The 144179-nt window shown below is 34.3% G+C and overlaps 6 protein-coding genes and 1 long non-coding RNA gene across 22 annotated transcripts in view; 2 read left to right on the top strand and 5 right to left on the bottom strand.

The window, feature by feature from the left end:
• Positions 1–2717, top strand: part of LOC110007908 (uncharacterized) — a 10264-nt gene extending 7547 nt beyond the window's left edge. Inside the window, exons 2-4 of the long non-coding RNA XR_016057025.1 lie at positions 1516–1639; positions 2116–2247; positions 2327–2717. This is a non-coding gene — a long non-coding RNA (uncharacterized LOC110007908). The remainder of the gene's footprint in view (positions 1–1515; positions 1640–2115; positions 2248–2326) is intronic.
• A 29006-nt stretch (positions 2718–31723) lies between these two features.
• Positions 31724–36294, top strand: LOC18441910 (thioredoxin F-type, chloroplastic). Its single transcript, XM_006852135.4, has 3 exons — positions 31724–32199; positions 35781–35880; positions 35963–36294. The coding sequence occupies exons 1-3, from the start codon at positions 31892–31894 to the stop codon at positions 36098–36100; spliced, it is 546 nt and encodes a 181-aa protein (XP_006852197.1). The 5' UTR covers positions 31724–31891; the 3' UTR covers positions 36101–36294.
• Positions 36295–38556: 2262 nt separating this feature from the next.
• Positions 38557–43951, bottom strand: LOC18441911 (rhamnogalacturonan I rhamnosyltransferase 1). Its single transcript, XM_006852136.4, has 8 exons — positions 43103–43951; positions 42695–42762; positions 42444–42532; positions 41860–42025; positions 41417–41706; positions 41109–41313; positions 40146–40303; positions 38557–39520 (listed from the first exon to the last, which is right to left on the bottom strand). Exons 1-8 carry the CDS (start codon positions 43380–43382, stop codon positions 39271–39273), a joined length of 1506 nt encoding a protein of 501 aa, XP_006852198.2. The 5' UTR covers positions 43383–43951; the 3' UTR covers positions 38557–39270.
• Positions 43952–56752: 12801 nt separating this feature from the next.
• On the bottom strand, positions 56753–63565 carry LOC18441913 (uncharacterized). Of its 2 annotated transcripts, none has more exons than XM_011627857.3 (5): positions 63144–63565; positions 62911–63014; positions 59049–59146; positions 57715–57896; positions 56753–57474 (listed from the first exon to the last, which is right to left on the bottom strand). In XM_011627857.3, exons 1-5 carry the CDS (start codon positions 63520–63522, stop codon positions 57431–57433), a joined length of 807 nt encoding a protein of 268 aa, XP_011626159.2. In that variant the 5' UTR covers positions 63523–63565; the 3' UTR covers positions 56753–57430. The 2 variants fall into 2 exon arrangements, with proteins under 2 accessions (XP_011626159.2, XP_088725061.1); XM_088868935.1 differs by having other exon boundaries at positions 62911–63059; positions 63144–63537.
• A 2617-nt stretch (positions 63566–66182) lies between these two features.
• LOC18441914 (alpha-galactosidase 1) lies at positions 66183–77220 on the bottom strand. Of its 15 annotated transcripts, none has more exons than XM_088868926.1 (11): positions 76979–77220; positions 76692–76881; positions 75938–76205; positions 72018–72192; positions 71805–71866; positions 71559–71722; positions 71057–71154; positions 70904–70962; positions 68318–68452; positions 67496–67550; positions 66183–66608 (listed from the first exon to the last, which is right to left on the bottom strand). In XM_088868926.1, exons 3-11 carry the CDS (start codon positions 75977–75979, stop codon positions 66352–66354), a joined length of 1047 nt encoding a protein of 348 aa, XP_088725052.1. In that variant the 5' UTR covers positions 75980–76205; positions 76692–76881; positions 76979–77220; the 3' UTR covers positions 66183–66351. The 15 variants fall into 15 exon arrangements, 12 of the variants coding, with proteins under 12 accessions (XP_088725052.1, XP_088725054.1, XP_006852201.1 ...); XM_088868928.1 differs by having other exon boundaries at positions 71111–71154; XM_006852139.4 differs by having other exon boundaries at positions 75951–76205.
• A 5396-nt stretch (positions 77221–82616) lies between these two features.
• LOC18441915 (inactive protein kinase SELMODRAFT_444075) lies at positions 82617–93082 on the bottom strand. The gene is made up of 10 exons (XM_088868924.1): positions 92777–93082; positions 90576–90709; positions 90087–90181; positions 87968–88410; positions 87224–87817; positions 86674–86828; positions 86040–86116; positions 85472–85619; positions 84308–84457; positions 82617–82919 (listed from the first exon to the last, which is right to left on the bottom strand). Exons 1-10 carry the CDS (start codon positions 92991–92993, stop codon positions 82665–82667), a joined length of 2268 nt encoding a protein of 755 aa, XP_088725050.1. The 5' UTR covers positions 92994–93082; the 3' UTR covers positions 82617–82664.
• A 23094-nt stretch (positions 93083–116176) lies between these two features.
• On the bottom strand, positions 116177–118539 carry LOC18441917 (Transducin/WD40 repeat-like superfamily protein). The gene has a single exon (XM_006852142.4). It carries the CDS (start codon positions 117668–117670, stop codon positions 116354–116356), a length of 1317 nt encoding a protein of 438 aa, XP_006852204.2. The 5' UTR covers positions 117671–118539; the 3' UTR covers positions 116177–116353.
• Between the last annotated feature and the right edge of the window lie 25640 nt (positions 118540–144179).

Here is a 144179-nt window from a genome sequence, read left to right as displayed (position 1 = left end):
TGCACATGAAAATTTTCTTAAATGGAGTGGACAATGATAATATGAACTCTGTGTACTCATCTATGTAGCACTAAGGCAGTGGTCCACCGATCTAAGAAGCCCAAATACACGTAGTGGTAGAGATACAGATACGTAGAATAGGAATACAACTCAGCATCTTTCAAAATCACACCCACAATTATGGTACGAGTATCTTAACTAACACGCATATATGGAAAATTTGTCGGAATACACTTAACATATTAATTATTTAGCTTTTTTTGGTACTACTACAGCTCCTACCTATTTTTAGAAATAATTAGTGGTTTTTGAATGCGTAAGTGGGAGTAGAAACTTAGACTAGTAGCTGAGGCACAAGTGGTTCTACCACCACGACCTCAACCCCATTCCCAAAGTGGAAAGTCAGTGGGGATTTGGGCCCCTACCCTTTGGTGAGAATGGAGTTCGAGAAATGCATACAATAAAACCATTTTTTTGTTATAGAAAAAGGTCACAACCATTATTAATTGTTGGATGTGAAATCGAGCGGTTGATGATGTGTCATTAGTTGGACACGATGTCCAAAATAAAAATTTTTAAACGTCGTGACACACTTTAGTTTATTGGATTTCATAGCCAATGGCTAAAAGTGATTGTGACCTCCTTGTACCAAAAGCAAATGGTTTCATAGTAGACAATCCCGTTACTCATATGTTCATACTTGCCCTTACCATACTCCAATTTGTTAGTTTCCACCGCATGTCTAGGGTTGAGCCCTGGGATTTGACGGCGGACTTGTAAAGCTACCTACACATGCTTTATGCCCAATCATTCGGGATAACGCTCGCATCCTCTGTCTTACCGCGACTGCTGGCACAGAGTTAGCTGATGCTTATTCCTCGGATACCGTCATTGCTTCTTCTCTGGGAAAATAAGTTCACGACCCATGGGCCTTCTACCTCCACCCAGCATTGCTTTGTCAGGCTTTTGCCCATTGTGGAAAATTCCCCATTGCTGCCTCCCATAGGAGTATGGGCCGTGTCTTAGTCCCAGTGTGGCTGATCATCCTCTCAGGCCAGATCATCGCCTCGGTAAACTATTGCCTCACCAACTAGCTAATCAGATGTGAGCCGCTCCTCAGCCTACGGGGTATTAGCAGCTGTTTCCAGTTGGTTCTTACACGTTACTCACCGTCCACCACGGGAAATACCACTTCCCGTCCAACTTGCATGTGTTAAGTGTGCCGCCAACATTCATCTTGAGTCTGGATCGAATTCTCCATGAGATTCATAATTGCATTACTTATGATTTTGAGTTAGAAAAGTAGAAAAACTGAGGCATATTTTGGTAAATTTCTCAATAATATTACAGCATGTAGAATGTAGTAAGCTATCTATCCAACACATTGACAAAATGCATAATTGTAGAATGCATTAAGCTATCTATCGAACGCATTGATATATATATATATATATATATATACCACATCATAATGCATAGTTCAATATTTTTTTTTTTTTGTCACATATAAAAAAGGGGAGGAGGAGGCTGCAAACAGGGATGCGACACAAGGACTTCCCACGATGTCACCTAGAAAGAATTCTCTTGCCCAAGTATGCTTAACTTTGGAGTTCTGATGCGTTCCGGTATATTAGTTCTGGTATGATCGCACCCATGATTTCATACTATGATTTTTATAGTTTGTCATTTTGTAATTACAAGTATTGCAGCAGAATCGAGTTTTGGCACTTGCAACAACGGCAATTTAAGCATATACCAATATCCATGCATCTTAACCAATAATCCCGTTATCTGGGTCTAAATTCTGTACTTTTTAAAAATCCTATAAAAACTAAAAGAAGTTTGCATCTGATTATAGGACTCCTTTCTCACCCTCGACTTGTTCCTTAAAGAAATATGGATCCTGAAAAACAAAAATTTTAAGTAACTGTAATGCTTTTCATGGAAAATTTCAAGCATGCTACCATAAGACAACATTAACCCCTTTCATAGATTGGACTTAAATGCCTAACATTAGAAATGTACTTTCAGAGAAATATAAGAGAAACCAAAAAGAAGATTTTGAATAAAAATTAGCAACGCTTAAAATGAAATTTTTGCCTTCCTTTTTCAAAGGACACAGCTCAAATCAAAGGCACTCAGAAGCATAATTCAAGATGAGGGAATGGCAGAGGTCAACACAAAAGAAGACAGCAAACACGAGACACCAACAATAAGCATAATTCAGGATGAGGGAATAACAAAAATGTATGAAATGTTAGTTGGATGCCTCCTCATTAAAATTATATAAAACTCAACTTTGATGGAAGTTTGATTAGAAATTCAGGCCCTGCAGGTTTTGGCGGTACTATTAGAGATCAAATGGGTAACTACAAGTTCACCTATTCGGGGCCATGTGGACATACAACAGTGAACGAAACTAAGGCAAAAGCTTTCTCGGAAGGTTTAAAAATAATAAAGAATCTTGAAGGCCAAAAGATGATTGAAGATGATTCAAGCAATATCATTGCTTGGGCAAAAGGAGAAATGAAACCATCTTGGAGATTATGCAGGATTTTTGACGAAATTTTTTTTTTCATTTTAAGTTATCTTATTGTTTTAGAGAAGCTAATATGGAAGCTGATGTTTTAGTAAAGAGTGGTGTACACCAATTGTTGGTACTTTACATAATAACTAATTTAAAAAACTCCTCGGTGGTTACACCACCTAATCTTGAACCTCCTTGTAATCGCTCATGGGTGAATGAAATTTATAATAACTAATTTTAAAACAAGAACATTTTTGGGTGAATACGCCAACAAGAAGATTATTGAAGGAAAATAAGCTAAGGTTAAAATTGAGCATTGTATATCCTTAATTCAAGGAACATAACTCCAAGTGTAAGTCCAGTAAGATAGTTGTGAGCCTAGCTCGGGGAAAGGGGATGGCAGAGGTGCATACAAAAGCTCTTTGTTGTCTAAATTTTCACCGAAAAAAGAAAAATTTCCAAAAGATTCTCAAAAGGTGGGTACGTGATCAAATATGATCCTTGCCAAAAAAAATTCCTTGGCAAGATTTTGCCGCAAGTTCAGAATTAGGTGCAATAACGTATCTCCCATTACTACTTCTTGTGCCCATTTCATTTTGTATTCCCTTTCGTGTCTGTGACGTATAGCTTATTTTGGAAATCGCATTTTGGAGATCAGCCCATTTTTGAGTCCCAGGAGAGCAAATCTATTAGTGTATCCATTGCTCTGTCTGCTATGTGGGCTACATGTGCAGAAAATCTTGAAGTTATGTTGCAGAGTAAAATGCGTGCAATAAAGTATTGTGCCCAAACCTCCCAGTTTATTCTTATTCATGGCATGGGGCCCTTTGAGGTTCTAATGTGTGAAAGTGCCCTGCGATTGGGGCCCTTTGAGGATCTAATGTATAAAAGTCGCCTCTCCGAAGAAGTCATTTCGTTTGTGGTTCCATAAGGTATATGAGTCCTTGAACAGGAGGCCATCAGGAAAGAAACACCAATTACTCTACCCCACGACCTTCTCTTTGTTTCACTATTCCCATCACTCATTCAATCACTTGCTATTTCCTTCATCCTTGCTTTTCCCTTTCCCCCCCCATCATATTGGTAAATCAGTCTTGCTTCATCTGTGTGGCCTACGAGCCTAATGCACGCACAAAATCGGGACAAGTACGATGTAGCCGAATACGATGCGGTATTAGCCAAAGCACAGAGTACCTAAATGCCCACATTCACTGGTTTTGTTATCACATGCAATGTGTGCTAACGACTTCTAAGTCGATGGGGTGTAAGCCCATCATATACCCCATGGCTCCGGAATTTTGGTCAATCCCTGTGACATGTTGAATGGCTATTCCTGTGAAGAAGGTGGTGAAGTTTGACAGGTGAGCTTACATGAGGCAAGGCCTAAACTGTCTTGCCTTCTGATCGGCAATGCTATTTGGTCAGGTTGGAGCAAGGAACTGTGGGAATTGGAGCAAGAAATTGTGTTGGAGTGAGAAATTGTTCACTATTTGGTAGTTTCTAATTCAAGTTAAAAGTGGCATAACTTTTGGAACCTGAGCATTGCGATTCCAACTGTATTGGAGAGCTTTAGGTGTCTGCCTATGTTACGAGAGCATGAAGGTATTTATAGCCGACCCCAAATAGTTAAAAAAAAGCTCTGATGATAATGATGAAAAATTGTAAACCATAGATTGTCCCATATATGCATGGCTAAAAACTACCAATACTTTGTTATCTAAATGAACAAGAGTTTATATTGTGCTTTTAAATTTTAGATCTTGATCAGATGGTTGAAAATATTTGTCATAGCTTAAATTTTAATTTTAGTTTTTTTTTACAAATTAGATGAACCTGTAATTTTAGGTGTATCTACTTGATACTATCACACACCATATAAAAATGCAAAAAATAATTTTCAAAAAATTAAAATGATCAAATTACCCCCACCATATTCTATGGCTAGTTTGGTCATTTTAAGTTTTATGAACTATTTGTCTTATTTTATTCTTGTGCGCGCTGATATGCAGAAGACACGACCAAAATTTCATATTGATATGATTTATAAAAATAAATATTAAAATTCAAACAGTAACATGCATATTCAACCATTTGATCGCATCTCCCTGTTGTGCCCAATTGCCTCTAGATTTTCTAAGGAGCCCAATCTACTGTTGATAGGACTTCCTCTAAATATGTTCCTTTCTGTTATACTTATGAGGGATTGACTTTCAGGGGTCTTGGGAGTTCTAGTAGCCCTAGGATTCTGAATTATTTGGTCAAAAGTCAAACTTTAGAAGCCCTAGAAGACCTAAAACTCTTGGGACTCCTATTCCAAATTCAATATCTAGCAAGCCTATATAAACACCTTCGTGATGCCTTAACTTAAAACTCTTAGGCTAAAGAAACCTTAGAAAGTTAAAAACCCTAGAGCCTAGGTCTTCCCTAACATTAAGACATTCAAATATTAGAAAACTTGGGTCATAAAATCCTAATTCTTTGCAGTTAAATACAAGTCATGAAGCTCTAAATTAAGTCTCAGAAGGAACATGCCCTAAGCAATCAAAACCCTAGGAAGATCATCTCCTAAGCAATCAAAACCCTAGGAAGATCATGCCCAAGTAAAATTCCTCTTTTAAGTTGAAATCTTATCAGATTCAAGCAAATTTATCCAGGGTCGAAGATAAAAAAGCTTCAATGATTAGTCAAATCCAAACCACCAACTTCGGGTGCTAGAAATCAAGACCAGCTTCCAAGTAATTCTCTCTTAATTTTCATTTTATTTTATTTTATTTTTTATTTTTATTTTATTTTAGTTTTCCTAGTTTCTTTTCTTGATTTTACATGATCTCAAACCGGCTTTGCCAATGGTGTATGAGGAGAAGTCTTGCTGTTGCAAACTCATCTTCTCATATGATGTAAATCGACAGATCTCGATCTTTCTTTCCAAATTTTAAATTGATTTAGATTGAGCATAAATCAAAGATGATTTTACCTGAGATCTTCTCAAGATTTGGTTGTAAATACCTAGTGTGTAACTATTACTAAAAGATAAACAAAATGTTCACAAAGAGACCATTTACTTTTGGTACAAAGAAGTGACAACTACTATTAATTGTATCATTGGAAATATATCATTGACTAGGCACAATGTCCAAAAACAATTTTTTTTGAATATCGTGACACATTTCAATCTATTAAATATCATGTCCAATGGCTAAGAGTGATTGTAGCCTTCTTATACAAAAAATAAACAGTATCATAATATACAATCCCAAAAGATAATTGGTACTTTTGTCATTTATGGGGAAAATTGAAATTCTCACCAAAAGATACTGGTATTGTACTAATGAAATTTCAGGACACTAACTTCTAAAATATAATTGAGCTACCTATAAAAAGTAAACAAAAATAGTGAATATGGTGAACATTAATAAAACCCATTACATGGAGAGCCTTCACCATTTATGGTGAACATCAATAAACCACATCGCTTTTAGAAACTTAGTACGCAATTGGATGGCAGGGAAAAATTTGTATTCGATTAATTTACTGGAAGTAAAAAATAAAAAAAAAAGGTCTTGTTTGCACAAGGTCACAACCTTAAACAATCAACGTAAGGCACACCTCCAAATTTTATCATAAGATATAATTTTGATGTAAAAAATTCTTAGGATGGTATGAGAATTCATTTTTATCTCTAACGATAAAATTTTAAACTTAAAAAATGATTCAAATCAATTAGATCTATAAACATATGAAAATTTTGAAAATGGATGGTCCAAATGATGTGTTGCAAGATGAATTATTTTTGGGATTCAAAATCTTTGTCTTTTCATAGTCTTGCATTTCAATGTTGAGATGACCAATTAGAGGGATATTTGATATAAAAATAATCTTTTTTTATGGATTTTTAGGTGCACAACCTTATGTAACAAAAGAGCAGTGTGTTCCCCCAAATGCCAAACATGATGTTCCGCCCACCTGAATCAGATGTGAGGGTTTAGAGGGGGAACATGCTATCATTCCACACTGAAATCCCTAATGAATTCCATACAAAAAGTAGAGTCAAATGAGGCTTCACCACATATAGAACATATAATTGCTATGGCTAACCATCCAATCTAATGGATGGTTGTGATAGCTTTAGTTAATAATGTCCCAAGTTCACATTTGAGTGCTTGATCAGACAACTCATAGTGTATATTGTGTTTGATTTTTTTTTTCCCCCCGTTTTATCTATCGATTTGATGTTAAATTTGGAGCCTATTCACTTCGTACCTAATAAAAAATTGGGACAACGATGTGTACCCCATCTCTAAAACTTTTTTAATCTCAAATAATCCCCTGGTCTTATAAAAAGCCCATGGAGCCCCCCAAGTTGAACAAAAACTGATATCTTTCTCATTGTCCAAATTACATAATTTACCTTTTTTTTTTTTTTTATAATAACCTTATCATAGAAATTGAGTTTGTGATGCCTCTTTTAACTTACTTGTGAGGTTCATGAGATGAGAAGAGAGAGAAAGCGAGAGACAGAGATAGAGAGAGATAAATATTCAAGAAAGGTTGTTAGAGAGAGAAAGAGAGGAAAAGGTTTACGGGTGAGGGAAAAAGTGAAAGAGAAAGGGAGAGAGTTTTTCTATTAACATGGTGATTAAGAAAAAAAGAAAGATAAATTCTATAATTTGGACAATAGAAAAGGTAAGGAGGGGATTAAACGTCATTTTTTGTTTAATTTGAGGGTTCAATGGGATATCTATAGAATCAAGGGGTTATTTGGGATAATAATTTTAAAGAGAAAGAATATTCATGATAAAACAAGATGCTCAAAATACCCTGAAAGTTACATTTGTATTTAATCATTTATTTTTATCAATAAATTTTTTTCCTTATTTGTATTTGGTGCCCATATAAGAAGTAGGCAAGTCCCCAAATTTTATATAAAAATAATTTATATAAAAAAAAAGAAATAAAAATAATCGCGAGCTGGACATTATAATTGAAATGATTACAAATATTTATTCAGATCAAACAATTGAGAATAGCGATCACAAAAGCTTTGGCGCCTCATACAAAAGTTTCCCTCTGTAAAAACCCACATAGGGTCTTAACAAAACCATGCATGTTAAACGATGCCTAATTTCAACTTTGACCCCTCAGTAAAGGAAACGAATTGCTCACGTGCTACAGTGAGGTGAAATGTTGGATTTTATGGGTGAACCTGGGGCAATATGAAAGCAGATTGATTAATAGTTCTTTACTAATACTAATTGGTGTGCGTTTAAGTTCTTAAAACAAGTTCGTACTTAAGATACATAAAAGCAAACGATCAAATAATTATCTCACATGTACGAATACACAAGTACAATAAGATCTAAAGCATCAACACGAGACACAATCAATAAAAAGATGGTGAGCCAACATGCGCCTGTTGTGCACAGGTTAAGGGCGCCACTCACGCTAATGCAAAATGCAAAGCATACCTCATAAACCTTCACCCCGATTTCAATGCACGCTTAAGCCTCCTCTCCCTTGAGTTCTAAGAATACAGTGAAAGAGGGTAAATATAGATTTACTTTCCAAAGCCTATCATTTGAAATGATATTATTTTGAAAATAAAAACTCTTTGTATTCTTTCAAAGCAAAAATACAAAGACAGTATTTCTTTTATCAAAGCTAATTTTATTATTTTTCACCATAATATATTAACTAAACCAAAATCAACGAGTTACTAGCATTTAAGCTCATAACATAACTGGAAGGCACTTTAAAGTGCAACCATGTTATGAAATTGAACCTTATAGATAATTGTTGTTGATAGATTCAATTTACTGGACTCTTTCCACTACGAGTTTTTTTTATGATAATATTTACTTGATATAAAGCATTCCCAATAAGAACGGGATTCCACTTTTACATAGATAAGTAAAAAAAAAAAGAAAGAGAAAAGTAAAGGTAAATCTAAAACAAGGCAGCTTCCTAATATAAACATCCTGAAATCTTAAAAAAGAAATATAGAACCAAGTTGTGGGTGTAGGAAGTGACTTGAAATTTGGAATTATGAAAGGGATTGACATGATAGCTTACACAAAATATTTATGTTTTGAAAAAATATATAAAGAAACCATTTACTTTTAGTATAAAGAGATCACAATTACTCTTGTTCGTCGTTTCAAATTGGGTGGTTGTAAGAGTGTCATCAACTAGGCTCAAAGTTTTTTAAAAGAATGAAAATCTCAAACTTCGTGGCACATCCTAAACCATCCAAGTTGATATCTAATGAGTATAAGTATTTGCGACCTTGTAAAAAAGATAAATGGTCTCATAATATACAACCTCGTTATGTCTTAATGTTGTTTATATATTTACGTTTTTCAATAAGGCATAACTTGAAATACATAACAGTTATTACTTAAAAATAAATGCTCTATAACTCCATAATGAGTTTATTTGAAAATTTCTAATAAATTTCCACTTGAAACGAACGCACTCGATAATTTCCTAATAAAAATACCACATTTAATATCCGGATAATGATAATGTTTGAACTCAAGCTAAGCTTTATTTTTTTAGATCACCAAATATTTCCTTGGAAAATGCTGACATGCCCACACATCTTATTGCATTAAGTTTTTGAGATTATGTGGTGCATATGGTATGATGCTCTTCGTATTTGTGATGTATGTAATATGAGCTTTTAGTGTCTGCAATTTTCTCATGAACTAAGATTATTTTATGCTCCTCGGCTAAGATATCTATATGTGAAATATATCTTGCTTTGTCTTAATTATTTATCTTTATACTATATTTATTTTGGTCTATTATTTAACCCACTACAGTGAGATATTGGAGGCAACCGATAATAAAGGTCATAAAGCTTATTGCTCCAAATAATAAAAACACAATGATAGCAGTTTCTGACATATTATACAAATTGTTTTTGAATATTGTTTCATTATGTTATTATATGACTGTTGCATACGGATACATCTGTTGCTGTAGAGGTAAGGTGTACCTCAAATTTGATCATAATATATAATTTTGATGTAAAATGTTCTTAAGATTATCTCAAAATCTATTTTTATATTTAATTATAAAATTTTAAATTTAAAAAATGGTTAAAATCAAGTAGATCTATAAACATATAAAAATCTTGAAAATGGACGGTGTAGATAATATGTTGTAAAATACACTATTTTTTAGACTTAAAATATTTTTATTCTTCATGGTCATACATATTTTTCAACATTAAAACTACTTTTTCTTATGGATTTTTAACTTGCATCCGTAGCTCTACATTATAAGGTTGCAACCTTATATAAACTTTATATATATATATATATATTATATTTAAATTTTAGTTTTATTTCTACAAATCCAAATCATATAAAACTTGGGGCGTCCACTCTTCTCATCAAGCGCACCTAAAAAAAATATTAAAAATTGATTCACAAAAATTAATTGACCAAACTACTACTAAAATTTTCATAGGTATTTTGGTCCATTTAATTTATATGAATTATTTTTTAAGATTTTTATTAGATTTTTCTATTTTTATCTATAAATCATTTATTTACATATGATGTTGGTGTTTTCAATAAAATAGAAAACTATATTTGTTTCTTTTATTTTTTTCAAAAACCTATGTATTTGGCATTATTGAAAATAAACTAAAGTACACAAGCCACTCTGTTAGTGATTACCCAAAAACTAGTCCATAGTATAAAAAGGGTCGGATCTCCTAATCAACATGATCTATTAATTTCTTGAACCATCTCTTTATGAATTTGTACAATCTTATCCAAAATACCTTTTCCATCTCTCCCCATTGTCCCTTTCTAGAGACTAGATCTCTCTCTATCTCAAGAACACTTTCATAAGCCCATATCGTTTCGTAATTCATTTATGTAGATCTTGTAAGATATAAACCCTTGAACCTTGCATGTTGGTGTAAACCTAAACGAACTTATATATCAAGATCCAAAAATTAGTTTGAGTTTTTTTTTATGGAGATTTGGAATCTTTGAAGCCCTCTTAATACATTTAGGGAAAGGTTTCTATGCTTGCCCATATATTTATTAAGAAAAGCATTCTTCAGGAATAGGGAGAATATATTGACACAATTAAGCCTCAATAGGGAGAATATATTGACACAGTTAAGCCTTAAAAAAAAGATCAATTAGGTGCTTTAATCAAGAAATAAAGTGTTACTTTTCAAAAATCTTTTCATTTGTGTAATTCCTCAAGATTTAGTTTAAAAATGAACAAATTTCCCAACGGGTTTGTGAGGGGCTTTGAGCCTTGAATCATATTTTCGCTTTTTAGAGAGAGAAAAACAGGATGTGCCCAAGTATTATGTGTTTCTTTCCATGGTCTTAAGGATTATAATATATTTCCCTCTGCATAGTAACTTGTATTTATTGCTTATTTTAAATGATTTTAGGCGCTTTAGAACATCGGTAACCTATTCACAAAGACACGCAGAACATCATATTTATTGCTGAGATAAATGCTACTAGTTCTAAAGAAGAGAATTTGCGATGGAGAGCCGAATTGTCACCCAATTGCTGACTTAGATGAATTGGTTTTCTTGAATAATATTTTGATTTAGAAGAAATTTGAGAAATATTTTGATTCAGAAGAATAAGGAGACAAAGTAGGACACGTGACGTGGTAGATTTTATAGGGAGATTTTTTTGGGGATGGAAGCTCTAAAGAATGAAGCAAGGTAACCTGGTAAGAATTCTACATGCCCAAGATGCAGATGTAGATTTGGAAGCTCTAAAAAATGCCCATGATCCATGTATAGATTTGGAAGCTCTTCTACATGCCCATGATCCACGTGCATATTTGGAAGCTCTAAAAAATGCCCATGATCCATGTACAGATTTAGAAGGTCTAAAAAATGAAACAACCATGATCCATGCCCATGATGCAGGTGCATATTTGGAAGCTCTAAAAAATGCCTATGATACATGTACAGATTTAGAAGCTCTAAAGAATGAAACAACCATGATCCATGTGCAGATTTGGAAGCTCTAAAGAATAAAACAACCATGATCCATGTGCAGATTTGGAATGAAACAGCTAAACTCTCTGGAAGATAGAGGGAATTGGAAGATAGAGAGAATAAAGAAAGCACAATTTCCATTTTGTCAGGAGGAAATGGAAAAGACATCCCTCTAGTTTTTCTTGTTTGGAATGAAACAGCTAAACTCTCTGGAAGATGGAGGGAATTGGAAGATAGAGAGAATAAAGAAAGCACAATTTCCATTTTGTCTGGAGGAAATGAAAACGACAATCCCTCTAGTTTTTCTTGTTCCATATCCTTTAAAACTATATGGATTGTTTTCTCCAAGGTCATATTACCACGTACTAAATTTCATATTCATTCAATTTGTGTAAAAACATTAAAATTAAAATACCTTAAAATTAAAATACCCTGAGGCGTCGCATCTAAGATCAAACGATGAATGGAGTAGCTCACTTAAACAAAATTAGATGATTGGATGGTGTAGATCTTCTATAATCTAAGCGAGTATAGAAACGATTCCCTTAAAGGTACACCTTAAAATTATTTCAGCTCTAACTACTATTTAATACTTACATATATTTTTTTATGAATTCATATAACTGACCCCAACTAGTTAGAAAAAAGTTATGATAACGACGATGATGCACTTTTTATTAATTAAATCCTACTTAATTTCATTGAAACGTACCCAACCTTATTGCAATGTGGTTTAGAAATTGAGAGGCACTGGCCTTACAAGACACTACCCTCCCACGTGCCCATCTTTCTCCCTTTCTTCTGCCTTAATCATTAAACCCCACCAAGCCCATTAACCCCCTTTCTTCTACCTTAATCATTAAACCCCACCAAGCCCTTTAACCCATAAGCTTTAAACCTTTGAAGCTTGAATCCAATCCACTTGAAGTTTGGCAAACGAAGTGAAGTTTATAGAATATTTCATCTTGGAGACTTCGATTGGAACAAGTGAACAAAGAGGGACATTTTGATAATTTAACCTACTTATACCCTTACTTGTTTTGATTCCTAAATATCACTTTTATTAAAAAATCTTGTTCTAGGTTTTGGAAACCCAGAACAATTGGGGTATTTTCATCATTGCACCCTACTTAAACCATCTAAGACAAAAATATCACTTTCATTAAAAAAAATATTGTTCCAGGTTTTAGAAACCCAGAACAATTGGGGTATTTTGATAATTGCACCCTACTTGAGCCATCTAAGGCATATGATATAAATATCACTGCTTTTTTCAATGCTCCAAATTTGGAATATAATAGTTTAAATGAAAAATACTTGGTCTAGATTTAAAACTAAAAAAAAGGTATTTAGATTATTTAACTCAATTGAATTAAGTGGCTCAAATTACTAAAGTTTGACCAGTCCAGGCACTTACAAGAAAACATTGTTGAGGCACCTAAGTGAAAAGATATTTAACTACTTGTCGAATTAGTTGATTTAATTATCTTGTTGTTATCTAACTTTGAGAAATAGTTTTACTCCCAATTTGAGAAGTAGTTTTACTCCCAATGATGTTTGGGATATATAACACCCATCATGACATCATTATATTTTTTGAGAGGGGCAACGGCTAATAATTTTTTCGTTAAGAAATTATCAAGAATCATTCAGTGAAATTACATGGAACTCTTATTTGTGTTGAAGGATTTGCTGCTACTTGGCGTGTCCCATTTTTTGATTTGGTAGGTGAGGCACTTTGGAGTTTTAGTTTGAGAGATGATAATTGGTGTTCTTTTTGATTAGGATGATCATTGGTCTTCTTTTATTTTGTTTTGATTGATGAGGCACATTTCAAAACATAGCCAGCTACGATCGTTTTTTCTTCTCAATTTTTATATTGAGATTTCAAATTCTTCTTTTGTTTTAACTGTTTCTGGGATGAGCTTTGGCTAATTGAAAGATAAGATGAAAAAGTCAGGGCAGAAATTGAAAGATAAGATGAAGAAGTTTGGGCAGAAATTGAAGGATGTGAAGAAGAAGTTTAACACCGAAATAAGAAATGGAAAAAAATATATTTCTCTCCCCCTTAAAAAAAATATATAGGTACTTATATTTTATTTTATTTCTCTATTGATCATCAAAATGTTTTTCTGTAGCCTTATAGATATTAAAAAAATCTTTTTGCTCTGGCTTTTGGATTCTACATAAAACAATCCTCTTATCCTTGGAAATCGACTCCATGAAATGTATAAGTTTTCTTAATAAATATTAGGCATGATTGATTACAAATACATGTCTAACTTTTCTTAATAAATTTTAGGCATGTCGTCTTTTATAGTTTCCATGTACGGTAGTTTGTTTTTTCTAAGTTCTCCATCATAACAACAACATGGTTGTTGGGTTTTTTACCAATGTGCCTACACTACACTCGTGGTATGTAATTTGTAGTCCTTTTGTGTCATTTTAATGTTGCTTATTGTTGTTAACGTGTGGATATGTATCATATTAATGCATATTATGGATATGCATCTGTATGGATACATATCTCTTGATAAGATTAAAATATGCATCAGTAAAGTTTTTGGATCTTGTGGCTAGTGGCCAAGTGCATTCATCTTTTGAATTTTGTTTTGGACAAGTACTATCCACCTTTTCTAATATTTAGATATTAGAGATTAAACCGAGAGCTAAAAAAGGTGATGACCTTACCATCTTATGCTCTGGTTATGATAGGTAGGCAACCAATGTAAAATCTTGCCAAAACTTATCATGAATCCTAAACCAACAATATCTATTAATGCTATGGCGTTCCCCAAAAGCTACGTGTTGTACCAGAACTCGAATTTATTATGAATCCTAAACCTACAGTATCTGTTATCTGTTAATGCTAGTGTTCCTCAGAAGCTACATACTGTACCAGAACACCGTACGAGAACTCGAGTATAGTAAGAAATGAAACGGGATAGCTAGGGCATTCCCTAAAAGCTACGCGTTGTACCGGATCTCGAGTATAGTGAGAAATGAGCAAGGGTTATCTAAGATGTTCCCCAGAAGCAATGCGAGGGCACGGTTGCGGTGAAAAATAGGAAAGGGTTTTCACAATATCTGTGTGGTGAAAAATAGGCAAGGGTTCCCACAATATCCTGAATGAATGTGGGTAAAGAAGCTAATCTAATATAATATGATTTGTTTAGCCACATGGAATATAAGAATACTTACAAGAAAGAGTATAAAGTTAGTGGATACAATGAGACATAGGAGAGTAAACACAAAGAAAAAAAACTAAAGAAATAAATAGGTATAAACTTTGGTATGCATGATACAATAATAATAGAAATGGCGTAGGCATAATAGTAGATAAAGATCTAAAAGATAAAGTAGTTAATGTCAAAAGAATAGGTGATATATTCCTATTAATTAAACTTTTATTAGGGGAAATGATAATTAACATAATTAGTATTTACGCACTACAAATAGGATTAGATGATAGAATTTAGAGATAATTTTGGGAGGACATAGATGGATTAGTCTAAGACATCTCAAATGGGGAGACGACTTTCTTAGGAGGGAACTTAAATAGTCATATAGCAAATAATAGTATAGAATATGAAGGGGTATATGGGGATGTGGGTTTGGGAAAGAAATGATGTTGGTAAGACTATTCTAGATTTCGTTATGGCCTAATAGCAAACACTTAATTTAAAAAACGATATGAATATTTAATAACCTATAAAAGTGGATCATATAAAAGCCAAATAGACTTCTTCGTAGTTAAAAATGTAGATTGACCATCATGTAAAGAATATTAAGTTATGCCAAGAAAGAGTTTGACTGCCCAATATAGGGATGGTGATTCTGGACGTCTTCATAAAGACATGGAAGAGAAGGGGAGAAAGTAATAGATGTCCAAGAACTATGTGGTGGAATTTAAAAAATAAAAAAATAAATTTATTCAGGGATAAATTAGTTAAAGAAAGAAAATGGAACTCTAAAAATGATGTTGCAATATGGAATGAGATAGTTGACTGTATCAAGAAAGTGACAAAAGAAGTTTTAGGATAATCTAGAGGGAAAAGAAATGTCGATAAAGAAACTTGGTGGTCGGGTGATGAGGTTCAAAAGGCCATTAGCAAAAAACGATCATATCATAAAACTTAGTAGTGTAATAGAAATGATTGAAACTTAGAATAATATAAAAACGCTAAGAAAAATGCTAAACAAATAGTAAGTAAAGCTAAACTTAAGGTATATGATAATCTATATAATAAACTGCGAACAAGAGAAGGTGTAAAAGATGTCTTCAAATTAGCAAAAATAAGAGAAAAAAAGTGTAGGAATCTAAACAATATTAACTGCATCAAGAGTGATGATCAAATGGTCTTAGCGAATGATAACGAGATCAATGAAAGGTGGAGAGTTTATTTTCAACAATTATTAAATGACGAACACAATGGGAACAAAGCTGTAGAAATAAATGATAGCAGAGATCATAGATGCATTCATAGGATTAGGATATCAGAAGTAAAATAAACTTTGAAAATGATGAAGATAGAAAAGACTTTAGGACCGGCTAGTATCCCAATAGAGATTTGGAAGTGCATAAGGGAAATTAGCATTGACTGGCTGACGAAGTTGTTCAACAAGGTGTTAAGAACAAAAAAAATGCCAGATGAGGAAAAGTATTGTGCTACCTAATTACAAGAACAAATGAGACATACATAATTGTGCGAACTATCGAGCGATCAAGCTCATGAGCCATACTATAAAGCTTTGGGAGAGAGTGATTGAGCAACGACTAAAGCATGAAACGAGTGTCTCAAAAAACCAATTTGGTTTTATGCTAGGGAGGTCAACAATCGAGGCTATTTTTCTACTTAATCAACTGATCTAAAAGTTTAGGGCGAAGGGAAAAGACTTTTACATGGACATGATTAGAGATATGTATGATGGAAAGCTAACTAGTGTACGAAGAACTAGTGGAGAAATTGGTGAATTTTAAATGACGATACATCAAAGGTCAGCATTGAACCCTTACATCTTTGTTTTAGTCATGGACGACTTCACTAGGCACTTACAGAATGCGGTACTATGGTGCATGTTGTTCACAGATTACATGGTGTTGATTGGTGAGATCCGAAACAACGTCAACATAAAGTTAGAACTTTATAGGGATGCTCTATAATCCAAAGATTTTAAAATTAGCTGGACGAAGATAAGTGTATATGGAATGCAGGAAATAGTTAAGATTGACGGCCAAGAAGTATAAAAAAGACCGCACTTTCGATATCTTAAGTCGATAATCCAGGAAAATTGAGAGATTGAGGAAGATGTTGTATACAGAATTAGAGCTGGGTGCGCGAAGTGGAGATATGCAACTGGAATTCTATGTGATCGCCGCATACTAACAAAGCTGAAAGGCAAGTTCTATGTGATAGCTGTAAGACCAGTTTTGCTCATTGGGGCAGAATGTTGGGCGGACAAAAAACCAATGTACCCATAGAATGAGTATAGTCGAGATGAGGATGTTGAGATGGATGAGTGGCAAGACAAAAAGGGAAAGAATTCGAAATGAATCCATTCGGGAAAATTTAGGTGTGGTACTAATAGGCAATAAGATGTGAGAGAGCAGGCTTAGGTGGGTTGGCCATGTGTGGCACTGATCCAGTACAACACATGTTAGGAAGTGCGAGTTGGTTCAAGTAGAAAGATTACAAAAGGCAAGGGGTAGACCCAAAAGGACATAGTTGGAAGTTGTCCAAAAAGAAGTAGGGACTTATGGCCTCATTGAAAGTATTGTCTTTAATAGAGCATAATGGAGGACCAAGATTCGTGTAGCCAACCCCAATAAATTGAAAAAACACTATAATGATGATGATGATGATGATAATGTTCATCTCTTAGGTCAACAGCGTCTATGTAGAAAAATGAGTATCTTACCTTTTCATCCTATCTTGGAGGACTCGGCATTGGCAGACTTAATCGGGGTGACTCGGACTGGGTTACTCGATCTCGGCCTATGAGCGAGGCTGAGTACTATGTATTGATTTTTTATACATTTTTATCTGCAACTATATTCATTTTTATTAAAAAATTACACCCTCACCAAAGTTTCATGCAACAACCTCTGTTTGAGGTACCATAGCATTTAACCAGTTTATTGATTGGGGTGATGCTAATCAGGGTTTTGGGTTTGTCATCTGTACTCTCGGATTTAGATTTTGGGTTTTTTTGTTAGAGAGATGTGAATTGGGTGAAGGAGGCGGATTGTGATAGGCAGGAAGCCAAATCGAAATTTTGCCAAAACTTTTCACTACTTATGCTAAGGCATTAATTGGGAAAAGGCTATGATGATTATGACAATGATGATAGGGTATTCATTGAGCGTATGATCCTTCATATAGCAGAATGGCAGATCAGAATTTGTGCAGCGGACCCCAAATAATTAGAAATATAGTTCGAAAAAAGCATGAAATGAGAGAGGTTAGTTGGAAAAGGGCTCTGATGAAGATGCGAGATGTGAGTTAAAGTTTGTGTAGCCAACCCCCAAATAATTAAAAAATAATAATTGAAAAAAAAAGAAGCAATCATAATGATGAGAGATGTGAATCGGAGTTTTGGGTTATTTACGTTTGTGCATCATGCTAATTCGGTTGTGATGATAGTGCTTTGGAAAAGAGTTGGTGAAAACTTGAGCTTGGCATGAGATTGGTCTCCGGTTTCCTATGGTACTTAAAACCATTACCTACCTTTTAAATACATGTAAAAAATATATTGATTGGATTTTATGCACTGTTTCTTACATTCAATATAAAAAAATTATTTTCGAGTTATATTTCTTTTACCTTTTTTACATATTTAATACCTTTCTTTCATCCACTATAAAAGTTATTTTCGAATTATTTTTCTTTTACCGTTTTTACTTATTTAATACCTGTAGAGTATTAGAGTCTTTCTATAAAGAGATTCTCAATGTCCATTATACAAGCTTGTCATATATAGGCAAATAAGAGATTACGAGAATATAAATAAATTATAAATACCTAAACTATACCCAGACTTACAATAAAATACATGATGTTGTACCTATCTTTCCCATATGTAACTTCTATAATTAATCAAGGAAAGAGAATATGTACATTTTTTTAACACTCCCCTTCAAACTCAAGATGATCTAGAGTCTGGACAATAAGTAAACTGGTGATAGAAATAAATTTTAGAACCATGCTCTAAAATCCAAAGACTTCCCATGCTCAAAGTATTTTTTGGACGAGGTTTTGAGGTGAGGCTTTACTTTTTAAACAAGTCCTAGGCCTTATAGAAACTGCAATATGAGTAATCAAAACTGCAATTGAAATTTTGGATAAAGACATGTTTAGAGAGAGCAAGATATTGGTAATATTACGAGAGGGATATTCAATTGACATAAAAAAAGTGGGGTACAATTTATTTAGTTATTGGTGTTAAGTTTAAATACAAATATTATACACATATGATCATCATCGTCAAAGATTTTTCCCAACTAATTGGGGCGAGCTACATGAATCATGATATGCCATTGTGCTCTATTAAGGTTCATACTCTTAGTAACGCCATAGATCTCCATATCTTTTTTCACTATTTTCAACTATGTCCTTTTGGCCTTGTACCTGTTTTTAGCCTTCTACTTGAACTAACTCGTATTTCCTAATAGTTGCTATACTGGGTCAGCACTACACATGGCCAGCCCACATAAGTCTGTATTCTCTCATCTTATCGCCTAATGGTGTCACACCTAAATTTTTTCTAATGCATACAGTTCGAATTCTATCCCTTCTTGTCTTGCCACTCATCCATCTCAAACATTATACACATAATATATAATATATAATTGTAAACCCCATTTTTAGTTATTGAATTTCTAGGTTTTCGTGAATTCTAAAAAGTTGTGTGTTCCCTCTAATGCCAAACATGATGTTTCGCCCACCTCAAATATTATATATGAGGATTTAGAGGGTAAACATTTTATCTTTCTGCATGTTAAAACCCTGATGAATTCCATACACAAAATGAAGTTAAATGGGGCTTCACCCACATATAAAACATATAATTACTATTGTCAGCCATCCAATCTAATGGATAGTTGTGAAAGCTTTAGTTATTTAACATCCTTATTCTTTTCTCTAATAACCTCATTATAGAAATCGAGTTTATGATGTCTCTTTTAACTTACATGTGAGGTTCACAAAAGAGAGAGTGAGTGAGAGAGAGAGAGAGAGAAGTATTCAGGAAAAGTTGCTAGAGAGAAAGGGAGAAAGAGGTTTACGGGTGAGGAAAAAAAAAAGAAGAGAATGAGACATTTTTCATTAATAGATGATTAAGAAAAAAATGGTAAATTATATAATTTGGACAATGGAAAAGATAAGAAGGGAGTTAAACATCGGTTTTTGTTTAACTTGGGGGTTCTATGGGATATTTATAAAGCAAGGGGTTATTTGGGATTATAATTTTAGAGAGGAGAATTTATGTCTTTTTTCCTAAAGAATATTCATGATAAAATAAAATGACCAAATTATCCTATAAGTTACATGTGTATTTGGTCATTTATTTTTACCAGTAATATTGTTTTTTTTTATTTGTATTTAGTATAAGAAGTCTTCAGGAAACTAAACTTCCTTGCCCTACCATCTGTGGTGTTAAGGAAGTTTGGGGACCTGCGTCTATGGACTTTTTGGAACTGGATTCTATGGGTGCATCTTGAGGCTTGAGGATCCTGTGGGATCCCACAGTTGTGGCCTCTTTTTGCTATGATAAAAAAGATAACTTTTTGGCGGTTGGTTTTGAGAGTCCAGTCTTTGATTTTCATTGGGGGTTGGTGAATGTCTATGGTCCTTATACGATGGGACAAAAAGGGGTTTTTATTAATGATTTATCTGCCTTTATTTCTAGTTTTCCTCTTCCGATTTGCTTGGGTGAAGATTTTAATTTTATTAGATGGCGTGATGAGAGTAGTTATAGTGGTTCTATTATATCTGCTATGTGCATGTTCAATAGTTTCATTGAATCACATGCTTTACTTGACTTGCCTATTTCATGCACTACTTTTACTTGGACAAATTGTAGCTCGTCAAATTTGTCCATGTCCAAGCTGGACCAATTTTTTGTTAACAGGGATTGGTCTGAGTTCTTCCCCTTGCGGTGGTTAAAGCTCTTCCTAGACTCTCTTTTGACTATGCTCCTATTTTTTTGTGTTCCAAATTTTTTCCAACGGGTTCTAAACCTTTCAGATTTGAAGTTGGGTGGTTAGCTGAGAAATATGTGTGTGACATTATCAGAAGGGCTTGGGAGAAGTCGTTTTCGATTGGCTCTATTGATTTTCAGTTGCATAAGAAGCTTTTGAATGTCAAACATAAGCTTATTGCCTGGAAATCTGATAAAAGATATCATCTCAAAGTGAAAATAGATGTAGCTCTTAAGTGTTTAGAAGTTGTGGATTCTATCGCTCAAACCTCGGGAGTTCTCTCTAAGGAGTTGATTCTGGAGAGAAGTTCTAAACATTTGGAATTACAGGAGCTCTGGAGGGTTCAGGAGGTTTATTGGAAGTAAAGATCCAGGGTTAAGTGGCTGAAGGAATGAGATATGAATACAAAAAAATTTCATGTTATTGCAAATGCTAGGAGACGTCAGAATGATATCTCAGGGCTTTTGATTGATGACATTGATCGGGATGATGATGTTGGAATGTCTAATGCGGTTGTAAGCCACTTTGAAAAAGCGTTCACTTCTGAGGTGAGGGTTACACCAAGATTAACCAGAGTGGGCTTTAAAGGTTTATCTTCTGGGCTAGTAGCTTTTCTTGAGAGAGGGGTGGCTATGGAAAAAGTTAAAAGTGCAATTTTTTCCCTTCATGCTGATAAGGCTTCAGGCCCTGATGGCTTCCCCTTGTTCTTCTTCTATAAGTTTTGGAATGTGGTTTGTGGTGAGCTGTTACAGATGGTGCGAGATTTCTCGAGTATAAGTGAGCTGTTTAAAGGAGTTAATTCTGCATTTATAGCACTTATCCTTAAAAAGTCTGTCATTACAAACTTTGGCGATATTCGGCCCATTAGTCTGCTTTCAAGTCTTTATAAAATAATAGCTAAAATTTTGGTTGAGAGACTTAAAGTAGTTTTACTGAATATTATTACTGGCCTCCAATCTGCATTCATCAAGGATAGGCTAATAACAGATAGTGTGTTGGTGGCCCAAGAGTATATACACTCGAGGATGCTGAGTGGTAGTGCTGGGGTTGTAATTAAACTCGACATGGAAAAAACATATGATAATGTGGATTCGGGTATTCTATTAGAAATCATGAAAAATATGGGTTTTGGAGAAAAGTGGCGAAGTTGGATTTATGGGTGTTTATCATCTACTCACTTTTCAGTTATGTTCAAGGGTAGTCCTACTGGTTTTTTCCGTGCCTCTAGGGGGCTTCGTCAAGGGGATCCATTGTCACCATTTTTATTCACAATTTATGTAAAATGCTTCAGTCTATTTATTCGGAATGTAGAGGCCAAAGGACATTTTTTATGTTTCCAAATGCCTAACGATGGTCCGTGCATATCGCACAATCAGTATGCGGATGCTACTTTGCTTTTTTGTGATGCCAAGCATCTTCAGATTGCTAATATTTCCACATTTTTGAAGTGCTGTGAAGTGACTTTGGGCCTCGAGGTTATCTTTGCAAAATCCTCTGTAGTTGGCATAAACTATAATGATGTTGTCATGCGTGAGTTTGCAGAGATTATGGGTTGTAACGTGGAGACCTTCCCAATTGTATACTTAGGATTACCAGTTTCAAATGGTCGTCTTCCTATGGCTGTCTGGGATAAAGTGATCCAAAGAATACAAGTAAAGCTTGATTTGTGGAAATATAAATATTTGTTTTTGGGAGGTAGGATCACATCGGTGAAGGCATGCTTATCAAATTTACCTATTTATCAGTTGTCTTTGATGTAGATTCTCCCTCGGGTTGCAAATTGAAACTCTTATGAGGAATTTCCTTTGAGGATCTACGGATAGTCTCAAAAAGTACCATCTCATCCGGTGGGACAAGGTATGCACGCCAAGACTTTCGTAGATCCCCAATGGTGGTGGAGAAGCCTAAACTTCAAAGAGCAACTATGGTATCAAGTGATTGCTGTGAAGTATGGAAATGATAGATTTGGTATGTGGGTTGGTCGGAAGATTGGTACGAGGGGGATTGTCTTATTGCTGGAAATCCATTAACTCTTGCAAACCTTTGATCCATATGGATATTCGATGGAGTTTGGGAGATGGCTGCCACATCTCCTTTTGGTATTATAAATGGTTGGATGATTCACCATTGAAATATCTCTTCCCTGAGGGCTTCCAGATGGTGGAGAATCCTTATGTGACTGTTGCTGAGATCTTTGAAAGAAGGGATAATCAAATTATTTGGAATGTCTCTCTACCATATGATAGGATTTTTTAGCAGCTTTTTAATGGATATAGCAGGTTGTTAACACTTTTGCATGAAGTTTATGTGCCGTAAAATGCTTCAGATATAGTCATCTGAGAGATTGAGTCAGATGGTTCATATTCAGTGAAGTCGACGTATCATTTACTCTTTTATGACCGATGGAGGTGGTCCTTGCCTAAGATTGCTGGCATTTGGAAATGGCCTCTATCATTGAAAGTCCAAGCTTTCCTTTGAATGGAGGTGTAAGAAAAAATCCTCATCGTGGATAATCTTATCAAAAGGGGTAAAATTTTGTTGATTATTTGCCTATTGTATAAGAATGATGCAGAAACTGAGCTTCATTTGTTTCTCCATTGCTCTTTTATCTTGAGAATTTGGATGTAGTTTTTTGATAAATTGGGGATCACTATGGTTATGCCAGCCAATGTGATTGGGTTATCTCAAACTTGTCTGTGAGCTGGTTACCTAGAACTGAAGTGGTTATTTGGCAGATTGCAAGGGGCATGATTTTATGAGAAGTTTGGAAGGAAATAAATCGAAGAGTTTTTGAAGTTATTAGTTTGCCTGTGGAGAAAATTTTACATAAGATTTTGCATGCGGTGTGGCTCTCTTGCTCTGTTACTAAAATTGGAAAAGCCTTTTTGGAAGTGGATGTTAAGAGAAACTTAGCGAATATCTTTCGCTTGCGAGCAGTAAAATGTAGGCCGAAGGGTCGTTGGATGCCATCTTTGGAAGGGGTTTTCAAACTCAATTTCGCTGGTAGTTCATTTGGTAACCCGGGCTGTGCTAGTTTTGGAGGTGTAGTAAGATATTGGAATGGAGATGCATATTCTCCTTTACATGTCCTTTGAGGGAGAATACGGCGAATTTTGCTGAACTGATGGTGCTTTTTCATGGACTAAAATATTTTGGGGACAAAATGGTAGGGACACACTGTGTGGTGGAAGGAGATTCATCGAATGTTATTAATTGGAGTAATGGGACCCTTAAATTGCCTTGGGAATATCATTCTATCTTGCTGCAGATCTGGGACTTATCTAGATCTTACATGTTCTCCTTTGTTCATATATGTCGTGAGGCCAACGTTGTGGCCAACTATGCCAAAGGGGGTTCTTCTTTAACTGAGACTTTGGTCTCAGATTCTGTAATTTCTTTTTAGTATTTGATCAATTAAATTTCTAAACTTCTATAAAAAAAAAAAGTTTGTTCTTTAGATATATAGAAGCAAGTGATCAAATAGTTATCTTACCTATACAAATACACAAGTACAATAAGATCTAGTGCATCAGCATGAGACGGTCAATAAAAAGATGATGAGCCAACTTGCACCTGTGCACAGCCTAAAGGTGCCTCTTACGCTGATGCAAATTGCGAGGTATACCTCAAGATCCCTTGTGCCGATTGTGTTGCACGCGTAAGCATTCTGTCCCTTGAGTTTTTAGAATATAAAGAAAGAGTGTGTTCACATATTTAAGGATAACTTACACACTAATCTTCATAATAGGACTAAGACCCACTACTTCTCTTTCTAAAACAAAGTTTTACTTTGTACATGGTATATTTGAAAGGATATTATTTTGAAAAAAAACCCCTAATATTCTTTCGAAGAAAAAATACAAAAGACAATATTTCTTTTATCAAAGCTAATTTTGTTTTTCAACATAATATATGTAACTAAATCAAAATTAACAAGTTACATTTAAGCTCAAAACTCAACTGGAAGGCACTTGAAATTGCAAACTTGTCATGGAATTGAACGTTAGTGATAATTTTTATTGATAAATTGAATTTACTGGACTTTTGCCACTATGCGTTTTCATGCAAATAAAATAAAATAAAAAACAAAAAACTTCAATTTACACTATGAGTTTTCATGATGATAATATTTACTGGATATAAAGCATTCCCAATAAGAATGGATTCCACGTTTACATAAGTAAAAAAAGGAAAAAGGTAAGGTAAATATGAAACAAGGCAGATTCCTGACATAAACATTTTGGATTGGATATTAAATCTTAAAAAGGAAATATAGATTCAAGTTATGGGTGTAGGAAGTGACTTGCAATTTTTTATTTTAAAATGGATTGACATGAATTGATAGCTTACATAGAATATTTATGTTTTGAAAAAATATATAAATAGACTATTTATTTTTAATACAAGGAAGTCACAATCACTCTTGTCTGTTATGTTTCAAATCGTGTAATTATAAGAATGGCCATTGACTATATTCAAAATTCAAAAAAACAATTCGAACTTCGTGACACATCCCAAGCCATCCAAGTTGATATCTAATTACTAGAAGTATTTGCGACCTCCTTGCAATAAAGATAAATAGTCACATAGTATACAATCCTGTTATATTTTAATGTTGTTTTATATATTTATGTTTGGAAAATGTTTATATATAGCCGAGGCTCTAGCAATCAAATTAGAGCCCACATAAAAAATTTCACTAGAAGAAGTTGTTTTGATACGCAAATATCCACAAATTGATCATCTTGACATCAAGATGTATGGATTTGAGAAAAAAAAATGGATTTCGAGTTTTGGAAATAGTACATCTTGTAACACATTTTTAGTTTTCAAAATTTTCAAGTTTTCATAGATATGCTCAATCTACTTTATTTTTTAAGCTTTAAATTTAATAATTAAAGATGAAAATATATTTAAAGCTATCACAAATATTTCCAATATTGAAACCACATTTCTCGCCACTATTTGAAGATGTGCTTTACTTTGATTGTTTAGAGCCTTAGCCCTATATAAACCGCACCCTTTATGTTTTTCAATAAGGCATAACTTGAAATACATAAGAGTTATTATCTAAAATTAATACTTTATAACTCCATTGTAAATTTATTTGAAATTTTCTAATAAATTTCTACTCGCTCCACATTTAATTGTTACTAATGTTTGAACTCAAGCAAAGCTTTACTTTTTAAAATCACCAAGTATATCCTTAGAAAATGCGGACATGGCAGCACATCTTATTGCATTAAGTTTTGGAGATTATGTGGTGCGTATGGTATGGTGCTCTCCGTATTTGTCATGTATATAATATATGCTTATAGTACCCGCAATTTTCTCATGAACTAAGATTCTTTTATGCTACTGGGCTAAGATATCTATAAGTGAGACAAATGTTGCTTTGTCTCAACTATTTATCTTTGTATTATGTTTATTTTGCACGATTATTTAATTCACTACGGTGAGACATTGGAGGAACCCGATAATAAAGGTAATAAAGGTTGATGCTCAAAATAATAATAATAATAATTATTATTATTATTTCTGACATATTATATAACGGAAAAAATTTATATAAGGTTGCAACCTCATAATATAGAGCTATGGATGCACCTCAAAAATCCATCGGAAAACGTAGTTTTAATGCTGAAAAACTGTTTGATTGATCATCTCAACATCGAGATGTATGACCATGAAAAATAAAAAGATTTTAAGTATCAGAAATAGTGCATTTTACAACATATTATCTACACCATCCATTTTCAAGATTTTCATATGCTTATAGATCTACTTGATTTTAACCATTTTTAAAATTTAAAATTTTATAATTAGATATAAAAATAGATTTTTAGATAATCCTAAGAACATTTTACATCAAAATTATATACCATGATAAAATTTGAAGGCGCACCTTACCTCTACAGCTACGGATGCATTTGTATGCCAATTGCACCTTTATATAAATTGATTTTGAAAATTGTTTTGTTATATTATTATACGACTATTGCATGAAAATTACTGTCGTGTGTGAGTGTGTGTATATATATATATATATATATATATATATATATATATATATATATATATATATATATATATATATATATATATATATATAAATGCTAAGGTTAGCCAACTAGTTCACAACTACATATGAGCTCAATGACTCAATTGATCTGAGGGTCATGACTTCATTTCGTATTTTAATTTTAATTTTTTTTCTAAAAATCCAAATCAAATAACATTTTTGACACTCATTCTTCTCATCAAAGCGCACCTAATAAAAATATAAAAAAATAATTCATAAAAAATAAATTAACCAAAATACCCCTGAAAGTTTTGGGGGTATTTTGATCAATTTATGTCTCGCAAATTATTTTTTGATAATTTTATTATATTCTTCTATATTTAAAGAATGCACACCTAAAATTTTAAGTGATTTAGATTTGTAAAAAAAATCAAATATGAAATGTGGTTGTAACCACCAGATCGACCCAAATTCAATTTGGGCTGTTGGGCTCATATGTAGCTATGAGCTAGTGGGCTAACCTCTATAGGCGAATTGCTACAGTGTTTTTCCCCGCCACGGACATGCTATATCAGTGGCGGTTTATTGAATGGAGCCGCAATGGAAGGTAAGTGGTCCGTGGCGGTTCCGCTTGTTTTTTGACCGCCGCATACTTGCTATGTTTGTGATAGTTTGCCCGCCACGAACATGCTAGGTCTGTGACGGTTTTTAATCCTCATCGTTCGAAAAAATCGGACGGCGTCAAGCCTATGGGTGAAAATATTGTTCAATTTTATCCATAGATGTTGCATAATAACTTCCTATATATAGGCGCCGAGCCTATGGGAGAATTTATTTGTTTCTTTTATTTTTTTCAGAAACCTATCTATTTGACATTATTTAACACAAACCATAGAAGTGTACACAAGCCATTCTGTTAGTGACTACCCAAAAACACTAGTCCATTGTAATATAAAGGGTCGGATCTTCTCTTAATCAATTATCAACACGATGTCCTCTCTATTAATTTCTTAAACCATCTCTCTATGTATTTCCACAATCCTCTGCCCATTGTCCCTTTTTAGGGGCCTGATCTCTCTCTATCTCAGTAACACTTTCATAAGCCCATAGCTTTTCTCAATTCATTTATGTAGATCTCGTAAGATATAAACCCCTTAACCTTGCATGTTGGTGTAAACCTAGACGAACTTATATCTCAAGATCTAAAACTTAGTTTGAGTTTATTTTATGGGGATTTCGAATCTTTGAAGCCCTCTTAATATATTTATTATGAAAAACATTGTTCAGGAATAGGAAGAAGATATTGACACAGTTAAGCCTTAAAAAAAAAGATCAATTAGGTGCTTAAATCAATCAATACAGTGTTACTTTTTAAAATACCTTTTCATTTGGATAATTCCTCAATATTTTGTTTAAAAATGCCCAAATTCCCTTATTTCCAACAGAACCCTGAAAAGGGGTGTATTTTGATAATTTAACCTTCTCAATTTACTTGAGCTAAAAGGCCTAAGTACCTTTATTTGTTTTGATTCCTAAATATCACTTTATTAAAGAAAACCTAGTAATTTTTTTTCCATTGATCCAAATTGCCCTAGGTTACCCCATGTTTCCAACAAACAAGAATTATGCTTATAGCTCTCGTTTTAAAAGTCTTATTTGAGTTGTACAATAAAACTAGAAATTAATAAACATGTGCGGTTTGTATAGAGCCAAGGCTCTAAACAATCAAAGTAAAATGCACCTTCAAATAGGGTCGAGAAATGTGGTTGCAATACTAGAAATCTTTGTGATAGCCTTAAACTATATTTTCATCTTTAATTATAAAATTCAAAGCTTATACATGAAAACTTGAAACTCCTGAAAATTAACCGTTACAAAATGGACTATTTCCAAAACTTGAAGTCCATTTTTTTTTCTCATGTCCATGCATCTTGATGTCGAGATGATCGATTTGAGGATATTTGGACATCAAAACAACGTCTTCGAATGAAATTTTTGAAGTGAGCTCTAATTCGATTGTTTAGAGCCTGAGATATGTATAAACTTTTTCCTTGCAGATTCAGTAACTTCTCTCCGAAAAAAAAACAATGGCCATGCCCCTCCTCAAAATATTATAGCAAAAATCCCATCCGGTGGTTTATGGCTACACTTTCTGCTCCTAACCTATCCTTTACTCCCAGAAATCCTCCCTTTGTACATTTTTTTGGGTTGGCTCAATAAAAACTAGACAGGTTTCCCTTTTACTTCTCTCCCCTCTCCTCAAAGGAATCCCTAAACACACGCTCTCTCAAAAACTCTCAAAATATTTCACCCAAAAGATTAATTTGGCTCTTTCAAAATTTAATGGCACAAATTAAAACCAAAACTCTTCCTCCATATCCCTCTTCAATTTCCATTTTGGGTTCCCTACTATCTTTTCAATTTCTAACAATTTAGAGGCTTTTCTGCAGAAGTTGTGGTTTTCTGAAGTCTAGTAAACTTCTAATCTTTGATCAGTTTCAGCTAACTTCTGATCTTTGATCAGTTTGGGTTTTCCCGGCAAAAACTGATGGTTTTCAGGAAAGCACTGAAATTGTCCTCCATTTTTTTTACCAACGGAGACTTCAATTACAGAACGACCAAACTAGCTCTCTGGCGATTTCCTGGCAAAACCAGTAGTTTTCTATCCTGCGTAGGTTGTTATCAAATAATTTCAGGGAAGCCGAAGCTTCATCTTGAAGACTACTCCAATGACGTCACTACCAATTTATAGGCTCAAATAAGTATAGGCTCAAATAAGTTTCAAAAGATGTTTTTGACATATTATAAAACTGACATTTTGGGAGAATTTTCTGTGAAAACAGACATTTAAAAGGATTTGTCCATTTATTGTCTGGTGTTCTAATGTTTACACATATGTTGTACCATGTATATCGATCACACTAACAACCAGTCCCTTTCTTTTAAGAAAATTTATATAATCCTATGGATTTTTTTATTAGCATTTAGAAACTAAATCAAAAAATAGGGGAAGAATATTAAACAGTTTATCTCTACTGGGTACCTAGATAAATTTCCCCATTTTCTGTTATTTACTTCCTCACTTTTTTCACCCTCCTTCAAAATTCAAATGTTCAAGGAACCATTAAAACTGGAACCCTGATTCTTAGTCAGAAAAGCACAAGACAGAACAATAGAAAGCTACCCACCACATGCCCAAAGAGTTAAGGGAAACCCACAATTATATAATAGCGATAGATATTACAACCACCACAATATTTTCATCATCTCACTCTTTATAATCATGAACCATTAATTCTTCCACAAATACAAGAATTGAATCACTCATAACTTCCACAAATACAAGAATTGAATCAGTCTATAATATCGACATTGGTTGGTTTTCTTGGCGTGCTTGTAGAACATCTGCCATGCATAATGCCTTTGTTTCAGCTCTAAAATCCAACACTTTCAGATGCAAGAAGTGTAGTGTGATTAAAGATTAGGGTAACTAGACCATAGTCCAATTGATTATGGTGTATGGTACTCCATGGTTACATCGATAATTTCCGATGATAAATGGTCGGAGATCAACCTTAACGGGACCAGTGGCTCTCAGGTAAATTTCATCTCTAACCATCCATCACGAGTAGTGGTATGTAATCCAGTAACCCATACTATAATCCAATGGATTCACTTACCCCAAAACAAAAAAATAATCCAATGGATTATGATACACATTCCGTGTATGTATAGGAACTAAGAAGGGGCGGTAGAATGAACAATCGCGAAAAAACCAGGTCCTTTCAGTCTAGGATCCCAAATTTATAAACATGAAGAAAGAGACAAATCAAATTAGAATAAAATACCATAAAAATCATTGAACAAAAAATTTTTAAATTTTGACTTGACAAAATTCCACCAAAAAATCCATCCAAATTAGGGTTAAAAGACTCAAATTATTACAATTTCTACAACATCTTAAATCCCTAAAACAAATGCTTACAAAAAAAAAAAGAGAAAGAAGAAGAAGAAGAAGAAAGAAAGAAAGATTAGAGCTCAATCCTCAAACCTAATTCATGACTGAAAATCTTAGATTAGAGTTTATGTCTACCATGTTCTTCATATTCTCTGACATTTTATGTCCATCTTGTTTCTTTATTGCCTATGCATGTTCTCTCTCTCACTCTGCGTTTCTTTATGGAAGATTTTGTGTTTGTTTCTCTCTCATTTTGCGTAATGCTCGTCTTCTTGTTTTGTATTTTTTCTTGGTCTACTGCATTTATTACTTGTTTAATCAAAAAAGGTGTACATCTTCCCATTACTTAACTATGGTTATAAAAAGAAAGGGGTGGTCACCATACGGAGAGAGAAATAAATATATATTTTTTTGCGTTATGTACTAAGTATGTGTGATTTTTTGTTAAAGCATTTAATGAAAAAATTCATATCGTATATTTATCAGCAACTTATCATTTTATTTTTTTATTTCAACTTAATTTTATTTTAACTTTTAATTAATTTTATTTTAAACATATATGCTTTTTTCACTCCAATTTTTTGAGCCTAGTCCGATATATTTGTGATATTTTTACATGAAGTATTTTTGCCGATTCGTATTTTTTACCCCATTTTTTCATCCAACTTTTTAAAATGGAAACGATTTATTTTTTATTTTATGGTAAGCCGATATATTGATCTTCTTCGATTTAACCTAACCACCTGGTCGAATATTTAGGCCCATACCTGTGTCGACCCGGCCCAAGGAAAGATAAAAATTAAAACAAGAGAACCTAAAGATAGTTTCCAAACTCAAGTGAGAAACCGCAATTTCGAATTATTATTATACATTAATAAGGCGATGACTATTATTCGTATATTCTATATGGTGTACTGGCTTCCTGAAATTGTGGCCACCAGATGCAGATTCCATTTTGTAACAGTGACCCCACTGTTTGTCCATCACTGGGACTGTAATAGATACCGCCTCTCTTTCTCTCTCTCAATGCCATGCTAAAAAATTACGCCTCATTTCCTAATTTTTACAAACTCAGAAGGACTATTTAAATTCTAGGGCACAACAATTCTGTAACCTGGTTAAAAGTCCAACTCACAATTCTTCCAGTTTTTGTATAATCTGCTTCGGAACGGTTATAGCCAAGACCTGGTTCAATGGCTTCTCACATTCTTTCTTCTTCTCTTGGTCCTTCTCAAATGGCGAGCTTCTTATCTGGTTATCCCCAAGCCTTTCTAGCTGATGGATTGAACAAATACAGGTTGAATTCTTGTAAGTTTAGGGTTTCGAGACCTTACGGCGAGGTTTCTTTGAGAGAGAAGGCGAATAGGATTTCAGTTAAGGGGAGCTTGGAGATGGCAGAGCCAGTTGTGGGGCAGGTTACAGCAGTGAACAAGGATACTTTCTGGCCTATAGTGAATGCAGCAGGAAATAAAGTGGTGGTTTTGGATATGTACACTCAGTGGTAATCTCCTTTATTTTGCCTTTCTCTATATCCATATTTTGTGTAGATTATGATAAAAATAAATTTATTTTTTATGGGTAAGTGATTGAAATCTATTGTGATGAATTTAATTCAGTAGATTTTTTTTGTATACATTTTGAATTTTATTGTTCATGGTTAAATATTCACAATTAATTCGTATAGGTTATTTATTTAGAAATCAAGATATTATTGGTGAAGTAATTCCTGCATGGTATTAAAATTTGGACCTAGTACTGGCTTTGACAAAGGAAAATTCTGACTCTGAATTGGTAGAGTTGACTTTATTTCAAAGTGGGCCCAAAATATGAAGAAATCGGCTGATATTCAATCCACTAACATGGCCAATGTTGGGCACTATTCTGAGAGAGTTTGATTTGAATTTTAATGATGAATTTGCCGCATAACTCACTTGTGTTATGCCAAATTTTTTCGGGTTTTCTTGTTTGAGACTTACCCATTTGAGATTTGGTGAACTGTAAAATCCATTATTCGTATGCATTTCTTCCCCAGGTTGTTTGACTTGGTGGAAATTCTTATGCAATCTTTGGTGTTAGTTTTGTTGAGGAGAGTGGTTGTTTTGATTTATTTGTTTTATTGTTAATTGGATATCTGAAATTATTATGCGTTGTCATCTCTAACAATCGCAATTTGTGATCTAAAAATGTGAGGAGTTATATTATTCAAGTGGCATTTGTCTTCTCTGCTTGCCTCCTCTTAAGAGAGTCGTGGTATTTTTGCATTATTTCTTATTGTTTGTGTATTGTTTCACTGCTGCATGTCTTGCTGTTTATCCTTGTTTAATGATGGGCATACCATGCCAACACTTGTACAAGAAGTGTTTTATGATTTTGGCTGGGCACCTATCATCATCATCATCATTTTAATCTTATCCCAATTAATTGGGGTCGGCTACATGAATCCTGGTTCTTCAATCTGCGCTATTAAAGGTCATATCCTCAGTGAGGCCATAAGTCCCCATATCTTTTCGGACTACTTCCAACCATGTCTTTTTGGGCCTATCCTTTGCCATTTTCAATCATTCTACTTGAACTAATTCGCATCTTATAACAGGTGTTGTATTTGGTCGGCGCCACACATGGGTCAGCCCACCTAAGTCTACTCTCTCTCATTTTATCGCCTTGGTGCCACACCTAAATTCTCGCAAATCGATTCATTACGAATTCTATCCCTTATTGTCTTGCCACTCATCCATCTCAACATCCTCATTGCCGCTACACTCATTCTATGGGTATATTGTTTTTTGTCTGCCTAGCATTCCTCCCCATAGAGCAAAGCTGGTCTCACTGCTGTCCTATAGAACTTTCCCTTTAGCCTCATTGGTATGCGGCGATCACATAAAATTCCAGTTGCACATCTCCACTTTGCCCACCCAGCTCTAATTTTGTGTGCGACATCTTCCTCGATCTCTCCATTTTCCTAGATTATCAACCCAAGATATCGAAAGTGCTGTCTTTTTGTACTTCATGGCCATCAATCTTAACTACTACCTCGTCTCTACTTCTATTATTACTAAATTTACACTTTATATACTTTATCTTAGTCCGACTAATTTTAAAACTTTTGGATTCTAGAGCATCCTTCCAAAGTTCTAACTTTGTGTTGATGTCGTTTTGGGTCTCATCAATCAAAACTATGTCATCTGCAAACAACATGCACCATGGTACCTCATCTTGTCGGTGCCTAGTTAAGTCGTCCATAACTAAGACTAAGAGGTACGGGCTCAATGCTGACCCTTGATGTAGACCTATTGTCAGAAAACTCACTCGTCTTTCCACTAGTTGTTCGTACGCTAGTAACCACTCCATTGTACATATCTCGCACCAAGTCGATGTAGTGTTTAGAGACACGTTTCTTTCCCAACACCCGTCAAATCAAATCTCGAGGTACTCTGTCATAAGCTTTCTCTAGATCAAGAAAGATCATGTGGAGGTCTTTTCTCTTCTCCCTAAATTTCTCAATCAGTTGCCTAAGTAGGAAAATAGCCTTAGTTGTTGACTTCCCTGGCATAAAACCAAGTTGGTTTTCAGATACACTCGTTTCATGCTTTAGTCGTTGCTCAGTGACTTTTTCCCAAAGCTTCATAGTATGACTCATAAGCTTGATCCCTCGATAGTTTTCACCTATATCGTTCGTAAATTTTTTCTAGGAAAAACAACAAGGACATTGTTTCTTTCCATTGGTCCTATCAATTCATGTTTCAGCAATTCATCCGCAGAGATGCGTTGAAAAATGTTGTTGTTCGACACAAAAACAAAACTACCTTTTTTCATCAGAGTTTTATATACTGCAGGGCCTGGAGATGTTTACGATTATAGTTCTGTTTAATTGTTGTTCGGAGGGGTATGATTAGTCATTGGGTCTATGCATAAGTCTTTTGTGGGATTGCTGGTTCAGAATGCTTAGCAGTTTCAAAAGGTTCAGAAAGTGTGGCAGCCATTGGATTATGGAAAATACTGAAGTGTATAATCTAGAAATCTGTGGATAAGCTTCCTAAGGTGGAGAATGAGAAACGTGTGGATACTAACCCAAGATTACTCTTTGGGAAACCTCAAAGGTTGTTTGATTAAATTTTCTCGAAGGGCAAGAATTCTAGGAAACAAGTAATACTTTTGAAACGATTCAATCCCAGAAGTGTTTTTTTCTTTCCCAACCAAAAGCAAACAGAATTTTAATGCAGTAGGAGAGGCCAGCGGGTCTTGAAACCATTGGCATTGTTGGTCTTGAGCCACCTATATGGGAAGAGGGTCCCCTTTGTTTGTTTCCTGAGAGTACTGCAGCCTGTCTTTTGCTTTCTGTCAAGGTTATTCGACTGTATAATTGGTATTGCAGCATCTTTGTTTCTTCTCAGCCAAGTATTTGATATTTGCTGGCCTGGTTTTATTTCTCATGTGCAGCGAATTTTTTTTTTTTGCACATCTTTACTTCATAATTGATGATACTCTACATTGAATTGGTAGAGCTCTTTACACATTATGAATTTGCAAGCTCATAAGTTAAGATTTTTTATATTACATTTATGAAGTTCCGTTTCAATGCACCCACCTATCCCCTGTTACTGGAATATTGGTTCTTCTAGACCACGCCGGCAAATACAATTTTCGGGAGTGATGTTTTTTATGTGGTTTCTGTTCCTTTTGCATTTTATTTAGATACGAATTATTATTTGTGGTTTGAATGCAATATTGGAGCAAATCCCTATGCAGAAGTTTTACAGTTGCATGTCATTATGCCTTTCCCTATTCCTGTGATGCCTACTTCTCAGTAGGCATTAGGCATTGTTACTTCATTTCATCAATAGTAGTCTTCGAATGAAATTATTTCAATTCGAGTGCTTTCTGAAATCAGGAGATAGAAAAAGATTCAATTATATTATGTGTTTTCCAACTGTCGTAATGGGATTTGCAGTTTTAGGGTTATAGCATCAAATTCTTGATTATCTCATGTTTAGGATCAAACTGCCACCAGTAAAGTGTGACCTTTTTCTTAGGTTACATGTGAACTTGGAGTCGGATACTAAAACTGTTACCCTTTGTATGAAGGTGTGGTCCATGCAAGGTGATAGCTCCAAAATTCCAAGAATTATCTGAGAAATATAGTGATGTCATATTCCTAAAGCTCGACTGCAATCAAGAAAACAAGGTCTGTGGGGCTTCTTGCGATTATTTTTTGTTAAATCGAAACCGCCCCTTACTCTGTCTCATATGTATTATTTTTCTTGCAGCCATTGGCAAAGGAATTGGGTATACGGGTCGTTCCCACCTTCAAGATTCTGAAGGAGAACAAAGTTGTCAAAGAAGTAACAGGAGCGAAGTTAGATGATCTTGTTGCTGCTATTGATACTGTTAGATCTAGCTCATAACAAGTTCCCTCCAAATTATGGAGTAGCCATATATACTCTATTTAGAACGAAACATCAGTAAAATGTTGAATGTAATTGTTATTGAAAATCTTTGCAAAGCTTTTTTATGACCGTTGTTTCTTTACATCTTGAATGTCAACTCTCGGCCCTTCTCATGCTTATCTTTGTAATCATAAATTATGTTACTTTCTTAACGGCTCAAAGTAATGTCCATCTTTATTTTTCAAATCATAATCATTATCCTTGCACTAATACTCTGTTTGCCCCATGTGAACCGTCTTCAATACATTTGCACTGAAATCTGCATTTGATACTCTGTTTGCCCATATGAACCGACTTCAAGACATTTACAGAGACATTTCCATTTGATACGTCAATCTTGGAGCCTAAACCTTAGAATTTACTTTACGGGTTGCTCAATTGGGTCGATGATGCATTATGTTTTGCTTTTAAAACATTATTCTTGTCTTCTGAGTAATGAAACTAGTTGAGTTAGAAGATTTTTCGTGAATTTTAATGGTGGTTTAGAGAAGATTTTCCTATCTTTTCTTCCTTTTAGATATCTTTGAACAAATAAAGTCAAATAGTTGTCGCTGTTGAGTACTTGTTTGGAGCTAGAAATGTATTGGTCTAGCATTGGGTACACCAAAACCCGTGCAGTTGCACCTTAAACATAATTCTGGGTTTCTGAGGACCCAAAAAGCTTGTCAATCTGCTACAAGAAAATAAAAACAAAGAAAGGCATTTGGGTGCCTGGAAATGCTGTCTAGTATCTACAAAATTTGAACATCTATTTTAATACAGAGGATTGATCAGACATGAAGCATTTTAGGAGCTCGAAGATCATTTCTTTTGTGATGAATATGTTTGTCTTTTTCGGGTCCTCAAACCGAAAAACTAGATGGGGTTCAGCCGCATGGATTCTGGTGTCGCTGCAGCTACAAACAAGGGACATTATTCAGCAACTTCTCTATTCTCACTTTAATGTAACTGTTTTTTTACTATTTAGAATGGCATGCCAGAAATATTAACCTTGAAAAGGGGTAGCAAGAGACAAAACCTGGATTGCAACTGGTTACTTCGTCACTTGTGCTTTAATTTTTGAGATTCTTTACTGTAGAAGAGTGTAAATTTAAGACCAGATTTTTGTGAAGAAATCCAAGTAGAAGAGATAGAAGACACTTCCCAACTAATTAAAGTGGTCAAATGTAAAATTAAGGTGCACCAAAAAATCCATTGTAAAAGGCTGTTTTGAAGTTGGAGACCCTCTAATTAAAGTGGTAAAATGTCGAATTAAGGTGCACCAAAAAATCCATTGTAGAAGGCTGTTTTGAAGTTGGAGACCCTCTAATTGATCATCTCGTATGGATATAGGAAAAAAAAAATTGAGTCTTAAAAGTAGTGCATCTTGCAATACGTTACCTAAATCATCTAATTTCAAGATTTTCATTTGTTTATAGATCTACTTGATTTGAACCATTTTTGGAATCTAAAATCTTATAATTAGAGATGAAAATGGACTCTCAAACCATCCTAAAATTTTTAACACCAAATATTATATCTTGTGATAAAATTTGATGGTCTGCCTTACTTCGATTGTTTAAGGTTCCAAAGTTAAACAAATCACACCCAATTCTTTAAGGTTCCAAAGTTAAAGCAAATCACACCCAATTAGAATGCATGATTACTAGGTCTCAGTTCAGTATGTCTCATATAAAAATTCTATCCGATTCTCCATATTTGTCCAAACTTGAATCACGGGTTATTTAATGTCCAAATTATATTTTAAAAATTGCTGAGCTGGCTTAAAACCAGAGGGGCACCGGTCTGAGTCTCCCGTGGAATTGGAACTTGGCCCTATTAGCCCCAAAAATGATGTTTCAATGATATTTAAATGCAATAATTTAATGTTTAGAGTGAGTTTAGATTTACACTGACCTTAAAATCGATTTCAAGCCCAAACATGTAAAAACTTTCTTTCTTATAGATTTTCATTCGTCTAAAGAATGGGAAATTTATCAATATACACATAAGAGAGTAATTATTTACCATTTTACCCATTTGGAGCCATTCCAACTCAAGATCATGTATTCTTTTATCTCCTTTTATGAGTATTTTAAAATTAAATCAAAAGACATAAGTGCTAAAGTGTTTATCTTATGTATAATTTGATAAATTTCCCTTAAATAATTCACTGAGTTGACCAAGCCAGCTTGGAACCAGCAGGTCACTGGTCCAATTGCCATAGCCAGTTTTTAGAAAACTGATCCCAAAACTTGGGTCAACACTGTCTTCGAAAAGTTATTTATTCAAATGGCTAACACAAATTTGAAGTTTCACAAGTACCAAGTTGTTGGAATATCTGATAAGCATGTTTATTTTTTATTGATAATATCTTACTGATGAATGGACAAATGTAGGCACAAGTTGCACAAGAGGAGAAGAAAACAAGCATGAATACAAATTTGGGTACCACCCAACTTTGAGTTGATTTTCCCCATAGGAGATTCAAGGCAACAGGAAGTCAATCTTCCCTTAAACTGTCCAACAAAATGAGATGTACAATCTTTCATACCAGTTTTACACATAAGAACGGAAAATCGATTCAGCCATTTTGACAAGAACTATGCAGCAACAATTCCCCATAGAACATTACGGTGTGACCAGTTTTCTGTTAACACAAAGAGCAGACCCATGCAAAAATTTCATCAAAACCGACCTGTGATAGAGATTTCATTTGATGATGTAGAACTCTTTCCATAATAGTTGCAATTGCTATCTGAAAGCCATCTATCTTGGCTTGGCACAGGAGGAGGTTTTAGAGACATACATGCTGGCTTTTTTGGTGCTCCATGTAACACTATCTTCTCCACACAAATCTCCAGTCAAAAGACAAGGGGAGATGAAAAATATTCAAAATCCGAGGAATGTGTCATATTTTCTATGAATTGATAAGGGTTTCCCTAACCCTTTCTTATTTGAACAGAATAAAAGAAGCAGGTCTCAGATCCTTGAGCACTCATCACATGGCTCCAAGAAAACCCAATTCATGCTTACATTAATGCTTCAAAAGGAACTCTGTGACCTCCCCACTTTATTTGGGTCAACACCCCAAAAAATAGATTTTTCAACTGAGAGTTATATCCCCAAAAATATAATAATAAGTATATCTAAGTATCTGATCTCAACGTGTCTTCGGAGTAAGACAGGCATTCCTCAGGATTAGAGTAGAAGTAACCCTCTTCCTTGGGTTTATCTGAAATCACCAACCTTCTTGCAGGCTGACCCATCCGATTTGTATGAGCGGCCTTGACCGCTAGAGAGAACTCATCCCATGGCAATAACCCACTGGTATGTTGGTCTAGTAGATGAACTAGAAGCTTTCGGTCCAATAGTACAGTTCTCCGGAAACCCAAGAATCTATTATGTAAAAAGGCAGAAAATGAAATGAATAGTGAAGCACACAAACATGGGGTCCAAATATAATTACTGTTTTCTTAAAAAAAGTAATATTGTAATATAATGAGGCTATTTAAAAATATAATGTCCTTACTATTGGGAGATTTATTCTCTTATTTATAGACATCTGCCTGCATTTTGTATTTTTGAAAAAATAAATCTATGCTTAAATGTATATATAATCCTACAAGACAATTAGAACTCAACAAATCTATATGATTCCATAAGAGAAGCCTGAGTTTACAGAAGTATCTTTTCGAGGAGAAGGCTAACTGAGTTTGTAGAAGCTTAACTTGTGTTTCAAAAGAAATGTAAAAAGAATTATATCTTTTTTGTTTCTTGCATTCTGTAATTTTACTTTTATGAGATGCTCCTGAACTGTGCCTCAAATTTCCTGATGAAAACCAAAATTTTGGAAATCTCCTAAGAAATCACCTTGGGGAAAAATTCTTGAGAATGAGATTTGTCTTAAAGAGAGGTATAGAAAGATCACAAGAGAAATGAATAGATATATAAATAGATAGATAGATAGATAGATAGATGCAACATAGATATACATAAGCCCTAATAGCCCTCAACCTCATACCTGCGATGTCCTTCAACAACCTTGGCCATGTTACCATCATATGTGGGGACGAAGACATCACTTGCCAAGGAAACTAGATAATCCAGTGCTGCCATCTGAGAGGAATGGTTTTGGAAGGGCTTCAGATTAGAAGGTTCCAATAGCATTTCCTTTTGTACCTGTGCAATTTCACAAAGTAGAACAGTTCAATAGCCTCATAGAGCTCGCAAAAAACTTGAAACCTGGTGGTCTTTTTTCTGAGTCACAAAGTTATCCAAAATTTGAATTTCTGTCATAGGACAAAGAACCAAATAGTCAGAGACAATGAAATTGCGTCTAACTAGTCACCAAAATCACTCTGTTTGAAAATAAAATAAATTTACTAAAGGGTGAGGGTACTTTTGTTATATGGAGGTTCCTACTCAAGGTTCTCTTCGAACCTTAAAAGGATTTTGATAGGAAAGATGGGTGTTGAGGTCAGAGACACAGGAACCTGCACACACATGCAGCCCTTAATAACAACCAAAATTGCTTCGCTAATGTTCAACTTTTTGTATGTTACAAGGATCCTTCTAACCTAAAGCTAAAGGATTTTGAGATGTCAACTATTTTTCTCTGACAGGGAGGGCTTTAAGTTTAAAGATATAGATGCTGTCATTTTGAGTTTAAAGATATAGATGCTCTCTTAAAGTGCACTTCATAAGTTTAGAGAATAATGCTATTCAACCTCCAGATAAAGTTATGAAACATTCGCTATGCAAGCATCTCAAAAGTGAAACAGTATCAACTACAAACAGTCATTTGTTTCTTGTCTAAGCAACTATGCGTGGCATTGAGTTCTGTGAACAACAATAAGAAAGAACATGAGTACCTCATGCATGTGCTTGGAGTTCGTTAATTAAATGACGAGATAGAGAACATAAGCTGAAAAAATACGCTCAATGACAAAAAATCTGACAAATATAGCGTTTAATTCACACTAACCGTATTTGGGAAAGCCGAATAGAGAGAAGACATCCTCCTTTCTCCCCCGTATATCTCTCCAGCAGCAATATACACTTGGATATCCTTATCAAAACCAAGAGCCCTCAGAACTAGTGCAGTTTCCTCTGGTGTCAGTGGGCAAAGTCCATCTCTTCTTTTCAGTTCAGAGTTTATAACTTTCTCTTTCCACCATGGATATGCATACCTGCAAATCAATTGAGTTTTTTACGACCATGTGGATGGGGGAGGGGGGAGGGGGGAAGGGGGGAGAGAGAGAGAGAGAGAGAGAGAGAGAGAGAGGATCTTACCTCATTCTAGTCAATTCATCTTCTTCCTCTACGCTGCAACCATGAGTGCAGCCAGAAAAAGCTAGCATGTCCATCTCATAACGGAGATGAAGAACTAAGAATGGTCCATTCCTTCTCAGTGAATCGATGACTCTTCTGCCCAATTCTTCAATTTGGGGGGTGAATCGTAGGGCACCATAATTTACCCGACAACGAAGCCTTTGGATATCAATAGGCAGCCCATTGTTAGCCAATCGAGCATCTGTTCTATTCAAATGCAAAATCTTGTGTCTCTTCGCCAAAGGTAGAATCTGTTAGGTAAGAAATGAAAAAAGAGTTCAGTTTCTGCTAAACTAACTTCCTCACAGAGAAATTTCTCTCTCTTTCTCTCTCTTTCTCTCTCTCTCTCTCTGCTGGACAGGGTCCAAATATATGAACACATGAACAGGTAGAAAATAGTGAACCTGATTGTGATAGTAGGAGATGTTAGACCAACTGATGGGCGGCATGGAGAGGAGCTGTCCTTTCTCCATTCTTCCTTTGAGCCTGGGTGGAAACTCTTTCAGTATCCTTACTTCATCTCTCAGAGATGTTATGAAGTGGTCGACATCGAATATGTCTCCAAAATCGCTGCAATATCATGTTTCAGCTCACCGAACAAATTAATAATTGAGATGCACACATATAGACACTTCTCTTCTATTATGAATCCAAAATCAGATTGGAATTTCAAATTCCAACTGTTTTATTCGTTCCAGATTTCAATTCATGGAAGAATTGCAATTGAAATTTCAATACATGGAAGAAATTCAGTTTGAAACTCAGACAAGAAGCCAAAAATTCAGTAAACAAAGGTGAAACTCGAACCTTCGCTTGCCAATTACCCAAAAAAGCCTTGGTTTACTCCACGTCATTAACTTTGGCATAAAGCACTACTCTCTCACTCACTCTCACTCTCACTCTCTCTCTCTCTCTCTCTCACACACACACACACACACTCAAACACACAGAGAGAGAGAGAGAGAGAGAGAGAGAGAGAGGAACTCACCTTGGATCAGCCCAGAAAGAGGACTTATCCAGCTCTGGTACTATCAGAGTCACATTCATGTATCTTGCTATGGCTACCATGTCACAGATCTGCAGTTTGTCAGTTAACCATTGTCATGAATGGAAAAACCAGAAAAGCCCAAGAATTACAGTTTCTCATTTCTCAATAAGAAAGGAGTCCAAGGATCCTGATTATCAAATAAAAAAAGGACTTAAGAGTGGAGAGGAAAGCAAGTAATAATGGAAACTAACCGCTGCTCGCATCTGATTAAGTCCACCATTGCAAGAAACCATTAGGTAGCCATTGTTCTTATATACCCCTACATGATCAAATGTAGAACACAATGAATAAAACAGCAAATATATTGAAACCCATCAAGTAGAAATCAATGGTTAAAGATTTTATATCTTCTTGAATTGTATGTTCCAATCTATTCTTGTTATTTTTTATTTTTTTTTATCCAGAGAGAAAGTGTAGTGAAACCTGGATAAAAGAACAGAACAGTTCCATGGAAAGCCATCAAACACAAAGCATTGGTAAAGTTTAACAAGTCTATGCAGTGGTACAGAGAGAGAGAGTGTGTGTGTGAGAGAGAGAGAGAGAGAGAGAGAGAGAGAGAGAGAAGAGAAAATGCAGCTCCAAGAACAGAAAAGGCTTACTTTTAGGAGGAAGAACAAACTTCGGAGACGATAAGGTAATTAAGTTCGAATGTGGATCAGTATCAGACTGAGTAAAGCAAGAAGGCCAACCCTTAAGCAAGCGAGGTGCCCATAAGTTCTGCAAAGCACTCAACTGGATCAAACACGTCCAAAGAAGAACAGTGGTTGTAGCTCTCACCATCCAAACCTGCAACTTAGAGTGAGAAACCCCCTGATTTTTTATCTTATTACCCCCTTTCATCTCTCTGAAAACTCCCACAAAAAGGCACCACAACCTCATTCCTTCAAACCCACTTCACATATCACCACTCCTCTCCAAACCAGAACTCAGAGGTTGAAAAAGAACCCACATTTCATCCTCCAAGCCTCTCTCTCTCAAAAACTTCCAAAGGACACCTTTCCCTCTAAACCCACTTCATATAAGCGCAATCTGAGCAGACCCACCATGGATTTCACCAAAACAACAGAAACTCAGTTGGGAAAAGCCCCTAACTTTAGCAAACTTCCCCTAAATCTAGAGGAACCAAAATCCAATATTCCCATTTTCCGCCATTTTTTCTTATTTAAACCCAGCTAGATTACCTACATATAAATCCCTAAAACAGCAGACAATAGATGAATTTCTCGCAATAAACTAGAGAGAGAAAGGGATAGAGAGAGAGAGGGCGACCATTACCATGTCGACAAATCTTTGAAAATGTTAGAATAATCTTAGAAAATTCCAGTTAAAAAGAACAACTGTAGTGAAGATGGATGAGATGGGCCTGTTTCTACTAAGCAAATTTAATTAATATCGGTTTTTATTCTTATTACAATATTTTACCACACTCAAACTGGTTTTTAGATGTTAATTTTGAGATGTGAATAATAGGTCTCTATATGTCCGAGAATAGCGAAATTGCCCTTCCATAGTTTCAAATTGCCAAAAAAATGAGGGTATTTTAGAGTGTGACATCATCTACATAAAACATTAAATATCACTAACATACACAAGATGGTAACATTATACTCATGTGGATAACGTTACATCCTTTTTAGTGACCAAAAATATTATTATTAAAAAAGAAATTGTCTCATTACTATATATGCCTTCCAAAAAGTGTAAACCATCCATCATAAAAATGGATGCAAGTAGGTGTTCCATCTAATTTTTAAATTTTACTTATTTTTTTATCTTCATGATCTCCATATTAGAGATTACATATCCTCAAAAATTAAGTTCACAAATCCATCTAAAAAATAGATTTATTAATAGGCCTGCATTTTCTACATAGGCAGTCTTGGCTGCATAGAAATCGGGTTTTATTAAAAATTAGTGTATTACAAAACAATGGTATATAAGTCTTTAAAATTTGTGGAGTGCAATTATAAAATGCTTTATAGTATTTTGAGTCCAAAAAATAGTGCATCTTGCAGTACATTATCTAGACTGTCCATTTTCAAGATTTCGTATATTTATAGATCTACTTGATTTTAACCATTTTTACGATTTAAAATTTTATAACTAGACAAGAAAATAGATTTTGCGATAATCCAATGAATTTTTTCACCAAAATTACATGTTATGATAAAATTTGGAGGTGCGCCTTAATTAGATTGTTTAGGGTTACAACCTTATAGAAACTGTACTTTTAAAAAAAATATTGTATTACAAAATAATAGAATATAAGTATTCAAAATTTATTTAGTACAATTATAAAAGGCTATAGAATTGTCTACAAAAAGACCATTTATCTTTTGTACATGGATGTAACAATTATTTATACTTATTAAATGTCAAATTAGAAGCCCAATAATTTTATTTTGGAACTTTGTGTCTATTCAAATACACTCTTACAACCACCCATTTTGAAATTTACGGGATAACGATGGTTGTAACTTCTATGTACAAAAAAATAAACGGTCTCTTTATAGATAATCCCATTAAGAAAATGAGTGACCTAAAATATCCTAATATTCAAAAGGTTGTGGTTTGCATAAGGTCGAGACCTTGTACAATCAAAGTAAGGCGTACCCTGAAATAGTATCGAAAGATATTATTTCAGTATTAAAATTCTTTGTGATGCTTTGAAAATTTATTTTCATCCCTAATTATAAAAATTAAAGGTTAAAAAATAGTATAGATTGAGCAAATATCTGAACACATTATAATTTTTAAAATTGACGGTTTAGACAATGCATTGCAAGATATACTATTTTCAAGACTTAAAATCAATATTTTTTTCATGTTCATGCATCTCGAGATTGAGATGATTGAATTGAGGGTTTTTGGGTATCGAAACTACCTCTGCTAATAAATTTTTGATATGCACCTTAGTTTGATTGTTTAAAGCCTCACCTTTACATAAACTTCTTCCTATTCAAAATCGTAAGTTATAAAAGAAAGGAAAAATGTTTCACAACCCCGAGGCATAAATGATGGTGTTTCATCTAAAAGTATTTGTACTCAACAGTTAGTCGAAATGGTTTTTTCATAAAATTATTATTTTTAATTTTTAAAATTTATTTATTTTTTCCATGATCTCCAAGGTAACATATCCTTAAAAAATGAGTCAAAAAAATCCATTTCAAAGAAATATTTTAAAAAAGGGACCCGTTTCCATATGGAATCACAGAAACCTTGTCCTAAAAGAAACCCTTTAGCTAGAGAGAGAAAATAGTAAAGGTAACCGAAGGGATAAGTTTTTGTACGATTACCTAAAAAGGTGTATAGGCAATGTGACCCTATTTCCTCTTCCGTACACATGTTTCTTGAGACCTTGGCGGTGCTCAATAATCTCTCTCTTCACATGTTTCTCTCTCTTTAAATGAGTGGAACCCAACAACCTGGACCTAGTTTCTCTCTCTACATATTTTCCTCTCTCCTAAACATGGCACAATTACACCTTGGGAGAAGATTTCCACTCATTGAAAACGCCTGAATCAATTAGGCTCTCTCGCCATGAGTGGAATACAAACTAAAAGAGGCTTTTCTACTCTCCTGCTGTTATAAAACACTAATCAATGGTGTGAATCCCCTGTAGAAATGTATACTCAATCCAAATCATCGATTGAGTTTGGATCGGATTGAATTAATGATCTTAGAATAATATTAAAAATAAAATAAAAATTTATAAGGGACCTATAAAAATAGGGTAATCATCCTTCATATGCCTATATTTAAATAAAATCAGAAAAAAAAACCTCAGCTCTTCAAAACCTCGCCTACACCATTTTTTTAAATTTTTGATTTTTTTGGGACGAAAAATACCCTCAACAGTAATCTTTTTATCGTAAAGAACATTACGATAATTTAAATACCATAATGTGTAGAAAAGTCTATACGGGAAGTAATATACCGTAATTATTAGGATATTTTATACGGTAATTTAAATATCGTATAAAACATTACGATACTTTAATTATTATAATATATAAATATATTATCTACATCATTCTTATTACCGTAATAGTTGAAATGCTTCAAACCGAAGTTAATATCAAAACGGCCCCTCTCCTCCCGGTGAACTTTCTCTGTAAAACCCGTCTTTCTCTATCCAGTAATGAAAATGGAATCCTTAAAAAACAAGCAATCCAATAATTTCAATGCCATATCGATCATGCCTTCTCTATACCTTTATCAACAGGTCATAAGTCTATGTAGTGGTAGGAATCTCCCTATCAATCATCTCTTTAAAAACCAAAATAGAATGGCTCAAAAGTCCAACATTACAAAATGATTTGATCACAATGTTGCAGGTGAGAGAGTCGAGATCAAGCCCAGACTGGGTCTTCTCCAATATAACCCCTGCCGCATCGTCCCATCTCTGAAAATCACAATAACTACCAAACAAAATACAGTAACTATAAGAATCCAGTTCAGGCTTGTTCTCGAGGAATTGGCCTGCTTCCTCAAACCTCTCCTCTTTGCACAACCTTTCAATGATAAAATTCTAAACACAATGACCAGGGACATGACCTTTTGCCAACACCAAATGGAGAATCTCCATGGCCTTAGTAATGCCACTCCTGTTGCAAGTCTTTTCGATCAAAATTTTACAAGTCAAAGGCCCAGGGCAGCAAATGTTTTTCTCCGATAATGGTTTTGAGAAATGTGGGTTTTAGAGAGAGAGACATAGAAAGTTCACATAGGGCATAGGAGAGGGGTAGCTCTGATATTAGCTTCGGTTTGAAGTTTTTCAAAGCATTACGCTAATAAGAATGACGTGAAGAATATATTTATTTATTACGATAATTAAAGTACCGTAATGTTCTTTACGGTATTTAAATTACTGTATAAAATATCTTAAGAATTACGGTATAAGACTTTTATATACATTATGATATTTAAATTACCGTAATGTTTTTTACGGTAAAAAGACTATCGTGGAGACTATTTTCGTCCCAAAAAAACTGAAAATTGAGAAAATGGGTGTAGGTGAGGTTTTGAAAAGTTAGGGTTTTTTTTTTCGATTTTATTAAAATATAGGTATATTAGCGATAATTACCCATAAAAATATTAGGTAATCTAAAAATAAATAAATAAACATATAAGGGGTTTTAGGGAAACCAAGCTAGGACCCATACCATCTCAATGCGATTTAGTTATGATCAAGTGCTATTTGAATCGACAATATGAGAGTGATCTAGTATCTCCCCAGCTTGGAGGGTATTTTTTAATTAATTTTCATTATCTGAAACGGCAAGCCAAATTGGGAATATGGGTGATCCATAGTTAGCAAGTCAAGGAATAATAATATATCGGCAAGCCAAAATATCGGTAATGAATCGGTTTTGTTTCAAAAAGTCAGTGGAAATAATCAGATAAAAAATACGGATTGCCAAAAAATTAGGCAAGTTATAAAGTCGTGGATAATTCAGATTTGTCTAAAAAACACGGAATGAAAAAATCGGATCTGTAAAGATGACATAATATTGAATTATGATTTGCAGTTATTGTATAGATACATTAAAGCCATTGAACAATAATGTTATGACCTTACCTAGTGTCGTTAGAGTGATACTTGACAATGTATTGTCTAAACTTTTTATAAGTCCAACAACAATGTTTAATCTGTAGTCACAACACGAAACATATCATTGTTTTATTTGGAGTAAAAAATAAAATATAAATAATACTTAACACAAGAACTACATTAGTAGATAACAATAACTCTAGACTAAGATAGGATTGTTTGAAGGAAAAAAAAAAAACAAGAAAGGCCCTCAGTATAGGATTGTAATTAATTAAAACGAAATACAAACCTAAATATGTAAAATAGTAGTCAATCCAAAATGCTATCTTGTGTACACCAATAAAATAAAATTAATCAAACTTCTATATATATAGAAAGCAACAAAATATTTAAGCAAATTTAAATCTCACGCTGAATTTCCAGCTGCTTAAATCTTTTGCATACAAAATCTTTAAGCAATTTCGAATCGCACACAAAATGCTCTATATAAGAATGCATTTTTCATTTGGTTAGTCTTCTAACTCTGCCTGTTATTTTGAGATATAAGATTGTTTTGATATCTTAATGTTTGGGAAATGTATTGTTTGTAATTTTTTGTAAAATTTTTTAAATGAAATTATTGGCGAAGCATTTTATTGAATTTTATTTTAAATCAAGATTTTTAATTTACGTTTACTATTAATTTCGTTATCTTTAAATAAAAATTCAATAATATTGAGTTAACGAAGGAATGAAATTGCGGAGAAGACTGGATGATATTTTTGAATTATTTTTGAAAATTAAGGGTACTTACATTTCTTTATTTACATATTTTTCTCAACTTCTGTAATATTATTCTTCTCACCGTGGTAGGGCTCTAAGTCGGAACTCTCAATCGACCTGTTAGATTTCTTTTCACAGAACGGCGACGTGGGACCCACGTGTCTAAGATCGTAACACGTGTGACGACGTACTCGTTGGGGTAATTATTCCTATTCCTCACACGTGTCAAACGGAAAAGTTGGATCGTCTCGCCGTCTATTTCGAGGCGCATGTCTGTCCTTACTGGACCGCAGCTTATTACTTTGATGTATCCATTTTGGATGGGTTTCTATGAGTCTGCCGACTCATCTGCATATATGCGGCCCCCAATCGTAAATACTTTTCAGATGGAATTTTTATCTTTTTTTTTGTTTTTTAGATTCTTCATCTAGACAAACTGATTATGAATATCTAAAAAAATTAAAATTTTTAAATTAAAAATATAATTGTTTTGGTGTATTTTGGTAGATCGCCCCTATAGCATTTTATAGAGGGTACACTTTGTGTAACGTCCATCGTCAATGGGCTCTTGGGTCTGCCGCAGGATCATGCAACGTTTTTTCCATTTATTTTTATATACGTAAATATATACGAGGACATCACTTTTGATACAAGAGGTTATAATCGTCATTAACTGTTTAGATTTTGTTGGCCAACGAGTTCTCACATTCAAGGTGTGGGGTAGTTGCGGTTTGTGATGGTTGTCCCTGATTGCTCTTGTAGTGGCCGAGTTGGAACTTAGAATGCTTGTGTTGGTGAGCTGTCGAGGTTTAGATTTTGTAGTTTTCGCAGCTAAGTGAGTTTATCCATGAAAATAAAGACTTCTTCTCTATTTCTTCATCTGTTTTGTTTATGTAATTTTGGAACTTTGTTCTTTTATATAATGAAACTTACAATCGCACTTTATCAAAAATAATAAAAAGATTATTAGATTCGAAAGTGGATGCTTGAAGATATGTCATTGATTGGATACGTAGTCTAAAATAAAATTTCATAAATGTTGTGATACACTTTTACCTATTGGATTTTTCATCTAATAATTAAAAATGATTTTTCTTGTATTGAAAATAAATACCCTTATAATATACAATCTCTTTATATGCCATTGGCCTCATGTTTAGTGTTTGGACTCCCTGCATTTCAGTAAAATTTAATAATGACTGAAATTGACAAAAAACTCTAATTTTACTAAGAAAATTTAGGGAAATTTATATTAAATCAACATTTATTTTTCTAGAATATAGTCCTATGTAAAATATTGCATAGTCTTATGTATTTTATATGTTACAATTGAGTTGCGCTTTTTTAGATTTTTTTAAAAGTTTTTTTTATCTATTTTTTATATCATATTAAGCTCAAATTTAGTATGTTCATAGTATGAGCTTCATACTTATCAGTATCATATTACTTATAAAAATATTAAAAATAATTAAAAATATATATAACTATCAAACTAACCCAATAGAATTCAATGGTAGTTTGGTAATTTTATGTATATTAAATTATTTTTAAATATATTTTATAGGTGTTCAGTGGTAGAAAGGTATGTACGCATCAAAATAGCTTAATTTGATATATGGAAAAAGAGATAGAATTGTATGATTTATGTTCTTAAAAGACATACTTGATTGCAAAATATGAAAAATAGGACACTATTTTTTTACACAAAAAATAAAACAGAATTTATTTGCAAGTTTTCCATTAAAAAAAAGTAGTTAAGTATATTTTATATTTTACGATTGGGTTCTACTTTTTGAGAGTATAGTGTATTTTAAACTTATTTTCCTTTCTATATTTCGGATCAAGCTCAAATTTGGGGTTGATACTTCTCACCATCTCACATTTGCAAAAATATCAAAAAATATTTTTAAAAATAAAATAACCAAAATATCATTTTTAAATTTATAGAGGTATTTTGGTTATGTTTATAACTTTGTTATTTTTATTACTTAATTATTTTTTTGATATTTTTTTTACAAGTACTTTAGATAAGAAGTACAAATATCCAAAGTTTGAGCTTGATCAAATGTCTAGAAAAATAAAAAAAATGACATACAACATTCACTACATTCACTATGAATAAGTGAGATTTCACATAAAATTTCACTATGAATAAGTGAGATTTTATTTTGATATTTTTTTTACAAGTACTTTAGGTAAGAAGTACAAATATCCAAAGTTTGAGCTTGATCAAATGTCTAGAAAAATAAAAAAAATGACATACAACATTCACTATGAATAAGTGAGATTTCACATAAAATATAAATTATCTAAACTAATTGTAAATTTAAAAAATAAAAAGGACTTTACTGATAATTTCCTCACTGAGTAAGGACATGTCCTATTTTCTTATATTTGAAATAAGTGGGAGTTTTTCCAAATAAGTAGGGGAGAGAAGCGACCCATGAACCATGAGAGCGGAATAAACATTCGACTTTCCCACCCATGATTGGGTGGAGGAGAAAATGGGATTATTAACTGCAAAAATTGTTTTTAAATCTGCAAGCTTGGTCTAAACTCTAAATGGTGCGGTTTGTATAAGGCCGATTCTCTAAACAATCAAAGTAAAGTGCACCTTCATATAGTGTTGAAAAATGTAGTTTTAATATTGAAAATCTTTGTGATAGCTTTAGATTATATTTTTATCTCTAATTATAAAATTTAAAGCTTCAAAAATAGTTTAGAACGAGTGGATTTATGAAAACTTGAAAAGCTTAAAAATTGACAGTCAAAAAATACATTACAAGATGCACTATTTCTAAAACTTGAAATTTATTTTTTTCTCATGTCCATGCATTTTGAGGTCGAGGTGATCAATTTGAGGATATTTGGGCATCAAACCAACCTCTTCTAGTAAAATTTTGGGTGTGTAGTCTAATTTGATTGTTTAGAGCCTCGCACTTATATAAACTAAAAATGGAATGATACTTGGAATTAAGTAGTTTTCAATTGACTTTAGCAACGATGAGAATCTCAAGTTTGATTCCTAGACTACCAAGAGGAATTTATCTGTCAAAACTCGTACGCGTAGTCATTAAACATAATAAAATGTTAATTTCATTACAATTGAATTTCGCACAATTCCGATAAATAGCCGGCCAAAAGCCACCCAGTAAATAATATCCAGATAAAATTCCTCAACTAGATATAGAATATCACCATAATAATATCCAGATAAAATTCCTCAACTAGATCTAGAATATCACCATAACAATAGTTGTTAGTGAGAATCTTAAGAGAACAAAGACTTGAAAAACCATATACAAAACTACATATGCAAAACTTTAAGGCAGGTAGTTTATTTATGGCAATTAAGGGCCGGTTCTAATTGGTGGGTTACTTAGTTTCAATTAGGGGAGTTGCAATAATGGGTTGTTAGCGGGTCACATTCAAGAATAGACCCCTTAAAGTTATGGGGTTTTCGTTTCAAATTATTTTCTATTGCTTGCTTTGTTGCATCCTAGGTTCAGAAAGCCATGTCCGCAGTCTGCACTGACTCGGATACCGAGTCCACCACCTGTTCTAGACCCATTAGGTTAACCCACCTTGTAGGGCCGTATGGAGATTTACCTTACTCCAGGTCAGGCCAACTCTGGTTCCAGTGATCATGAAGGAATTCAGAAGTTGAAGAATTATTTGCGACAATATATTCAGATAAAAGAATTGGGGCAACTAAGATATTTTTTTGGGATTGAACTAGCTTAGTCACAATATGGTATTAATCTTACCCCAAAGGAAACATATAACTAATTTACTAACATAAATATGAATGTCAGGGGCTAAACCAATTTATACACACATAAACCTAGTTTATTTATGGCAATTAAGGGCCAGTTCCAATTGGTGGGTCACTTAGTTTCAATTAGGGGAGTTGCAACAATGGGTTCTTAGTAGGTCACATTTAAGAATGGACCCCCTTAAGATATGGGGGGTCTAGATTCAAGGTTTCCCTTTGTTTCTCTCTCAGCCCCAACTTTGGCTTGTGAGAAAAAGGTATGTAAGCTTTAAGGTACATTTTGTTTTTTGTCATATAAATGAATGTAATATTGATTATAAGTGGGTGACATGATATGTTTAAGAATAAAAGTAGACAGGGCCTCTGGGCCTGAGGTTTATGTATAAAGGTCATATAAAGGAAAGCATAATGCATAAGGATAAAAGTACTCATCCAACGGGTTAGGTTAAAATATAAAAAATAAGTGGCTAAAATAATATTTAATTTTTCAATTTTAAATTTTTTGGGGTGACCGTATTTCTCAATCAAGCACAATCAAAATAATATAAAAATAATTTATGGAAAGTAATAAAAGACACATTTTTATCTTGTCTTTCGAGGAGAAAGGAATTTAGGAGCTTATAAATGAAAATATCGCGGATTAGTTCCTCGACTACTGTGCTAAAATTAGAATTGAACACATTTGGTGGCCAAGGCAAACAAGGCCAGTTTCACAACTTGACTAAGCCATAATTCCCAATAATAAAAAGTTATTAGGATTGAAATATTATTTTTCAAATATTTATTCGGACATGAATATTCGACATGGATTTCACATTTTCTAAATGGATAACGTTTTAGTACACACCTATTTTAGCCATCTACGTTCTAAAATCTATCTTGGAGGTAGATTGAGAATCCAGAATCATGTGTCTATTATCTCAACCACCATGATCATGAATACAAAAATATATCAATTTTAAAATTTTAAAAATAATTCATCTTATTTTCGGCCATTTATTTTAATCCCTCATCACCTTCAAATTTCTACTATTTTTAGAACTTCAAATTCCTGGATCCAAATATAAATGAATTTGTATGTCCTAAAACCCCATGAAACCAAAGTGGAAGCATGAGCCATTGGCTCATTTATTGTGGCCATCTCCAATATCATCTGTCGAGTTCAATACTCAAAAAGACAAAATTAAGAGCAATGTAAAATTGAAACTTGAATTCAAGCTCCACACCACTAGGCAATGAATGGCACACGTCCCTAAAGTCACATTCATTGCAATCTTACCTCTCTCTCTCTCTCTCTTAACCCCCACCTCTACTTCTCTCTCTTAGTCCCATGTTCATCTCCATTCCCCCCCCTTCTCACTCACATTCATCTCTATTCTTTTCTCTCTTATTAAAATATTCTTTCTCTCTCTCCCATTCATATATATTCCTTTCTCTCTCTAATTAAAATATTTTGTTAGGAATTGTGATCTTTTGTTAACACATCTACATGGTGCATTATAAATAAATAAATAAATAAATAAATAAATAAAGAAATAAAGAAGTGCAAAACAACAACCCCTTTTTACTTTCGTTTGTTAACTGAATAGTTTAATAATTTTCCTTCTCTGATGATTTTCCATTTTAAATTTATTAGGTAGTTATCTTGAATATTAATCATTTTAGACCTTTCCTATGTTTACGAATTATTTTTGTATTTGTTTTTTCAGTTTCTAACTATTATTCCTTGATGAACCGGACCTGAACTGGTCGATTCACTGGATCAGATCGGCCGGTCACCGGTTCGATGGGATCTAGTTTTTGAAACACAACATGTATGCATATACACTCAAATATGTTCTCAAATGAGTCCCATAAATTCAATCCATTTGGTCATGAAATTATTATAGTATGACCTAGAGAATCATCATCCCTCAAAGAAATTTGACGACGATATAGGTAGTGGGTCCTTCCAAACACGTAATTAGTTCATTTGTACTTTCCATTGTCCCTTAACTATTTGCCTAGCTGACCTACCAAAGGCTTGAACTTGCCCAGCCTCTTCTTGACTCCATAAAATTCATGTAAGCTCTAACATGAAAATCATGAATACGAAAAAATAAATAAAATTTGAAAAATAAAAATAGTAATTCTATTACGAAAACATTGGGATCGTTAGTTTCAATTGTTTTTAGATGGATCATCTATTTGCATCCATCTTTAAGATTGATGCGTTATACCTCTGGACCGCATATGCAGAAATGGGGTCCAGCCCAAATGAAACAATTTTCCTTTAATGAAACATATTGGTAATTGTAAAAAGAGACATTTCATGAGTATGTTCAACAAAAGAGAGAAAGAAACGTTTATGTATGTGTGAATACAAATCGCACATGTGGTTTTTTATTTTAATCGCACATGTGGTTTTTTATTTTATTTTTACTTCTTCGTCTCTTGTTTTAAGCTAAAACTAATTCAAGAGTTATGATGTTGTAAGAACTTTGCTTTTAAAGGGATTTGTCTCATTATCTTTTAGAGAGAGAAAAAAAAGAAAGAAGTGAAAAGGTCATGTTCGAGGATTTTGTAGGCAACTGTATCTGTCATATTTTCTAGTAAGAGAAATTGAGAGAAGACGAGTACTTAGTGGGTGTTTTAGGAGCCCTATTGCAAGTCCTATTTTACTGAGGGAAAGTGTCAAGGAGAATTCATTTTTGGGTGTTTTTGGCGCTTGGTTTTAGGCCCTTTTTAGAATGATAAAAGGCTGCCATAATATGAAGTTTTGAGTCTTGAATTCACCTTGTAATCTTCCCAAACTAGTAATTAAATCCTTCGCACTATTTTCCCGTAGATATAAGTCACGATTGGAGGCCGAATCAAGTTAAATCTTTGTGGTATTTGATGCGTTGTTGCTGTATTTTTCATTCTTTCTTATAGTAACGATGCCATAATGTTTCCATTGATGATTTATGTGATTTTGGATACACAATAGCTATTAATGTGAATGCCCTTGCTGTACTTTCACCACCATTGATCCCATCATAAACCATACAAAAAGGTTAAATGTATGTTACATTTAACCTTTTTGTATATATATTACATTAATGTTAGTTATCAACCACACTATGCAAATTTAAGTTCTTTATGTTAGTTACCAGTCGCACTATGCAAATTTGAGTTCTTTATATTACTCTTGCACACACACACATAGAGAGAGAGAGTTTCCTTACTAAACCTCTTTGGGTATATACACCATCTTAAATAATACTGCTTTCAAGGTTTCAAATAAATATTCAAAAAAAGCTTAAAAAAAGTATATAAAAAAACTATTTACTCTATACAAATAGGCCACAATTACTTTTATCCACCAGATTTCAAATCTGTAAAAATATCATTGATCCCAAACTATCAAATTTGACATCTAATGGCTACAAAAGTAATAGTGACTTTACAATAAAAATAAATAGTCTAATAGTTTAAAAAAAAAAAAACTACAATTGGAGAGTGGATGGGTTTGAAAGTACACAAACACTCGAAAAAAAGATCAGCCAACGTTGACAATATTGGATTGGCTTACCATGCTAGTTAGTTTTATGTCTAGTCAGAATAGGTTTTAACTACAAGCTTAATTAAGTGGCTGGCATTTTTTAAAACAAAAATATAATAAAAATGGTTTAAAAATAAAAAAATATTATTAAAAAATTCCCTAATTTAAAAATAAAAAATATATTATTAAAAAATTACCAAACATCATTTGACTAGTCAAATATTAATTTTCATATTTTTTAATCAAATTATTTTTTATGTTGAACTAAACCAACAAATGCATTAATTACAAGCCATGGTTCCTGACAATTTAGTTTTTGGACCTAACACTTGCCGGAGACCAACCCGTCATAAAGCATTAACATCTACGCAAGAAAACCAAACATTCACACGCATGAAAGTAAATGAGCAAAATTGCTAATATTAGTAAATGAGCAAAATTGCTAATAAAAAGCATCCATAGGGTGCAATGTTCCCCTTCTTTTGTGCTCGAATCAATCAAATTCAATTATTAGTTTGTTAGAAGAAAAAAAAATTATGGAAAAAATTCCATATTATAGTGTGCACCAGATCGAGACCATTAACATCATATTGTTCATGATTGAAAAGTCATATCGATCCACATGCTAAACGAGGGACAGAAAAAAGGAGGAATTTTATGGTCCTAAATTCATTTACAAACATCTATTTCCAAAGAAGAAAAAAAAGGAGCCTGTTGAATTCATAAATACAATGGAAATAGTATTCATACAATCATACCAACTGAATTCATTATTCCACCATAGCACCAGTACTAGGATGCATGCACACATGAATGTGCCTGGTACATATACACATTCAAACCTCAGCACCACAACCATGCCCTCATGCATATAATTGCATGTGGACCCGGTGCATCTCCATCCACTTGCAAGAATAATTGACTAACCTTTACGATTTCGAGTTATAGCTTCGAGATTTCTTTAGCAGTTTGGTGGTGTTATAGCTTCGAGGTTTCTTTGGTTGCTCCTGAGTCTTTAGTCAGCAACAATACTTTTCTCTCTCAACACACTGAATCGGACAGTACATGGGTGCATGTCACAAGGACCCTTAGCTCATGAAACTTCCATTCCAACTCTCAACCATTTGCCCATTCATAAATCCATGCATGCATGGAAAAGAAGTAGAGATTGTTGTCTCCAAATTTGTTCCTTCTCCTTTTTGTTGGAATGTGTGAATGTTTGTTTAAACCAACAGCCTCAAATGTTGCAACATGAAGGGCTCAATCAAGCTACAGGAACATGGTACATCTCCAGTGATGAAAGAATTTCTAGCTCATGGTTTTATTAGATCCTCATCTAGATCAACATGCCTTTCATCTGGGACAAGAAAAACAAAGCAAACCATTTACCAGATGTAGTCCACAGGTTTTCTATTCATCTTTTCAGTGTAAGTGAAAATTGGTACCAGATATGGAAATAAATGAAAGGCTGTGAGTATTGGCAAGATGATAGTTTCAAGTTAGAACACTGATTTTTTGTTTTTTATTTTTATATTTATATTTAGGGGAAAGGAAAACCGGGAAGAATTTAAAGAATAAATGGAGAAATGGATGATACCATGTTCTCCATCAGAGCTTCTGAGGTCTCCCAAAAGGAATGCATCTAAATCTTGTTCTGATATATGTTTTGCTGGGTTTGCCTCTGTCATTTCTACCTCATAGGCTGCTTGCTTTGTTGGATTCGCAGACTCCTGTGCCATTTGCCTGAGCTTTGACTCTCGCACAGCGCGTAACTCATATCTGAGAGACACATTTAAACAGAGAATAACAAGAGAAAAAAACACAGATTATTATCAGATTATTGATTCAGTAAAGCTATACAAACTTGAATCTTCCAGTCGCTATAATGAATCTCAAGAACATTTTATTTTTCGTAAAATCATATAAGGATTCTTCCTAACATGCTGTACAAAGAAAACAAAAAGGTATGGTCAATTTCAAACTATGGGACTGGATATAGAAAAGGACGCGGTTAGCATGCAGCCAAGCCCGCACATGTAGAAATGCGGGCCTGGCACAATAAATATATTTTGAAATATAATTTGATCCTAATTTTTGGAGAATATATAATCTTTAACATGGAGATCATGAATATGAATAAATAAATAAATTTGAAAACTAGAAATCATAATTATATTAAGAAAACATTTGGATAAGATGGATGCTTTTATACCTCTGGACCGCATATTGTACAAATGCGGCACAGCAAACAATTGTTCTATAGAAAATAAGGACAATTCCCCTGATTCATGTGTGTTGGGTATTTATTCTTTTTAGATAGTTGATGCTTGAAAGTCTTAGGCAGTGTTCCACTTAGAAACAGGAACCATGGATATTATTAGCAAAACAAGCCCAAATATTCCGTTTATTGGTAAAACTTTCCATTCAGGAAAGTTTAGGTGTGACGTCGACCCAGTATAACACCTGTTAAGAGGTGCAAGTTAGTTCAAGTGGAAAGATTGAAGGTAGGCCCAAAATGACGTGGTTGGAAGTAGTCTAAAAAGATATGGGGATTTATGGCCTCACTGAGGGCATGGCCTTAAATATAATAGAATGACTGACCAGTATTCGTGTAGCCGACCCCAATTAATTGAGACAAGGCTATGATGATGGTGATGATTGGTAAAAGAAAGGAGGAAAAAAATAAAAAGATTAAAAGTGTTAGTTCATAATTCAAGCACAAGGATACATAAGCATTAACAACCAAATTCTCTGAATTCATGATAAATATGAATTAGTACAAAGATCAAAGAGAAATTTTAAAATCTATAACCTTGTTGAAATTCATCTTCCAACATAATTTCTATCAGTTACAATTTGTTGTCTTTTATCCTGACCTATGATTCTTCAATCAATGTCCCATGTTTCAAAAGTAAGAAGTGTGGCACTTACGGAGACACATAAATTTTGACAAGCATAAAGTATATTCCCCAGAATTGTCCGTCCTTCATATGTCGTGGACAGAGAACATATCTAAGGTGTGAAATCTCCTGCAACCACATCATCAGAAATTCAAGCTTCTCTCCAGAAAAGTTTCCGAGACATCATATGGAGTAAATAGATAAACTAATGCCTACATTTAAGCAATTCAACCACGCAAAAGCAATACATGTTTAGAAAATCAAAGAAAAGTTTCATCGGTTATAATAAGCTGTATCCACAAACTAAATAAGCTAACTCACAAGGAATGCAATTTTAATGGAATGTACTTATGAACAGCTTGATCCTCATGAGACATCAGAAGTCACATGGCACAAGAGAAGGAAAACATAAATCAAAACAAGGCACCATGAATTCTGGTACCCAGTGTAAAAGAAAAAAGAGGTTTGATCATGCCTAGGCGAAGGTGGGGAGGGTGCCTAAGCGCTTCCCCAGGCTGATGAGCCCTCCTAGCAGGCCTGCTCCAAGGCAGGCGTCGCACCTCAGCTGATGTGACACCTAGGCGCTCGATCCATAACTCATTAGGCCGTGATCAAAACTAGTGCTAGGAAACTGGGCTCATTTGACGTGTAATGACTAGTTTCTATAGTTTGAATTACCAAATAGGGACATATGGTTGAGGACATACAGTCGCATCAGAGAATTATGGTTGAGGAACTCGACTGGCCGCACTGGGACTCGCCTGAGACAACTCTGTTTCCCAAAGTCTGAAATTCAGAACTCCAGAGCTGGGCCAGTCTAGACTTGGTAGTATGTATAGAAAAAGTGATATGGATTGTAACTTGAAGATTTCAGCTATTATACTGGTTATATCAAGAATGGGAATTCCAGTCCCTATTAATATGTGTTATGCAAAAATAATTGGAAAAAAAGGTGTAATGCAAATGAAAAAGCTTATATTTCCTTCAAACCTTTGTGAGGATCATATTTATTTGGTCCACAGTGATTTCTCATTATATAATGCTCCCTAAAAACCACGTCTTACATAACATTTGAAAATAGGGATTGTATACAATGAGATCATTTACCTTTTGTACAGGGGGTCACAATTATTTACAACCGTTCGATGTGAAATCCGATAGCTTGGGTGAGTTACAAAGTTCAAGAAAATTTCTTTTGAACTTTTTTTGAACTTTGAGCTTGGTCAATGAAATCAATGCAGCCACCCAATTTCATATCCAATAGACAATGGTCAAGATTGATTGTGAACACCTTGTACCAAAGGTAAATGGTCTCGTTATATACTTCTCCTTGAAAATATACTAATCACCCTCTGGTGAACTGGTTTCTGGATGTATATCAGCTTTCAACAAATGAAAATACACAATGGAAAGGAAGTCCAAATCATATAATTAAATTATGAGGATCGTGACAGTCATTTTCTTTTTTTCTTTTACTAAAAAGGTTGACAATATTAACCATATTCTTACTATGTCTTTTTAACAAATCTTTTGACATTCGTTTTACAATAGGAAAGTAAGCATTTATTTTTGGTACAAGGAGGTCACAATAGTCCTAAGCCATTAGATGCGAAATCAAGCAGCTGAGGGTGTACTTTTGACTAGCTTAAGGTGTCCAAACAATTGTTTCTCAAATTTTGCGACAACTCTAAGTTGTCAGATTTCTCATCTAATGGGTGCAATGTTTGTGACCTTGAACCAAATGTAAATGGTCTTATAGTATAAAATATCTTTTACTAGTCATGAATTACTGAGTTTTCGATCATTGTTAGTGATACATTAAACTCGAAATTCATCACAAAATTCATTAACTGCAATTTCCTCATTTCCTTCTCATCCAATAAAAGTCAACAGACTAAGATCCTGTCACAATCTTCCTTTTCAACTATAGTGTGAATGTCAAAAGACTCAATTCCATACCATAAACTCTGATATTTTCTTTCAGAAATCAACAATTTTCTCCATGTACGTTAATAATTTTCACAAAAAATTTCATTGATGACAAACAAATGGTTCACAACTCTTAGTAGCTGAATATTCTATGAGAGAGGGGCAAGAAAAACCAAATAATGTTATTGTTTTCATAAAATATAGCACCAATGGTGAACAAATGGTCTGTAGGCCTCATAAGTTTCTCAGTGTTTTGGCTAAGATCAAATGTAGTATCTATTCTTATCAGTATAATATGGTCTGTAATGGAGGTCAGTCTCGTATTCTATTTCGATGAGTTAAATTACCAAATTCTATTCTAGATTGCTCATTTCAAATGGTGGAAACCAGGTGTAGATCATATCAATCAAGGAAATCCGTGGCTAGCAAGTGGAGGAGAGTTATGAGAGATAATGGTTAATCAATCACTTTGTCTTGGCTTTCTCAATCAATTCAGGAACTAGTTACCAAAAATGCTGCTACTAATGAAGGTGTCTTAATGGTAACTGAAACAGATCATCTACGCTTCTGGGATTATGTTACTCCATTTTTCGATAACTAATTGTCTCAAGAACATTTCTCAGGTGCCACTACAAATTAAAGGTGAGGAAAGCTGCATGTCGTTCATGACCAGAGGAATCACGTGATGGCAAGCACAACTACGGCCACATGGAAACATAATTCAGCAATATTTTGCAATAATTAACTGGGTACTGCAACACTCAATATATGAAATGAAATCCATGAATAAAAACCATTATTGTGCTGAAATTGAATGTTGCATCCATAAAGCAATCTGAGCTCCATGGGATAACAGAATCACCAGAGCTGCAGAGTGTTCTCCCAAGTACTATGCAGTAGCTTTGGAACTTAATAATGCTATATAAGCTCATACCCATGCAGCTTCAGCTTTGAAATGGATTTGTAGTTTTGTACACTAATCGAAGGGTCTGAAAGGCTCACAATCATTAGATGGCTCAGAGGCACATCTCCATAGTTACACAAAGAATTGAAAGAAAATTGATTACAATCAAGGATCTTTTGTGTAATTTTAGAATTATGTTTTAGCACTCCAGATCCAAGCAAAGGTAACATGGTGGCGGAAAGGTTGACGACTTTGGCTGCAATTAGGACTAATTTGGGTCTCCAGAATCAGGATTATGTTCCACCTTAGGATCCTGACACTGTTTATGAACTTTACAACCATTAAACTTAAACAAAGAATATCAATTATAAGAAAAACCTTCTTATGTTAATCTTCTTGTGAGTGATCAAGAACAGCCAATATAGAGATACAGAGCTCCCATTTTCCAATTGCCAAAACGATATCCCCCATTTCTTTCTGAATTTAGACAATTCTAATGTTAGGGACCAGCTCTGTTTCAGGTTCATAGTAGAAGCTCCGATGTAACATTATTTGATAGTTATATGGAGTCCTCAGTATCTCATAAGAAACCCGTATAAATTCCATGCATCTTTCCCAATTCAAAATGTTTCAAGCGAAGGTTGAAAAGCTTTCTGATTTGAAATCATAGTGGGAAGTGAAATACATTAGAAACCAAGCTAGGGAAACCGTAAGGAACAGAATTGAACAATTTTACACATCATGCACCGAGAAAAACTCATAAACTTCAATGGAACAAAACCCAAGTTCCCCATCAGTGCAATCTTGTGTAATCATGCTTGATAGTATCAAATCACAAAGCAGTTCCCAATCTTCACATATTAACAAAACAGCATAGCATAGGCCCCATCAAGTAAACATATTTCTGCACGCTAAGCTCATCAAATTTCCACAAGGAACTCAAAGAAAGCACATATTAGATAGATAGAACCCATAGATAATTTATTCAAAATATTCAGAACCAAACAATTTTCTCCATTTTATAGAAATAAATAACAGAATATGTAGAAAAGGGCAATACCTTAACTGATGAAAGAATTATCATGGCATGTTTCTCTTGCCATTCTGTGAGATCCTGGCGCACATTCCCCACTGCCGGATCATTCGAAGGCCTCCCTTCATCAGCTAAAACACATTTTCCCCAATCACATAAGTTCTTTAATCCAAACTCTGAAATGAGAACACATTCACCCCAAACATTGAGTTTCAAAGAAAAAAAAAACCTGAAGAAGCAAAACAGGGAGGGAATCATACCTTGGAGCCTGAAATCCTTGAAGGTTTCTATAGTGAAACCTTTAACAAACACTATTAATTCATCAGTGACTCCAAATTTCAACCTATCTTCAGAGGAATTGGAGGAAGAAGAGGTGGATTTTGTTGGAGAAGAAGATTTGATGCCATGGGTTTCTGTTATGGTTTCTGTCTTGAGGAGGTTTGGTTTAATGGAGACATTGGAAACCAATTGCTTTGTTTTCTTGGTGGTTTCTGTAACAATGTTACCAGATATCTTTGCTGCGTCACCAGCGAGTGTTTTGGCCCTCCGAAACCACGATTCCATGTCCTTATTGACTCTCTCTCTTCCTGTGAATCGCTGAGGAGCTTCTGCACTGAATTTGTGCGCTTTGAGATCCATGGAGAGCTTATATATTACGGAAAAGCTTGCATACAGGTTATTGTGTAGTATTTGCATACACCACTGGTGTATTTATGAACGTGTGCTTTAAGGTATTTTATGTCCATATACTCTTTTAAGATCGTTATTTAAGAAAGGGGAAGTTTATACATAGCGGAGGCATATACTCTTTTAAGATCGTTATTTAAGAAAGGGAAAGTTTATACATAGTGGAGGCTCTCAACAATCAAATTAAAACCCACATTAAAAATTTAAAATTTCACTAGAAGAGGTTATTTTGATGCTCAAATATCTTCAAATTGATCAACTTGTTAAAAATTTCCCTAGAAGAGGTTATTTTGATGGCCAAATATCTTCAAATTGATCAAATTGACGTCAATATTCATGGACATGGAAAAAAATAATAATTTAAAGTTATGAAAATGTTGCACCATGCAATGCATTTTGGACCGTCAATTTTCAAGATTTTCATAGATATGCTTTATCTACACTATTTTTGAAGCTTTAAATTTTATAATTAAATATAAAAATATATTTTAAAACTATCACAAAAATTTCCAATAGTAAAACAACATTCTCAATACTAATTGAAAATACGATGTACTTTGATTGTTTAGAGCCTCGGCTCTAATTTCTTGTGTTATGATGTCCATACCTAATTTTTTATATTTTTCAAGGAAAAAGCCTATATAATCTCATGTCATAGAAGTAGTAAAAAAGAGTGTCATGAGGTTAAAACACCTTCCAATTAATCATCTTGAATTGATATAAAGAAAAACATAATTTTGAGTTCTTAGAAAGACATATTGTAATAAGTTATTAGGTCTATTTATTTTTAAGACTTTCAAGTATTTATAGATCTGTTCAATTTGTACATTTTTAAAATTTTAAATTTCATAATCAAATTTGAAAAAAGAATTTCATGCCACTACAAAATTTCCTAACACCAGAATGACCGACAAAATCAAGAAGCATGCCTAACTTATAAGGTGGGTACCTTATACACTCACTTTTTAAGAAATTTTGAATTTTTTATTTTTTTTGTTTATTGTTCATACCCAATTTTTTATTTTTTACTTTTTAAGATGATGATAATGCTCCGATTTTGGGTCTTTAAAATCCGAAGCTTTACGCTTGTAATAAAATAGTTGGACCTCTTAGTGATTATAAGGCTTAAAAATACTTTAGATATAAACTTCAGACTTTCAATATCCAAATTTTGGATTTTCAAGATAAAAAAGCTCAGTAAGTATGGCCTCACGCTTCGGATTTTGAAAATTGGAAGTTCTCTAAATTTCATTAGACTAAACAAATCCGAAGCTTTCTTTACTTACAGATATCTGCTTGCTAGAAAACTTCCATATAAAACTACTGATTTTAAAGATTCGAATTGAGGAAAAAAAAAAAAAATTTTGGGTACAAACTACGAAGGTAATATTTGAATTTCATTTTTTTCGACTGTAATTGAAAGAGATATATACGTGTAAATTACCCTTTAAACTTTCACACAGGAATTACTTGTTGCATCCATTCGAAGTAGCCTCTGACTCCAATTGTGATGCTTTTTTAATCCCGTGATTAGCCTGGTTCTCAGGGTATATTTTGTGGCCTAGGTCCTAATTGTTTGAAGGCCAAGCCAGGCAAACTCATATCCGGACCCGAGGTCGGGTTTACCCCTTGGGTCCTGGGTCTAGTCGGGTCTATTGCCACCCCTCACTGCAGTGAAAATTGCCTAATTTGCTATCTGCAAGGCAATTATTTTAGAAATTAGGCAATTTTCCTTGTATACTTTTGCCTTTTTTCCACTTTGTTCGACCTTCAAATTCGTTTTTTGCATACTTTTAACCTCTCTTCGAAAATTTTTGATTACATTATTTCTCATACATCTACAAGATCAATTCCTAATGCCTACCTTCCCTTCTCTAAACTCTAAAATTATACTAATTCAATTCCCCAAAAGTAGGGTGTGACCAAGGATAAAATGCAGGATTGGAATAAGAGAAAAAAAACTAGAATTCCTTGTATGGTGGAAGACCTCTGCAAGAAAGATAATTCAAAAACAAAAACCATTTCTGAGATTACTCGATGATGACATCATTTAAAACGATAATGCCAAGATAAAGACTTACTAAAATTTTCTCCAGACAATGTAAACAGGTTCCTCGCAGAGATCTTAAAAAAGTCATTAAGGGATATCTGATTTTTTGAAAGGATCTACAACCCATTGGAATTTGGAAATATTGTTTAAGAAAATCAATTAATTTTTTTCCGAAATAAGAATTTTCAGCAATGTTCAGAAATGGTTTGTTCTCTCTTTTATAGTCAGTGCAGCATCTGTGTTTTCGACTTAGGGGGGTTCCAATCTGAATAACTCAACTCGATTTCGACTTGGTTTTCCAAGAGCCAAGTGGGACCCTGATTCTGATTTTAAAAACACTAATTGCATCCTTTAGTGTGTGTGTATTTTCTTTTTCTTTTTTTTTGGTGGGGGAGGTTGGGGGGGGGGGGGGGGGGGGGGGGGGGAGAGAGAGTCATCATCTCAAATTAGAGTCTAATCAGCTCGATAAAATAACCATTTAACCTTTAGTAATTAATTAATTTTTTTTGCTCAATAATTTGACTTGCTCACACCACCCACAACCATGCAATGAACCATAGAATTTGCCTGAATGAAATACAGTAGCATATATGACTGGAAAGATGGTTCTCCCATTTGAGTGCTACAAATGCCCCATATAACTATTATTTTGCTTTTTTACTTGATATATTCACAGTTACACGAATAAATCACACGCACACACAGAGTTGAATCTAACTACATGACAAAACTCAGATTGGGCGCTCAGCTGCCTCTGGAGTGCATTTCAACACAAGCGCTACACACCCATGTTTCGTAATGCTGAAACTCAGTGTGTCATTTATCTCTCCGAGTTCTTTGCGTTCCCAAATGTCAAAACCTGTACATATCTCTTCACCACCTCCACCTCTCAACTCCTGATGAATGAAGTCTCTAATAACATCCTCGAACTTTACTGTTACAAGCTTTTCACTTGAACCAAGATTGAAGACTGCAATGTATACTTCACCTGAGAGATTGCAAGGTAAAGAAGGAATCAGTATTAACGAACTTGTAAAATTACCTTTGACCAAACCTATCTCCACCTCATTAACAACAAACCACTCTTTGACCCTATCAATTTGTTAAGTATTATACTTATCTAGTAAATGTATATAAATATATAAATGGATATACCACTCCTCTCATCTTGAAAACGTGAGAGAGAGTTTCAAAGTATCTTACTTCATCTCTCTATCTATATCTCTCACTCTCTTTTCGATCCTCGGACACCTTGGAGTTAATGGTATGAGCTACCAATGAATCATCAAGAGAGAGAAAAAGAGATATGGATAAAGAGATGGAGTAAGAAACCTCGGACACATTGGAGCTAATGGTATGAGCTACCAATAAATCATCAAGAGAGAGAAAGAGGTATGGATAAAGAGATGGAGTAAGAAACCTCAGACACATTGGAGCTAATGGTATGAGCTACTAATGAATCATCAAGAGAGAGAGAAAGAGATGGATAAAGAGAAAGAGATATGGATAAAGAGATAGAGTAAGAAACTTTGAAACTCTCTCTCACGTTTTCAAGATGAGAGGAGTGGTATATCCATTGATGTATTTATATACATTTATAAGATAAGTATAACACCTAACAACAAATTGATACGGTCAAATATTGGTTTATTGTTGATGAGGTGGTGATAGGTTTGGTGGAAGGTGGTTTGTTGTTGATATTGTCAAATATTCGTTTATTGTTGATGAGGTAGAAATAGGTTTGGTGGAAGGTGGTTTTACAAGTTCCTCAATAATCAGAACACAAATATTAAGCTTTGATGATGGGTAATATGAAAAAACTACCGTATTGATGTTTCCACGAGATAAAAAAAATTAAAGAGCTGATGTTTCTACCTGTTGTTCCATTCGCACCCCATATTCGGAGGTCTTTAATTTGGATGTTGCTCAGCTGTTGTGAAGAAATAATAACATAGGAAACGATCACACAGGATTATAGCTGAGCTTGCACCAACAGTCTCTCTCTCTCTCTCTCGATTCACACAACATGCTTGAACAGAAAATGAAAACGAAACAGAAAATGAAGAGGCATCATAGCAAGACTCTCACACAAACATAGAATGGCATTAAGCAAAAGACCGTGTAATAGTACAATATGAATACACAAGCACCTCCCCCCCTCTCTCTCTTAAGGATGAGAGATAAATCTACTCCCTCTCTTTCTATAAGAACTATGAACCAGTTTATGACAAATCGGCCGAGTCAGTTCAGCTGAGTTACTCAGGCTTGGGCAGTGGCCAAGCCTGAGTTCTCCCAAGTTGGGGGTCCAACTCAAGGATATTAAAAAAATTAAAAAACATTATAAAAAATCCCAAAAAATAAGAAATCTATTTGTACTAATTTTTTTTTTTGTTTTCTGTCATTTTTGCAAATAAGAATACTTATTTTACAGTTTTCCATCTTTTTGAAAAAATTCATAAAAACCCGTTGCAAACTGATTTTTCAAAATCTATTTTTTTTGTCGCTACTTTTTTTTACTTTTTTAACATTTTTTTGCTGCTACAGAACTCAGCCCTACTTGGCCCAGTACTCGGCTTTGGCATGGGGAGAGTATTCGGCCCGAGTAGTGGTTTTGAACACTGCTATGAACTATGCATTTGAGATCTCATACCACATGAAGATATGTTACCCCTCCTGCTTATATGATGGATATTTTACCTCTCTGTTATGGGAGCTTGTATTATGGATCTCAAGGATGGCAGCATTTGTTGTTATGTACAAAGTGGTAGAATCCAAATTCCTGAGGTCACCTCCAAGAAATAATGGAGATTTTGCCATGGCCCACAATGTCATCTGCAAGAGGAAGGAAAGAATTACAGGTCTCGCTTACCTGAGCATAATGCATGCATTCTCACCCTATATAAAGTATCTTGACATTTGGTTTAAGAGCAGGCCTAATCAGATAGAAAGCCATATTTTGCTTCACAAATTCAGCCCCAAGAACAATGGAAAACACAAGATAGGAACGAATAAGGAATAGCAAGTGTGTTGCAGTGTAAAGAATACAGGGTCTGTATGGGTTAAGTCTAGACTGATTTGTGTGTGCACGTGCATGCGTGTGTGTGTGTGTGGGAGAGAGAGAGAGAGAGAGAGAGAGAGAGATGATTCCATGAACTAGAAATAAAATCAAATAAAAACATGATGATCCCAACAGTCATGTGAATATTAATTCTTGAAGCAACAAAAGAAGAGGATTTACAAAGCACTCATTTAGGAAGGTCTCAATTATCTAACAATCACTTTTGCTATGATGCCCATTTGATGGCTATTTTCAGCTGGGGACAGTGTATGCTGATCTTTAGTTTCTTTATTTAAATCATTACATAAAATGCCATTAATTACTTTCATATCTCAACCAGAATTGAAAGAATTCAATATTGTATTTGTAAAGAAATTATGTTATACAAGTACCCAGGACATATTGTATAAGCTAAACTACATACCTTTATGGAGCGGCATAGGTTTTCTTCCCACAAGTTTGGTGTGTGTCAAGCATCAGCTGGATTCCCATTTAGGCTTGGGAATGATCAAGGGTTCATTTCAGGAAGAAAAGAAAAAGAAAAAAAAAAGTGTCCTAATTTGGTCGGAGTGATGAGTTTCTAACTAAAAAGCCTAAATAGAGCCCATCCGGAATCCTATGAATGAAGGGAATAGGCTTCAGGAAAAAGGACAAGCGATAATAACAGGACTTTAGAAAGATGTATTTGAGAAAGAATTTTGGGAGAAGAGAGCCACAAAAGGGTTCCGGGACAAGAAGCTAGATACTATAAACGAGAATTTGCTGCTAAGTTTCAATCTTGAATCCATGAACCACACTTCAAAGGTGTTATTATGTTAGACATGCCTTTTCATAATCATGCAAGGTTAGAGATCTCGAAGAACTGGATCAGTATCTATTCACCATCATCATCATCATTTGACCCTTATCCCAACTATTCTGCCAATCCACTCTATTAAGGGTCATATCTTCAATCGGGCAATAAATTACCATATTTGTTCTAACTATTTTTATCTATATCCTTTTGGGCCTTCCTCTTGCCCTATTAGAGCCTTCTACTTGAAGTAAATTGCCATACTAATTGGTGCTATTTTAGGTCGACATTGCATATGACAAGACCACTAAACGTCTACTTTCCCTTATCTTATCGTCTATTGGAGCCACCCCTAAGTTCCCTCTAATGTGTTGATTCTGAATTCTATCCCTTCTTGTCTTACCACTCATCTATCTCACTATCCTCATCTCAACGAGACTCATTCTATGGATATGTTATTTCTTGATCGCCTAATATTTCATCCCATAAAGCATGACTGGTCATACAGCTGTCTTATAGAACTTCTCGTTCAGTTTCATTAGTATGCGACGATCATGTAAGACTTTGGAAGCACATCTCCCCTTCGTCCACCCATCCATAAGTTTATGGCATGGCATCTTCCTCAATCTCCTCATTCTCATAGATTATCGACCTAAGATATCGAAAATAATCTCTTTTAGGTATTTTTTGGCCATTGATATCAACTAATTCCTCATTTCTACTCCTATTATTACTAAACTTGTATTCCATATATTATATCTTAGTCCGGCTAATTTTAAAGTCTTTAAATTGTAGAGAATCCCTCCAAAGTTCTAACTTTGCATAGACACGTTCTCTAGTTTCATCAATCAAAGCTATGTCGTCACAAACAACATACAACATGGTACCTCATCTTGTAGATGCCTAGTTACGTCCATAACCAAAACAAAGAGATACTGGGCTCAATATTAACCCTTGGTGCAGGCTACTGTCATTAGAAGCTCACTTTTCTCTCCACTACTTGTCTTCACACTAGCTAGTGCTCCCTCGGACATATCTCTCACCATGTTAATATATCCTCTAGAGACTCCTTTCTTTTCCAACACCCACCAAATTAACTTTCTAGATACCCTATCGTATGCTTTCTCTAAATCAATAAAGATCATGTGGAAGTCTTTCCTCTTCTCCTTAAACATTGAGAAAAGTGAAATGTTTTAAATCAGATATCAAAAACAATTTCCATTCTCTATCATTTATGCATATTTGATACATGACAACTTGTACAACATTACCTTGATAATTAGTTTTGCATAAGGCCGAGAAATGAACACACACTCTCTCTCTCTCTCTCTGCGCACTGGCATACCTCCCGTAAATGCATGGATTAGATAAAATGAAATAACCTTGAGAATTTCAACCGCACATGAACAAGAAGTCTTGCATTACAACAAACCTGTGCCTTTTGCTCATCAACTGTCAGACTAGAATTCCGATGTGGCCCTTGGTTAGAATCTGAAAGAATTGAAAACATGAGACTAGGCAAGCCTAGAATGATTGCATAATAGTGATTTTCAAAATAAATTAAGCACCAACTTAAATTACTTACTAGGATCTGTTAGCCAACCAAAAGGAAGCATATCCAAATCCGGCCATGACGTACCTTCTAGTCCTCTACTTCCTATAAAGCCACCTTGTGCAAAATCTCTATATGCAATTGAATATCAATCACAATAAAGAAGAAGTACGATTTCAAAAGCAACAATTTCTCATCAAGACAACCGATACTACATATCAGTACGGATGTATGAATCACGTTCATAGAAGATCAAAGCCAATAAAGAAAAAATGAGACTTGTATCCCAAAATATAGGGTTGTGTTGAGAAATGGGAAATTTATCAAATAACCTATGAGAGATGAACTATTTAACATTTTACCCATGTAGTTTAATATAATTTCAAAATACCCATAAAAGAAAAATAGGATCATGAGTTGGACTAGTGGCAAATGTGTAAAACATTAAAGAGCACATCTCTCATGGGTATTTCGATAAATTTCCCATTTAAAAATAAAATAGAGCTACAACTTTTCATCAGAACTTAATACTCACCTTGCCACATCAAAGTGTGTAGAAAAATCGCTCCATGTGTCCCAATCATCACCAGTAACCCTATACATGTTCACAAAGTCCTTCACTTTCTCTGCCATTGCTGGTGTAACATGAGTTCCCGGTGATATGGAATACACAATAGGGCGATCTTTCTCTTTCAAAATCTGCAAAGGACATGCAGGTAAGAAACACCAACATAGAAAGACCATGGTATTAAAAAGTGTAAGATGCCAACAAATAAATAACCTCAGAGATAGCTTTTATCTCGTCCTCATTGAAATCATCACCAAAGACACAATCATGCTTCACTGCAAGCATTCAAGGATCTATAGAAGCATCATGACATTGCTTTATGAGTAACGTGTACATGTGTGTGCAAGCATGTCTATCTCAGTGTGTGTGTGTGTGTGTGTGTGAGAGAGAGAGAGAGAGAGAGAGAGAGAGAGAGAGAGAGAGCACCAAAATCAACGCCCCATTCATCATACAACTGATAAAGGGATTGAAGAAATGCCAATCCAGCTCCTGAGCTTGTATCAATGCTAGTGAAACAGGCTGGCATCCATCCGCATGGTTTCTTGGTCAGAGCTATGTCACGGGCACGCCAAATTCTTCCACCTGAACGATAGGCTTCCCCCTGAAAGATCATCAAGTAACAAGCCACAATAAGAAAGTTCTAGTCTCAAAGATACATTTTTTAATTCATAGAAGATATTACAAGCGAACTTATCCTTAGAATATGATGCTACAATCAAATTGTTTAAAAGGCAAATTTATCAAAAAGCACCCAAGAGACGAACTATTTAACATTTGACCCACTTTTTTAGATTTAAATTCATAAGGCCCATATTAAATTTAACACATTCCATCAAAGGACACCAATCATGAGTTACAATTTCTAGGACAGCATTTTGCAATCTTGCTTCTCTACCCAAAGTTAGTTTCCAAGTTAAACACTTGCTCTGCAGATGCTTTGACACTTTATAATATGAAAAAATTAGTATGCTTTTGTAGGAACAAAATGTACATATGCTCCCTCACATAAAACCCCAGCAAGGAATATTATTTGCATATCAAAATTTTGGGGACATGACATTCTCAATCTGGTGATCAACCTAGAAAAGAGAAGAACAACTCGTACTTTGAAACTCCATGAAAAAATCACAGCCTAAGATTGGGTGATTATGAGGAAGTTTCTCCCCATCTTGAGTGCTTTTTGATAAATTTCCCTTAAAAAAGAACATATATCTGAGTACCTAAACACCTAGATTCGTGCAATTCTAGGGCGTGATTTTTTGCAGAGTACATGTTGAAGTTTTTTTTCTTTTCTGACTTGGTAGCTAGGTTGAGTAGGCCACGTCCCCAAAATTTGGGAAAAAACCTAAAAATTCTGGAGCATATGTACATTTGCTGCCACAGGAGCATATTTATCTTTTATGAAAGTAAATTCCATAGGTTTTCTAAAAAGACCCTAACTTTGGAAGGCGGGGAAAAACTGACAAGTGCCCCTCCTAGAAATTTGAATCACATTTAGTGTCCTTCGAAGGAATTTGTGACATTTAATATGTGCCTTGGGTGAGATGTTAAATATTTCATCTCTTGGGTGTTTTTTTTAAATTCTATGAATAAAATGAAGGAAAAGGGTGAAGAAGGATTTTTCCCCAACATGCAGCAACGACAATACAAAAAAATTTTAACTCAAAAGGAAAAAGGAAAGAAGAAAACTGGAGGATAGTGGCTTGTACCCCTTACACTAAACAAAAAATAGACAGGAAAATATCTAGAAAACAGCATAAAGGTGGAGGTAAGGCAGGTAATGCTCAGGGAAGAACATGAAGAACTGTCGTGGTAATTAACTCATAACAGTAAAGGACAGCATTCTATTACAAAATAAATTTTCATGCCACTTGAAGGAAATGGCTAACATTAACATATCATTCGATTTGGCATTAGAAAAATGAGTAGGCTATGAATTCTGCCAAAGCCAAGTTATAGAAATGAGAATAAAAATGATGAAAATGCTGAAGAAAAATAAAAATAGCTCGACTTTGAGATGTTCTAGATGTTTCCAAGGAGTGTATTTATATAGATGGAAGAATAACCAAAAGTGTACTGCAGGGGAAGAGAGTGTATTGAACATAGAAAATTTAGAGATCAACAAAAGAAAAAGAGATCCTACACAACTAGGAAGCCAGATGCTTAATGATACTAGAACCAGGCATTGGGGTCAAGGGTATAATTCACATCTGCAGAGGAATGGAGAGAGCCCTTTATGGATTAAATGTTTGATACTTTGAACCCCTCTCTACCCTGAAGAAAAAAGACAAATGGAAGAATTGCTTGAAGACAAATCCCAAGCATATTCTAAAAGACCTAGAAAACTAGGAAGAAAGAAATTCTAGGAACTTTACGGTACTAGAGCCGAGATTTGAGGCTCGAGTGTTGAATTCACTCTCTCTGAAGATCCAAGGGAAACAAAAGTGATTGCTCGGAGGCTAATCCTACAGCTACTACAGATTCCATTTTGCATCTAATAGATATAAATACTACCTGTATTTAAAAAGTCCCAACCAGAATCTGCAATCTCTTTAATAAGTTATGTCATCCATATTACTGATAGCCAATTTTCCTTCTTGATGTGCTCCTTCAGATGAATTTCTGTAATTTATCAACGCGAGCTTTTTTTGGGGGTAAACTACTCAGATAAGAACTAAACTAGTTGATTCTCCTTCCCCTATCAGCCGGCTGGCTTTTAGCACGCTACTCCTTGCATTTCCTGCAACTTGACCTTTGCATTAATAATGTGAGGATGTAGAAAAATTGAATGTGTGAATGAAAAAAAGACAATTGTGGTGTGTACGTGTATGTCTGTAAAAAAATGGGAGGGCCACTAAGGCAAAAGTTGCCCACAGATAGGCTGTGGCGTTTGAGCAGAACTGATGAGCATAGCAGGACTCACAAGGGGGTCTGCAATGGCATTTGCTTCTCTCCAATAATGTCTAAAAGATAATAGTAGGTAGCTGCAGATTTGGAGATTTTAGTGGCACATGTTTCCAATCTCAAGAGAGGGAGGTCCCTGTGACCCAAGTGATAACATTTGGGGAGTGTCCTATCAATAAATTGCAGCCACAAGATTAATACAACATTGGCAGCCCAGCCAGGAAGGCTTGTGTCTCTGTGTTCACAACATCCGTTTTCCCTGCTGGGCCTGAAGAAGTGAGTAGGGTTTGTCCTATGTTATTCCAGAAAATGCCCCCCTTTCCTGCAAGGTCGTGGATTTTCAACCGTGCTCCTGTGGAAATTTACTTTGATGATTCGCTGATCAGGTGGAAGATCTTGTTAGTTTTTGCAGTAACGACAATATGATATGTTTCCACTGACTTTTCAGGTCAATGGATGAGATGCCTTGAGCTTGCTATGGGGGTGCACACAAAATATGACTGTTTTTTTGATGGGGTCCTTGCTGGAGGTCATGGTACTTTTGATGTTGCCAAACATGTGCCTGTTGCAATCTAGCCAAATGGCCCAGAGTATAGATAGGTGCCAAACCATTATAACCAAGGTTGTGTATGCGACTGAGAAATAGGATCAAAACAAATATATGACAGATGTCGGGGTGACCACATTAATTCAAAAAACTTTAGGAAGGATGAACAAATTCAGGAAGCCACCTTATAATGGATGAATAGATGGGGAATGGTCTCCTCATATTCTCGGCACATGATGCAATGGTTAGGTAATTAAAAGCCCCATCTTTAGATACGTCTAGAGTGAGTACCTTATTAGGTAAATTCTAACCAATTGAAAGCCTGAATGTTGAGAGGAGTAGAGGTGCACCATGCCCTATTGGTGGTGACAAGGTTCAAACCTTGTAGGGTGAGTCATAGTAAACAAGGAGACTAAGAAAGAACCGGTTGGGGAAGGGCACCAGAGGAGTTTGTCGTGGCCATATCTAGGGATGAACTGGTAATGGAGAAATTATAGCATGGAGGGCAGGTATAAGGTTTCCAAGTCATTGAGGTTTTGGTGAAAAAGTTGTGAGGCAACCATCTGGCCACCTGACACATCACAGGACTAAGATATTGTCATTGACTGGTCTGCAGCTGCTGCGAAAAGGTTTGGGAAGGTTTGTTCGAGGCTAATCAGAGCTTTTCAAATTACAATGAATGAAAATCTAAAAATAACAATTATTTTTTAGAACAACATGAAAACACAAAAGCAAATGTAAAATGGTTTTTTATTGCCAGAAACTGAAAAACCTCAACTGTACAAATAAAAGACAGAGGATAACATACATAATTAGGGTAATAAGAGGGTATATCATAGACTAAAAGGTTTTAGCCATGCAAACAGGAGAAAGAAATAATGACAGTTGAAAATACCAACAAAACTGACATTGGAGTCCATGATTGGAGTATTAGCATTGATGGCTTGTGTGCTGATCCCCCTCATAACATGAATCCCAAACTTGAGACCCATCTGATGAATCTGAGAAGCCACATTTTTAAAGCCATAGCCCCCACGAGAAGATGGCCATCGAGCAGGATCTGGAATAGGCCTTCCCCATTCATCAATCACATCCAAACCAGAAGCCCACACTGAGGAGTGGGCCACCATTTTCCTATACCACAAGAAATCCACCACAGCATACTGGTTCCACCAAAAAACACCAAATTTCATTAATTTTTAGGCAAACAATTTAACAAAGCACAAATAGATAAGAGATTGTTTTCAATGGTTTTGAATTGAAGTTTCTCAAAACCTCATTTCAACAATTCAACTATTCAATAACACAAATTTTGCACGTTCCTTTTTTGGCTATGAATTGTTTCCATAAAACCAGCCAAAGTTCCTCAATTTCGCTTCATAAATTACAAAGGAATTAGCTTGATTTCTTGATTTCACTACGTAAAACTATGGGATTAATTACCCACAAAGTAAAACCCACAAAGATTAACTCATTTTCACTTCATACGACTAATTACCCACAAAGAAAATTCCCTCAATTCCTCAAATTTCTAGTCATATAACTAATTATGGACCAATAAAAACCCTTTATTATCGTTCAGTTTCACTTCATATTTCATAATACTAATTGCTTACAAAGAAATTTTTGTGTGCGAGTGTTCTTCCCACCTGATACCCAAATTTGGAGAAGGTATTGGAGAGAACTCTAGCATTAGAAAGGAACTGTTCTTCATCAATCGTCCATGAGAACGAATCATAGGAATTCCAACCTCTAGGAGGAGAATTTGCACGAGGGCCTGAAGGAGTTTCAGCTTCATGGTCATGAGAATCATAGGGATCCTCTTTGGAATTTTTAACCCTACAAACCCAATCAAAAGGAGATCTTTATAAATGGGCAGCCCCTAATCGACAAGGGAGAGATAAAGAGGCCATAAATAAGAAAAATGAAAGCTCACATGAGGAATAAGAAAAGCAGGAATAAAAATAACAGTGATGCAGCCACACCCAAGGAAAAAGCAACAGTGAGCCAGGTCTTCTTCCTTTTCTCTGGGTTTTCTTCCATGAATCTCGTGTAATCTGAGATGGGTTTCTGTCCGTTGGGTTCCTCTTAATTGGGTACTTTCGCGATGGACTCGAGCTCACCGGTGACGGAGGATTTGAGGTGGCCCTCTGCCAATCAAATGTCCACCTGCAATTCTAGAGAGAGAGATTTTTTAGAGAGAGAAAATCCAGGTGGTGACAAAAGTCCACCTGCAATTCCGAGTCAAAGTTCCATGGCTATACCTGCCGTTTTACCAATGCAGATGAGTACGGCCGAGATTTCATATCTGAGTTTTAAATTTGGGAAAAGTTCATATAGAGCGGTGGCTCTAACCAATCAAATTGGTGCCTACTACAAATATTTCACTAAAAGGTATTTCACTAAAGGAGGTTGATTTGATGCTCAAAAGTCTTTAAAATGGTAATCTTGACAGCAAGATATATGGACACGATAAAAAAATGGATTTTAAAATTTAAAAATAGAGTATTTTGTAACGTATTTTTAAACTGTCAATTTTTAAGATTTTTAAGTTTTTATAGATATGTTGGTCTACATTATTTTTTAAGCTTTAAACTTTAAAGATGAAATATATCTTAAGGCCTTCACAACGATTTCCAACAATGAAACAAAGTAGGCTCTAATTTAATTGTTTAGAGCCTAAGCTCTATACAAATAGAACCCTTTACAATTTGAAGGACAAGTACTTCTTACACCTTATTGTTTTGTGCCATTGTTTTAAATGGACCTTTTATTTAAAAAAAAGAGAGTTTATATAAAGTTGCAACCTTAAAATGTAAAATTACATATGTACCTAAAAAATCTATTGAAAAATGTTGTTTTAATGTTGAAAAACCATCTAATTGATTATATTGACACCAAAATGTATAAATATAAAAAAAATAATTTTGACTCTCATAAATAATGCATCTAGACTGCCCATTTTCAAGAGTTGCATATGTTTATAGATCTACTTGATTTTAATAATTTTTAGAGTTAAAAAATTTATAATTAAATATGAAAATAGATTTTAAGATTATAAAATAGATTTTAAGATAATCTCAAGAAATTTTTAAACCAAAATTATTTGTTATGATAAGATTAGGTGGTGCACCTTAATTAAATTGTTCAAGGTTACAACCTTATAAAAAAAACCACACCCTTTAAAAATTTCTAAAATAGTATATCGATCCAATTTAATTTTTTTAACTACCATTTTTGTGCCTAAAGGTAAAAGGTCGCTCTCTTCAAACAAGGTATTGGAACACAGTGAGACACCGCACCCTCTCTTCTCGCCTCAATCCACAAAAGCCCTCACCTTCTCACTCTCTCTCCCCCATACCCGTTTTCTCTCTCTGACGCCGAATAAAACCCATTTCTCCTTTTCCAAGACCATAGACTATGAGCCTGCAAAAACCGTTTAATTGAAAAATTTGTTAGTTTAATTCAGTGGAGGCCATGGCCATAGTTGCGCTAAATTCTGTTGGGGTTCTTCTTCTTCTTCGGAGTCTCTTTTGGCAAACATGGAACAGTTCATCTCAGGAGGGTAAACATCCTCAGAACCACAATCATAGTCATGAATCTCCTTCTAATGGGGGTTCTTCAACTAAAGTACGCAGCTCTTTTGGCAAACAGGGACCACTTCATCTCAGAAGGGTCAACATGCTTAGAACCACAACCATAGCCATGGCCAAATCCAGGCTAGAGGGCTGCCTCGAAACTGCCTGTTCATGGGGTTTCTTCAGGGGCGAGAGAGAGAGAGAGAGAGAGAGAGAGAGAGAGAGAGAGGGTGAGAGATTAGAGAGAAAAATAAAGGCATGTAGAGGTATCTTTTCAATTTTTGTTTGCCCAAAAATCCACTGTCAAATAGGTAAATTGGTTACCGGGGGGTTTTGAAGATATAATTAATACTGCTAAATTTTTTTAAAAAACGTAAGTATCTTTTTCTCAATTTTTAAAAGATGTTTCTTGGAGTTGGTATGTAGACATGCGCCCCCCCCCCTAAAATCTATGTTAGATATGGATTTTTAATTATTTTTTCATGGATTCATCATCTAGCCAAGGTGATCATAAATATGGAAATAAAAATAAAATTTTAAAATTAAAAATATAGTGTTTTGGTATTTTTTTGTTGCACTGTCTATATAGAATCTATGGAGGGCACACTTTAGTTTATACTACGCCCATTTTCATGATGGGCGTTTGTGGGTTAGCGGGCTGTTGTGCTCACTGACTCACGCAACACCTTTCCATTTTTTAAAACACACTATAAGGCCTAGGTTTTATGAGAATGGGGGCCGCACCACCACGAGTCGTAGCTAAGGTTCAGCTTCCATTATTAGGTAATACTCTTGGATGACTATTGACCATTTAAAAAATGGCTAGGAGCATGTACCGCTACTGAACTACCAAAAACAACGAAACAAATCACCTCAAGACCTCTTGAAAAGCATTTTGGGCATAAAAACTATTTATAATTGCTTCAAAATCAATTTCCAATATCGATTATGAAATTTTAAGTTAAAAAATAGTTCATATCTTGCAAATCCGTGAACACTTATTTTTAAGGCAAAATGACCGGTCTCCGGATAATGTGTAATAATATACATTTTTTGGGGTCTTGAAATCCTTCTTTTTTTACAAACATAGTGGTCTAGGGCAAGATGATCTATTTGAAGGTAGATACAACGCCAAATTAGACCTTTTAAGCATGCCATCCCTCAATACTTTTGATACTATATTATTAACTCCAACATTATTTATATTTACATCTACTCCCCAAGCAAATAAATTCCAATTTTTTTGTACCAAAGTATTATCATTTTAACCCACATTTCCCATTTTTACTCTCTAAGCCGGATCGAGCCAGCCAATGCAACGCATTTTTTGTTAGATCGACATAATTTAAAATTTTAAATATTAGAAGCCGATTCGACATATTTTGTGTTGGACTGACATGTTTTTTCAAAATCCAGTCCGGCACAAGCTGGTCCGCGCATTTTTGTGCCGGACCAGCAGATGTTGAGTATCAAATTTTAGAAACATGGGTTAAAAATTGTGGAATATTTTGGTTTTAAAAAATCACCTTTTATTTAAGGGGTGGGTATAAAAATAAATAGTATTGAGGTTAATATTGTGGTATCAAAAGTATTTCGGTGATTTGGTTGGGGGTTTGCGGGGGAAGAATACATGGGGTGGATTGTCCACCTTGGGTGAGTGGAATCAGTTGGTGGATCGTCTACCCAATGTATCAATATGGATTGCTGGATCGACAATCGTCTATCACATGTATTTGTCTTGGAGCATTGGATCGATAAACTCAATGAGTTTGGATTGCCAATCTAGAAAAACATTACAAAATACGAAAATAAAATAAAAATTAAATAGAGGTTTTCGGGGTAGGAGTTTAAGTGGACCTAAAAAAACATTAAATAAGCTTAAAAAAGGAAAAAAATATTGAAGGGGCATTTTATTAGGGGAGTCGGGATGACTCTTAGAACCAGTTTGCTCTCAGTCGATTCTTGATCTAGATCTTCGATTCCAGATCAAGATCGTCGGGTTTTAAAACACTTGTGGGCCATGATTTAAAATTCGCCTACCCATCTAGACTGGGGAACCGGTCCTTACCAATTCAGTTTGTTGTCTTAATTGGGAGTCAAACTAGGATGGATTCATTCGACACCTTTGGGGAACTATGTGAGTCTATCTGGGAATTGGGCAAATCCGGATCAGCCAAATCATCTAGTTCCCACTAATTATATTCTCTTTTATATTTTTGTTTTTAAACTTTTTAGTTGTTTTTATTAATCGACTCTCACATAATTGATCTGATTAATCGCCATTGCAAAATCAAAACTAGATTTCCAAAATGCTAGTTCATCAGGCTGTTCCGACTTTTGAAATAGTATGGTGGTTTTGCAGGTTTTGAGGACAAGGTTCAAGGCTAGTAGGTGATTGGTAACAAGAATTTTTGGGCACAAATTGATTGGATTGGGATTATATGTAATCAAGTTAAAAAATGTTAAGATGTTAATCTATGTCATTTATTAAAGAAAATGTATTATGATGAGGCCATTTATTTTTGATGCAAGAAGCTTATAGTCATTGTCACGTGTTGCATTGTGAAATCGGATGGGTTGTGATGTGTTCCCGAGTACAAAGTCCAAATTTTTTTTTTTTTAAAACAGTGATGCATTTTAATACGTTAGATTTTACATCCAATGACCTTCTTGTACTCTCATTTTATGCAATCCCTTTAGTAAACACTCTGTTTTCTATGGAGTCTTCCATAGACATTCGTATTCGAATGGGAGATGAAGTACCAATAGACATGGGAAGAAGTATATAAATTTGCATAGAAGAAATATTTTCCCAATGGATAACCAAAAAGATGGATCGTGTGTGCTTTATGTGAATTTTTTTGGGTTTCATTTTATAAAAATTGTTTCATGCGGGGTGCATTGCATTTCTACATATGCGGTCCAGAAAGTGTAAAGCATTCATTTTAAAGATGGATCTCCATATAAAAACCATAGAAACTAACGGTCCAAATGTTTTTTGACTAAAATTATCTTTTTTAATTTTTAAAATTTAATTATTTTTTTATATTCATGTTCTCCATCATAGAGATTACATGTCCTTAAAAATTAAGTCTTAAAATCCATCTCAAAAATAGGTTTATTGAGAGGCCCGTATTTCTACATATGTAGGTTTGGCCGCATAGAAACCGGGTCCTTCTTTCTAAATTTTAAGATGGTTTATCTTGGAGAGATAAAGCAAAAATAAGACAAAAAAAACTGCTTTCCATATTTATTATGTGGGTTTTCTCGAGAGAAAAGAATTGTGTTTTCGGGTTTGTGAGAGGGAGCTTGCAAACTCTTGTACTGTCTATACTTATTGGATTAGTGGAAGAATTGCCACCCCTTGAAAAGGCTGTGGTTTCTATAAGGTTGTAACCGTAAACAATCCAATTAAGGCGCACCTCCAAATTTTATCATAACATGTAATTTAGGTGTAAATTATTTTTAAGATTATCAGAAAAAATATTTTCATATCTAATTATAAAATTGTAAACTCCAAATTTTTTTAAAATCAAGTAGATCTATAAACATAAGGAAATCTTCAAAATGTACGGGCTAGATAATGTGTTGCGAGATGCTCTATTTCTGGGATTCAAAATCTTTTTTTTTCTCATATTTCTACATTTCGATGTCGAGATGATCAATTAGAGGGTTTTTAACAACCTTTTCTGGTGGATTTTTGTGGTGCATCTGTAACTCCACATTTTAATGTTGCAACCTTATATAAACTTTTTCTTTTATTCAGTTTTCTCTTTTTCACATTGTGCAGTGTGTACTTAAGTTGGTTTCGATCCTATAATTTCTTCAAGACAGATATATTCCTCTCTATTTATTCTCTTGATAGTTTACATTGAACATTCAACATCAACATGATTAACATTTAGTAAATTAGAAAATAAATTAACAATTAAAATAATAATTAATTTTCAATTAAATTACATATGTGCAAACAACATTTCTTTTATAATTCCTCAATTAATGCAACACAAGTGCCATTAGCTGTTTAAAGTGTAGCATGGTTATTTAAATCACATCTTTGTTCTCATTCATACATTCTCCTTCCATGCTAGAGAGAGGAGAATCCTTGCTTATATTTGGATTTAGAGTTTCACTTGCATGGTTAGGAATTGTTTTCCACCTTCTCCTATTTTGGATCCTCCTCTCTTTTATTTCAGGGGTTGAGATAGTTTCCCCCTTGGCTGGAGAGAGAATATCACTTGTTCCATGAGATGGAGAGAGAACTTCATTTGGCACATCACCTTCCAAAATCCTTAGGACCTAAAAGAAGAATAAGAAGGGTGAATAAGATATAGCTCCCAAATGTATGATTGCTGCAAAAACACAGTGGAAATGAGGACATTAAAATTTCATGGAATCAAATAAGCAAAGTTTGGAAACTCCATTTGGGCCAAGGAATCAGCCTCGGCCTGAACCGAGTTACACCAAGGAGTCCGACCGGACTTCTTTGAGTAGTGTATAGGACCTAGAAAGCCTTCCAATTTTTTTTTTTTAAAATTAAAAATAATAAAATAAAAAGAGAAAATTATATACATATTCGTTATAGTTTTCATTGTTACGGCTCTACCGAATAGTTTCCGTTATTACCACCGTGTCCGTTTTTTTTATGTCAAAACAATTTTTTTTTTAAAAAATGACCATTTTACTTTTTTCGGTTGTTGAACAACCGAATTCAAAGCATTTTTGGTTGCCAGAAATACACCAATTTCGATTCGAAATTTTTTTCTCTCTTGTGGGTCTGCGTATCCTCTTTGTATCTCTCTCTCTCCATTACATAGGTAATTTTTTTAAACTCTCACTCCCCTTCATCGAAGGTCGATTTTTTTGGATAAGTTCATAATCCCTGAGATTTCTCCTAAATTTAGGGGCTCAAACTAGCTATTCCCCCTGATTTTATTGGATAACCATGACTTCAAAGAGGCAGAAAATTTTAAATTTTTGGTTATTCAAGAACCCAAATTGGTGTATTTTCGGTTGTTGAAGAAGAAAATACTTTGAGTTCGGTTGTTGAACAAGAAAATATTTTAAATTCGGTTGTCGAACAACCGAAAAAGGGTAAAATCTATCTTTTTTTTTTAAATTTCTATTTTGGCATGAAAAAAACGGACACGGTGGTAATAACGGAAACTATAACGGATATGTATGTAATTTTTCCAATAAAAAATAAAAGTAGGAGAAGTTAAAAAAAAAAACAAAAAATGTAAAAAATCCAAATGAGCTAAAAATATATATAAAACATGGATTTAGGAAAAAATGCTTTATATATAGAGATATTTAAAAAGAATCCAAAAAAAGAGAAAAATATAAAAATATGGTGGACGACAAGAAAACTCAGTAATCATAGTCAAAAGAACCCAAATTACGTATAAAATACTTATACATTGTTTTCACAATTTAATATAGTTTTATGATTTTTATATATTTTCGAATACCGAAGTTTTCCTAGGAACTCGGCTAAGCAAGGGGCGTGTCCAAGTAATTTGGCGGAGTTCGAGTGGACTCGGTGTCCTTGAACACTGCAATTAAGTAAAGAAGGGCCATGGAGTCCCAGGCTCTTGATTCTATCAAGGAAAAGAAAAGAAGATTTAATGTGGCACTAAATGGATAAAATGAAGAGTAATGATGCTGGTGTTATGCAGAGAGAGAACCTTGGACACTCGAGGCCTAGATTGTGGATCTGTGGTGATGCATAAGCATGCTGCTTGCATCATGAATTGGGCTTCTTGGAGTGAGTAACTTTCTTGTAAGGTTGGATCCATCAGCTCATCATATTTCCTCTTCACTAGCAAAGGCCTAGCCTACATATATAAACAAATCTATCAACTTATATAGATCATGGTTTAAGATTTCCAATAGTAAAAATGAGTTGTTTTGTAGTCATGTTTTAATAAATTTGTGAAAAACTGGGGTTTTTAACCATTAAGCATGGGACATAGTTTAAGTCAAAAGGCATTTTGTTACTTTTGTTTAGGGTGGTCTAGTCCGGTGACCTGTTGGCCCGAACTGGCTCCTTATCTAGACCCACGTTCTGAACCCAAAGATTCAAGTCCGGATCAGGCAGATCTTGACCCAGCTGGGTTTGGTCTCGGCCTTAGACCTAATTGGGTTAGGTTTAGGTTTGGGTCTAGGTAGACCTAGTCCAGACCCAAATATTTTTTCCTTTTTCAAGAAAAAGCCAATTGGATTCATGTAGAAGTCTCGACCCACAAACTAAATCACTGAGGTGACACCGAGTCTAGTAGAGCTTAAATCACCGGGGTGACACCGAGTCTAGTAGAGCTTGGCTAGTCTTGGTCAGGATCCTAGCCTCAAACGTATTGCCTTGAATCTGGGCACGAAAGTTTAAATACTTCTATTCAATAGAACACCACCCTAAACTGACTCAATTGCAACCATATTTTCGAATATACAAAGTTCACAAACACTTGGAGCCATCAGATGTAAAATTTGATGGTTGTGATCTTGTTTCCCTGCGCAAAACTCAAAAGAACATGTTCTCAGATTTTGAGTGCATTTAATTATGATTAAATTTTTCAGTTTTTTTTGTAACAAAGGTATAACAGACTTATCATACTTTATTCCCACAAGGATAAAGTTTCTAGAAAGAATGAGCTCAATGTTGGGTGGTCAGGCCACCGGGGTGCCACAATGTCATCTCTTGACCTTCACTCCTACCATGGATGGGGGACGTTTTCGCACAAAACCACTTCAAAAAAAAGGAAAAAGGTTCCTAATATGTAAAAATGAGGGCAACGTATGGAGATTAAGTACACTTATATCATTTTATGAGAGAATTAGGGCTTGAATGTTACCCAATCTGGAAGGTATTGCTGGCCAACTTTCCTTGACAAATCAATGGCTCTCTGGCCAGTAAGAAGTTCAAGCAACAACACTCCAAAAGCGTACACATCTGCTTTTTCTGTAATTTGTCCTGTCTTTGTATACTCTGGTGCTAGATACCTGAAAGTTCAAAAATTTCAATAATTTCAACGAAATTCAGCCCATTAATAAAAAGGTCAAAATTTCAGCAAAGTGGAGCTGAAGTTTCAGACAACTCATTGAGAATAAAACCCAAAAAAAGGAAATTTTTTTTTTAGATTGTGAACTCAATCAATGAAATACTCCCAACCACCTCATATCTAATTGCTTATGACTCTGTTGAGAAACCAAAGTGTATAAGTTTGTTATTGAGGGGTTGTTAAACAAGAAGTTCCACGCTCTTTGAAAAGCCTTGGCGTTCCACAACTTCGAAGACAACCTAAGTTTACATTGTTTTTTTGAAAAAGCCGCGACTTCCATATTACCCTGTAGAAACCGACATCAGAAGTTCTTAAAAGAGGAGGCTTCACCCGTCAAACACTCCCAAGAGTTTATGCTTACCCGAATGTGCCGATCACACGTGTTTCTTCCGCTGTTTGACCATCTGCTTGCCACCTGGCAAGACCAAAGTCCCCAACCTACAAAATACATGTCAAATGGCAGATTACGAGCTTTTTCCTTCCCCTTTCCCCTGCATGTATCAATGACTATAGTCACTGGTATAGCAGCAACATGCATTTAACTAGGCTTAATTTCCTTAGAAGCAAGTGATTCTAAATTGTTGGTTGATTCTATGAATCAACGGTGCAGGAGTCCATGGAAACTGCGTACTGTCCTGATGAATTGCAGATATAAACTCACATCTTTTGCAAATCATCAATGGCAGATCCTACACACCTACAGAGTGACGAATATGGCGGCAAACTCCTTGGCCAAAAAAGTAGTGTCTAGGAGTGGAGCAACTGTGTGGCGAGCTCGCCCTCCCTTCAGATTTTTTAACAGGTGGTATTCCGTTTCCACGTTGTATAAGAATTATCCTTGTAACATATTTTACATTTTAATAAAAATGGGTAGGGACCTGTCATTCCCACTGATTCACCCCAAAAAAAACAAAACAAATGTGAATGACAATGGCTAAGAAACGAACAAACAGGAAGAAGAAAGTGAAATAAAAAGGGTAACACGGGCTTTTTACCATGGGCTCGAAATCATGAGTAAGAAGGATGTTGTTGGGCCTCAGGTCCCTGTGCACGATGCACCCTACGCGACAGTCTTCATGCAAATACCTCAGACCCCTTGCAACTCCCACTGCAACCTTGTGCCTGTGCTCCCATGCCATCCTCTCCTTGCCTATGCTCAAAATCATATATACAAACTCAACCAAACCAGCTCTAATTCACCTTATCCAACTTCAACATAATTAAACAAAGGGGCAAGCATACTGTGTCCCTGTAGTTATATGGTCTATTAGGAAAATTTATCAAAATATCCATAAGAGATGAACTATTCAAGATTTTTATTTGGAGCTATTTCAACTCAAGACCATGCATTTCTTTGTTGGGTTTTTAAAATTAAATCAAAAGATATGTATGAAATGATAAATTGTTCATCTCTTGTGAGATTTTGATGAATTTCCCCGGTTTTAATTAGATCACCGGATATGATCAGAAACCAAGCCAATTAATGGAATGGCGATTATCCTCATGACCAAATTTTTGGAAACTATTTGTTAGATATGAACCTACCATACAAATGCTGGTCCAAGGAGCCATTGCAAGCAAATTCATACACCAACAACCACTCCTTCTCAGTGCAGTATCCCACAAGCAGTACCAAATTCCGGTGCTGAGCACAACTTAGCACCTCGACCTCGGCGCAGAATTCAAAGGCTCCCTGTGCACTGGCCTTTCTGTGCTGCTTCACAGCCACCACTTGACCATCTTGGAGCACCCCTCTATACACTGGTCCATATCCTCCCTCGGCTAAAAAATTGGCAGTCGAGAATCCACATGTTGCAGCTTCCATCTCCGCATGGGAGAATCTCTTCGGAGGCTGTCCGAAAGTAGGGGCTCTGTGCTTGCAAGTAGAGCAAAGGGGTGGGGATGCCGGGGGCCGACGCATGGAAAGGGAGATTGCTTGCGTTAGGCTTGGGCTCCTTTCAAAGAACCGTGGAGAAGTAGAAGTAGTGTATTGGAGTGATGGTTTAGAGGGGGTGTGGGGCTTGAGGATGGGTCGGGTAGGTGCGGTGGGTGGGTGCGGGGAGGGGCGGCAGTCGGTGGACCTTCTAGCTGGAGATGGGGGCTTTGGTGGCTTGGGTGAGAATCTACCACTTCTTGTGCCTGACACCATTGAGACATGGAATAAGGAAAAGAAAATCTCTCTATTTTTTTTTGAACTTTAACCATGAACCTTCATTCAAAAATAAAGAGTACATAAGATAACAAAAAAAGAAGGAGGTTTTTAACCTCTCTATCTATCTATCTATTTACCTCTTAATGGCGACTGATTGCCGATACTCCTCAGCGGAAAAGTAGCACCATCAACAACACCTTTAGAATCTTTAATCTGCATTGGAAGCTCCCTCTTGTTGGGTAATGCTCTGGGAGCTCGAAGATTCGTCGGTGCAGTGGCTCTTTCGTATGGGTCCGGGCTCGGGCTCGGGCTCGGGCTCGGGCTCGGGGAGGAGTTTGTGCTGGTGGTGGGGCTCTCTAAACCCAAGCTGCTTGGTGAAGTTCCAATAATAGAAGAATCACAGTACATGGAGTTCTTAAATGCACTATCACATGCCATCTCTGCAATTGTGGGAGTTCCTGTGATGTCTTCACCCACATGCTTGATATTCAGCCTAAGGATCTTGGGCATGGACTGTTCAACTAGAACAATGCTGCATTTTAGCAACTTGAGGCAGCTCTCTACTTGGTTCTTTAGGCGCCTGCAGTGGGTAAAGTTTTGTTATATTTATTGATATAAATTTTGTTATATTTATTGATATAATTAGATGACCACTCAGTGGATATGTTTAAGGTTTGGAGCAGTGTTACAAGGATACTGACATTAATGTAAGTGTCAACAAGTGTGTCGAGTGTTTAATTCTTTATCCAAAAACGCAAAGGGCTTTCTATGTTTTTCCTACGGCATAAAACTTTTATACTTCACCATCCAATGGCTTAGATGCCCCCAATCACAATGTCACCTTCTATACTATTTTATTTTTAGTTATTTATATATACAAAATATTTTGACATCAAAATTTAGGCATCCAATCCTCTCAACTCGCTCCTATAAAAAATATAAAAGAATATTTTCAATAAAAAAATAATTAAAATACCCCTAAAAGTTTTAGGGGTGTTTTGAACATTATATTTATCAAAAATATATTTTAATATTTTATTTAAGTGCGCCCCATTAAGGTTACAGCGCGTACCAAAATTCATATTCATATTGTTAATTGAAAAAACAAACTAAACATAAAATACTCTGAGGCATCAGATCTAGAGTAAGTGGTTCGTAGCTCACTTGATCTAAATTAGAGGATTGGATGAAAGGGAAAATATATATATTTTATGCTGTCGGGGAAGTATGGAAATCTTTCCCAAAAGAAAATAGGCAAAGTTCAATGTCTCTACATGTTGACCATATTTAAGTGTCGATAGATAACACTTACCCAATAAGATACATGCGGTGTCCTAGTAATCGGTGTTCATAAAATCAAACCGGAATGGTTAACTAGACATGGGGCCAGAAGCAGTTTAACTGGCTTAATCGGCGAACCGGCCAATTCAACCGTTCTAACTGGACAAGTCTCGTGCAACCAAAAAATTGTTGAAAAAAATAAAAAAAAAATGCAAAAAAATCTACTAAAGTGCGAAAAACATATAAAGAAACATTAAAACAAAACACATTCAAATGAATTTGAAAATTAATGAAAAAATGGATTTTAAAGAATTGATTGGTGCCTTTGAGTATTTTCAAAATTTTCCAAAAAAGATCGAAAAATATAAATGTGAGTATTAATTTTTTTTAATATTTATCATAATGTAAATAATATTAAAAAATGTAGTACTAACCAAATTCCTTATTTTTGGATTTTATGATTTTGTTTAAAATGATGATGATCGGATACTTTCCAAAATTTAAGAACATGGTCAGGGCTTTGATATGGGCGGCTCAATCCTGGCCTGCTCATTTAATTTCTTTTATTATTTTTAATATCTTTTTTTTTTATTAGGTTTTGCTCGTCCTGGTCCAGACCAAGCCAGGCCCATAGGGACCAGGGTTGGGCCTGGCCCAGGCCCAGGCCCAGCCTTTTTTATTGTAAATCTAACGTTGGCTCGTGGTGTGGAAACCCTTTTAGATCATAAATAAAACCATTGAATATCTCAAAACACTGTAACTCGCCTCAAGGCCGGGTTAACTACGGAATTGCAGCTTATTTGTTTTCTTGCCTTGATTGGACCCAAAATGGAAAGGATTGGAATTAGACGGTTGGGAAGGGGATAAAATACCGTTTGAAACCCAAACGGTAGCATGGGATTTGAAATTCTTTTCCAATAAAAGTCATGGTGAAGTATGTAAAATAAATAATCCATGCCTGCGTATTCGTATTACCCGTCCAAAACGACCCATGTTGCATGGAGCTCTTGAGCTTGTCGTGCCACCGTGTGTAATTGGTAATTCTCTATAATTTTCACTTCCGTTCGCACCTGCAAGCCAAACTCAGTTTACAAAGCATTCCCCAATGGATCGAGTCAATGTTTCAAAATTCATACGTTTCGACCCAAAATAGGTGAGGACCGATCCAATAGCCAGTGGGACCTGAGAATCTGTTCGATTCATCTGGTTTCGTCAGAGAACTGCGAGTCTGTTAAGGAATTGGCTGATCCAGATCACCACAATAGCCCAGTTCTCACCTATTTTATTCTTATAATTTCTTAATTTTTATTTTTCAAAATAATAATAATAATTTATTTATTTTTGGACCGTTCCATAGAATTAGCCAACCCGGCTTGTTTTTAAATTATCTCTTCATTGGAAATATCAATGCAAGTAGCCCAAGTTGGGGGGGGGGGGGGGGGGGGGGGGAGAGAGTGTGCATACTCGTCTAACATGGTTGGAAATGCAGAGCTGTTGCACCATTTGTAAACAGACCCTGGTTATCTTCTCGGAGGCAGGGCTCTTTTTAGCGTTTGCCTTGCTCTCCTCATCTCCAATTCCCCATTTCTTCAACAAACCTGATTCAATGTAAGAGCTACATAATTTCGTTTCTCAAACTTACACATTTATTTATTTGTATATTTTCTTTTGTTGATATCCATTTTTTTTCTTTAATTCCCAACCAGTTAACCAAGAGGCCCAATCCCGTCTTTGTGGACACTAGTGTGTCATGTGAGCGAGAGAGAGAGATTTGCATTTGCATATCTGTGAGAGAGAGTGAGAGGTTTGCATATGAGAGAGAGAGAGAGAGAGATTTGCGTGTGTGTGAGAGAGAGGAGATTTGCATGTGGGTGTGAGAGAAAGAGAGCTCGATCTGTATGTACGAGAGATTTACATGTGTGTGAGAGAGAGGAGGGGGTGGCAACGGGTCGACTTGTACCCAGACCTGAAAAATATAATGTGGGGCTCGAACCCGGCCCAACTGAACCCGATCGGATCCAATCTATATATTTAAATATACTTAAATACATTTCATAAGTTATTATAACTAAAAATATATAATTATATTATTTAAATATTATGCAATAAATATTATTTAAATATCAACACCATTTGGGTCGGGTCTGGGTCAAATCTACATGGACCTGTCACAAAAAGTCCAATTTTTTGACCCATACCCAGACCTTGGTTGGGGTCTATCTATCGGATCCAGATCCAGGTCCATTGCCACCCCTAGAGAGAGGTTTAGTGCAAATATAGGCTTATTGTTTTATCCAACGTTTTAAAAAACGCCGAGTCGAACCGGACTCGCCCGGTTAGACTCGAAAATCGTGAAAGCGGACCGGATCGCTTAAAAAATAGGAAATCGTCCGGTTCTAGAGAGAACCGGACGATTCTGTACAGTGAATCGCCGATTCGCTGTACGGAATCGGCGAGTCCGTAAGGATTTTTTTTTTTTTTTTTTTTTTTTTTTTTTTTTTTTTTTTTTTTTTTTTTTTTTTTTTTTTTTTTTTTGGTAATCCATGATAGATTTTTTTGTAATACTTGATCGATTTTTTTGTAATCCATGATCGAATTGTTTTTGTTTTTTTGTAATCCATGATCGAATTTTTTGGTTTTTTGTAACCCATAATAGAATTTTTTGTAATCCATGATCGAAATGTTTGTTTTCTTTTCTTGTAGTCCATGATCGATTTTTTTGTTTTTTTTTTTTTTTTTGTAACCCATGATAGAATTTTTTGTAATCCATGATCGAATGTTTTGTAATACATGATCGAAATGTTTGTTTTTTTTTTGTAATCCATGATCGAAATGTTTGTTTTTTTTTTTGTAATCCATAATTGAATTTTTTGTTTTTTGCTTTTTTTGTAACCCATGATAGAGTTTTTTGTAATCCATGATTGAATTTTTTGTAATCCATGATCGAACTGTTTTTTTCTTTTTTTGTAATCCACGATTGAATTTTTTGTTTTTTTTTGTTTGTTTTTTTTTGTAATCCATGATCGAATTTTATGTAATCTATGATCGAATTTTATGTAATCCATGATTGAATTTTTTGAAAATTTGTGATTTTTTTTTTTTAATTCATGATCGAATTTTTTTTTGTAATCCATGATAGAATTTTTTGAAAATTTGTGATTTTTTTTTTAATCCATGATCGATTTTTTTGAAAATTTGTTTTTTTTTTTTTTTAATCCATATTATTCAAAGAGAAAATGAGAGAGATGATGATTCTGAGGCCACCCTATCCCAGCCATATTATTCACATATCGAGTCCCAACAGCAACAGTGTAGGGATGAGCACGAAATACTGTAAATTAAATGCTGAATGGCGGTCCATGCAGAGAAAGATCATATCAATATTCGCATATTCATTTAAAAACATGAAAATTCTTAATGGAGTACCCTCATTTTTTATTGAATTCCTAAAAAACAATATTTATAATGAATTTTAATAATTTTTTCGAATTTTTTTTAAGCTTTATTTGGACCGATTCACCCGATTTTCGATCCGGATCGCCGATCCAGATCGGTTTTTTGGAAGCCCGATCCGAGTCACCGATCCGTTTTTTAAACCATTGGTTTTATCATTAGAGAAAGAAACGGCAAAAGAGCATGAGGGGGAATAGATGAATGAAACTCACTTGAGATGAATTTGTGAAGTCCATGATGATGTCGATGGGGTTCTAAGGGATGAGTAAGGGGAAGAAGAGCCAGAAAAATCAAGGTGTCACAGGTTTTGATGATATTCTTTATGCCCCATTCCAAGGCAAAGCCTGTGATCTCCTTGCTTGCATCTACGGCCACCACCACCACCTCCCCCACATTCTTCATACTCAATCTTTCATCCACACCGTTCATTGTATATAACAAGCAAAAAGAACCCAAGGACTGGAGAGAGAGAAGGGAAGTTCTAGAGAGAGAAAATGAGGAGAGCCCCTGAGAGAAGTGTTAAGAGGTGCAAGGGAAGAGCATAAGCTAGAGAGTGGTGGCCTTATAAATTATCATATTAGACTATACTAAATATATTTTAATAAATGATTAGAGAGCCTTAAGATGATGGTTAAGGCCCATTGGTGGTGATATTTGTAGTGCCATTTGGAGGACTTACACAAAATGCCAGGAAACTTTGGAAAATGAGGTTATTATAATATATGGTAATGAAAGGCCTTAAGAAATAAAAATTATATTGCTTCCCTTTTTAAATGATAAAAAGGGACATTGAAATTGGGAAAAGCAACAGTGCTGCGAGAGGGGAACAGACCAAAGCCGGCGAGTTTGGCCGCGTCTCGTTACATTTTTGGAAGAGCAAATTTCGTACGGACGTAAAAAAATAATTAAATAAAATTTAAAATGGGTCATTTGGTCCAAATTACTGGAAAGGTCGCCAAAAGGTTTCTTTTTGCTTATTTTAAAATTGCTTTTCTGTCCGAAGATACCAAACTCGGATTACTTTTTAATTTTTTGTTTCTTTCTTAAAACTTTTTTGGGTAAATAAGCTTGTGCCCTATGCTTTAGGGCAGTGCCCAGTCGGCCTGAGTTTGGTATCCCTAAACCGCATTGAATGACTTCAAAAAGGCCGTATGAGGATCAGCAGCTCGGACGGTCTTCGATGCCTTGTTTGATGGTGCGAGGCTAGTCCGAGGATCTGCAGCTCGGACCGTTTTCGATGCTTTGTTTGATGGTGTGAGACCGGTCTGAAGTTGGAATCCTCAGACCAGATTGAACCCTTTGATGTCTTCTTTGGAAAAAAAAAAAAAGTTAGAAAACAAAAATAACCACTGGCCCAAGGATGGAATCCTTAGACTGATGGACAATTTGGAAATAAATAAAAAATAACTTTTTGACCAACCCTTCGTGCAATTTTGCTCAAAAAATAAGCCATTATGTATTGGACAAGCTCTCTATGCTCCTCCACTGTATAAAACTTATATACTAACCCCTATCTAGTTGTCCATTCTGAATGGACGGTTGAGATGGCTCCAATCACAATATCACATCTCTATACTATTTCATTTTTAATTTTTTTCTACAAACTATTTTGATATCTAATTTTGGGTATCCACTCCTCTCTTAGACGCGCACCTGTAAAAAATACATAAAAAATATTCCCAATAAAATAAAATGACTAAAATTCTCCTGAAAGTTTCAGAAGTATTTTGGTCATTGTATGTTATAAAGAACATTGTTTTACTATTGTTTTTATATGTGCCCCATTGAGATGATGACACATATCAAATTTTATAGGGTACAGTTGGCATACAGATGCATCTGTAGCTATAGAGGTAACGTGCACCTTCAAATTTTATCATGTATATAATGTGATGTAAATGTTCTTAGGATTATCTCAAAATCTATTTTTATATCTAATTATAAAATTTTAAATTTAAAAAATGGTTAAAATCAAGAAGATATATAAACATATGAAAATCTTGAAAATGGGCAGTATAGATAATATGTTGTAAAACACATTATTTTTTATACTTAAAATCTTTTTATTTTTTTATAGTCATATATCATGATGATCAATCAAAGGGTCTTTTAACATTAAAACTACCTTTTCCGATGGATTTTTGAGAGGCATATGTAGTTCTACATTATAAGGTTGCATCCTTGTATAATTTTTTTTCAATTTTATATTCATGTAATTTGTAAAAAAAATAAAAATAAATACTATGAGGTGTCGAATATAGATCAAACGGTCAATGACTCACTAGATCTAAATTGGACACATGAATGAAGGAAATTATATATCTTCTATGTACTAGGGGAAGTATTTTACGTATTTTATTTATATCCACACGTAAATTGCTATTTTTAGAAAGCAAGGATACCCGTATTCAAAATTCCGTTTCGTATTTGTTCTTTTGAGGGATTTTTATTACCTTTTGGTCCGAAACTTCGAATAATTTGACCGCGAAGCCTTATTCTCCTCATTTTTGTCTTTGGTTTGATGAATTTAATATTGAACTGATTATTATTATTATTATTTATTTATTTGGGATGGTCTGATGTTCAATATTTCGAACCGCCCATTTTGTAGGGCAGTCCCATAACTGCAACATCTAACCACCCTTTTTAGATTTTGTATATTTTAGCACTCCGAGCTTTTAAATATTTGATGTTCCCTAAATATTTGTGGTCCGATGTTTGACAACTCGGACCACTAAAATATAAAAATATATAAAAATTGGACCGCCCTATAAGGAAGGATGGATCATCAGTCTTGCCTTACAAATGGGGCAACTCGATACTTTAGAAATCGAATTGCTCCCACAAATCTCAACAAATAAAAAAAAAAAAATTGTTTCATGCGGACTAGACTGCATTTCTACAATGTGCGGTCCAAAGGTATAAAGCATCCATCTTAAAGATGAATGTAAATAGGTGGTCCATCTAAAAACAATTATAACTAGCGGTCTAAGTGTTTTTTTAATATAATTATTATTTGTAGTTTTCAATGTTTTTTTCATATTCATAATCTCTATGTTAAAGATTATATATTCTCTAATTTAGGATCAAATTATATTTAAAAAATATATTTATTGCGAAGCCCACATTTCTACAATATGCGGGCTGGCCGCATAGAAAATGTGTCCATAAAAAAATGAAACGAAGTAAGCATTGAATGTTTGAAATATCAAACCACTCGAAAGATATAAAAATCAAGAAATAGGGACCTCACAATAGAATTAGAAAAGGTTTGTATAAGGGCGAGGCCCTAAACAATCGAATTATGGTGCACCTTAAAAATTTATTAGAAAGATTCGCTTCGATGTAAAGAAGCCCTCAAATCCAATCTTCTCGACGTTGAGATACATGGATGTTAAAAACATGGAATTCACATCTTGAAAATAGCTAATCCATGATCGACACATAGCTCCATGGGCACTCAATGTTATTGTTGCTAACAGTCGTTGTCAGCTTTCAAGTCATGTTAGGTCCATAGTTATCGTGAAGCCAATATGGTGGTCGATATTCTTATAAAAAAAGCCATAACTTTCTTAGATGCCATTGTTTGCGTTGCTTTTTTTTCCCTTGTGTTGCTTCATGATGTGGCACAACTACTCTATTCTACGGTCATAAACTTATGAGTTACTTTCCTTCCATTATTAATGAAAAACGGGTAGGAAGCCTTCTCCCCCATTAAGTTACCAAAAAAAAAAAAGTCTTAGAATCAATGTATCTTGTAATGCATCATCTAGACCGTCAATTTTCAAGTGTTCATCGATTTGCTTGACCGATGCTATTTTTTAAGCTTTAAGTTTTATTATTAGAGGCGAAAATAAATTTTCAGGCCATCATGAAAATATTTTAAACTGAAACGATATCTTTCAACACTCTGCGAACATGGCTTTACTTGGATTGTTTAGGGCCTCATCCTTATACAAACCACACCCATAAAACTTACCTACCAAATGGTGAATTGGAGTTTTACTAAGTCCGAACATAAAATCCCTTCTTTTTGTTGCTCTCTCATTCTATACTTTTATAATAGTTCTTTAATCTGTTTGTTTGCATTATTTTGTTCTACTAGATTAAAGTAATCACTATTTAATATACCAATTATGCATAAATGTACAAGTAAAACACAAGACCCCCCCATGAGAGTACAACATAAGGAGATTTGGTCTCTTATTATTTAATCTGATTTGAGTTTAACTTATGTGATCACCATTTTCCATACACATTCGGCTATCTTAAGCTCAAGAATAATTGTAATCTTATAAATTGTACATAGCTAATTAGGGAGACAAGGTTTGAGTGCACTCTCGGGTGTACAGATTTTACATTAAGTCGAATAATACGTACCTATAAACATTTTTGGAAGGAAAAAGTTTATACAACGTCGTCGTTGTCTTTGTCGTCGTCATCATCACCATCATCGTCTTTTCTCAACTATAAAAAGTTTATATGGATCTCAACCTTTTTTTTCTTTTAATAGAAATTCCAGAAATTTTATTAAGCTAGAACGACATTACAGAATCATAAACAATAATTTCAGAAAGGGAAGAACCCCTTTTAGCAAGAGAGTCAGCCAACACATTGGCATCCCTATAAACATGAACAAAAGATAAGGAAAAGGAAGAGGAGAGGTCCAAAATCTAAAGCAGCAGAGATTTAAACTCCCAAGGCAGCTTCTGTTCCCCTTTACATCACTTAATGACATTGAGGGAATCCCCTTCAAGGTTGCAGGAACACCCCAATTCCTTTCTACAAGGATGTGCAAGCCGTAGAAAAGAGCAAACGGTTTTGCAAAATTAGCTGTATGTACCCCAAGTGGACCTGCATAAGTAAAGACAACATTCCCCATCCAATCCCTAAGCACACCTCGAAACCAGCTGGACCCGGGTTCCCTGTCGAACTGCTGTCAAAATTAAGCTTATAGACCCCACGGGGTGGAGCCACCCATCTTCCTTTAGGTCTGCATTTTAGGAAATCCATATGGAACAGATTATTTAAATTTCTTCTAACATCCACTTCCGAAATGTCCTGACCAACATTGGTAACTGAAAGTTATAGCCAGATTGAATGCAATACCCTCTCCAAGATTTTCTCAAAAGGCATACTTTGCCCATAAAAACCTCTCATGTTTCTCTCTTTCCAGATTTCCTATAGAATGACGCCTCTAGTAATTTGCCAAAATGACAACCCAATCCGTAGTAAATCAACTGTCAAATTTTGTAAAATCGCAACAACTGAATTACAAATGCAATCCCAAGATGGGCAAGAACCAACTACAAATGTGAAGAGGAAAAGGATAATGAAAAAAGAGATGGTCACAGATTCTCCATCCTCCTTATACATGAGACAAATATTAGGCAAAATTTTCCCTCTCTTGATAAGATTATATATCATTAGCACCTTATTTTGAACCGCCAGCCATAAGAAGCCTTGCAATTTGAGAGGTAGAGGTCATTTCTAGATAATGGCTATTTCAAGCACAGACCATCTCCATCTATCATGGAAAAGCAAAATATACATAGACTTCATCGAGTAAACTCCATTTTTATCAATCTCCCATACCACCTCATCATCAACATTATGAGGGATATAGACCTCCTCCAATAACCTTAGTAGACCAGAGAGTTGAGAGAAAAGAGACTCAAGGATTATGTTATAAGTAAGATTGACATTCCACACAATTTGGCCACCCCTTCGAACGTAACATTCTGAGACAGTAGCATTGGGGCTGGCCATCCTTTGGAAGACCATAGGAAAGAGTAGTTTCAGTGAAAAATCTCCCACCCATTTGTAGTGCCAAAATGAAATATTACTGCCACTACCCAACAACTAGCGAATATCTCTATGAATAAAACTTTTGCAAGAATGAATTGACTTCCAACATACAAACATACCCCTAACTCCACTTTTGCCCCCCACCCACATACCAAAACTATCTGACCCATACTTCGAGGCAATGACTTTGTCCCAAAGATGGTCTTTAAGATTTAGACTCCTCCACCACCACTTACAGAGCAAGGCTTGGTTAATAGTTTTGATTTTCCTAATACATAGCCCCCCTTCCATTTTGGGCATGCCCACTCTATCCCATTTAAGAAGATAGAACTTTCTTGTCTCCACCGAGGACCCTCAAAGAAAATTCCTCATCATCATTTCAATTTTTTTGGCCACCGAGGAGGGGATCTGTAAAATTGAAATTTGATAAACAGGTAAGTTTGATAGGCAAGTCTTAATTAGCGTAATTTTACCCCCAAATGATAGATATTTAAACTTCCACATATCAAGTTTAACTTGGATAGGCTAAAAAATTTTAATGTAAAATTGAGAAAATAAAACTAGAAAAAAATAAAAATAAAAGGTTGAGTGAATATACACTCTCTTAAGATCTGCAAGGAAATTCATCCCAAGGTTGAGAGAATATACCATCTCTCAAGGTCTGCAAGGGAATCCACCCCAAAAATCTCTTTACGAGACCAACTTTTATTAACTCATCCACCTCTTTGTTTATATTGAAGGGAAACGTCCCCTTAAATAGACTAAAACTTAATAAAGAATATAGACAATGGACTTTCTTATTTTATCTCTTCTTCCCTACTTTTTCTCTCTTAAAATCACTTGCAAAATTTTTCCTATCTTCTTTCTTTAACCATCACGTAGCAAAAAAGATAAGATTTTCCACATTTTATCCAAAGCCATGCTTCCCACTTTTTTATCTAAAACATTCATAATAAAACTCCCCTTGCATTTAATTAACTCCCATAATTTAACCTTATCTATTTACCTTCCTAAACTAACCTAACTGATACAAGATAAACATAATATAAACTCTTACCCACCCTAATTACCCCTAATTATCCATGCGTACATGCCCACATCTGAAGAGATAAATAAAAATAAATAAAAAATTAAAGTAACCCTAATATTATTTGCGTCATTCTCCCCTGATTGGGAGAAACTCGACCTTGAGCTCGAAAGTTGGTGATGAAGTCCCTCGATACGTTTTCTTCAATTTCTTCAAGACTGATGCTTGCAACTGTGTTTCAAGAGTAATTGTTAAATATGAAAAGTTGATGATAAAGTCCCACCATGAGCCTCGGTACGTTTTCTTTAATTTCTTCAAGACTGATGCTTGCAACTGTGTTCCAAGAGTAATTGTTAAATACGAGCTTGTGCAGATTATTCCTAACCCAAAATGAGTCTAGCTCCAAAAAAAACACCAAGTTCAACCGATGAACACGCTTGACTATAAAATTTTGGGAGATGGATTTTAATTTCAAAATCTCGTGGTCGTTCTATAGGACGTGGTGGATATGGCTTCTTTATAGAGCACGACGGATCTAGCTTGTTAATTTCTTCTTCACGAGGAAGATTGTTCTCCAACCGCTGCATTTCTTCTTCACGAGGAAGATTGTTCTCCAACCGCTGCATCTCTTGTTTCTTCTGACATATTTTAGTTCGAACATCCTCTAGGATGTTAGAAAACTTTTCTATAGCGCATTCCCAACGATCCAAAGCTTGTTCCCAATGATCATCTATAGCAGATCTAACTTGCTTTGATCTAGCTTGGTCTTTGTAGATTTAACGTATCTGGATATAACTTGCTCTGATCTACCTTGCTCTCAGAATCTGACTTGCTCTAATACCAATTGATGTAAAAAAATAAAATCAGAAAAATAAAAATAAAAGGTTGAGAGAATATACCCTATCTCAAGGTATGCAAGTGAATTCACCCCAAGGTTGAGAAAATATACCCTCTCTCAAGATCTGCAAAGGAATCCACCCCAAAATAAGCTCGAGACCAAATTTTATTAACTTATCCACCCCTTTTTTTACAATAAAGGAAAATGTCCCCTTACATCGACTAAAAATTAATAAAGAATATAGACAATGGACTTTCCTATTTTATCTCTTCTTCCCTATTTTCTCTCTCTTAAAATCAAGTGCTAAATTTTCCCTATTTTCTTCTTTAACCATCATGTAGCAAAAAAGATAAGATTTTCCACATTTTATTCAAAGCCATGCTTATCACGTTTTTATCGAAAACATTCATAATAAAACTCCTCTTAGATTTAACTAACTCTCCTAATTTAACCTTATCTATTTACCTTTCTAAAGTAACTTAATTGATACAAGATACCCCTAAACTCTTACCCACCCTAATTACTCCTAATTATCCATGCGCACATCTTACCCATCTTAATTACCCCTAATTATCTCGGCTCACATCTCAAGATAAACAAAAGAATAATAAAAAATTAAAGTAACCATGATATTATTTGCGTCAAATTTTATCCCAAACCGCAACTGGTAGTCCGCCATTTGATAACAGCTTCCCCAAGTAGGTGATTGGGAAATTTTCTACCTTACACCCCAGTAGCTGTGCTATTGACCGCAACTCCTTATCACTGCAATTAAGCCAACAACACCTGTTTTCTCGAAATTTACCTTTAAGCTTAAGGCAACTTGGCAACATTTCAGCAACGTAGCAATATTGGTAACTTGAGAAATCTGAGCTTCACAAATCAACAAAGTATCATCAGCATATTGTAAATGGGAAATACAAAGTCACCCATTAGGCATTTGAAAACCCAAGAAGTGCCAATTTCTCGCCACATTTGACAACATCAAGTTAAAACACTCTGCATAAATAGTGAAAAAGAAAGGAGAAAGGGGGTCCCCTTGATGAAGACCCCTTGTAGCCTTAAAAAACCCAATGAAACTTCCTTTGTATAAAATAGAAAAGTGAGTTGAAGATAAGCAACCAAAGATCTAACGTCTCCATTTATCATTGAAACCCATATTTTTCATAATTTCTAACAAAATTTTCCACTCCACCCTATCATAAGCCATTTCCATATCAAGTTTAATAACCACTCCAGGACTCCCACCAAGGATATGAGAATGGATACACATTTGTACAATCATAACACTATCAGAAATCAGCCTATTTTTAATGAAAGCAGATTGAGGACCAGAAATAATAAAAGGTAATACCTCATTTAGTCGCTCTGTCGGGACCTTAGCCACAATTTTATAGAGATTCGTAAGCAAGCTAATCGGCCTAATGTTCCCGAAGGTAGCTATCACGAACTTTTTAGGAATCAAGGCAATGAGTGTAGAGTTCACTCCTCTAAAAAGATGTCCTCTCCTTAAGAAGCCCCTAGTCATCTCCAAAATAGCTCACAACTAATCAAGTTCCAGAACTTATAGAAAAAGATTAATTGCAAGCCATCTGGATCAGGTGCCTTATTACCCGGAGAGCAAATACAACCTTTTTCAATTTATCCATAGAGACATCTCTATCCAATATAGGAATGAGATTAGCCAGAAGAACTTTAAAACCCACATTTAACTTCAGAAGTAAAAGCACACTGGAAGTTGTTGATAATAGCTTGGGCCATACCATCACTATCATCAACATCAATTCTCTGGATAACAAGATTCAAAACATCATTTTGGCGTCTCATTGCATTAGCAATTGCATAGAAAATTTTGTATTCAAATATCTCTCCTTCAGCCACTTCACCCTCGACCTACGTTTCCAGTAGACCTTCTAGTTGATTATCTTGATTTCAAGATATCGGGATATAGAAAAAGAAATATTTCAAGTCTCAAAAATAATATATCTTGTAAGGTATTATTTGGACTGTCATTTTTTAAGATTTTCATATGTTTATCAATATGCTTGATAAAAATCATTTTTGAAGTTATGAAAATCTATTTATACTCGCAATTATGAAATTTAAAGCTCAAAAAATAATGTAGATCGAGCAGATATATAAATACTTGAAAATATTGAAAACGGATGGTCTGAATTACAAGATACAATACTTTTAGGATTTCAAATTCTTTTTTTTTTCTTACATACCCATAGATCTCAATGTTGAGATGATCAATTAGAGTGTTTTATAGCATCAAGATGGCCTTTTTTCGACGAGTTTTTGTGCACCATAGGTTTTGGGCTGCCAATTTTTTTGGGATGAACCTCCCAAAAAAAAAAAAAAAAAAGAGAAAAAGAGAGAGAGAGAGGGGGAAAAAAAACACTTTTTTGGAGCTGAAAAATTTGCCTTGTTATTGGGTCCAAGTTTTGGGTAATCGGATGTAAATGTTTAGGAATTTAAAATCCAGAATTTCAATTTTGAATGCGAATATTCATATAGAGTGCATTCCAAAATTTGGGAAGGAAAGACCCACCTAAGAAGGCCTCTTTAACCGTGGGATTACGTGTATGGTATGCTCTCGGGGGTTCACTCGCTTTGATGAAAGCTTACCCAGAAAGAAAAAGAACAGAAAATAGTGCTCAAATATATTGGATAAGTGCCCCATCACACCAAACATGCAAGTCAAAACTTGCACATCAAGCACATAAGAACTCTCACACCAAAAGCTCACAGGAAACGACTAAAATGGACACAACCAAACTTTTAATTTGTAAACATAGAAACTTATTGCCCACATGCTAAGAGGAGCATAAATATATTTTTAATGAATATAATTAATTAAATATAATTAAATTTAATATTAATAAAAATAAGTAAGTGAGATTAGTAAATGGGATTTCGTTCGATGAATCTTGAACGAGACTGTGCCTGCAACGAAACAATATATGTGGTCCATCATCATATTGCCTCACTTAACCTTAGTTTTCTATCATAGACTATTTTTTCAATCTCCTAACTTAGAATCAGTCAAGTCCTAGTAGATCATCATAGCTATTTTATTGTCCTCAAACTAAAAACCATAAATATGGCGATTGTAAATTAGCCTTCCAACGTAAATGTCCATTTGCAAAATGCCATGATCAATAGCCATACGGATGTATTTGAAAACTAGGCAGGAGACGGAGTTTGGTTAATTAATGTTTTAAAACCCGATAATTTTAAGTTTGGGTCACTGATCTGGATGTGGAATCGGTTGGGACCGAACTAGCTCTTGAATTATACGGGTCCCGACCTGGTTTTCCTTTAAAACCCCTGTTTTTATTTTTTTATTTAGTTTTCTTTATGCTTATCTATTGTTTGCATTGGTCCCTTAAATTTCCACCCCATAATCTCTATTTCGATTTTTTTCTTTGAGTCACTGATTCTGAGGATTAAAAAACGATCCATATCGCCTATCCAGCCGATCTGGGCTGGGATTGGGGGTGGATGATTCGCCATACGGATCAGTTTTTTTAAACATAGTGGTTAACTCAATTGGAACTAGGCGCTTCCCTATTCTAACTGGTGCATGATGCAAAAGAAATGGAAAAATAAAAAAAAATGACAAATGGGGGAATTGGGTAATTCCAGGTTTCTTACAAATCCAATCAATTTTGACTAAATACCAAAATATTGCAGAAAATTTGGTATTCCAGCTTGGTATTTGCCATAAGATCTAGTGCACCTTGCACTGCTCCTACTGGTCGGATCATCGGTGACTCTCAACGCTTCTCCTCAGTGCTGGCCGCTGCTATAGACACCGATTTATCCTTTGAACTTTGAAAAATTCAAAACCTTTGCAAAAGCATTCACAGTTTGGTCTCCTGTTACGCAGGTAAAAGATCGACATATCCACTTTACATCTATTCTTAAATAATTTGGTGATGCACTTCAATGTGTTTCGTCCTGTCCTTGCATGAAACATTCACTCTCTACAATGCAAGTTATATGGTGCTCTCATTACCACAATATCATAGTTTGTATCTTGCTTAAATCGCGAAGTTGCATTAGCTACAACACTCCTGAGCTGCCATAGATATCATACGGTACTTCGCTTTTGGTAGATGAGGACATCTTCAATTGCTTTCTAATGGAGCTGGACCAAGATATTGCTCCCAACCCTAAGCTGGATACATACCATACAACCAATCTGCACCAAGAGATTGCTCCCAACCCTAAGCTAGATGCATACCGTACAACCGATCTGCAAGTTGTCAAGTCACTTGTACATAGTTATCAAGATTGGACGTCCCACTTGGTCCGACGTATCGTCTGTGACAAGTGCCTTTGTCAGTCTTGTCTAGAGCTAAAACTTTGATTTTGCAAAAATCAATCAAAGTTAGTGTATGCCAAGTTTTAGATGATCAGACTGTCCGTTTAACTAGTTCTATTGGCCAGCAAAGGCCAGCAAAGTTGAGAAATTTTTGATAATATATTTTACATTGTAAATTATTATTATTTATATTTATTTTTAAATGTGGTCCAATCAATTCGAGTGATGGTCGAAACAGTTTTAATTGAACCAAACTCCTCATTAATTCCCTGGTCGGTCTGATCTAGATAACTATACACCCCCGTAATTTGAATCTCATAAGCCAATTATTCACATGTGGACCTCACTCATAGAGAATCCCATAGTTAGGTGTACCCTTTACTTAATGCAAAATAGACCGATTGGCTTTCAAATGAGGCGTCCGCGCTCTATTCATTATTATGCTAATGACTCGCAATGCACGAACAATATCTCATCATGAAAAAGTATAATTTAGACTTCAAATGAGCATTGAGATAACTTTGCAGTTTGCCATCCCGAACTTATGTAACAAGTCTATTATTGTATACGTCTTTTGACACAAGGATAGACCCTTCTCAAATTGATTTGCTTTCAAGTCGAGAAAGTGATTGAAATCCCTTGACTCCTTCATGTTGAAACTTAGGAAAAGGTTATCATGGATTTGCTTCATCTTTATCACCAGTGATGATCATATTATCCACATGGACTAGCATAATCGCTAGCTTTCTTATTTGTTATTTTACAAATAATCTCGTATATTCAGATGCCACGGTACTCACTTAATATCAGGAGTTCAATGATTATCACTCAAAACCAATGATTTTTAATGAGGCCTTTTGTACTATTTATAATGTTTTTGGTACAAAAAGGTAAAAAGCTACATCCGAAACCATCATATATGAAATCTGATAGAATGGGATTCACATAAACAGAATAAATTTTTTTCTTAGACTTTGAGATTAGTGAATGATAAACCCCCTACCATCTTATTCCACATCTCATAGTTTCGTTTACTTTACTTTTACTTTTTTATACCAAAGGCAAATAGTCTCATTTAATATTTAATCTTTATTCTTTTTACTCAAAAGATAAACTAGGACTCAATGCATAAGTGTGACAAAATAGTTACATTGTATTCATAGCATATTTGTAGTGCTGGTATTGTTAGGTGCCCCTTCCCAGAAGGGAGGGACCCCTATGAAATTTACAAACGGAGGTAAAGGACCCCATTGATATTAAGTATAAGTGGTTGGACCCTTATGCTATTACTTAAAACAAGGGTCATAACTGGAAAGTGTTAAGTTTACTAGTGATCTTCATAGCTTTTTTCCAACTATTTGAGGTTGGCTAAACCTAATACTAATCTAACATATAAATAGTCTTAGTTACAAGAATCCGAAAGGGAAAAATTTATGAGAAGCGCGAAAGAGTACCTTGAAGAGAGAAACACCAGATAGTAGCGCGCCTTTGGAGATAAAAACCTTAAGAGGGATCATAAAGCCACTTAGAGAGAGATATATGTAATCCAAGAAAAAGAAGAGCTTCTTGAAGTAAGTAACCCAAGAGAGATATATTACTTTGTGGAATGAGTTTATTCCATTAAATCCTCATAAACCTAATATTTTAATAGATTATTTGCCTTTCTCCCATGGACATAGGCTCAAAGGGTGAACCACATTAAATCTTACGTCTGATACTTTCATGTTAAAGCTTATTTCAGTTTTCTTCTCAGACACACATAAAAAGTGTTTAGTATTTCCACCTAAAGAGTAAAGCTCAATTGAGTCCATATTCTTGCAAGAGGCTTCGAATAGTGGAAGCTCAACAGGCAGAAACTATGGAATTTTGCATTGTCATTTTAACTATACGGAAGTTCAATAAAGATTTTCTACTTGTAAAAAATCTATTATATTAATTAGAATTTTATTAGTTATCTTCATTTGTTTTTTTTTCTTGGATTTTGGGGGTGGGTTTGTTTGGTTTATGTGGCCATTAAAAGCATTATGAGAGTTTGTATAAGCATTTTATATAATGAAACATAAACTCATAGGAAGTGTGGTTCTCTTGTGGATAATACTAGACAAATGTTATTTGCCGATATTTGGACTAGGTTCGACGTGCTAGGCCCGTCAAGTTGGAAAACCTAAGGTACCGGGACATAGAGTTAAAATCGAGGAGGGTTCAATGGGTCAGCCCTCGATGAGGTCCGTGTTTGCCTGGATGAGTGAGCTGAGGGACTGTGTAGCCCTTGTGTGTGGTTGGCCTTTAGAGACATGACTAAAACCTCATCATAGTACCATCACGCCATATGTACATAGATAGTCGTATCGAGATAGCAATCCATTATTGAAGGTGAAGTGTGTACATGTACGAGAGATTACCCTATGCACCATAAAGTCGTGGTTGCATCATGGTTTGAGGGACCATGGATAGGTCTCTTAGGGAGAACCTAAAATCCATATACTGAGATTATATCTCCTAACATATTGGCTGACTTTGGTAGTCCAATCATGAATCCCTGCAGTAAATTGTGGGTCATGAGAATCGTCGGGTCAGTTTGAGATAGCCAGTGCGGATCGTAGTTCATAGTTGAAGGTGGAGTGCTCAAGTATTTTGATAATTCCTTGACCTATACGGATCAAATTCACATAAAAATTAATTAGCTTTTATTAATTTTATATTATGTAATTTTTATAATGATTATTTGATTTTTTGTGATTCTCTTGATATTTTATTTTTATCATATGAATTTATAAAATAAGAAAAAATTAATTTCTAATGTTTTTGAAAAATCTAAGAGAAATGAATTCTATTTTTAAATTCTAAAAATCAAAATAAATATTTTCTAAAATATGTGAAGCTCACCATATGATATGTGATATCACATGGTAGATTGGGTGGGGCCCATGAGGGACCACCTAGGGTGGCATACCCCACCCATAAGGGGTCTTCTGACTAAATATTGTGAGGATGCCTCCGTGCTAGTTGGCTTTTTTATTTTATATGAAGCCTCCTTGCATTAGGAATCCATATGATGAAATTTAATACATCTTGTGAATCAAGATATTCGACTATTCATATATTATGTGAATAAGGAATGAATATCCATATAAGAGAAAGTATGTGTAATATTTTCCTAATTTCCAAATTTAAGAGGAATAAGTTTAGAAAATGGACGATTAAGTTTTAACATCTTCTTTTGAATCTTGATGGTGAATCTAAAAAATGGATGTCTTACATCTCTCACCTCACAAGTCTCTTTAAATTGATGGTCAATATTTGATCTTATTAAAGATGACAAATTCTAAAGCATAAAAAATCTATAAATAGAGGCTCTCCCTCTCATAATTCTCTACATTTCTTCGCTTCTCTCTTTCTCTTTCTAAGAGACACGCCCCACCTAGGGTTATCTCTCTCTCTTGGTGGTTTCTAAAAAGGGGGCACGCCCCAAGTAAGATATCTTTTCTCTCTCTAGTTATTTAAAAAGGGGGTCTCTCTTTCTCTTGATTAGTCTTTTCTCTCTAAGGTAAGCCATGGGACTTGAGGAATACTAAGACATTGAGGCTTTAGCAATTTGATTTTAGATCGAGATCTATGTATTTGAGAGAGTTTTGTTAGACTTTGTAGAATCAAGAGACCGGTCATTAATCATAAGCACCATTGGAAGGAGGAGACTCGGTGTGGGGTGTACTCAGCTCGGTTGAGCTAATCTCCGATAATTTTACTTGTTTTATTTTATCTTTTTATTGTGCCTTTCTATTATGATAAAATCAGTGTGTTAAGTTTTTATTTATTGAATAAATGAGTTGTATTTAAGTAGTAGCAAGTGAGAACTAGTTTTCTTTATTTATTTCAAGAGTGATTTTATTTGTTAATTGGACATTGTAAGTGATTATGCCAGTGAAAGAAAAAAATAAAATTTATATACACCGTGCTTTATCACATAGTCCATCTTTCATTGGTATCATAGCTGATTTATTTGATATCCTATTTCTTTTATTTTACTATTTTTTGTGAGTTGAGAATGAGAAATAAGAAAACCAATGACCTTTGTGGGCAAGTGATACACCTCTAGAAGATTTTGATTTTTTTATTTTAGACGGGTAATGTAGAATCGCCTCTCTGACAGGTTTTGGCACATGGTCAAAGGCTCTGTTTGTAATTAATAAAGACTTAAAATTGAAAGTGAAGATGGTACAAGATTTTTTATAAATAAATTCCTTAAAATTTATTCAAATTTCAAATCATTTACTTATTTTTCACATTTCATTGGAACTAGGGTGTTAACAAGCCTGGCCGGCCTATGACCTTTCGGTCGAGGACCACTTTGAGCTCAATTCTAGCCGGGCTTTGGTAGGCCTGGTGTATTTTTGTGGTGGATCAATGATAGCACAAGCGTGGCCAATTTTTTCCCTAAGCTTTTAAAATAAGATTTTTTTTTTCCTTACAATTATAAAAAGCCTGGCAGCACCCGAAGTGCACTTTTTGGGTCCTGGTGGGGTTCGAGCCTGGTTGGGCTTGGCCCGAACTCAGCCCGTTAACAATCCAATTTTTTTTTTTGAACAATTAACAATAACTTTTCATTGACGGGATGAAAATTTACAAAGAAATAACAACAAAGAAAGACGGAAGGAAAAAGAAAAGGAGAAAAGTTTACATTGTAGATAAAACATAATTCTAAAATATATAGTTATTGTCAAATTAAAAGAGAAGTGTTTGGTGAGTTGGCCGAATCACGTTATTCTTGTGCCCTGCAAAGTATTTCTCAAATATGAATTTTCGTTTTAATAATCTTCACCATGACAATGATTTAAATTTAAAAATTTTCTTTCTCAAACACCATAAATGTTATTTTTTTAACTCCTTTCCTCATTGTCCATTTTAACTTTTGGTGCATGGAGGATTTTATGACATCCATATTAGATAGACGAAGGACCAAATGGTAATAGGTGAGTCAGCTGATTCACCAAAACCGTATCCTAAATTAAATGGCCATAGTAAATGGGAAAAGTATCTTGGCCATCCTGCGTTTCTTGTTTTCTATTTTTAGTTTGGGAAAAGTTTATATAGAGCATAGGTTTTAAACAATTAAATTTGAACTTACCTCAAAAATTTCACTAGAAGAGTTTGTTTTTATGTTAAAATATCTTCAAATTGATCATCTTGAAATCAAGATGCATAGACATGAGAAAACAATGAATTTCAAGTTTTGAAAATAGTGTATTTTGTAACATATTTTTGGACCGTCAATTTTCAGGACTTTCAAGTTTTCATAAATCTATCGATCTACACTATTTTTGAAGCTTTAAACTTTATAAATAAAAATGAAAATATATTTTAAAGATATCACAAAGATTTCCAGTCTTGAAACTTTATTTTTTGATACTATTTGAAAGTAGGCTCTAATTTGATTGTTTGGAGCCTAGGCTCTATACAAACCACACCCTTTTTAGTTTTGGACATAGTTTTTATAAGCTCTTGGCTTTATATTAAAAAGGAAGCCTCACATCGAAATCTCGTCCACAAAACACTTTCGGGCAACAAAAATCTCTAAATATGGTTCTAAAATCAATTTCCACTGACTATGAAATTAAAGCTTAAAAAATAGTATAGATCTTACGAATCTATAAACACTTGAAAATGGATGGAAATGGACGGAAATGTACGGTCTAGATAACATGTTATACTATACACTATTTATAGAGCTTGAAATCCTATTGTTTTAAAAAAAACAATTCACCTATTTCTCTTACTTGTAAAAAAAAAAAACCCAAATTTATTTTCCACAACCACAATGGTCAAGGTCCGAATGATTGATCGGAAGATTTTTAGACACCAAAACCATAATTTTCGGTAAGTTTTTCAGATAAGACTTTACTTTTTTGGATAAGACTTGGCCTGGGCATTTTTAAACTTTTCCTACAATTTTAATATCACATTTTGGAGCCATGCATAAATTATATTGGGTAAAATGGGGGACAAGATGAATTTTGTAAAGGAACATCAGATATTGTAAAGTTGGTACTTGGTAATGGATATACACGTTTACCAATGTTATTTGTAAACACAACAGCGGGTGGCGGCATAGAGGCTTTGCAAACAATGCGGTTTGGATTTCAATAGACTTCTTTCACAGAGGGAGATGGCTCCAATGGTGGTCGGTTAACCCATACTTTTCAATCCATTAAAACTGCTCTAGAAAAGAATATCATCAGAGACAGAGGTCATGGTTTCCATCAATGGTTGTGAGAAAGAGAGGCCATGGTTTCCATCCGTGGTCAGCAGCGCGTCCAGTTCTGTCCCAAAAATGAGGGACCATGGGATCCATCAAAGGTCACCAACCCATCAATTTCACTCATGAAAACTGCCCCAAAATAGAGTGAGTAGTGTTCGCAAACTTGGCCTCGGCCGGTCAAGTTGGAATTGGGATCTAGTTGATATGGTTTTGGTTTTGATGGTTTGGTTAGGTATTTTAGAAAATAAATTTAAAAATATCTAAATTCTCAAAAAAAAAAAGGGATTTGGTTGTAATAATTTTTCTTTAATATTTTTTTATGAATTTGGCAAAGATTCTTTTTGGTCATTAATACTTATTTTAATATTTTTCCATCCTTTTTTTAAAAAAATGAAATATACCCCTTTGAACAAATGTATTTTTTAAAAACCATTTTTTTTTATTCCTTTTCAACTTCATCCAATCATTTCTTTCACTGCTTTTTAACTTCTTCATTTGGATGTGTTTTACTTAAGGGATTGTGATAAGGTGAGACCTTTTACTTTTGATACGTAGATGTCACTATTATTCAACTTCTTCATTTGGATGTGTTTTACTTAAGAGATTGTTATACAATGAGATCATTTACCTTTGATTCATAGAGGTCATAATTATTTATAACCATCTTATGTAAAATCTGATTATTTGGATGTGTAACAAATTTCAAAAAAATTTCTTTTAAACTTTGAACTTGGTCAATGAAATAAATACAACCACCCAAATCCACATCTATTAATACCCGGTTAGGCGAGTTGAATTGACCGGTTTACTGATTACTCACACCCGCCTTTGGAGAGTGGTGCGATTTGTTTAACCAATGAGAGAGGGAAGGGTGAGATGCGTTAGTGGTGGCATGGGCTCCACAAATGACCACCAACCCATCAAATTGAATCCAAATAGAAACACCCCGACAACTTCCCTTGAGCAACGAGCGACGCCATTAAAAGGTGGTCACTTCCGGATCCTCCCTCCATTTCCCATTTCTTTAAACACAACTTGCCAACTTGATCTGTCAACTTTCTCTCACTAAATTTAGACACAAAAAGTCTCTTTCTCGATAAATTTAGAGAGCGAAAAGTAGGACTCTTCCGGTCTAGAGTCTACACACTGTGCAGTCACCTTTTTTGTTTTTGTTTTTGAATGTTACTGTGCAGTGCAGCTTGCCATGAAACAGAGAGTTGGGCCACCATTGATTAGATCTTTATCTTTAGTAATTCTGGTAAAGGTGCTCCCTAGCTGTACTGGAATCATCATCTCTTATCGTTTTCTGAAATGAGGCCGAGTTTCAATCCTTTCATGAACTTCTGCTTTTTGGGAGTGGCCCCGAACCAGTTGCAACTTGTCTCTGTCTCTCTCTTGACAAGAACCTCTCTCTCTCTCTCTCTCTCTCTCTTGACAGGAACCTCTGTGTCCCTCTTTCCTTTTGCCAAACTTTGATTATACATACAATACCAATTCCAAGCCCATAAGTGTTCCCATGGATCGATCTCCTTCTCTCAAGACAGTATTTTATAGTGAGCCTGAGAAAGCCCCTCGGGCTTTTGACCGAGTAACTAGGCAGAGTCTGAGTCCGGCTTGTCATTTATTATTTTAGAAATTAAAAATTAAAAAGTAGTTAAAAATTAGAGAAATTAAAAAAGGTAATAGAAATAATTGGAAAACCGAAGAAATGAATTGATTATTGAAAAAATCGATTTTTCTTAATTTTTTCAAAAAAAAAATCAAAACAAGAAAGAAAATAAAAGTTTCCAAGTCATCTTAATGATATTAAAATCATCTGAAAATAGTATTTTAACTAATATATTAGTGTTTGTTAATATTTTGTAGATTTTTTAAAATTTTTAATACCTTTTACAATTTTGTTTATTTTTTGCCACTAAAAAGGTGGGACGAGTTATTTGAGCGTGTGGGGCTCCTTGGAACTGTTTGGATCCATCTCTCTCTTCTCTTCCGTTCTTTGTCAACTTTGATTTATCACGTTGTACGCCACAACGTTTAGAAGTTTGTACGATTCCGTTTCTGTTTCTAAAAGCTTAGTACCATTTAAATCCACGTCTCCCTCTATTTCTCACTACTTTTGGCAATTTTGATTCGAATATGTTGGGAAACTTTCGAGTGTTTTATATGCTTTATGCCGTCTTTCTCTTTCTCTTTTTCTTTTTCTTCTTCTTCTTCTTCTTTACTGCCAAAAAAAAATCCAGAAATCTACTAAAATATCAGGCACGGCCGTGATATAGAAGCTTCTAGTACTCATATCGAGGAAACTGAGGAAACCGTTTGCCTGTACTTTTAACGGACAGATTCAATTAACCAATTCAAATTTAAAAAAAAATTATAAATGATAGGAAAACATTTGAATTTTTTATAATTTATAAAACTCCATATCTTCGAGCTGATCTTCTTTAATAATTTATTGAGGGAAAAGTTTCTATACTTCCCATTCAGTATTGAAGATATATGCTTTCCCAGCCGTTCAATTTTGATCAAGAGAGCCATTCACCGTTTGATCTTAGATCCGATGTCTCAAAGTATTTTATTTTTAGTTTTTTTTTATACAAATTGTATGAATATGAAAAATATTAAAAAGATTTTTTCTATAAAATATAATGATCAAAATACCCCTTGAAGCTTTCAAAAGTATTTTGGTTATTTTATTTTATTGAAAATATGTTTTTTATATTTTTAGCTAAAGCGAGTTTAATAGAGGATTGGACGTACAAAATTGATGTCAAAATAGTTTATAAAAAAACAATTAAAAATAAAATACTGTTGAGACGTGATATTGTGATTGAGAAAATCTTAACCCTCCGTTGGTTGGATGGTTGGATAAGGACATGTATATAAATTTTATGCTGAAGAGGAAACCCATTTATTAATGCCTTTAAGCACCTAAAACACTTTCGACATGCACTCTTATCTCTCTCCCTCTTACCTTTATTTCAATAAATTAACGACCCGTCCCAAACTCTCTCTCTCTAAGTTTCCGGTTCTAAAATACTGCACAATATACACGTTACAAAGGATTCGGAACGGGGCCGATCGCATCAGCTTGACCTGCTATCCGACAGGTTAAATGACTCTGGGTCCGAATTGGAACTCGGATATTGGATCAAGCAAGTAAGGTTTGAATCCGTTTGACTTGGACCTAACTTAGTCCTCCACGACATTAATTAGTCAAGCCGGGGCTGGTTTCAACATTGGTTCGAATCTAGCCAAGTCGTGATAGGTCCGGGCCCAACCCAACTCAGACGCGTACCTGTACATGTCTTAGGTTTTTAGGTGCCAAAAGAAGAGCAGATTGGTCCTTTCTCATGAGAAACGGCCTGGTCTTCTTTTGTTTTCCTGGTCGCCATGCAATGACTGCGCGTGGCAAAATACATGGCACTTGTTCCCCGAAATTTCGGGTAAGGTAACGCCTTGTGTCTACAAAATATCACGTTATTTTTGGATCGAGGGTCCCTACTACAAAGAAGAAAGCCAGCTGTACGCGGCGTCGAGGCTGGCCGTAAGCGGTCACTAGACGACGATTAACAGCTACTTGTCTCAAGTACGATTCATGACGCATAACAACCTCAAAAGAAACCGAATCGTCTTCAAAAACATAATTTATCTTTCGAAAAAGTTTATATAAGTTACAACATTTTGTTTGTTTAGAGTAAGACATAAGGTTGCAACTTTAAAATGTAGAACTGGATATAGTTGTTTTAATATTAAAAATACTATAATTAATCAATTCGACATCAAGATGTATGAATATATATAAAAAAAAAAAAAAATTTGTCCCAAAAATAATACATACTGTCTATTTTCAAGATTTTCATATGTTTATATATCCCACTAATGGGTGGAGAAAATGGCGTCCAATAAAATTTTCACTTTGGTTTTTGCACCGTGTTGGTAATTAAAAAAACAACTTATTTTCTCAATTACCACCTTTTCTCAGTTTGGGAATGAGAAAATAATGGAAACGCAGAGCCCTGCATTTCTGTCTCTATTTCCACGCTTTTCGCCAATGTTGGGGAAAACTCCAGCCGATTCTTCAAGAAAGAGGGGAAAACACGGGACGTTCCTCGTTCTCTTTTTATTTCTCTAACGTCACGATTTTCTCTCCCCTCTCGCTCTCTTTATGCCTAAGTTCTAGCCAGAGCTTTTTCCAACTTTCACATATATGTTTTTTTTTTTTGGATAATTCAGTGGGTAGACGGATCCGTACCTGTTTTTTTTCAATAGATCTGGAAGTTATATTTTGAAAGTGTTAATTAAGAGTGTTAGTGGTAGGAAAGGATACCACCATTGTTAGAAAAACCAGACGATCTAACCTCTAACCGTCCGGTTAATTCGGAACCGACCATTGATCGATTCCGGTTTTGGGTGGTTTTAATGATCGGCCAATATTTTTAAAAAAATTAAAAAATATGTATATAAATTCTCAAAAATAAGGAATTTGGTTTGTAATGTATTTTTTACATTATGGTAACGATTAAAAATTATTTTTGTCATTAATACTCACATTTTCATTAATTTTCAACTTCATTTGAATGTATTTTGTTTTAATCATTTTTTCTTTGCTTTACATATTTTAATAATAAAAAAATTTGTATAGGTTTTATTTTTTAATACCTTTTTGAATGCCTAAGACTTTGCCTAGATAGAAAGATTAAATCAACTGGTTTCTCGATTAGGCCGGTTAAATCGCTTTTGGGGCCATTTCCAGTGAACCGTTCCGATTCGATTTTGTGAACACTGGAAACCATGATGTGACAACTGGGTGTGGGGATGCTACCCTCCCCAATCCCTTTCCTAAAAAAGTGGTAAGTTAGTACGGATTTGGGCCCTACCCTTTGAAATCTCCACTTCAGTGAGAATGAAGTCAGAGACTTCACTATGAAGCTCAGCAATACTACCGCCAAGGCTCAAAACCTCATTATGGAACTCAGCAATTTAACCGCCAAAGCCCGAGACCTCACCATGAAGCTCAACAATACTATCGTCAAAGCTCGAGACCTCACTATGGAGCTCAATAATACTACCGCCAAAACCGGAGGCCATTCGCATATATGTTATCAACCAAAGTTTGCTGCTTTTACCTATTTCTTAGGCTTAGGGATTTAAAAAAAACAACTTTCTCGGTTATCAAACAAAACTTTAAAAAACTACTAAATTTAGTTAAGAATCTGTTTGACTTGTAATTTATTCATGAAGGGGTTGAAAATTAGATAGCTAGGGTCGGCGGGGCACCACACCATCATTCATGTTGTCTTAACAGCGAAATAAGCCGGACCGATCATGAAACTTATGTACGAAAGAAGAGTGAGTGAAAGCGCGCTTCTCAATCGCCGAAAATTCTTACCGAATATCTACCGAAATTCATACAAAGAAGCAATCAAATAATCACACACCTAAACAAACACCATCCTCACTACTTTTCTCATCACTCTCTTTGTAAAGACTTTTCTTTCTTAGGTCAACTGCAAAGCTATTATCGAAGTCACAGCAATTCGGTCTCCTCAGAGTTCGAACCCGAGACCTCCCAAACCCTGACCTCGCCACGACCGCACCCACTATACACGAACCACGACCCAAGTCCATGATCGAGCCCACCTTGGAACCCAGCTACTAAGGCCCGAACCGGCCCATGGTGCCCATCAAGCACGGCCAAGCAGATGTGCCGCCCGTCAGCCCCTCTTCTCCAGACCCTAACTGTCCGATCTGCGGAGCCACTAAACACCATCACTGAGCCTACTGTCAAATCCACCGAGCCCACGACTAGGCTCAATATGGCTCGCTTGTGGCCCCTTAAGGCACCGGCCACGCTCATGTATTGAGCACTGTCTTCTCGTTCCCAAACCAAAATTGAACGGTCGCCTGAACCAGAATAAAGCACTGAACCATCTGAGCTCAAGGCCAGAGCGTTAATAGCGGATTTGTGTCTTTCCAGAGTGGCCACAAGCTCGTGTCTTTTGGCCCCGTTTCTCTTTGTCCAAACCTTGATTCGTTTATCTGCAGAACCTGTGTATATGAAGCCTTCTTTTGAGACGGTAACCGCATTAATGGCGTCGTCATGGGCCTTTAGAGATTCCAGACATTTGTAGTCGGAGAGACGCCATATTTTTAGGGTTTTGTCCCATGAGACGGAGTAGAGAAACCCTGGATTAATGGCAATGGCGGAAACGGCGTCAGCATGAGAGATCCAGAGCCGTTTTCTATGGCGCCTAATCTGGACATAATTTTGGGGCCAGATGAAACGGATCAAGCGATCTTTAATGGTGGGGAGAGATGTGATCGGCTTTTGCTTGGGGCTAGTGAGGCTGAAAACCCTAATCTTTGAGTCTTGGAAAGCAATGAAGAGGCTATCGCCATCAATGGCTAGTGATTTCACCGCGCCGTGATGTTTCCCACAAGGGTTAGGGTTTCCTAGGGTCGAAACAAGAGCCAGATTGTGTTTATCAAGGGCTTGGATCTGGTTGCCGGAAGTACCTGTGTACAGGCATTTTCCGGCCAGATGGAGGGCCTGGATTGCACCAGAATTCAATTCGACAGAGGATATTAGCCGGAAATTAATAGGGGAGAGATTTTCCTGCGGTGTTGAATGTAATTGCAAGGACGCGACAGAGGGTAGGCTATAAAGGCTTCCTATGGATTGGAGGCTGGTTTCGGAGTTGAGTGAGGTTTCAGTGGAGCTAGGGTTGTCTGAGCTCGACCCAGAGGTGGAAGAGGAGGCTGGAGAATCTTGATTTTCGGGCGATAGCGACGATTTTCGGGCCATGAGAGTGGAGCAGACGGTTAACCAAGAGGGTACGGCCATTACAGAAGATCCAGTAGTCTTCGAGAGAGAGAGAGAGAGCGCAGAGAGATGTGGAGCTAGAAAGCCAGTGAGAAGAGAGAGAAGCTTGGCTTAAAGGGAGAGAGTAAGGTGGAGATGAGAGGCCAGGAGAAATAGAATGAGAGCAAATCATGAAAACAGAACGAAAGCTGGAGATGAGAGGGGAGAGAGAGACAACCAGAAAGCAAAGCGAAGGAGAGGGGAGAGAGAGAGGAAGAGGAAGAGGGGCAAGAGAGTGTGAGCTGAAAGACCATCGACATTTATGGAGAGCCCGACATGTTGCCACGTGGCGCGACAGGATTTAAAAGACCCGTATTTCGGTCTTTCCGAGGTCAAGCCCGACTCGGATAAACTAGGCGGCACAAAATTTCGGGAGATTTCTGCGCATCCCGAATTTGCGGAAATCTGGTGTGTAAAAATTCAGCGCATTTCACGAAAACTGGAGACATTTTACGCTGAAACTTTACCAAAAGCTGTCCTGTTTTCACGTAAAGCCCAAATCAATGGATAATAATAACCCTAAGCACAAGAAAGAGGACAGATATTTGTTTTGGGTGAATATCTCTAGATTAGATATAATACACATATTAGGACGGTAGGTTTGGCTTTAGTTTCTTATCAAAGATAAGCCATTCCCTTTTCTTGCAAACCTAATCTCATTTTTTTTCCTCTTTTTTTTTTTTTTTTTTTTCTAAATTTCTTTTTTTGGAAAAAGATTTATATAAGGGTTGACACTTTAGAATGTAAAATTAATGTGCACCTCTAAAATCTTTATAAAATTGATATTGGAAAAATATTGCCATTTCGACATCGAGATGTATGGATATGGAGAAAAAGTAGATTTTAAGTCATTAAAATTGTATATCTTGTAATATATGATCTAGACCATCCATTTTAAATGTTTTCATGCATTTATAGATCGGCTTGACTTGAACTATTTTTAGAATTTTAAAAAAATTATAATTAAAAATAAAAATAGATTCGCTCATTATTCTAAGAATTTTGACGACAAAATTGCATATCATCACAAAGTTTGAGGGAGCATTGACTATTTTAGTTTGCAACCTTATGCAAACTACACTTTCGTTTTGGCGAGGAAAGGAACAGTTAAGAACTAAATTCTATATGATTTGGACTGGAGAGATTGAAAAGCCTAGTAGCAATTGATAATATAATATGTTGATTATCACTTTGGTTCAATCTCGGGAAATTCGGTCGAGTAACTCAGACTCTGCATTTTAGAGTACAAACTTCACAATTAAATAAAAGGTTTAAATAAGATAGAAATAAATTCATAAATAAGTAATGTATACTACTCGGGCAAGTTGTCCAAAATAACTCAGCTCTGGCAAGGGCTCCATACAAGGCCCAAGCCGAGTTTCAGAACATTGGTTTAATTTGAAAATTTACAGCCCCTAAAACCCCAGGAAAATATAAAGCATTAAAAAAAAGGCCCTCATTTATGGATTCAAAATCTTAGAAGAGCATCCTTTTCATTTTAATATAAGCACAATTTGCTTATTTTGTGTTTTGAAAAGCTTGGGGGGGCTCCAATATGTGGCACTGTGTATCTAAAGTCCTGGTTGGAGAAACCTTTATTCGAACACCAGCACGAGGAAAAGATCTTTCTTCCATATCAAAGAGCCTTACTTTTTAACTTTCAAAATAATAATATAAAATATCCGAAGTACTCCTTACTAAAAGTTTTGCCCAAGAATTTTATTAGAGGAAAAGTTTATATAGAGCCGAGGCTCTAAACAATCAAATTGGAGCCTATATAAAAAATTTCACTAGAATAGGTTGTTTTGATGCCCAAATATCTTCAAATTGATTATCTCGACATTAGGATGCATGGACATGAGAAAAAATTGGATTTTAAGTTTTGGAAATAATATATTTTCTAACACATCTTTTGACCGTCAATTTTCAAGATTTTCGTAGATCGGTCGATCTACACTATTTTTTAAGTTTAAAACTTTATAAATAGAGATGAAAATATATTTTTAAGCTACTAGAAAGATTTTCAGTATTGAAACCTTATTTCTCATCACCATTTGAAGGTAGGATCTAATTTGATTGTTTAGAGCCTAAGCTCTATACAAACTGCACCAATTAGAATTATGGCCTAGAATTATGGCCTAGCGCCTTGCCGTCCATGAGTTGTTCTCCAGGGCTTCTTACCTTCCAGACTTAATATGCGTAAAATATTGTATGATAACTAGGATCGCATTTATTTTTCTCACGTTTATTTTATTTTATGTTTTTCCGCTATTGCTCACCTGTCCGGTAATGATACTAGACAAGAGGGAAACTTTACCAAATTTGTTTATCCAACATTGTAAACAACATACAGAGGTTAAGTGTTTGGTATTTGCAATACTAGACAGGCACCATTTCTTCCCCGTCATTTGATCTCTCTCTCTACATAGAGCTTTGTCTCGGCCTGGAATGGTTATCCAAGGTCTTAGCTCTATTGTGTTATCTGCTTCTCTGTTCTGCATTCAATCAGGTCAGGATATTTTTGTCAAATAGAGGGGCTGATTAAGCAATAGATCTAAGACTTTGGACAACTGTTCCAAGCAAAAAGAAAGCTTCGAGTGGAGAGAGGAAAGAGAGCATAAAGAGAGATACCTATGTCAAATGATACATGCGTGGTTTGGGACTCCTAACTGAGCTTGTCCGGTCTTGCAAATACCACACACATGATAACTTTTGTCCGTTATTTATAAAATCTAAGGTGGGATTGCCCGAAAGATAGGGTTATTAAGCAGCAACAATATCTCTCGTCATGTAAAATTTTTTTTAGTGAAGTTACAATGTTTCGTCATGTAAAATTTTTTTCAGTGAAGTTACAATGTTTCCCTCTTGTTCCAATGTTGTCATTGCCATGTAGGTAATTTTGGAAAAAGAAAGGGCCTGCCTGTGGGGAATGTGCACTTTAACTTTTGCATAAAAAAAAAGTTTCCCAAATGGTCATAAAGGAGGAGAATTAATGCATGTACATAATTTTCTCTAATAATAGTGATGATGATAATTATGAAGGGTATGGTCTTGTGTAAGTTGTCAACATTGAACAATCAAAATAAGGTGCACATCTAAACTTTGTCGAAAGCCGCTTTTTGATGCCAATATTTGTTACGATGGCTTAAATATCTATTTTTATTATTAATTATAAAATTTAAAGCTTGATTTTATAAATATTTAAAAATCTTAAAAACAAACAATCCAAATAACTCTTTTTAGCACTTGAAATCTATATCTTTTATATTCGTATTCATACATTTTGAGCTGAAGATGATGAATTAGTGGATTTTCTAGCATCAAAACACCCTTTTCCAAAGGGCTTTACCCTTTTCCAAGGGGCATTTAAGGTATATGGTTGATATCTTATACAAACTTTTTCCCCAATAGATAATCTTATTCAATACAAGTGAGACAAGTTAGTTAGTCAATACGCATTTGATACCAAGATATTTTGGTATTATATTGGGAGTGATGAAGGATATTTTCTTAGTAGAAAAAACTATGTGTATCAGTTTTCACTATGCTAGAAAATTATATTTTTATAGAGAAATGCACAATTGGTCATAGAGCGCCAAAACAAAATTAATTTTTTAAAGTGAGGAATGCACAAAATTGGGCATAAAGCGCGGTTCTATCAATTTGGAGAATAAATCAGTGCCGGGACAAACCTTGTTTTTGATGTTACTGATATTTTAATTTATATTTTACATGGAAGGAACAAGCAACAGGAGTTGTCCTGATGTGGCTATTGTCGTTGCTTCCACTTGAAAACCCATGATTTCAGCATATATATCTATATAAATAAGGAACAATTCTTATTCTTTCAAGAGTGGCCTTGGATGGGAAATAACTTTTCTAATGACCAATTTGTCCCAAAAGAGGCCATATTAGATGTCTGTGGTCTACATTATAAAAGGAAAAAGTTTATTTAAGATTGCAACCTTAAAATATAGAGTTACAGATTCACCTAAAAGTCCATCGGAAAAGGTTGTTTTAATGTTGAAAAGCCTTATAAATGATTATCTCGACATCGAGATGTATGAATATGAAAAAAAAACAAGAAGATTTTGACTCCCAAAAATAGTGCATCTTGCAACACATTACCTAGACCGTCTATTTTCAAGATTTTCATATATTTATTGATCTACTTGATTTTAACCATTATTGGAGTTTAAAATTTTATAATAATATTAAAAATAGATTTGCAGATAATCCTAATAATTTTGTATACTAAAATTACATGTTATGATAAAATTTGGAATTGCACCTTAATTGGATTGTTTAAGGTTGCAACCTTATAGAAACCACGCCCATTATAAAATTGGTACATATGTCTCTCTCTACATATTTTTTTTTTCCCCTCTATTGTTCTATGTCTTTTACTTCTGTAGTCAAGATATTACAAATTACACTTGAGAGTATTATTTTAAAATTTTTATATCAATTATGTACGACCATAAAAAGAAATATTGAAAATTTTTCAAATTGCCCTTGTTCAGCATTGAGAAGCTCAAACAATTAGATATACTGCAATATTTTTTCCTAAATGAGGCTTTAATGAATTGATAATTCAGGGAAAAATTATTAAATTACCCCTAATAGTCTTGGTTTCTCAAATATCGAATATACCTTATTGATTAAGGGCAAAATTATTAGGAATTTTTTTAATATTTTTTTTAGAACATACCTTATTGTTATAGGAATTTAAATACATTTAAAAAATAATTTATAATTATTTTGACAACTTTAATGATATTTTAAGAGGGGGCGAGTAAGCATCAGTCTATAGCAATTTTCTGGCGCATTAACTTCTAAAGGTTCCATCCTCATTCATAATTATTGTTTTTTGGGTGAATATTTCATATAATGAAAGTTATCGGTAATAAATTGCACTCTTCTTGTTTCCTTAATGAGCGATTTGGAAAACTAGGACCACAAACTAGGTGATTTTCATTCTTATTGACACCACCCCACTAATATCTTCAAAAAAAACTAACTCTTACACTATTTGAAAAAATAGACAGGGTCTATCTTCCCACTGAATTACCCCACAAACAAAATAGGACCACTTGAATAAGATTGAAACTACAGTTCACTTCTCATGGCGTGAATGCAACATTGATACTCTAGTGATGCATAAAGCATATGAAATGAGTATCCAATTTATGGAAATGTATACAATGAGACCATTTAGTTTCTATGCAATATCACAATCATAATTGATCATTAAATTTGAAGTTCGGTGGTTGAAGGTGTATCATTGTTTGCGCACAAAATCCAAAACAAAATTTCGTAGATGTTGTGATACACTTTCATATATTGGATTTCACATCCAACAAACAAAAGTGATTGCTACCCTCTTGTACCAAAATTAAATGGTCTGATAGCATACAATCTCCAAACTTATATATTTTAAATTTTGAGTTCAAAATTTTATTTTAAGTTATAGTTTATATAACGCATCAATCTTAAACAATCAAGGTAAAATGCATCTCTAAACTTTGTTAGAAGATGTAAGTTTGGTGCTGGATATTGAGAGTTATCATTTACTCTCCTACACTACAGAGAGAACAAGTAGCGCTTGATGATTTGCAAGTCTGCGTCCTAGGCTCAACTCCTACCAAAGATTGGGGCTCTCTCCCGAATGACTCACCCAAGAAAGGGTTACTCAAGAACGATTTAGGGAATATAAAATTATTAGGGCTTTTACTCAAGAACTGGGGTTATTTTTGGGGTTAATAGAAGGTTATATTGTGATAAGGATAAGGGTAAGGGTTCATTGATTGATCTCAACTAAAGTTTAGGGTAGGTAAGATATAGGTACATAGAGTATTAGTTGTATGGAGATAAGGATGTTAAAGTTAGGATTGATGTGAAAGGATTTTGCTGTCTTTTCATAGTTTTAAAACAGAGTGGACTGTGAGGTCTTTAGCGTGGCATTGAGGGAGTTAGAGCAGGTCATTAACGTGAGCCCCTAGGGTGACCTTGGCGTCAGTTAGAGAGAGACAGAAATTCGAGAGAGGGGTATTTGTATTTGTATTTGTATATGTGATTTGTTTTTTTCTTTATTTTTTTTTTATAATGTATTGAGTTTTCTCTCTCGAAATTTGGTGCGCGAGTGTGTGCAGTGTTTTTTGGTGTGCGCATCATACTATTTATGTGTTTTTTATTGTGCATAGGGTGCTCATTCTGAGCATGAATTTCCCATTGTGCAACTCTAACTTGAAAACCTATATGATGGCCACAAATTCTATTTCTATCCCTAATTGTAAAATTTAAAGCTCGAAAATTAGTGCAAATCTAGCTGATCTATATACACTTGAAAATCTTGAAAATAGATGGTTAAAAAATGTGTTTAGAGAAGTAAATTCAATGGGAGTGTGATCCTCTTGTGGACCATACTAGATAAATGCGATTTACCGATATTGGACTAGGTTCGACATGCTAGGCCAGCTGAGTTTGGCAAAACCCAAAATATCTGGGCATAAGAATATACCGAGAAGGGTTTAGTGGGTTAGCCCTTGATGAAGTCGAAGTATGCCCAGATGATAGCTGATGCATGCGATGAATAACCTTTAGAGACAGAGTTAAAGTCTCATCATTGTATCATCACATAGCTAGTCTATTGGCTGACTTTGGTGATCCAATTATGAGCCACTGCAGTGTGATGAATAGACTTTAGAGACATGGCTAAAGCCTCATTGTTGTATCTTCACACAGCTATTCTATTGGCTGACTATGGTGATCCAATCATGAGCTCTGCAGTGGACCATGGGCCAGCAGTTCGAGAAAGCTAAGTGGATCGTAGTCCACAGTTGAAGGTAGAGTGTTCCTACATATTGATATATTCTTAGATCTAACGGATCTAATTCCTATCAAAATTAAGTAGTGTTAATTAATTTTATGATATATGATTTTAAGTATGTTTATTTGAATTTTTGTGAATCTTTTGATATTTTATTTTTGTCATTTGGATTTATAAATTAAAAGCAATTAAATTTTCAATGTTTTAAATAAGATATAAGATTTAAAAATTGTAAATACGACGTAAAATATTTTCTAAAATTATATTTTATGGGAATAAATATAACATTAAAAGATTTGATGGGAATAAATCTAGGAAATGGAGGATAAAGGTCTAGCTCTTTGAATCTTTGATCTAAGATTTGATGGGAATAAATCTAGGAAATAGAGGAATATACTCTAGCTCATCGAATCTTCATAGTGGATCAAATACAGGATTGCTCAAATCTCTCACCCCCACAAGTTCCCGGTCAAACCCAAGGCATAAAAAATCTATATAAAGAGGCTCTCTCCACCTATTTTTTCTTGTCTAAAGTTTATATCTCTCTAATATCTCTCTATAGGTGGCACACCTGACCTAGGGCTTCAAGATCCCTCCCAAGTTTTTTTAAGGGGGCACCAAAATATCTCTCATCTCTCTTGTTTCTAGGTTAGCTTGTGGTAGTTTGATTTTTGAGTAGCAATTTATCTCATTGCTAGTAAATATCTCCCTCTTTCTTTAATTTCTCTCATCTCTCCAAATATCAAATCAGTGAAGGATCTCCTTGCTAGCAGATATCTCGCTCTCTCGTTAATCTATCTCTCATATCTCTAAATATCAAGCCCAAAGGGGCTTGAGCAAGACTAAGGCACTGAGGCTTTAAGTAATTAGTTCTAGATTGAAATCTGCATATTTAGGAGAATGGTTTTAAATCGAGATCCATATGCTATTGAAAGGGTTTTGTCAAGAGACCGATCATAGATCCCCAGCACCATCGGAAAGACGAGACTCGGTGTGGGATGTATTAAGCCAAGTTGAGGTAATCTCTGATAATTTTACTTCTTTAAATCTTTATTTATGATTTAATCTTCTCTTCCCATAAAGTCTTTCTTTTTTATTTAAAGAATTTTATTCAATAGTTTTAGCACTTGAGAATCGTGTTTCTTTTCTTTTATTATTTTTTTCAAGAGTTATTTGTTTGTAATTGGACCTTGTGAATGGTTTTGCTCGTTTAAGAATAAAAAAATTAAGAAAAAATTTAATTTATACACACCAGTTACATAGTCCAACTTTCAATATGTTTAGGATGTCATACATCTCGAAATCAAATCAAGATAATCAGTTGGAAGATTTCCAAGAATAACAACCTTTCCTCAAGGGTTTTTTATATACGCCTTTTATAATATAAACTGACACCTTATATAAACTTTTCTCAGTGTTTCAGAACTCGGCCAAGTCCAGACTTAACAGAGTTACTCTGCTCGCTCTATGGGCGAGGTGAGTTAAGCCAAAGTTTAGTACATACAGGGAGGTGCACGTTGTTGACTAAAATTTTTGATAAACATTGATCAAATGTTTTACTTTGAAGTTTAGATTACTCCCTTTTCTTCGTCCAAACCAATCTATTTTGGATGGATTTGGATTAAAACTTATGATTTACAGATTTATTCATCATTTTTTGGTGAAATAGTTGTATTTTGAAATAACCCGCCTAAACATGGTTTTCTCTCTCTTTTTCATTCAAACTCATTGAAATCAAGTGCAATGTTTTCTTGATTCAGCCCTCGACAAATTCTCTATACTTATTTGTTAGATAAAAATCTTGGTTCTTGTGAGAAATTTGTTTGTAAGGATAAACCCTAATCCGCCTTTTTATCGATTTCTCTGTCACTTTTTGTCCAAATCTATTGGTTCCATATGATCATGATTCAACTCTCTTCAATAACCTGATAATCATTTGTTTGATTAATGTTTGTAAAATGAGATTTTTAGCTTGAAAGTTTGTGGTTTTTTGAGAAAAACTAGTAATTTTCCATGCCTTGGGTTTTTTTGGTGCCAACAAAAGGCTTTTTGGAGAAAATTTCATCTTTTATATTAATTTCAAATTTTCTACTCTTTTTAGTATTTTTAAAAAAATTTCTAAGTTTTTTCGGGCTCGACCGAGTAACTCAAGTAGGGCTTGTACCGAGCACTAAAATACTGCTTTTTCCTTTATAAATTGACTATCTATACACACAAATCGTTTTTTCTCATTGTGTAATGAAAAGTACAGTTGATATTGAAAAATAAAAAAAACATAATAATTTTGATTAGACTTGGGAGTATTATAAACATTTAATTATTGAAAAGGCGGATACAGGGGGTATAAATTAGATAAAAAGTTATCAAACTTTTGTACTCCTACGTCCATTGTTTACAATTGCATCCCTATCTTTTCAACGTGTTTTTCTTTTAAGGATGAGGTTCTATAGGACCTAGGCTTTATGAAATCAAAATAAACCCTCATCTCAAATCCTCATTAAAAAGCACTTTGGACTGAGGAAATTTTACAAACGCTTTAAAATCAATTTCTAAAATTGAAACTAAAAAAAAAAGTACAGATATTTTGAATCTGTTAGTACTTTTTTTTTAAAGGTGAAATGGATGGTTTAGATGATTTTTTGCAATATATATTATTTTAAAATTTGAAATCCTATTTTTTTTTTTACAATCAAATTCTCAAGCTGAGATGATCCATTTAAAAAAATTTCAACACTTGAATTGCAACTTTTGATGAGTTATGAGGTGAGGCTTGACTTATGTTGATAGGGCTGCAGCCCTATCAAAATCATTTTCCTTCTTTTCATTGAGTTGCTATGATTTGGTGGGCATCACTGTCTGTCAAGTGTGATACACAAGCACCCGTATGTTCCCATTTATAAATAAGGGAGAGAACCTCACGCATGCAAATAATGATTAAAAAAATTGAGCAACTTGTCAAGGATGACAAAAAAGTACGTTCAAAAACGAAAAAAAAGGCAACATGCATGCATAAACGCACCAACATATATAAATATTAGTGTGATGCAGCAAAATAAATGGCAATATTTTGAAAAAGACATGATTCATTTATATAAAAATTTATAGAAGTTGTTATAGTGTAGAAGTAAGATGTGCCTTAAAAACCACTAAAATGGATTGTTGCGATACTATAAAACCCTCCAATTGATCATAATGCTCTTAAGATATACGAATCTGGACAAAAAATGATTCAAATCTTGAAAATAGACTATCTTGGAGCGCATTATTTGGATCATCTATTTTCAATTTTTGCAAGTGTTTAAATATCTGCATGATCTCCGCCAGTTTTAGAGGTTTGAATTTCATGATTGGTATGAAAACAATTTTGCTTGGCGATCACAATTTTATGGCACCAAAACTATATTTTTTAGCATAATTTAGAGGCGTGCCTTACTTGGATAGTTTAAGGTTAATACCTTATACAAAAAAGTACGTTTAACGCCTTCCTAACTTTTTTTTTTATCCAAATTATATAATTTACCTTTATTTTTTCTTAATCACCTTGTTATCTAAATCCAAAAAAGTACTCCTATTGCTCTCACTTCTTCACCCGTGGACCCCTTCCTTCATCTCTAGCAACCTCCCATGAATAGTTCTCTTTCCCTCTCGACTCGTGAACCTCACAAATAAGTTAAAAGAGGCATTACGAACTCCATTTATATGATGGAGTTATTAGAAAAAAGACAAAGTGTAAATATAATAATTTGGACAATGAAAAAGGTAAAGAAGGGGGTTGAATATCTTTTTCTTATAACTTTGGGGTTTTATGGGTTATGTATAGGCATGGGGGTCATTTAGGAAACAACTTTTGAGAGGAAGGTATACTTTGTTTTTTTTTTTTTTTTTTTTTTTCTTAATTCATGATAGTGGTGGTTCAGATGATGGACTTGCAGAGTTTGATAAAGTATTTGGTGAATCAGCCGACATTTGCATCCACTATACTTTCCAATGGCTTTAAAGTAAGAAAACACATCCCAAATCACTTTAAATCTATTTCAGATCCATGAATTCAAAGTTCAAAAATAATACAACTCTAATTATCTTTAGAGAATTAAAATATGCTTTCTAGAAAAGATAAATAACCATTTCTTAAGCTCAATTGGCTTCTTTATATCTATCATTTTTCCAAAGTCATGATTCGTTGCGGTTTGGATATAGACCTGTAAAATTTTGGACCTAAAATTCACCTTGACAGATAGTTTGGGAGGGGGGACTGGAATTAATGCATCCTTGGACAAACCTGGATTCCACCCTTTGATCCAATTCCTATATCTAAGATGAATTTTTAAAGGATCTACTATCTCCAATAAGTGTGTGCCGGTCCACCTAAACCCTGGCCAGAGAGCTGACACAACAACATATCCATGTGATTCACGACCAGCCTTAATATAATTATTCTTGTTTTTTAATTATTACTTTTGACCGAGCTAAAGAGGCCCGGCCTTAGCCTTTCATAGGGCTGGCCAGGCTGAACCTGGTGAAATACAAAAAAACGTGATAAAGGGACAAAAGGGCGTAGGAAAATAATGAGTTGGGCCAAATCGAGCCGACCTTGTCCTCCAGAATAGTTACCCGACTTTAACTGGGCCATGGGCCACATTTTACGACCCAAACCCTAATTTTTTTAGGCTAGGCCGACTGGGCCAAAAGGCCCATTGCCCGCCCTATTCATCTCCCTATTCATCATAATTGTTTTTAGGCTAGGCTGGGCCAAGTGGCCCATTACCAGCCCTATTCCTCCTGAGCCCAAGATCCTTGGTGGAAGGAGCCCCACATTCCACTAACACTCACTTGCACCGACTTAATGCATGTGCAGGTTTGCTAGAAAAGCACTTCCTTTGAAAAAAGAAATATAAGGTCCCTAGATTTAATTATAACCCAAGGATGTTCCATTTGAAATTGAACTTGTGGGCCTAAAGATTCCTTGATCAAACACTAGGTGTGATGTGAAGGACCAACAAAAAGATCAATTCGTTGAAAAAAATAGCCCTTCTAAAGCTAAAATCTAGGGGGATTTAGAAGACTTACAAGCTACTAAAAGGGATTGGTTTACTTAATGATGGATTAGGTCCTTCCTTGTAGGCGAACATGTCCTCTTTTTATTGGCGGATGGAATCATTATTACCATTGTTATTATTCTAGGGTGATTAAGTAGGGATTTGGCAGATCCCTACTTGTATATTATATTATATTTAATTTTTTTGATTATTTAATTAATTAATTATAGCTCCCTTTATAGTGTATACATTGAAAAATTTCAAGTTCTAATGCTTTACTCAACACCAGAGTTCCAAAAGCTAGAGGCTTTTGCTTGATGATGGGCTTTGTTTTTTGTCTTGAGATGAGCAAGAATCTTTTCATGGGCTTTTCCTCCAGCACCTGCCTTCTTTTTCATTTTTTTCACTATATTTTTGTTGCACAATAGTTTCTTTTTTTTTTTGCTTTTTTATATGTCACTATAATACCTTCATTTATCCATAATAAAAGTAACATTTTTCCATAAAATGTTTTTGAGTGTAAATCATAAAGAGTCACTTAAGTTTCAGTCTGTTCTATAATGTTTTAGGGTGTGGTTTGTAAAAGGTTGCATCTTTAACCGCACCTCCAAATTTTATCATAAATGTAATTTTGATGTAAAAATTTTTAGGATGGCTTGATAATCCATTTTCATCTCTGGCTATAACATTTTAAACTCCAAAAAAGCTTCAAACAAAGACGATTTATAAACATATCAAAGTCTTGAAAATGGACGGTCCAGATAATTTGTTGCAAGATGCACTATTTTTAAGACTCCAACACTTTTTCTGTTTGCATATTCATATATCTCAATGTCAAGATGATCGATTAGTTTTTTCTAATAGCAAAACAACCCTTTTTAATACCAAAACAACTTTTTTGCCATGGAATTTTTAGGTGCACCTTAATTCTATATTTTAAGGTTATAATATTATATAACTTTTTCTATTAAATATTTAATGTTTTTCTCTTCTCTCCCTTTCAAGAACCATACCATCAAGGAGGTATTATAAAACCTAGAAGTCAAAAAGGGCAAAAATGTTCCTCCCCTCTTTCTTACACCTTTCAAATAAAAACTTGACCATTTCAAGCCATGGTTAATATTATAGTTCCATTTAGATCATACATGATGAATACAAATTTGAATGAAATGACTTGAAGTGGGGGACCAAAAGTTTTCACTATGATTCATGATTGTGATTGCATTTGGTTTAGAACTTCAAGAAATCAAACCAAGTGAGGTGGGATCGATTTGATACCCAAAGTGCTTTGTGGGTAGACAATGCTTTTTTGCTCTAGAGGAATCGCTATAGTAGGTAAAAGTCCCTATTATATGGGAGCTAAACCACTGTGCCAAAATTTCATAAAAGGAAATGGAAATAAAAGAAGTGTGCCGCTATTGTAGCTATCAAGATAGGATTAGACCACCCACTCCGACAAATCTAACCATCAACTGGTACCATGGGTTGTTCAGTTCAAAGAAAAATTTGGTTTGCTTGAAAACGATTCAAAATCAGTGCTGCTAATGTAGCTATCAAGATAGGACTAGACCTCCCAATCTGACAATTGGTGCCTTGGGTTGTTCAGTTTAAAGCAAAAAATTGGTTTGCTTGACAATGATTCAAAGTTAATGTTTGATAAATATTGGCTAGTAGGACCATCCAGTTTTGATTGGTTTGACAATTTAAACAAAGTTGATAAACTTTTTTCTAATATATTTTGTATCTTTAAACTAATATTCTTAATTTTTTTATATTGTTTCAACATAACTGAATCCGTTTATCGACAATTAAACTGATTTTGATTGTACCAGACCCCTCACTGGTTTGGTGGTTGGTCCAATCCTGATAGCTATGGTTGCTACCTTTCGTAAAGTTCCACCCCACCAAAAAAATTGGCACTGGAATTCTTTTATAATGGCCTGAAAATCTACTTTCGTCATTGATTATAAAATTGGAAGCTCTAAATATACTACCAATCTAGTAGATCTGTGAGAACTTGGAATATATAAAACAAATAATATGTTATAAGGTAGATTAATTTTAGGGCTTCAAATCATTTTCCATCTCTTCTTTTTCTTTTTCTTTTTATCAAATCCATAATTGTAGATGTCGATTCTGAAAGTTGAGATGATGAATTAGGGGGTTTTCCTGTAGACTACAACATTTCTTTCTGGCAATATTTAATGTGTGGCTTTAAAAATTTATGGCTCTACAAAACACTTCCCCATCAAAGAATGAGGCCGAATTTCATATATTGTTAAGGATTGGAATTTAACATACAGATAGGCCCAAATGTGTACATTTACCAAAACAGTGGTGTATTGGGCGATTTTCATATTAGGCGAATGGAGTGTGTTGGTCTGGTGTGAGTTCCACCAAGAAGCTGAAACATGGAATAATAACTGCCAATATTAAAAAGTTCAGGAAAAATATGTAACAAAATGGAGTGTTTGAAAAATCTTTGGAATATTTGTTATTATCATAGTTTTTTTCCAACTATTTGGGGTCCGTTAAAGGAATCCTAATATATCATTCTACTCTATTAAAGACCATACCCTCAGTGAAGTCATAAGTTCACATATCTTAGATTCAAGATAACTTGTTCAAGATTCAAAAAAAGTTTTGACAAAGTTTTACATTGACTGCCTATTAACACAACTCATGTCCTTCAACCGGGCTTGGGATAGAATGAGGGAAAGTTTAAGGTTCTCACCCTTCTTAGATCAGTTATTTAATTAAATAAAAATATGTGGTCTATGTAGTCCTTAGCAAGTTGGACTTATGTGAATGATGGGCGCCGCTTACAAATAGTTAACTGCACATCATTTCAACTCTCCGTTGTGCAATATACAGTTGGGATGCTCATTCCTCCACAAAGGGGACATTGGAAGGAGAAAAGTTGCCATCTATCATACTTTTCCGAGAATGGATGATTATAGACATATAATTCAGTGTTTCTAAATTGCAGCTGTTTAAGCTCGGATTTCGTTGATCTCTGAGCGAAATCAACTTAAATCTTTCAAATTATGGCTCCAAAGCATTGTAGATCTGATTTTTTTCTTAGTTTACTGGTAGCGCCAACTTCAAATCCATACATAATCCCTTTAAAACCTTCTAAAATTTAACTAAATCTAATAAAAAAAATTCAAAAAAATAAGAATAGAAAAAAAAACAATAAATAAATAACAAATGAATAAGAGAGAAAGATCACATCCCTGAAAAATCCAGATTTGGGGCCCGTCTTAGGACCGCAAGTAGATTTAAGCTTTTTGATGTTTTCTCCTGCTTTCTTGAAGCATGGCTCTATGATTTTGATTTCGATCTAGGAGAACTTGTTCCAAGGATTAGATCTTAAGTTTGAAGAGATTTTGAGAGGATCTACACTTGGGGTCTCTAGCCTAAGGTTTTTTGAAGATTTTTCCTAGTTTGTTTGGAGGTTTTCTCTAATTTTCTATGGTTTTGAGGATTTTTCCTGTTTTTTTAGCCATTTTGGGTAAATTTCCTAATTTTCTATGTTTTTTTCTTAATGTTTTGGGATTTTTCATAATTTTTAGAGGGTTTTCCTAATTTCTTAATGAATTTTCGGTTTTTTTTATATTTTTAAGGATTTTTGGACAAATTTCTGAGTGATTTTCTAAGGGAGATCAAGGGGATTTATATAGGCTTTAGTTCTAGGGAATTTCTAAGGGATATTTCTTTAATTCATAGGGTTTTACATGTCAAAACGTGTCCAAGAACCGACTTAAGTCACCCCAAAAGCCTTCAGAAAAATTTGGGGTTTTTTAGGAAGAAATATGGCCAAAACAGTGTGCGATCTGCCACTTGTTGCCTAGCCTGATACGCGTCATGCCTCACATTTCGAGCACAAGGCGCATTGTATCCCATCGAGGACTAAAATGTTATTTTTCTAAACAATTTTCCTCGAGCTATAACTTTCTAAGCATACGTCAAATTCAGGCGATTCTTAGGCCATTCGCAAGTTTGTGATCACCGACTTGTATAGTTCGGTCTAAAACTAAAATTAGGTTTGCATGAAAACCATTCAAAGTCAGTGTTTGCTAGTGGGAACATCCAGTATTGGCCAGTTTGACAATTTAAACAATGTAGAGAAATTTTTTTCTAATATATTTTACATCTATAAACTAATATTCCTATTTTGCTTATATTGATTTCAAAATAGCCAAACGATTCATCAACAATTGAATTGATTTTGATTGGACCAGAACCCTCACCAATTTAGTGGTTGGTTCGATCCTAATAGCTATGGTTGCTGCATTACATAAGGTCGTACCCCACCTAAAAAACTAGAATTGGAATTCTTTTATCATGGCATGAAAATCTATCCGGGTCGCTTATTATAAAATTTGAAGCTCTAAAATACTACAAATCTAGCAGATCTACGAAAACTTGGAATTGACAATCCAGATAATATGTTACAATGTATATTAATTTGAAGCTCTCTTCTTTTTCTGTTGTTTTTTCAAATCCATAATTGTCGATGTCGATTCTCAGATTTAAGATGACGGGTTAGAGTGTTTTCCTATAGACGACTACAGCAAGATTTAATGTGCGGCTTTAAAAATTGGATGTGGTTTGTATAAGGCTGAGGTGCTAAGCAATCAAAGTAAGGTGCACCTTCAAATTGTGTCGAAAGATGATCTTTTAGTATTGTAAATTTTTGTGATAGCCTGAAAATTTATTTTCAAATCTAATTATAAGGTTTAAAGCTCCAAAAATAGTATCTATAAACGTTTGAAAATATTGAAAATTGACGGTCTAGATAATGTGTTGCAAGACACTATTTCTTGGGCTCAAAACTTTTTTTATATATATATTCATACGTATCGATGTCGAGATGATCAATTAGAAGGTTTTTCAACATTAAAACAACTATTTTTATGGATTGTTTTGATGCATCTTTAATTCTACATTTTAGGATTGCAACCTTATATAAAATTTTTCCATATCAAAAAGTTTAGTAGAAATATGTGATACAGTGTATTGTTAGAAAAATCCTAGGGATATTTGTAGTCCTCAGAAATTTGGAGTTATGTGAATGAGGGGTGCAGTTTACAAACAGTGAACTGCACATCATTTCAACTCTCTGTTGTGTGCAACATACAGTTGGGATCCTCATTCCTCCACAAAGGGGACATTGAAAGGAGAAAAGGTCACATCTATCATACTTTTTCAAGAATGGATGATTATGCACATGTACTTCACAGTTTCTCAACTATAGTAGATAACCCTATATTTTATAATAAATTAATAATGTTAATAAGATGCACAATGTTTCACAGGTAAAGGTTTATATAGATAATGATAGAAATATTATGGAAAATAACATAGTGAACCAGAAAATATTGCTATGCCTCTCCTTACGCCGGGTGAGTGAATTTTAGACATTGATTTAGTGAAAAGAATAAATTATTTACAACATACTCTTTAGGGAAATACATCACAATACACTTAACTTATTAACTGTTTCACATTTTATTATTTTTCAAGTATTCTAACTCATAATGATTTGTATTTCAAAGGACTTACTGAAATTAAATCAAAGGAATATTTTAAAACGTAAAATAGTTCATCTCTCAGGTAAATTTTGATAAATTTCCCTATTTCTTTGTAATACATGAGAACTTCACATAGTAAATTAAGTAACATACAGGGTTGGGAATGGGTTGGGTTGGGTCCAGGTCGACCTTGAATTCAACTAGGGCTATTATAGACCTGGACCCAACCCAGAGTTGGGTCGGGTCCAGGTCAATTGGACCCATACCTAACCCACTTTGGACGGTCAGGTTCTATACATAAAAATATATAAAATTTATTTTTTATATTTTATATTATACAATAAATATTATTTATATGACTTTATACTATTATATATTGGGTAGGATTTGGTCAGGTTGACCTCAACTCTTAGGGCTAGGAATGGGTCAGGTTAAGTCCGAGTCGACTAGGTTTGGGTTGGATATAGACCTAGGTCTGGTCCACGTCAATTGGGCCTAGAATTGACCCATCAAGTGAGGCCATGTCTGGGTCTAGAAATAAAAAAGTTAAACACAAAAATGTTATATATTTTATTATACATAGTTATTTATATTTTTATGTCCTTTACATATATAAATACCTGGTCGCATTTGGTCAACCCAACCCGGGATGGGTCTCGGTCAAGTAGACGCAGACCCGACCCATTGGGTCCATTGTTTGTGTCCAAACTAGTACCCAATCAGGTCAACACATTGGATCTTGTTTCCCACCCCTACGGACCTGGAATCCACCCTACCCTATAGGAACCAAGGTGTACACATACCCGGACCTAACCTGGGTTGGGACAAGACCAATTTGACCTACACCTGACCTACGGTTCCAACATCTCGGTCCAAACCCGAACCCAATTGGTCAACCCATTGGATCCACGGGATGACCCGACCCGTTTCCTACCCCTACATACAGAGGACATTACTACAATTATCATAAATTCATTCATAACGATATTCAGTTATAACAACTAATAATATGCACATGTGTTACACGTGATATTTAATATTAATCACTGAAATGTATTTATCAGTGAAAAAATTTCAATAAAACATGGTATTAGAGAGAGAATTTAATGCATTTAACTTCACAATTGAATATTTTATTAATTAATAATAATTAACACGAATTCATTTGACATACAATTAAAATAATAGAGGTCATTTAAAAATAATTTAAATTATGTAAATAAAAAAAATAAAAAATTTAGGCGGGGTCCTACTAATGTAAATATCCAATAAACTAGGTTAAGACATTAGATCCTATTAATGTCTATATCTAATATATTAGTTCATTAAGGCACACTCAAGAAGCACTAACCTTATTATAAGCAAAAGAGTGATAAGAATTTATATACATTGATCAATACCTAATTTCAAGAACAAGAGTGGGGAGAGAGATTTAAAGAAAAAGGGTATACGAGATATAAGGAAAGAGTGAGTGAGGGAGAGATTTAGGGGCGAGAGGTGTGATTAACATATATTTCTTTCCATAACACACATGTTAGTTATTAAAAATATACATGTGAAATAATAACTTGAGTGAGAGGGATAAATTATCATAAATAACGTATGTACGTTTTCAAAGAGAGATAAATTATGCTAAATAAAAAATGTATGCTTATGGGGATGTGCATTTTCAATTGGTCATGTTTTTTCTGTTGCATTAACTTAAAAAGTATAAAATATATTTAAAAAATATGAACGAAAAAAATAATTCCAATATACTATTTATCATAAAAAAAAAAGACTAAATAAGACCAAAAGATTTTTAATATTATTTTAAATAGAAGAATCAATGGGGACATAGTGCAAATAAAAAATAGTAAGAAAAAGTTAGAGGAGATGGGATCAAAATATATCAGTTAGGAATGCTTTTTAATAATTCAAAATTAATAATTAAAAAATAAAAGATATTAAAATATCTCAAAAAATAGATAATCAAATTCTATATATGTTGAATCACATTAAATATATTTATATATATAGTATTGTCATTAAAAAACTAATGTAATATTAAAATAGTCACATAAGCTTTTAAAATATAAAAGTTCTAATTTAAATATGCAATGGCCAAAATTGAGAAAGAAAAAAAATTATTATTTTATTTTATTTTCATTAGTTAGAATATTATTATTATTTTATTTTTAAAATACAATAATAATAAAAAAACTAAATTATTATTATTATTTTATTTTTATCTTCTAAGGTAAGGCCCATTGATCCTGAATACTAAAGAAAAATGATTATTTTTATTTTGGATTCTTATGTTAAATGATAAATTGAATTTGTTTCTATCTCAATTTTTCTCTTTAATTTTGTTTCATAATAACAAGTTCAAAAGAGGCAATAATACACCAAGAAAATAGCTCGAGAAAGCTATTACTGTCATAAAAAAAACTAATGTCATGTTTAAATATTCATAAAAAACTAATGTCATGTTTAAATGTTCATAAAAAACTAAAATATAACAAAATGTAATTAAAATCATAAAAGGCGAAATTGAGATAGAATTCAAATTGATATAATCTAACATAAGAATCAAGAAAGAAAAAAAAAAATCATTTTTCCCATTAGCATTTAAGATCCATGGGCTCTGCCTTATATGAAAAATAATTTATAAAATAAAATTTAAATATTATTTCATTATAAAGGCATAATACAATTGGCAAATAGCAAAAGAAAGCTAGAAGAGACAATAACATAAATAAATATCTTATAGGCAATAAAAATAAAAAATAGTAAAAATAAAATAATAATATTAATAATAAGTATTATCTTATTATTACATTCAAGTTTATGATAAAAAATTAAAACTATTCACGATTCTAAATCCTTAGTTTTATCAATCTAATTGAGTTTCACGACTTAGAGAGAGATCAAACCACTTATTTTCTACGTGTAAAAAAGTCATATTATAATTTGAAAAATATACTATTGTTTTATTACTATACTCAAGTTTATAATAAAAAATTAGAATTATTAAAGAATCTAAATCCTTAGTTTCTTCAATCTAATTGAGTCTCACGATCTGAGTGAGAGAGAGAGAGAGAACAAACCACTTATTTTCTCATATAAAAAAGACATATTACAATTTAAAAAATATACTACTATTTTATTACTATGTTCAAGTTTATAATAAAAAAATTAGAACCATTCAAGAATCTAAATCCTTGGTTTCTTTAATCTAATTGAGTTACACAACTTGATAGAGAGATCAAGCTACTTATTTTCTATCTGTAAAAAAAATCATTTTACAATTTGAAAAATATACTACTATTTTATTATAAGTTTATAATAAAAAAAGATAGAACTATTCAATAATCTAAATCCTTAGTGTTTTCAATCTAATTGAATTTTAGGACCTGTGAGACAGAGATCAAATCACTTATTTTCTATATGTAAAAAAATCATATTACAATTTGAGAAATATACTATATTTTATTACTATATTCAAGTTTATAATAAAAAATTAGAACTATTCAAGAATCTAAATCCTTACTTTTTTCAATCTAATTGAGTTTCAAGACTTGAAAGAGAGAGATCAAACCACTTATTTTTTATATGTGAAAAAATCATATTACAATTTGAAAAATATATTACTATTTGATTACTTTGTTCAAGTTTATAATAAAACAATTATAACTATTTAAGAATCTAAATACTTAGTTTTTTCAATCTAATTGAGTTTTTTGACCTGTGAGAGGGAGATCAAACCACTTATTTTCTACTTGTAAAAAAATCATATTACAATTTGAAAAATCTACTACATAGAGATAGAAGCAGACAGTACTTTTTATTTTTCCCCTAAAAAAATATTTTTGAACAAAAAAGTCCTTGTGAGAGATCATTAAAGAAATGAACTTGAGTAAGAGATAAATACATTATTTTCTCATCGGAGAAGATGGGACGTGATAGGGCTTTTGAGCTCAAGCTTAAGGGTTTATGGTGAGAGAAGATGGAAGAGGTTTTTTCTAAAAAAAATATTTTGGGAGAGAGAAATTGAGAGAGATTAAAAGAGAAAGAGATGAGTGAAATTTGGGAAATATTACATGAGAGATTTAAAATGGGAGTCATCAGATAGAGGTAGAGAGAAATAATGTGTTTCTTTATTATCCGTTCTTGGGAGTTACTGCAAGATAGAAAATAAAAAAAGAGAAATCATTGAGAGAGAGATCTTTGACACTGAGAGATTTTAATAAAATAAATGGGAAAAGGATTTTATGAAAGAGGGAAAGAGAGAGAAATGGTTGAGAGGAAACGGTAGATGATATAAATAAAAAAGAGATGAGTGATTTTAGGAAAACAAATAGGAAAGAGATTTTAAGAAAGAGCAAGAGATAGATGGAAACATAATGAGGGAAACTGTAGATGATATAAATAAGATAGATAATTTAATAAAGATGTAAAACATTTAAGGAGAGGTGTAAGAGGGAGAGAGAGATACTCATGTAGGGGTGTGGGGGAGGAAGAGATTTATTAAGAAAGAAAATGTTGAAGAATGGTGATTTATTAAGAATGAGGAAAGATGAGACACATGGGACAAAACAGTGGGAAGAGATTTAAGGAAAGGTGTAAGAAGGAGAGAGAAGAGAGAAAATAGTATGGATGGGGGAAGTAATTTATTAAAGAAGAGAAAAAATTAGACACTTGGCATAAAAATAGATAGGGTATCCCTCTCGCTTAATATATAACTAGCGATATGCACCTGAGTTGCATGTGAAATTACTTGTTATAATTACATAAATAATTCTGTATCCTGAAATTATATTTTAAAATGATGATCTATTATAGAGAGAAAGAGAGACATAATTAAAACTAATTTTAATTGCATAAGTAAAATATATTATTTACTTATAAGTAAATATTATAAAATTAAATAATACGAAAATACAAAATATATGTCTCATGATACTTATAATAAATTCATAATAAACATGTATCTATTGCAATCAAAACTAATCATAATGGTAGGGAAATTTTTATTTTTTCCTTTCAAGTTTATTTTAGATTTTCAAAATTTTTAAAGAAATAAAGACAAAAAATGAAAGAAATAGAAAAATAAAATAGAATTGACTAAAGAAAATAAAAAATTTGCTTTTGATTTAGAAAACTTTCATAATAAACATGTATTTCTTTTCAATTTTATTATGGATTTTAAAATTTTTAAAGAAATACAGACAGAAAATGAAGAAATAGAAAAACAAAACAGAATTGAATAAAAAAAATTAGAAATTTGCATTTGATTTTTAAAAAATTGGAAATTATTTATTTTTCTTCCTCAATAAATTTGCTTTTGATTTTGAAAGTATAAAGCTCAAATGATTTATAATAGAAGTAGATAAGTTATTTTTGTCATATGATTAAATCAGCGGCATTGTTTGCATAATTTCATATATTTTTTAGTCTTGAACATGAGCCATCCAAATCAAGACAATGTTTTGCCCTTTTTTTGTGAGATAAACTACCAAAAAAGAAAAGAAGAAAAAACCTATGATGAAATTAATCATTAAGATCTAAATTGTGATGGAAAAGCCCCCTTCCCACTTTCTCGCTCTTTGGATGATTAAAAGAATAATTCTTGATTTATTGTAGATATTTGAGAGATTACATTGATGTTTTTGATGTTAAATTTGTCAAGCTTGAAACTTTAACCCCCATAATACAAAAAGTCTGACAATAAATGGATAAGCAAGTGCTTAAGGATAATAGATAGCTCAACTATTTAAAAATTATTTTTTTGATTAAAATTATGTATTAATTAATTTAATTAATTCTCTCTCTCTCTCTCTATCTCTCTCTCTCATTCATGGTGACATTCTATCTCTACTCAAAATTGTCTCTATTTGAAAACTCTCTCTCTCTCTCAAATATTGATGCCACATCATCTCAAATAGATGATATCACTCCTATAATAGAAACTGAAAAAAACATGAAAAAGTAAGAATTAAAAACATGAATTTGAGAATGGATTAAAAACTATTATCAAACATTTCTAGAATTAAAAAAAAAAGAAAGAACCATAGCCTTAAAAAAACATCGCACACACATATATATTTGGGTTACATGCACTAAAAAACGATAGTACATGTTTCCATGAAGTTAGATCAACAATAAAAAAAATACAAAAAATTAAAAATAGAATAACAAAAGAAATCGAAATAAACATCTATTTAGAGAACATGCATCATCACCTTAGAGAGAAATAGATAATCGCTTGTACTACGAGTAAAAAATAAAAAATTAGATATAAAATTCGAATTCATATAAAGTGTTTATCATAAGAGAGAAATAGAGGTGTGCATGTTTGAGAGACAAAGAGGTATGCATGTGAGTACTCGCGAGAAAAAAAGAGTGAATCCGTGAGATATATATATATATATATATATATATATATATATATATATATATATATAGAGAGAGAGAGAGAGAGAGAGAACCATTGAGGGTTAAATAGGGAGAGAATATTTGAAAAATAGAATAGAAAGTCTCAAAATAAATGAAAAAAACAACTTAAATTTACATTTAATGCGAGATGCATGTGAGATAAGTCGTTGAGAGATGAGTAACTTGCATGATTCATATAATAGATTTGCATGTATATTATGGAGAGAGGATTTGAGAGAATCAAGGAATGAATTTGAATGTATAAAGAGAGAGAATGAAGATGAGGTAGTGTTACACATAAAAATGACTTAATATGACATAGGAGAGAGAAAGAAAAGTAATATTGGGTTACCTAAAAAGAGTTTCTCATTATATAAATGAGGTGCTCTTTTGCAAAATATTGAAATGAGACGTCAAAATCGTAATAATAAAAAATTTAAAGACTAAAAATAGAAGACAAAAAATTTATAAAAAATTGATAAATTTAAGAAAACAAAAACAGAGAAAGAATATATAATCTTTTCTTTTTTTTGCATTTACCCATATAAGTATTATTTTTTATTGTATGAACAGTATATAATTCTCATAAATGAAACTACGATTAACATTGTTAACATTCTAATTTTTATTTCAATAAACTGAAATTATAAAATTATAATTTCTATGTTATTATTATTATAATAATGAGCATTATCTATTCATAAATATGAATATAGTTATTCATAATTATTATAATATGTTTGTAATAATTGTATAAATAATTTTAAAGAGAGGGAGAGACATAAACTGATTGAAGAAGAGATGAGGAGAGGGAAAGGAAGAAAGAGAAAATAAATAAATATTTATTATAAATGCTTAATAGGAGTTATGAAAGAGAAACAAAGAGGACTTAAATGAGAGTATGGGAGAGAAGAGAGGGGAGAGAGCTTTATTATGAAAGGAGTTACATGAGAAAGTATGAGGTATAGGGGAGGAAAGAGAAAAGAGAAAAACGTAGAGAGAGAAGTTATTACAAAATATGGATATGATTAGAAGAAGGGAAATGAGAAAATGAGATGAGAGAGAAGTCGGATGGGCACTCACCAATGGGGGAGGAGAGAGAAGAGAGAAAACTTAGGGAGGGAGGAGTTATTAGGAAAGATTGATAACTAAAAGAAGAGAGATAATGGGATGAGAGAGAAGAAGGATGAACATGAGATGACATGCATGGATATGAGAGAAAAATGTAACTGGGAGGGGGGATTTATTAAAAAGAGGGATTATTAAAGGGGGGATTTATTAAGAAACAGGGATGATTAAAGGAGGGGAGAAAACGGCCACCATAAGATGAGATGCATGACACATTTTCCGCTTCTTCATAACATCTTTTGGCAATGAACCAAGTTGTTCAAGATTAATTGCATTACAAATACGAATTTCATTTCACGTGATGCACCATCATATTCGATATCCCTCTTATGTGAACCAAGTCAGTCAACATAGTTGGTGTCAATCTATTCCATGTCACTCAAAATCCAAACTGCAACCATTCGAACCAGTGGAATGCTTTATCCATATCCTTCCCACCAAACTCCTATATAATGAGGAATTTTTAGCCATACATTCAATATACAATTAAAGTGATAAAATTTATTTTCTTAAAATATTGAAAAAAATAAATAATAGAATAAGATACAAAAAGCTAATAGTAAAAAAGATACTTACGATGATGAACTGTTGATAATAATCCCAATGCAACACCATCAAATATATTTGAATTCCACGTATGCTACTTCAACAACTATGAAAAGAATTCATTTTTATATTCTATCTAGATTGTTGTATTGAAAATCAAGGCAAATCTAGCATTCACTTCAGGATTATCAAGTTTAACAAATACATCACACATTAAAATTGGATTAAGAAATGTGGCAGCAGCATTGATGGGGTGAATTATATTTCCCTTTCGCTTCTTTTCAAACATCTTCAACAATTCGAGATATTTTGATTCATTGCCATTACAATTCTTCTTTAGTGTTTATGTTACCCTTTCCATTGCTTTATATAAACATCCCATGGTTGAACCATCACTATCACCGAAATGAAGCACCTTGATAAGAGGCTCTAATGTAGTCATTACTTCAGTCGTATCATTCCAAAATTTTGAACTTTGAATTATTTATATGATTTGTATCCCTTTTTACTCTTGTTGTAATTCATAGCTATCCACTCGGAGGACGAAACCATAAATCTCAAACCCACTTTTACTTGTGATACAGATTGAACTATCAAAAGTTAGTGGCAAATCTAGTTTTACCGTACTTTTTCAATTCCCTTCCATTAGTGTGCTTTCTTATTAAATCTAAACAATGACATCCTTAATAACATCATGTACCTAAATAACATTTTTATCAATGTCTTCTAGAAGCAAATTCAATTCATAAGTAGCACACCTTGTTTTATGAATATGAGGGAATTTCGATTCTATTAGATTACCAGTACATAAGAATTTTTTCAATAATCTTTTCAAGAAATAATCCAGTTATGTTCCGCTCAGACACCTAAAATTCATTTATAAAAACTGTTCCTTTTGTCTAAGATACAACAACATTGAAAAATGGCCCGTTTTTCATATCGTACCAAAGATTTGACATCAAAGTACATCTTAATTGAACGCATGACTCTTTTATTGA

This window comes from Amborella trichopoda, chromosome 6 (assembly GCF_054954075.1).
Source record: "Amborella trichopoda isolate Santa Cruz 75 chromosome 6, AtrichopodaSantaCruz75HAP2 v2.0, whole genome shotgun sequence".
Classification (NCBI taxonomy): Eukaryota; Viridiplantae; Streptophyta; class Magnoliopsida; order Amborellales; family Amborellaceae; genus Amborella; species Amborella trichopoda.
The sequence above is the reverse complement of the archived record's forward strand: the minus strand, read 5'-3'. Positions and strand labels throughout refer to the sequence as shown.

Bases quoted from the DNA above. Each gene is read 5' to 3' on its own strand.
- LOC18441911 (XM_006852136.4), bottom strand. From the start codon at position 43,382: ATGAGGTTGTGGTGCCTTTTTGTGGGAGTTTTCAGAGAGATGAAAGGG. The intron at 42,763-43,102 runs GTAAGCCTTTTC...TTGATCATGTAG, and splicing joins GTTTGTTCTTCCTCCTAAAA to GGGTATATAAGAACAATGGC. The intron at 41,707-41,859 runs GTTCACTATTTT...CTTACCTAACAG, and splicing joins TCTCCTACTATCACAATCAG to ATTCTACCTTTGGCGAAGAG.
- LOC18441917 (XM_006852142.4), bottom strand. From the start codon at position 117,670: ATGGCCGTACCCTCTTGGTTAACCGTCTGCTCCACTCTCATGGCCCGA.
- LOC18441914 (XM_006852139.4), bottom strand. From the start codon at position 77,085: ATGGAAGAAAACCCAGAGAAAAGGAAGAAGACCTGGCTCACTGTTGCT. The intron at 72,193-75,950 runs GTCAGTTTTGTT...ATGATCTTTCAG, and splicing joins CTCCAATCATGGACTCCAAT to GGGGAAGCCTATCGTTCAGG. The intron at 66,609-67,495 runs GTAGAAACATCA...GCAATCTCTCAG, and splicing joins GGGTGCGAATGGAACAACAG to GTGAAGTATACATTGCAGTC.
- LOC18441913 (XM_088868935.1), bottom strand. From the start codon at position 63,522: ATGGATCTCAAAGCGCACAAATTCAGTGCAGAAGCTCCTCAGCGATTC. The intron at 59,147-62,910 runs GTATTGCCCTTT...ATGTGGTTGCAG, and splicing joins TAATTCTTTCATCAGTTAAG to GAGATTTCACACCTTAGATA. The intron at 57,897-59,048 runs GTAAGTGCCACA...TGTGTCTCTCAG, and splicing joins GTCAAAATTTATGTGTCTCC to ATATGAGTTACGCGCTGTGC.
- LOC18441910 (XM_006852135.4), top strand. From the start codon at position 31,892: ATGGCTTCTCACATTCTTTCTTCTTCTCTTGGTCCTTCTCAAATGGCG. The intron at 32,200-35,780 runs GTAATCTCCTTT...CTTTGTATGAAG, and splicing joins TTGGATATGTACACTCAGTG to GTGTGGTCCATGCAAGGTGA. The intron at 35,881-35,962 runs GTCTGTGGGGCT...TTTTTCTTGCAG, and splicing joins ACTGCAATCAAGAAAACAAG to CCATTGGCAAAGGAATTGGG.
- LOC18441915 (XM_088868924.1), bottom strand. From the start codon at position 92,993: ATGAACGGTGTGGATGAAAGATTGAGTATGAAGAATGTGGGGGAGGTG. The intron at 87,818-87,967 runs GTAAATAGATAG...CAATGGTGTCAG, and splicing joins CAATCAGTCGCCATTAAGAG to GCACAAGAAGTGGTAGATTC. The intron at 84,458-85,471 runs GTAACATTCAAG...TTATATATGTAG, and splicing joins AGCAATACCTTCCAGATTGG to GCTAGGCCTTTGCTAGTGAA.